The following is a 144,179-nucleotide window of genomic DNA, read 5'->3' on the forward strand; positions in this document are numbered from 1 at the left end:
GATACACTTAGGTTGATGAACCGTATTTTATCTTGTTTGGTAATCATTTAGGGACTCAATGACTTTAATTAAACAACCAAATGCAGTAGAATTGTGCTTTCAGTTAGTCATGTTAAACCAGCTGATGGGTCATGGCTCTTCTCTGAAGGGAAGCATAGTTTACACCCCAGCTGTCCTTTTTACAATATTGATTCTGATCTTTTTATTGGGAAACAGAAGGCTCAGAAAAAATAAAACAAACTTTGAACTCCCCTCTTAACTGCCTAGAAAGTATTTAGATGTATGACTAGTTGAAGAAGGAACATTCACATACAAATGTCAAGAAAATATTTATTCACCGTTCATTTGCTTTGGAATCTCCATGCAAATGGATTTTTTTTTTTCATTTTGAAGCCTGTTCCCAATGCTTTTTGTTCTTTTTCTTCAGAAAAGCATATGTCTTACCTATCCAATAATTCCTTGGGTTTCTATATTTTTCACTTCAGAATATCCATTAGTATAATACACTTTGTACATTGTCTTCTGCTATTCCATCTCTGCTAATTTGATTAACAGCTAAAATAGAGGAATTGAAAAGATGAGGGAAAAAATATCTTTGCTCCCACAGCTGGCTGTCATGATCTCTAGTTGAAGAATAAATAGGAACTTGACTAGCGTGGATCAGTTGGTTGGGCATTGTGCCACAGAGCAAAAAATGTCCCTGGTATAGTTAGAGGAGAAGGCACATGCCTATGTTGCAGGTTGGGTCCCTGTCACGGTTAACACAGGATGCAACCTGTCTGTGTTTCTCTCCCACATCAGTGTTTCTGTCCCTCACTTTTCCTATTTCTTCACTTTTCTATAATCAATCACAATCAAGCAATCAGTCAAAGTACATCAATTAAAAGAAAAAACAACCTGGTACCTTTGAGTAAAAAAGTGGGAACTTGTCAGGAAAACAGGTTTAAGAGATATCTTGCTCAAGGTAAGACAAGGATGCAGCCTGCTAAACTCGAGGTGGATAGATCTGTTTTCTGCTCTTAAATTAACATCACCAACACAGCCCCAAAACTGGTGGCAGAACTTTGTGTTGTTTGACAGCAGGAAGAGATCTGACTCTAATAACCAGTAACCTCCTAACAGAAATGATGTGAGGGAAGAAATAAGTCAGTTTTAAAGGATCATGAAAAATTTACATAATTACTGAGAAATTCTCATATTCCATGTCTTTGAAACCCCCAATCATGTTTTTCATTTTTGTCCACTGCTTTTTGCTAAGGGACCTTAAATGTAAATTACTGGGCAGTTGTCATTTTAGAGCATTAGTTGGCCATTATTTCAAAGTTCCTCTGACATACTTGCATATGTCTTTTCCTTTCACTGCAACTTGGAACCTCTTTTCATATGCGTGGCTTTTAAGGCATTAGGCAAATAGCCTCACTTGAGGGTAGACAACAGTGTGTACAGGTTTACAGGCCTGTCCCTCCATTCCGACTGGGCGGGGCACACTGCCTCAGGCCTTGCTCTGAAAACAGAGAAAAGAAAAAAGTAAATGTGACTCTTAAGGTGTGGCTTCTCAGGGAGAGGGGGGAGTGAACATAAAATCCTCTCAAGCTCCCTGAGCACCTGATATAGGCAGATCGCTTACTTTCAATCCATTCCAGCCACACACCAACCAGGTTTTTTTCCTAAGAGTAAAGGGTTTTTATCTTCCATCAACAATCAATTCTCCAATGCCATGCCCTGCAATCCATGTAGTTCTGACACTGAGTACCCAGAGTGCATGCAGACCCCACAGTTCTGTTGATGGGAGAGACCTGGTTCTTCTTGCTGATGCATGTAAAGAATTACATATCAGCAAATCTAGTGGTGTGCAATCAGTTTATTAGTGGCCTGTTCCCATGGTAGAGGGTGAAAGGCAAAGTTGCATGGCAAAGCAAGGTGAGAAAAGCAAGAGGAGCTGAGGACCAGGGTGGCAAGCCCCTGGGCAGCCTGAGGCCCTGTGGCCAGAGACCCAGGAGCACCCTGAGCTAGAGAGAGAGAGCCAGTCCTTTGTTCTCAGGACTTACATAGTTAGTAGGATAGGAGGGAAAACATTTACATATTGATTAACAGGTAAATGTGGTGCCAGCTTTCCCGAGAGAATGTGACTTTCCAAAACCCTTAGATATGTGTGGGGGTCTGTTAGCCCAAATCCTTATCTTGCTCCAGACCCCATTTGGTCTTGTTGTAAAACAAATATGTGACAGGAGGCAGTTAATTAAAATTTGGGCACTTACCAAAGTTAGTTATTGGCTCTTTCTGCAAGCATCAGGAACTCTCTGGTAAAACAGATAGTGACCTGAGGTAGGCAATTAACCAAAGTTGTTTTATGGGCTCTTTCTCTGGGCACTGGGGACCCTCTCCCACATTTAGGCCTTGGGATGAAAGCACAGTTTCAAGGCTCTCTTTCCCAGATAGTAGACATGTTACATAGAATTTCAAGGACTTTCCTTCTTTCTTGCTAACATGGTGTTCCTTGTGGTGTTGGAACACCTGGCAATATTATGAGACCCGGCTTAGGACTGCTGAGTTAGTTTGTGAGACTTGTCTCCTTTCTCCTTCCTGCCTCGGTTTACTGTTTATTGTACCAAATTGGTCAAAGGCATTTCCTGGCAACCAGGGTGCTAAATGCTGGCCAGTGACAGTACTGCAGTCTCAGAGCTCTTCCAATGCTGTCTCCTGCCTCAGTTCCAGACTCAGTAACACAAGACTGCCATTAGTGCTGATGCCAATTGCAAGTAGGGTGCCTAGGCTACTCACATTCCTGACTAATCAACTACAAATTTGGGAATTGTTATTACCTCCCTTTAGCTGTTATAAATCTCTAGAAAAACACATAGAATGCAGAAGAAGCTTTATTTGCTATTACTGGTTTATTATAAAGACATCACTTAGCATCAGCAATGTGGAAGACACACAGTGGGCTAGGTAGGCATTGGATGATAGTGATGGAGCTTCCATATGTTCCCTGGGCCCCACCCTCTGAGAAGCTCTGAAATCCTTATGTATAGAGGTGGGGTTTTTTTGGAAGTTTCTTTCTGTTGTTATGATTGATTAAATAGTTGACCATTATTAATTATTTGTAGCTCCTCTCCCTTTCAAAGATTTTGGAGAATTGGAGTATATGGATAAAAATACCTATATTAAATCTGAAATCCATTGTGGAGGTCTGTGTGGGGAACCTTATGTACACCGAGACCTAAAGTAACTACATAGAATGGTCAGAAATTAAAACTTAGTAACTGAAACTGAATCATGGCAGGTAGTCATGTTTTACTCAGGGTTATTTTATCAAAAGCATCAGTCTTTGTTTTGTCTAGCGACTTTTGCATCTTTGATAATAGAACCTTAAAATGTCAGAATGATATGGTTTTGTAGAACCCTAACTGTATCAGAGAAGAGACGAAATAAACTTTCATTTTTATTGTTATAATATGAATCAACTGCTAATTATCCTATAGTTAACAATTTAAAAAAAATCCTTATCTCTATTATTTCAATTTTCATCCAACCCAAGAAGTTTAACCTGCTTTGCCTTCTCCCAGCTCTTGAATCCAGCACCAATAAGTTTTATGCAACCTCCTTAACTTTCCCTTTGATTCTAATGGTAAACTAAAGTGCAAACTTCCGTTCTCTGGAATACTTTTTTCAGTTTGTTGAAATATTGCTTCCCATTTGAAAGTAACTGCTACATTTCCTGTACATGTTTGTACATTTGTAACTTTGACATTTCCTTGGCACAGTGTGGCAGGATTCTAGAGAAGCTCAGGCAGGACCACCTTACTAGGTACCATCAGGGGACCCCCTGGCACTCACCATCCTAATAGTGTATCAAGTGATCTTCTTAAGTTTTTCTCAGAATAATGGACCTCCCTGTTTTAAGGTAAAAGGCTAGAATTTATTTGAGCTACTGCTTTAAGTTCTCCAAGTGAACCTAAAGGTAAAGAGTTGAGAAAAACCAGGCTAACCATAAGAGTTGAAACCCTTCCCCGCTTCCACACACACAAAGGATGCCTAGATTTTAACCTTGGCTTTCCTTTGCAATTGCTCTTTGAGAGTCTGAACAAAACATTGTGCTGGACAAATTAGAGACTGGACTCATTTGGCTTTGAAGACCAAAGGCTCTTCCTCCCTCATGGTCCAATCTCAGGTATTCTTAGGTGACTAGGAATCTCTGTGCACATGTCTGAGAGAATTCCCCACAGTGTGCAGGACCTCACAGGGAATTCCAACTCAACTGGAGTGAAATAATTGACGTGTAAAAGGATGCTCACGTAAAGGTTGCTTACCTAGCACCTGGGAGGAAAACTGAGACATGTGATAGAGTTTGATGCAGCTAAGGAAGTGACAGCACCTTGGACTTCAACTCATAAGCAGCCCACTTAAAGCTACCATTCAACATCCCTAGAAATTTACTTACACTCTGCAAATATCCAAAGAAAAGTAAAATGGGTGTAAAAAATCATGACTCCAAGGCTAAAAGCTCTCAGTTCCAGATCCCAGATTACTACTTTGGCAGATAGACAATAAATAAGAAGTCTGGACTTGCAAATACTTACAGAAATGGAAAGATTTTAATATATGTGGTAACAATTTATTATGGCCAAAACAGAACTCCTTTGCCATCTCAATAATTTCTGAATGCAGCATTTAAAAAAAAAGAGAATTCCAAAATTTAACTGGGTGAACTGCAAACACATCTCTTTTGGAAATTAGAAAAATCTGGAAGCACAGATAAATCCTATCTTCAAAAAATAATAAAAAAAATTAGGGACTCTCTCTTAACTAAAAATGTCTTCTGTACCTAATAAATGCCAGCACTTCATTCCTCCTCGTTCTAAATTTCCTTCACTATATTTTTTTGCCCTTTTGAGAGATTTTATTTTTTGGTCTGGAATTGCCCTCTTTCTTCTTTTATCCTTTTTTATTTCTTCTATATCTCCTCCATTACCTTTCCCTAATAAATTTTGATCACATGAGAATAGAACTTAGATAAGAACCATGCATGAATTCTAGCAGCTTCCTTCAGAAAAAGAAAACCATTTTTAACCAGAAGAGGGAATATATATATTCTCTCTCTCTCTCTCTCTCTCTCTCTCTCTCTCTCTCTATATATATATATATATATATATATATATTCCTAAAACTAAAAGGGAATATAAAAGTTTACCTAAAATTTCAAAGATTTTCTCCAGGACACAAATGGTTTTGCAAAACAATTAAATTAACTGTTGGGATAGAAGATCATGGTTATTCTGGTCTACTCCACTGAATATACCTTCTGGTTCCTAGAAGAAAAGCAACCAATTTACCAAATCAGTTTCACTGGGAAACTCCTGTAGGGAAGCCTAGCCATTTTAATCAGTTTATAAGAAACTGAAAGAATATTTAGAAGAAGAAAAGAATACAAAAGCAAGCCTATGGTTGCTCAGAGAATTATAAGGGTGTTTCCTTTCTTCCTTACTGAAGGAAGGAAGACATCTAATCATCTAATCAACTAATGAATGTTCTAACTCACAACCTGTCTCCTTCCAACTATAAAATGAAATGAGGTAATGTAGGGTTTTACTGGTCTAGTCAGCCTCAGTTTACCTGACAGTGAGAAATTGTTTTTGAAGCAAAGGGTACCCACATAGTTTTTTTCTAGGAAGGGTAAAATATATTTGAATACTGAAACACTTGTGGAAATAATCATTATAAAGGAACTTCCACAAGAAGAAAACATATCCTGAGATGGAAAGTTTCTTGCAGGATGTTCCAATGCAACTTTGAGCCCTTTCTAGTACAGATTTTGGCAAGATCAATCAGTCAAGCTTGTTAAAATATCTATTGATAATACTTTGCCTCTGCCTAACATTAGCCATTTTACTCAAAGACCTGATGCACTAGCTTGAATTAAGCCCATTATATCAAATTACTCTAAATGGAGACATAATTTATGTCTCTTAAGAAGAGACAAATGAACAAGCTTCCTTAATTCTCCCAAGTTGTCAGTAAAGAAACCAAATAAAAAAGATGGAGATTTGTACATACTCTCAGAACTATAAACAAAATAGTGATTTCCAGATATCCAGTGATTCCAAATCCACATACCTTATCTCAGTCATTTCTATGGACTGTAAATATTTTTAGTAGTACATTTATGTAGTGCTTTATTTAGCATTTCAGTAGAATATAATGCACAGTCAATATCTCTTTGCCTTTACTTGGGAAGATTGCCAATTTACTTGAACTAAAATGCCCCAGGGATATATATATATAAAGCTCACCTATTTTCCTGCATATTAAAAGCTGATTTAAAGAATGTTACATTTCTTAAAGTTTCCACATTGATCCAATATGTGGATGGTTTACTTTTATGCTCTAGGATAGTGCTAGACTGAAAAAGAACACAATTTACCCATCAGAACAGCTAACAACAAAAGGATATCAGGTCTCAAAGGATAACCTTAAATTTTGCAAACTCAAGGAAAATAGATGGACCATCTCATATCAATAGATAGATACTATTCAATTTTGAAAGACCCAAAGGAATCTTATTTTTTTTTCTTTTAGAATAGGGGAAGAAATTTAGAGGATCCTGGGTCTCACAGGATAGTGTCACAATTGGGTTTAAATTCTTTCCAGTTTTTATATTATCTTTTAAAGTCAAATGGACATGACCTAATTCATGAAATGCCATAACCCTCCATAAAAACAAGGTGTAAAATCATTAAAGAATTACCTAAAACTCAATTTCTGATACACGATAAGTATAAAGGTTTTAGCTTTTTATACAAAATCATTTTGGAAGTTCTAACTCAAAAACATAGAGATTGTCATAGACCTATAGGTGATTGTCCTCAGCAATTAGACTCAGAAGCCAAAGAGCTCCCTCCCTGTGTGACAGTCATCTCTGCTATAGGCACACTGTGTGAACAAACAGAAAAGATAGCTATGGGCTCTCCTCTTTTTTATGTTTTCAGCCTTTTGAATGTCCACTGAATTCCCAACACACTCAACACCTCTGTAAGTTTCTGGATTTCTGCACCTATTGTTTTCAATTTGATATAACAGTCTTATCACAGCAAGTTTGCTGCCTTCTGTGCAGAATAAAGACATCCATGGCTGCATTGTGTCTACTGACCATCTCTTTGTTTCCAGGGATGGCTCACAGGAAACTCCTTGCTGATGCTGTCTTAGTGTGCTTTACATATGAATCTGTGAACAATGGACAGTAATGTTACCAAATTTGATAGGCAATAACTTCTATGATGGACACAATGAAATGTGTTTATTTTTGCATCAGTAAGAAATTTCTAATGATCAGAATTAATTATTTTAACTCAGGATTATCATGACAAAAAAACAAAAGCACTACACTTGTACTAACAGTAGCCATGACCTTGGCATAGCTCACAACACTAGAATGTTGTGGAAGCACCTGCCATCTGAACTTGCTCAGGCAAGTACATTAAATACAGCAGACAGGTTGCACAATTATTAGATGTTATACTTATATTGATATTAAAACATTTGGAAATGATCAGAACTGGAGAGCATTATGCTAAGTGAAATAAGCCAGGGGATGAGGAACAAATACCATGTGATCTCATTTTAAACTGGAACCTAATCAACAAAACAAACAAGCAAGCAAAATATAACCAGAGACAGTGAAATTTAGAACAATCTGACAGTAAGCAGAGGGGAGGTGGGAGAGGATAATGGGGGGAAGTGGGGAAGGATTTTCAGGAACAACTATAATGTATTCATTGACAAAACCAAGGTGGGAGAGATGGAAGCAAGGGAGAAAGCTGGGGATGCTTGGGGTGAGGGGGAGTGGTGGGGGGAGATGGAGACAACTGTAATTCAACAACAATAAAATATTTTAAAAACATTACTAGAGAAAAAAATTTCAAGATTTCTAAAGCCGCTACCATGAAAGCAAAAGAAATTCACTTAGCTGGTGCTGCAGCTATCTGGGCAATATTAAACAGCGTAATTATTTTGACCTGAGAATGCTTGTTACTTCTTATTTAATCAAAAAAGCCCCTCTTTTACAGTTCTAGTGGAACACTGCAGAAAAAGAAAAGCATCCTAAAAACAAAAAGGGGGGACTTTGAAGAAAAGAAGCCAAAACAGAGTCAAAATGGGAACCAATCCTATCTATAGGGAGTTAATTATTGATACTTTAACATGTATAGGAACTAACACATTGGGTTTTTAAAAACACAGTCTAATGAAGCAAAAATACTACTGGAAACCTCTCACTGTAGCTCATAAAGTCTGCAGCAATGTCCTATCTGTCCAAATATAACACTGGAAAATCATTCAACTAGGCCGATATAAATTTCTCACTTCCCCCAGACCCACTGGAAATATAACAATTGAATTTTATATGAATGCTACCATCTCAAGAATACAAATATGTGTTAGCTTTAAATTGTGTATATTTTCCAACTGGATGTAGACCAACAGCCTCAACAAGCTTAAATGATTATTAGGAGAAATTAACACCAATTGGGGAATTCTCCCTCAGTTACAGTGACTGAGGGACTCCTTTCTCCTGGCAAACAATGCAATGCATTTCTACTACATGGTCTATTTATAACATGCTCATTGTGCTCGTCATCATAATTTTCTGGATTGGTGAAACACACAAAAAGTGCAATTAAAACTGATCTAAATAAAATTTTAGAATCGTTTCACCCTTTCTAGCCAAAAGAAAAACCACCTTTTAACCTATAATTTACTCCTTTTGGTAAACACATAGTTTTTCTCCTCATTCAACAGTTACTGGTCACCCTATACATCTAAACAGAGGGATATGTAGGTCAACCTTACTAAAATGAGACGTTCTGCATTATTATCAAAACTTATCAGACAACTTATAAGGAATGATAAATTAGTGATATTCATTTCACAGGGGCACTGCCAGGAAATGATGATGACTTCAAAGACAATGACACATTTCATGTAATGGAAGAGACATCAATTAAAGACACTCGCCAACATTGTTTGAAAAAACTGTATCAGGGACCCAAAAGCCAATGTACACCTGCCCCTGTCTCTGATGCTTGCCTCCACTCATCACAATCAAACATATTGCAGGGATGAGAAGTTGCTAGTATCAGAGACAGACAGCTATCCCAAGACAATGGCAAATGCTTTATAACTACAAACTGATGTTGACCATTATAAGTTTGATGGTCTTTACCTGTCTGCTAAAATAAGTCATAATAATACTTATAGTTAGTTGTTCTTTGGGCTTTTCTCAAAGAGTGTGCATATAACACAACTGTTAACAATTTCTATGGTGTATATGATAACTTTTGTTTTACGAAAAATGCCTCTTTACAGTTTTTCTTTTGAGGCAGGAAAGTAAGAAGCTAGAAATATTCGTTTGCAAGGGAAATGGGAAAATTGAGAAAGGCCGCTGAACAAAGTGGTTGAGCAATTTATAGCTGGATACAAAAGTTTACCCAGGTGAAAAGATGCAGATTCCTTGCAATAAATGAAATATACTAGAACTTGCTTTCACAGGGGCCTTCCCTCTTCTGCCATACAGCTGCTCATGCAATTTAGACCTTCTGGCCTGGTACTGACCAAGTAGAGGAGACCACACCCTGAAAGGGCACACCTGAAAACGTTGATGAATATTATCTTGAGATCTTCCCTGAGACCTCGCTAAAATTTTCACCTTCTGAAAGCAATAAAACTTCTCAACACAAATAAAACCGTGTACACCTTGTCTTTATTTTTTAAAGATTTTATTTATTCACTTTTGTAGAGAGTGGCTGGAGATAGAATGAGAGAGGGAAAAACACTGATGTGTGAGGCAAAAGATCAATAGGTTGCCTCTTTCACACTCCCAACAGGGGACCTTGCCTGAAACCCAGGCATGTGCTCTCTCTCAGAATGGAACCAGTGACTTTTCAGTTTCTAGGCCCATGCTCCATTCACCAGGCTAATCAGCCAGTGCAGCATGCAAACTTCGTGAGGCACACCTAGTGACTTATTGTTCTTTTAGGGGAGGGTAAATTTCCTTTCTCCTCATCTGTGAGAGGTTCCCAGGACACTTGCAGTAAGGGAGCATGGCAGCAGCAGCTTGTCCCAAGCAACCCCCCTAAACCTTTCCACAAGGACCCTTTTCTGTGACTCTGCCCCTCCTAGTCTCACATGTTTCCCATAATATTTTTAGAGAATCAAAGCAGCCCCACCTAGTCTCTCTTCTGATTCTCTTTTTATTCTCAGTCCATCCTTCTGTCACCATCCCCTAAATAGCTATACCCTCAAAATCACCTGGGCTTCTTTTGTGTAATTCTTCCTGCACAAAGTCAAGAATCCATGCATTAACGGTTTGCCTTAGGTAATCCTGACCTGAGCAGGCCCCCATTCTGTCAACCTCTTGACATTTAGAAGAAATGCTATTGCAAAAGAAGGAAAAGTGATGTGAGTGTGAGAGTTTAAAAGTCAGGTGTTTATCCCTGGCTGCTGTGGCTCAGTAGACTGAGCAGAGCCAAAAAACAAAAGTTTGATTCCCAGTTAGGGCACATGCCCTGTAGGGGCATGTGAGAGTCAAGCACACATTGATGATTCCCTCCCTCTTTTTCTCTCTCACTTCCTCTCTCTAAAAACAAATTTATAAAATGATTTTTTTAAAGTAAGTAATCTGTCCTACGAAGTTGGTTATTTCTAATTGAAAGGAAAATAACTAAGATCAAAGAAATTGTTGAAGGTTACTGGAATAAAAATATTGAGAAAGGCATTTTATGAATAAATGCTAGAACCTCATTACATGAATATCCTCATACCCTAACTCAATAGAGGCTGTTCAATATATTATTCAAATGCAAGCTGAAGTGGCTATAAAATACAGTCCTCCATGCCTGCTGCTGGAGCAGAGGGAATGTACTTATGAAACTCTTACTGTCCTCATCTGTGGAAATTGTAGGTGGTAATTGTATTTCATAGCATAGTGTTCTTAGAGCTTGGTCCCCAAATGAATTGTAAGGGGACAGCCTCCTAGTGTACAACTAGCAAAAATAAGATTAATAATGAATAACTAATAATACATAGGCATAGTGAATATGATCCCATCTCATGGTCAGATGGGTAGAACTGGATTGATGTATAGTGTGCCCTCAAATTACAAGTAAATGTAATACAGGTTGCAAAATACAGGGAAATGAAGATAGCACACTTGAGATCATGAAAGCGTCTAGGTTCAAAATGATCCAGAGTGCTTGTCTAATGAAGGCCTGTGGGAGGGACTGCTCCCATTTACCCGCTTTTCTCTTCTGACAACATTCAGCCTTGACTTTCATTCAAGGTGAAGGTCTTGCTGCGTCACAGTTTGTTTATTGTTCAGCTAGACAAACGCTAAGACTTCCTAAGAATCCCTTCCCAGCACTTGAGACAATATTATTTAACAAAAAGATTGGTCACCAATGCATCTTTTACATTGATTTCTAACAAAAGAGGGTGGTGTGGACAAAATTGGGACCACATAATAAACCTGATGAGGTCAGGGGAGGCCTGTGTGGTAGGGCTTACAAAATGAGGGAACTGAAGTAACCACATAGGATGGTCTGAAATTGAATTTTAATCAAAAGTGAGAAATGGTGTGTAGTCATGTGTAGTTAAGGCCAATCTCTTTCCTAATGAAAGTCAATCTTTACCTTAAATAAGGTGTTTATTTTCTTTTTAGTTTTGTCCTTTAACATAATATACCTTTAAAATGTCAGGGTAGTTTTCCTTATTCCTGACCCTGACTGGAGAAAATACATACCCTTTCATTATTATTGTTATTGTGTTCATTCTTAACTGCTATCTTTCCCATACCAACCAACTTCAAAATCGTGTCCATTTGTTTTACTTTGCACCCAGTCTCAGACATTTCTGCACTTTGCATCCTCCAACTCCTTAACGCATAGCCCATCGATTTTGTGTAACCCCTTAGGCTCTGGCTTTCCCTGTACTGTATAAAATAAGGGGCACCACAGCCATGTTTCAGAACATTCTCTCAGTCAATTGTGGTTTTGCTTCCCATAATTATCGTCATGTTTGGCCCAAGTAGACTCATAAAAATTCCTGTCAGGTTGAAACATTTCTTACGTTGATAGCTGAAGATTCCAAGCTTCTGATCAGAACTTGGTCTTTCTGGTGACCTGCCCTCACTCTGCAACTATCCAGAGGCCTGCCAACAGTCGCATCATCACAACAAAAGACACTCTTATCACCCGTATCCCTTAGAATTCCCAAAGAGTTAGCTGCTCTTTACTAAAATCCAAGAAAGAAGACCGAACTTATTTTTGTGGTATCACATGAGAGAACTGATGCTTCTCGAGGTGGGTCACTCACCCAGAGTCACACAGCCTGCAGGTGGACTCTGTATTATCAGTGGGCATTTGTCACATAGGCTTCTCTTTTTGAGGGGGGTTTCTCCTTATATCAGAGGGATTCAAAACTTAAACACTACCTTTCCCCTACTCCTAGTGATTGAGAATCCTGATGTGAATTGAGTGCAGGTTCTGAGGTTCAATGCTTCATAATTTAGAAACTGGAAGAAAGATGGGACTATTGTTTCTACTACTGGGGTAACTGATGGGCAGGCTGTGACAGACACAGCTTTATGTGAAGAAGAACATGTCTTTTAAATTCTGAGTGTGGTTGTGGCAGTGTGACCTTGAGACCACACTTCCAGGGGTAACTCCCTAACTTCTATTTCTATAGCTATTCAGTGGTATCGTAAGTGCTGAATCTTTGTGTAAAAGACTTGTCTACACACAAGTTCATGTATGCAGGTTTACTTGTAAGAGCCCCAAACTGGGAAGAACACAAGTGTCCATGAAGGATTAATAGATAATCAATATTAATACATTTCTGGAATGAGATATAAATAGAGAATAAAAAGAGAGAACTATGTCAATATAGCCAAATTTGGCCTCACATCAAATACTTTAGGATACAAATTTTGAAAATTCCAGAAAGTGCCAATGAATTTATAATGAAAAAAAAACTGAAGAGGGTTCTGTTAACACTTAAAAAGCAGGTGGAGAGGTGAAGAAAAAGGAGATTACAAGAGGGCATGAGAATACTTTAATAGTGAGGGACATGGTCTTTATTTTCATTGTACAACTTTTCAGGTGCATGCATCTGAAAACACTTCATAAATGCACACTTTCAATATGTTAAGCTCATTATATTCAACTGTAATTCAATAACTTTACTACAGTTATATTTAGATCTATGAAAAATTGCCTAAGGTATACATTGAATACAAAGTACAAAACTTAAAAAAAAAAAAAGGAAGATACCCAACTGTAACATGACATTTTCTTTCCCGTGTTTTTACTGGTCTACAGGGGGCGACAGGATTACTCTGCAGAAGGAGCCTTTCTGGGGCACCGCCGACTTCACCTCAGCAGCACCCATAGTGCAGCAGGGGAACAACCTCAACAGCAACTCTCACTCCACAGTCTTTCTAACTCTTTACCCCTGCAATGGACGCTGTCGGCTCTTCCAACCAGCCAAGCATCACCCCTACAACATCAGTCTTCTGAGGAAGATTTTTTTAATCCCTCTGTTTTGTATGGAGTAAATGTCCACTAACTCTCCAGGTTTCTGCCCAGTGGATATTTTTCTGAGAAGTGCTCTGTGTGTTCCCCAGTCCAGCCGAGACACCATTACATTCTCTGGAGGGACCAGAAGTTTTCTTCTGAGGCCCTTCACTGGATTATAATTAAGTTCCTAGAGCCATGATTTACCTGACAGCATGTTCTGTTACAAGGAAAAGTTGATGAGCACAGGGCCTACACTTGTCCTATTCTGTTTGGAGTTTCCAGGGCCCAGCCATGACAGATGCTCCACAAACATGCATTAAATCAGTAAGGGAAACTACCCAGTGGAAACCTGTCACACTATGTGACACTTGACGTAAAATTATGTTCTTGTAGACACACAGGCACTGGTGTCAGCATGACAGGAGGATGCCACCTGCTTGGGTACATGCGAGGGTCAGGCTTTTATTTCTCATACAGTCAGGAGGACTGAAAGGAACTTCCTAACACTGAGGGGTTGGGCTACATTTTATTCCTCCAAAGTCACAGCCCTCCACAGTCCCACCTTGTGAGTTATGTCTCATCACCCCACGTCTGAGGTTTTCCTGTTCTCAAAGATACCTGAGAGGACAGAAACACTGGATCCTCAACCCCTGGAAGAGCTCCTGCCTGGGGAAGAAAGAATACACCCTGACCTTGTCGGCATCAGGGAAGACTTTCCATTCCCAAAATTCTTGGTCTGTGGGACACAGACTGCCTGTTGTCTCTGAAGACATGTCCCCACTTTATGATGTCCTGGGGAACAAGTGAAACTTTTTGTGCAGAATGGGGCGTAGGACCCAGAATCTGTGGTTGCTTCCATCTCTCAGATGCTAGGATTCTAAAAGGACCTATTCTCTCCTAATAAAATAACACACTGGGTTCTGAGTTGAGTATTCACCTGGAGATGCTCCTGCTTCACCACCCTATGAGCAGACAGGGACACAGAAATGACTTACATACTTCACCACTACTACATCACCACCAGTGCAGTGATGGTGGACACACAGGACATACTTTGGATGCACCCTCGAGGCCAGCAACTTTTTCCAAAAACCTCAGGAGGACCTTCACTAGGCCCTCCTTTTGGATACTTGAAAGCAGAGAGCACTGTATTGCTCAGCACATGCCCCTGGTGGGACAGTAATCCTCACACTGGACTCATAATATTCATGACAATGCCTACCTTTTCACTAGGCTCACCATGTACTGGGCAGAATCCCTGTGCAGCATCTGACTTTGGCTGCAGGTCTGCTTCTGTCCTCTAGGGCACAACATTGAGATCCACAGGAAATAGACACAGGAACTGGGCTTTGACTAAGATGGAGAAGTAGCCTGAGCTTCATGCCCTATTCCAAAAGGCCTTTCTCCAGTCCTCCCTTTTGACTAGTCTGTCCCACTTGCTACTACTAGAGACTGTCAGCAGAAAGTGGCCATGCAGTAACCCTGTCAAGCTCAGGGGTCACATGGCAAGCCTGACAATACTCACAAAATATTTCTGTCAGAAATTTCTCTCTTGTCAGGTTGTCACATTGCAGGCTTGTATTTTCCTTAAGAAAGGTCAGTCTTTAATGTAAGTGAGCCCTGGTCCATTTTTGTGCATCTTGGGAAGCATAAGTTGGACACATCAGAGTGATTTTGTTCTCTGGACCATTCATGTCACAGAGTCTGGGACAAGTGTGTGAGACCACAGCATCCTTTATGTTATCTGGACCCCTGCACACCTTCTCTGTGTCCTCTAAATGCTAATTATTCCCTACCGACCTATGTAAAAACTATGTATGTCTCCATTTTGCCTTTTTTTCCAATTCTGGAGATTGCTTTGCTATGTTTTATTTCACTTTCTTCTGGATTGTGTCTAAATTTATCGTCTTCTATTTTGATGACAATGTATAAAATAATCTAAAAAACTGCCTTTTTTCGAATCACTTGAGTGCTTTCTCCAAGGCATATGAGGTCAGTTTGGCACAGATAAACTCATTACATGGCTGTATAAGCTTGGACATTTTTTTACCCAGAGAGAGCCCAGAAGCACCTCCTCTCTCAGGGGTTTCTGTGCAGCTCTCTACTCCATGCCTGGCATCCTGCATGGACAAGCATGGGGAATCTGCCCAGGGATAACTCAGAGATTTTCCCAGCAGCCAGCAGCACAGGGCAGGTCTTACAAACAGACTTGGAGAGGAATGGTCCACCTGAAACTGTCTCTTGAGAACCAGGCAGCCCACAGGCACCCGAACTTACACAAAAGTCCTTTCTTCCTGGGACGCAGACAGCACATCTCCCACTTCACACCTAAAACTGCATGTCCTGCTGAGAATTCAGGTTTTGAGTTTTTTCCCTGGAAGCAAAAGCCAGACTGGTGACCACCTGAGATAGAAGAAGGGTCCCCTCTGCAATTATCACTGAGCTCGAACACTTCTCATTCCCAGAGTAATTTCTATTACTTTCATGTGGGAAAAAATAACACCAGAGAGCTTTTGAGAACATGGGGAAGACCTGGTGCCCAGCTGGGTTTCTGTATCACAAAGAAATAATCCCCTTTTTTGATGATATCTGGGGCTCTCTGTGTAGTTCTAACAGACCCAAGCTAAAGACACAGCAGATGCCAATGCTGGCATTAGTAAGTCATCCTCCCAAGACACCCATGTCCCTGTCAACCTTGCTATTGCAAGTGAGCTCCACAAATGATAATTAAGATCAACCTCCCCACAGAGCTTGTCAGGTACTGAGTCCCTGACCCACTGCATCCAGTCAGAATCTGCAGTTTAACAGGATCTGGAGACTTCCCTTGTGCACAGGCCAGCAGGAGAGGTGCTTCTACTTTCACATCAAAGGATCTCACTCTGAATGGGCATCCACATTTGCTGGACAGCTGCTTTAGCTGCATTTTTAAGGTGTCACCTGGGCATTGCAATGTTACTCTGTTTCACAGGTGATGTGGTACATAGCAGGATTGACTTCCTTCTGACAGGTTTCTGTCACTTAGCACAAGAACTACTGCTCTGAATGGAAGAGTCAAATGTAAAAGAGGCTTTGAGAGAGACTACTGGGCACCTGACATGAACCCATGGAAAAACCCTTAAACCCAGAAACCCCAGGCTTATGCTTTTCTAAATACAGCATGAGAATGGGTGTTTGTGTGTTTGTGCGTGTGTGTGCATGTGTTTGCATGTGTGCTTGTGTGGTGCTGAGAGACCTCAGGAGTCCCAAGGAACCAAATTATAGGAGGGCAGTACTGGTTAGAATTGTCAAGAGCGGCTAAAACTAGAGCAGGGAGTGGTATGGTCATGTGCATACTCCCTGCCCCCAGCTCACATGACAAGATTGGTAACTTTGCCCCAGAATAAAGCTCAGGGCTCAGTAGGACACACAGCAGATTGTACCGTTTGGGACAGCGGTTGCTGTGAGCCTCACCAAAAGTGAAGCTTCTCTCAAAACGGGCACCACAGAACAGACAACATACACCATGGGATCCCTGTCAGTCTCTACCCACAGAGGACTTGTCCACTGGAAAGGGCTCCTGCTACTTGGTGAGTAGGAGATAATTCCTTGAGGTAGATTAAGGATCTGGCCCAGAGACTGGCTGGAGTCTGCTAAAGACCCAGAGATCTGAGAAAAGAGGGAAGGCTTCTGTCTGGACCTGAGCATGAAGGACAAGGAGCAGAGTAGGATGGGTAAGGGGGCCCAGCAAGAGGAAAATCTCATAATCTGGAAGTGGTGGGAGGCAGGAAAATATGGATTGCTGTGTATTTCCTGTTATTAATCACTGAGTATTGAATATTGAAAACTGGTAGTAATAATAATAATGATTTATGTCAGGAAATATCAAAACAATTTAACCTGGGGAGCTAAACATTGTCATCACCACAAAACCCAGAAATGGGAAGGTAAACCTCAGGAGGTACAGTACTCATTCATTCATCCCCATCTATTTTCAAGCTGTTGTAGTCACTGGAGCTAGAAGATCAGACAAGCCCTGCTCTCAGAAAGTCCATGTTCTATGGAGGAGAGAGGGACAAGGGAAGGTGTAGATGTGAGGTCAGGTACCCAGAAAAGCCATGAAAAAAATGAGCAGGACAGGTCAGAAAGTGAAGGCAGAGAATCTTTAGAGAAGGTGGTCAGCAAATGTGTCTTTCAAGACTACCCCTGAGTGTTAGCATTGGTCTAAGCACAGTGATGAGGTGACCAAGACAAACACCTGGAGAATAGTATTTGAAACAGGAAACAAATAATAGCTTCAGATGTGCCGAAGTAATGGGAGCCATGCTGTCGACCTTGACCATGGGAGACACACACTCACCTGCAGACCAAGGCTGAGAGATAAAGAGACCCACTCAGGATTCAGGGTTTCATCTTTCTGTCCCAGTACATAGATATAAATATTGATCCACTTTTTTCTTATTTCCTAGTTTCACTCTTAACCTTCTGGAGCCTGCCCACCACAGCTAAAATCCGTGTTGTGTCCAGCTATCCTGCTGAAGGGCAAGATGCGCTTCTGCGTATCCGCAATAAGCCTCCTGAGGCTGTAGGCGTAGTGTGGTACAAGGGGAGAAGTGTGGACACAGATAATTTAATTGCATTTTCTATGATGACATCCGATTTACATTTAAGTGGTCCTGGAGAGAATGGAGAAGAGATGATAACTGATGATGGATCCTTGCTATTGAAAAATGTCACCACGGATGATATAGGACTGTACACTGTAGCTGTCCACCTTCCAGATTCAAAACCAGAAATAGCATCTGGGCTGCTTCACTTGTTTGGTGAGTGATTGCTCTCTGATGACTGGAGGTTGGGTGGGGTGACTCCTATTTCACACACATGACTGACAGCCCTGGACACTACTGCCATTCCCCTCTGCATTTTGTTTCAGATTCAATTTTGACATTTAATGCAGGATTCACAGAGTATAGACAAATTTCTTAAGATCTCAGTTCCTTTCCCAATGTGCAGCCCTGCAGGCATTCACTGCTGACAGATGGGTCAGTCTGAAGAGAGAAATTCAGCAGAGAGATACCATTCTCAGTTCAGCCCCCTGAGCATGTTCCTATGACTTGAACTGAGGCTGACCCTGCTATACTAGGTCACAGCATGGTCTGAGAGGCCTCCTGATACTCACACAGAGCTCAGCTCAGAAACCCCTCCCCAGAATACGGTGCCAGGTTTCTTGAAAGCAGGGACAAAAGGCAGCCTGTGCCAGTTTGGATTTGGTGTCTCGAAAGGTCTCAGTGTGTGATGGTTAATGGGCCCTTGAGTCACAAGGCTCCCGAGGCAGTGACCAGTCCTGCCTCAGGCCGAGGAATCACATTTTGGCAGAAATGGAGTTTGGTGTTACCTGAGTCTGTGTGCGGAGAGAACAGTTAGACAATGTCTGTGGATATAGCAGACTGTCCTGGGGGACTGAGGAAGCTTCAGAAGAAGGTCAGCATCTCCAGAAAGAAACTGAGGAGAAAAGATGCTCCTGGAAGGTCCTCATTCACCAGGGATCAGCCCAGACCAATAAGACATCTGGGAGTTGTTCAATAAGAAATGCTCTTTTGGAGCAGCTCTTCTGTTTCAAGATTAAGGTCACATGCTGACAATATTTTACAGTTAACATACTGATAACCCTTTTCATTGAGAACAAATTGAGGAACAGGAAGATACAGTCACTCTAGCAGACTCACACAGAATATGTGCAGCTCATTTAACTCACTCTTGGGCTGCCTGTAGCCATAGACTTAATTTCTCCACCTTGGGGAACACAGAAGAGGGTCTTTGGATTCTGAACCAAAACCACTGATTCAGAGACTTTTTTTATTATGTGCCCTCAGCTCATAGGAATACTTTTTGGTCCGTGGAGTGAAAACATGGAGGCATAGACTATTTTTACTCTAGAACCAAAGAACCTGCAGTAACAATCAGAAATCAGAATCACTGTATACATTACCCAGGCATCCCACTCAGGTGTCCCATCCATCCCTCCCTGAACTGCAGTTGACATTACTTATGTGTTTCCTTCTTTGGTTCAGTCTCTCCCACCAGACATAAATAAAAGGACTTTGTCTTCTCACTACCCACTCTACCCCTGAAACCAGCTCAGGGACTAATAAGTAAACAACAACAACCACAACAACAACAAAAACTCAGTTGCTCTTGGTGAATTTGGAAGAAATAAATAAGGGATGAATGAAATGAATGAGTGATCCAAAATCACTTCTGAGCCTGGAACCTGCATGCAGAGTCCTTTAAATTTTGGCCATGAGGGGCAGGCTTTCTGTGCCTCCAGGAACTAAGACCATCATCTCAGATCCTTTTCTTCTCTTTTTCTAGGAAAATAGTCTTTCTTGCCATTAGTTTAAGGCCCTAGGTTATTAATCATCATTTCTCGCACAGAATAATTTTAAGTTTTTCCACATTTCTATCTCATGGCCCCCTTACACAAATGTACAAGCACCACAAATTCAAGAAGTCAGTGCTCCCCATTCGCAGTAAGTCACTCTTAATTTGTAATTTTCTTAAATGTAATTTTCCATTTACACAAGTCCTCACCTGCCTCCAGGGGAGAGAGAATTTAATGGCCAAGGGAAAAGCATACGATTCTGCTGCCATTATCAGCTACTGCCTGTCTTTATATTTTTGCTAAATGACTTCTTGGACACTGTTCTAGCATTCATTGGCTCACTGGCTCATTTCACTCACACTTCCTGGGAAAAGCTGACCCACCTCATGAGCCAGAGGCCCGAGTAGTCAACCTGCTGCTTGCTTGCTTCCGGACTTTATTTGTTGTTTCATTCAAACCCCAGTCTTGAGTATGTCCTGATTTTCTGTGCAGATGCAAGGAAAGGCTTCTGGTCAACCAGGAAGTCAGGTGGTCTGGGAAATATTGTGTTAGCTCTGGGCTGTTATGTATGGCCTTTATTACATGAATACCTTTCTTCTATTCCCACAGTCAATGTCTTTTGTTAAATGCTTAATTTCTTCCCTCTAGAGATTAATGATACCATGACATGGACTCAGTTGGCAAGAAAATAAAGTCTTGTTCAGAGTGAGAAGCCTTTTACATAGAAATCCTCCAAGTGGAAGCCATGAACACTGGATCTGGCCATTCTTAATGACTAATAATTTGTTTAACAAAACCTGAATGCTTCTCTACTTGCTGTAAACTTCCCTTGGCCCCAGACATGGACAAAGGGGGTAACCTTGCCATCCCCAAAGTATATAAATGTTTTCATAAGGAGTAGGACCTGATGTTTTGCGATGTTTGTGAAAAAAGTTCTAGGACCAGAACAATAAAGCTAATGAAAGAAAAATTGTACCTGATGATGAGGTTATGAGCCATATGCACGAAGAAGGGGGTTTGTGTGCTGCTACTACTGAGATGAGTGAGGAAACAGGTATAGAATCCCCCTGAGCTTATATGGGCTCAGAGAGGAAATGCAGCTTTCACTTTACATACTGTCACCTGAACTTAGACAATTTTCTGTCTGCAAGTGTCAAGGACATACTCTGGGGACCTTTACATTGCTCACTGTGGACTGTGAGTAGCTGAGATCTCTGAGGAAGCAGCATGGCTCCATGTCTCAAGCACATTCTCAAAGATTTACATTCTCTGTTTCTTTACAGAGTATCTGAGAGTGCCCGTCATCCAAGCTAAAAGGCATAAATCTGAAGGGAATAAGTATAATATGGTCTTGACCTGCTACACAAAAGAATGCATGATCCAGTGGATGTTCAATAATAGGCCTCTGCTACCTTCAAACAGAATCACTCTGAGCTGGAATGACAGAAAACTAACCATAAAACAAGCCAGGAGGGAAGATGCTGGGGTTTACTATTGTAAAGCATTTAACACCACCACGTGGCTTGTAAGTCAGCCCTATGAACTGCATTTGTATCCCTGGCTGGCATAGCTCAGTGAACTGAGCATGGGCTGGGAACCAAAGTGTCACAGGCTCGATTCCCAGTCAAGTCACATACCTGGGTTGCTGGCCATGGCCCCCAGCAACCGCACATTGATGTTTCTCTCTCTCCCTCTTTCTCCCTCCCTTCCCTCCCTAAAAATAAATAAACAAAATCTTTGAAAAAATGCTGCTTTTGCTACATTTGTGACCCTCCTTTCTTCCTCTGTCTTACAGAACTCTAAGTTAAGTTTCTTTGCATTATTATAATATATTTGTCTGCAGGCAAATAGTTCTAAAAGATTTACATTAAGTCAATAAACACTCAAAAATGTCAGCTGTCATTGTCATTATTGTTCACTTCAGGTCACATTTCAAACCAACCCCTGCCTTGGTTTGGCCTCACTTGTATTATGTCCACAGTGTAGTTAACATTGTGTCCCTCAGAGAATCAGCAGTTGTCCTGTGATAACCAGTGAGAGCGGGTGATAAGCTCACAGAATCTGACCTCTGTCACGTCTCCATGCAAACATGAGGATGCACCTGGTCACAATTGTAGACAATGGGAATGGACAAGAGGACACCCAGGTGGGTAGCAACACTGATCTTAGTCTTTCTCTTAGTTAACTTTCAAAAGATTTCTAAAGTCTCCAGTATTGTTATTTACATGTCAATAAAACTATTGACATGTAAACTATTTGATTAGTTTAGTCCATTTCTATTCTTTCTGGTAATAAGATATAATTGGAACCTTGGTAATAAAGTGAGGACTTTAGTTCCAATGTCCTAGTTCAGACCAATGCCCATGGCATTAGAAATGAACCCATAGTTGACAAACCTAAGTATGATCTCTTGGTCTTTTGGTACCTCCTGGAGAAGAGTATGTCACTCAAAGCTAGAGGGACTGCAGGTAAAGTGCAAGGGAAAAGCTCCTTAACCTGAACCGACAAAACTCCCACCATGTGTTCTATAGGAAAAACCTTGATTGGAGCAAACCAAGTGGTGAAAGTCAGTTCCTCTGCTCTGAGGTAACGAATGATGTCAAATCACATGACTCCAGCCACATTGTAGGATCAAGTACACATTTTTTCCATCGGGATTATGTTTGAGGAGAGGGAATACTACTATAGAAAACAATGTGGTATCTGAATGGAAATCTCCAGAAGCCCAGCCTTCTGGGAGATCAGATTTTGGCTCTGTTCAGAGACTCTCGGTTATTTTTCACTTCTTTATAAATTGCAATAAGTGATAGAAATGAAAAATGGGTCTTAGCTGAGAGAGATGTAGTTGTGTTCCCCTCCATTGTGCAGAAAGCAGTTTTGTTATGAGCCAGAGACCTTCCTGTTCCTCAGAGTCACTGACCTGTACACAGATTCTTCCTGACTGCAGGCATCTGACCTCCACACTTTTAGAACATTTTCTTCAGAAATGGAATAGCAACTTTTTATTGCATGTAGGGAACCACTTCACATGGTGTGGAAATGCAGCTAGTCTTCATGTGGAAAACCAATGGAAAATGAGTGGCACACAGGACCACAGCTATGGAGAGGTTTCCCCATGGGGAATCAGGCCTACATTGTACCTTGGCCACTATGACGCTTGCTTTTGCTAAAACTCCCTCTCACCCTCACTTGAGGCAGCAAGTGCTTACTGTAACTTCCTAAAATCTGAGCTAAACCTCCCAAATATGGACTGTAACCATTTCAATCACTTTTTGCCTTGATCCATAACACTCTTCTCTTTCAAGTAATTCGCAACATTCATTCCTTTGTTATCCTCATATGGTAAAAGCCTAGAGCCAACCTGTGGGTAGTAAATGAGGATCATCCTCAATGTGATGTACCCAGAAAAGCAATAAAAGCCTGTCAAGGTGGGGGCCGGGGCCCTGGATCTCACTTAGAGAACTGTCGTGCCATCCCTTTTCTCTGCAGGATTTCTGTAGTCCATGTGAATTTGTTCATTGCAGCCACAAAACACAGGGATCCTGACAGCCAGGGTTGCATCAGCCCCTGACTTTAGATTTAACCCTCTGTGTGTCTGTGCCTCATCTCTCTGGGAGGGTTGTAGATCAACTTCTTTGAGGACCATTGAAAGCATGAGGTAAGAAGACAAACTGGGAAGATCTCATGAAATGTTTTTCTTTACACTTCTTTTTTGTAAAGCCAAATAGCAAACAGAGGAGTCTTTGATTCTTTCTCCTGTTCTTAAAATCTTCTCATCCTTCTCTTTCAAGGGTGTTGCCATCTGGTTCTCTATACTAACACGTGGTCTTTAAGAAAGTCTCTCTTGCCCCTTAAAATTTGTCTGATGCATCTTTCACTCTGACAGCATCTCCTTGTAATTACCCGACCTTTTCACCTCACTCGCAGTGCCCATCCTTATCTTATTTTCAAATCATCCCATTTGTAAACATCTGGCTATAATTTTCCAAGTAACTGTTTCCAGTTGTCTTGCCTTCCTTCTGAATTGGTGTCCACAGCCAAACATGACCTGACTGCCCAGATTTCTCTCAGGATGAGTTTGCCTTCAAGTGGCCTTTGTCTTAGAATCTGATAGAAAGGGCAGGTGTGAACCTCGGCACCTCTGCAGGGGCCTACCCATCAACAGTGTTTGCATTGCACATACATTCTCACTCACCTTTGAGGAAAATATTGCGAAGGTTTGAAAACTATTCTGTCATGTACCCCAGAAAGTCTAGCAAACATGTAGGTCCCTGTGACATCAGGCCCCACAGACCTGCACTGGGAGATTCTGTTTTGTGCCTCCTATGACCTGGAATTCAGGGCACAAATCAATGTCTTTTTCTTTGATTTCTCTGTTATGTTTGGAAAGTCCACACCTCTACCTTCAGTGTCTACAATCAGAACTTCAGCAACAAGAAATAAATCTCTTTTCTGGTCTACTTTTTAATCCTATTTGGGTCCTCTGAGGCATTGGACTTAATCCTCTGGTCACAGGTGGGTGGTGGGTAGGCAGGGTTGTGCATACTGGGTACTCAGAAAGAAATAGGATCTGCTCAGAGACTTGATGGGAAAGTGTAAAGCATAAGGCTTTGGGTATTAGGTATTGTATGGATTAAAGAGGACATAAGAAGGTGACTGAGGAGGTTTTGTTAATTAAGGAAGCTCAGCAAGGGGCTGAGGCATACATGTAAGGTGCTTACCTGAGTGATGAGGATGGGGCCACTGGAGCTGGTGCAGTAAGAGAGGGGAGCCATTCTCCCAGACTGGGATGGGTATGTGGGGAGAGACACAGGGTTGGTGGAAAGAGTAAAGTTTTGAAAGTTTGGAAGACTCACTAAGCGTTCTAAGATTAGTAGAAAAGGGAAAGTCAGATGTACTGGGCAACAAATGTAGTGAAACAGGAGACATGGAATAAGAATCAAGGAAGATATGAGATGAACTTCCTGTTGAGGACTAGGATTCTGAGTAGTGATGAAGGTGTGTAAGATTTCGGACATCATGAGTACATAAATTTTCATCAGGAAGGCAGTTGGGGTCTCTAGTAGTTATACTAGCAGAGGGGTTGCAGTGGAGCTTGGCAAAGGCAGAGAATGCAGGGCAGGCTTGAGGATGAGGACAAGATTGAAGGTCAATGGTGTCCAGTCTCTATTTCAACCCAGTGGAAACATATGGTGCAGGCTCTCAAGGTGTAGTCTGAGGGCCATCATTTCCACATGGCCTTGGAGAACTGATGACAATTAAACTCAATCCCATGACATGAGATGTGCCTCAGCTGAGTCAACAAGTTAGCCATGATTTAGGGGATTTGTATGTAAGTAGGTTGACTAGGTATCTGGGGAGAGGCAAAAATAGTGGCTGATGGTGTGTGTGGTTGGGAGGGGAAATTGAGGGCCAGAATGAACTCGGAGTGGATGTTGACTTCTTTGTTGAAAGTGACAGGGAACTTCTTGTGATTCCATGGTGAAAGCTATGTGACAGACCCCTTGATGAAGCAGTAGTTGCTTAAGGTCTGGGTCACATGCCCTTGTCTAATCCACATCTATCACTTCTGTTGGTGATGGGCTCTGCTCTTATTGCTTGATATTAACAGCCGTGCATGGAATAGGACCAAATCTGAGGAGGTCTAGCTACCTTGTCACATTACAGCCCATATTTAGACAAGCTGACTCCTGTGGGAGTTGAAAGTCAATCAGGAGCTATTGCAGTATTGCTATAGAAAGCATGGCCTTGCCCTGAAGCCTAGAATTCTGAATGTCATTCTCTTAATGGTCAAACCATGGGGTTCATAAAGCAGCTTTCATTCTTCTGACATTAACTGAATGGAGGTAGAAACACAACAATGTGTCTTTTACTCTGCAGGGTATGTCCAGCATAGCCCATAAAGTGTGGCAGATCCCTGAATGGTCACAAATGTAGGTGTAATGCTTTGCCTGAACTGCCCACCCTTGCAGCTGATCTTTTCCCTGGTGTCACTGGTATCACTAATGTCATTGTCTGAAAAGTATCAACATTGGTAGGCATCCACTTCCACCCTTCAAAGCTCAGGTGCCTACTGAGGCATTTAGAAAACTTGCCCTTTGGATCATTTCTAGCAAGAAAGCCTGTAGTTCAAAGCATTAAGGATGACACTAGTAGTAAGTGTGTATGGGTTTTGTGACTGGAGTTTGGTGTGAAATTGACTTGGAGGATGAAGTCATTCCTTTGCCCTGCTGGGGAAGTTCAGCTTCCTGGGTTCATACTCAGTGCAGTCACTAAGAGCTGCTGGTTGGTTTAATACTCTGCCTTCACCATCCTGAAAAGCTTATGGACTTTTCAACCAGGAGGACTGCAATCCCTTGACACTGACTTTTTCTAGTTTGGCTCCTAAGCATGACCTGAAGTTGGAACAGAACATTTGACCTTAGAGGGAGCTGCCATTTGAAATGTGATCACCAGAGGGCAGCACCTGCGCAAAGCAAACAGCGGGGCTATGAAGGGATGGGTGGAGTTTTGAGCTTTAGCTACACTATTTGTGTTACTACAAGTGTCTAATGAGCAGAACTATTTCACCCTCACCTCTCCAGCTCACAGTTCTTCATCTCTGATATGCTTCATTATTCACATTTAAAGAAAATTATGTTGGTGGCTCAAATGTGAATAGAATCAAACACACAGAATAAAGTTTACACTAAATATCCTTCTTTAGAAAAATACTGGAAAGACAGGAGGAGAGGTTTGGCATGTAAGTGTTCACATCTGTGTGTGTGTGTGTGTGTGTGTGTGTGTGTGTGTGTGTGTTGGTGATGGAAAGAAAAGCAGCTGAGCATCTTTCAAGAAGGAAGATCTTGTATATATAATGCATACAAGTGAAAAATTAGTGCGCACCCTCAAAGGATGTAATGTAGAGAAGACTTCAGTTCTTCCCCAGAGTGATTGATTTCTTACTGTGGGGCAGAGGTTCTCAATGTGGCCCACAGAAGACAGAGCCTCCCTGTGATCACTTTGAGCAGCACACACTGGGATACAGGGATTACTGCAGTGATGTTCAGTGTGGTCACAAACGCAAGAAAGGACATTTCACATGAGGTAGTTGGGAACTGGCTCTGTTCACAGTGTGAATACCAAACACAAAATCATTTAATTTTCCAAATTAGGTGGGAGTTAAAATCGACTGTAAGAGTTTAGGTGTTCACTCAGAAAATGTATGTCTTCTCTGGTCCTTACACACTGATTACGATTTCTTTGAATGAAGATAAAGTTCTCAGCTCTTCTGAATGATAAACGATGGGTACTGACATATTCTCCGATAGTTTTGTTTTGTTTGCTTCTTTGGTTTTGATATTAGGATCACAGAATTAAAAAAATATATAATCCTTGGTATATGAACCGGCCCATAAATGGTCTGCCTTCTTTTTGTAGAAAATTATTACTTATTTTCTCTCCAAAAATAATAAATGCTTTGTAAATAAAGATTTACCAGGAATCTATTGCTTGTGCATTTTTCTTTTCAAATCAAACACATGTAACTGCTTTTAACCTATAGTCTGCTCTAGAAATTAATTCATGAGATAAGCCAAAATAATTTCTTTTTAAAGATGCATACATAAATCAATAATGGTTTAGCCAATACAATGGCACAAGAGTGCAAAAAGCATCAATTTATAACCATTGGAATAAATTGAATGTATTCATTCATATACCTAAAACTTTTATTAATATTTAGAGAACAACTTTAAAATCTGTATTTGCCTATGGTAATAATTTTTTTAAAGAGATGGAAGAGGGGCTGAACCTTAGGTAAGTGAATGTTTGAACCATTCTTAAGAAAATTCTTCCTGGCTGGCGTAGCTCAGTGGATTGAGCGCAGACTGGGAACCAAAGTATCCCAGGTTCTATTCCCAGCCAGGGTACATTCCTGAGTTGCAGGCCATAACCCCCAGCAACCGCACATTGATGTTTCTTTCCCTCTCTCTCTCTCTCTCTCTCTCTCTCTCTCTCTCTCTCGCTCTCCCTCCCTTCTCTCCCTAAAAATAAATAAATAAAAATCTTAGAAAAAAGATTTCATTTAAAAAAAAGAAAATTCTTTTTTCCCTGGCTGGTGTGGCTCAGTGGATTGCCTGCTGGCCTGTGAACCAAAGGGTTGCCGGTTTCATTCCCAGTAAGGCACATGCCAGGTTCCCACTAGGGGGCATTCAAGAGGCAACCAATCACTCATGTGTCTCTCCTGTGTTTCTCTCTCTCCTCCTGTCTTGCTAAAATAAATAAATAAATAAAATCTTTGAAAAAGATTTCTTCTCACATTTTTCTTTTCGTTTGTTTAGAATTAGGCAGTATTGGCTGTGTTTATATCCCCGTTTTCTTTAGGATGGCCTTGACAATTGTTGATAAGGCTTTAGAAATTCTATTATGAAAGGACAATTAGTCACGCTGTGCTCATCACCCAGAGAAGGAACTGCTGACTTGAGCTTGCTCACCTCATTCACCTGGGTGCACTCCTCACATCAGAACCACTGATGTGCCCACATGATGGTGATTTCCATCTGTCTCTGGCAGTTGAGCACTTGGTCTACTAGTAAGTCAATTATTGTAACTGGCTATTTTTAAAGAGGGAAACCTACTTCTCTTTTTTGCCACATCACATCTCTCCATATATTAGCCAAATTCCCCCCACCCCCGGAAAACCCTGGCCTTGAACCACACCAGCAGAGGCAACATGCTGCAGTTCAGAGAACACACACTGTATGTTCAGACAGACGTCCTCAAATTCCATCATCGATGTTCCACTCTGTGAAATCAGACCAGCAAGAAAAGCTGCCCGATCCTTTTAAGCTAACAGGTTTTTCAGGGCTCTGTAACTGAGGGGGCCTCTGTGAAAAAGAAAACCCAGAGTGGCATTTGTTGCTAAACAGGCAATGAGCTAAGATTGCTTTTCCGAGTAGTCACTGAAACTGAAGCTTAGTTTTCTTAAACATGTTAGCATTACACTTGACATTCAATATTCTATTAGTTTTAGGTGTACAGTGTAGTGGCGAGACATTGATAAAACTAATGAACTTATCCCCCAACAAGTCTAGGCTCAAACCTGTCTAAACAAACAGTACAATATTGTTGCCTGTACCGGTGGTGCTGTGCTGTATCCCTGTGACAATTTTACCATCCAGTAGTTTCTCTTTTTAACGTCTCACCACTACTGGCATCAATATCCCTTTCCCCACTGGCTACTGCTTAGCACTCACACGCCCTGCCTGGGAGTGCAGAACACTCCGTGGTGCACCCCCAGTGAATTCAGGTGTGTCACCCACCACCCCTACATGGAACGGCTGACCCACTCCTTGATATCATTTGCTCTTCCCACCTCCCCAACCCCAAGAACCACATCCAACCCAATGCCAGGCTGTGGCTCATGCTGCTCCCATAATCAGAACTGATCTTTTCTTTGGCAGGGTTCAAAGCCTACATGTTTGCCAGGCTGAAACTCATTTTTCATATCTGGTTTACCACATGACAGGGATTCAAATGCAAATAACATTCAGTCTCTTTCCCTCAGGAAGTTAGGATCTACTTAAGAGGAACCGACACACTGTAAATAAATAACTTGGAGAACTGTGGGTTTTATGGACTCCGACTAGAACATAGCTAACTTTTGGTTTCCCCATCCCCTTCACTTGCTGGGTGTGTGGTCCTTTGTCCAATTAGCCTTCATCCAATAATAGAAGCATTAATAATAAAAATTGATAGGGCTGTTGGTAAAGCCTAAATAAGATCAAGTTTATAAGGGCTTAACACAGTGTCTGGAATACATGTAAAAAATATAAGTACTCACTTCCAGCCAAGATGGAGACATAGGTAAACATACTGTGTCTCCTCAAAAACTAAAAGAAGGTCAACAGCAATTAAAAAAAAAAAACAACTACTACTGATAGAAAATTGAACTGTATGGAAGTCTGACAACCAAGGTATTAAAGTAGAAACATTCATCCATACCTGTCGCAGGGGCAGAGTTGGACAGCAGGTTGGAGAGCAGTAGTGGCAAAATGGTGACTGGTGGACCCCGGCGGGCACAGGAGGTGGAAGTGGGAAGACCCTGGGAGGCAGCAGATTGTGGGAGGGCGTGGCACAGGAGGCAGCTGGCAGGCAGAGTGGTCCCACATTCACGCGCAGAATAACCAGGCAAAACTGGGGAGTGAGAGAGACCGCAAAACCCAGTGTCCCAGCATGAGGAAATAAAGCCTCAAAACACCTACCGAAAAACATATGGGTGTAGGGGTCCCAAGGGGAACTCCCAGCCTCACAGGAGGGTTTGTTGGAGAGACCCACAGGGACCTAGAATGTACATGAACCCACCCACAGTGGAATCAGAACTAGAAGAGCCCAATTTGCTTTGGGGAAGCAGGGAAGTGACAGAAATCCAGCAGAGAGCAGAGCAAGTGTCATTGTTTCCTCTCAGACTCCTGCCCCACAATCAGCTTCACAACCCAGCAACCGGGTTGCCTCACCCTGGGGAATACCTAAGGCTCCACCCCACACTATGTAACAGGAGTATCAAGAAAAAAAAATGGCCCAAACAGGAGAACAGATCAAAGCTCCAGAACAAATACAACTAAGCAATAAAAGGTTAACCAACCTATCACATGCACATTTCAAAAGACTGGTAAGCAGGATGTTCATGGAATTGGTTGAATTTGCTCACAAATTAGATGAAACAAAAAATGAAGGCAATGCTAAGTGAAATAAAGGACAATGTACAGGGAACCAATAGTTATGGGAAGGAAACTGGGACTCAAATCAATGGAGTGCACCAGAAGGAAGAAAGAAACATACAATCAGAAAAGAATGAAGAAATAAGAATTCCCCCCAAAAAATGAGGAGAGGCTTAGGAACCTCCAGGGCATTTTTAAACATTCCAACATCTGAATTATAGTGGTACCAGAAGGAGAAGAGGAAGAGCAACAAGTGGAAAAGTTATTTGAACAAATAATAAAGGAGAAATTCCCCATTCTGGCAAAGGAAAGAGACCTTCAGGAGGTCCAGGGAGCTCAGAGAGTCCCAAGGAAGTTGGACCCAAGAAGGAACACACCAAGGTACATAGTAATTACATTACCCAAGACGAAAGAGGAGGAGAGAATCCTAAAAGCAGCAAGAGATAAGGAGATCCTAATCTACAAAGGAGTCCCATAAGACTATGAGCTGATTTCTCAAAAGAGATCTTATAGGCAAGAAGGGGCTGGAAAGAAGTATTCCAAGCCATGGAAGGCAAGTGCCTACATTCAAGATGACTCTATCAAGCAAAGCTTTCATTTAGGATGGAAGGGCAGATACGTGCTTCTCAGATAAGGTCAGGTTAAAGGAGTTCACCATCATCAAGCCCTTATTATATGACATGTTAAGGGATTTATCTAGGAAATAGAAGATAAAAAACATGTACAGTAAAATGACAGCAAACTCACAATGACTAACAACCACACCTAAAACAAAAAGAAAAACAAACTAAGCAAACAACTAGAACAGGAACAGAACCACAGAAATGGAGGACACATGGAGTGTTGTCAACAGGGGAGTGGGAGGAGAGAGAGGGGGAAAAGGTACAGAGAATAAGTAGCATAGATGGTAGGTAGAAAATAGACGGGAGTAGGGTAACAATAGTATGGGAAATGTAGAAGCCAAGAACTTATAAGTATGACACACGGACATGAACTAAAGGTCGGGAATGTGGGTGGGAGGGGGTGTGCAGGGTGGAGAGGAGTGAAGGGGGGAAATGGAACAAGTGTAATAGCACAATCAATAAAATATATTACAAAGTATATATAGGTACTCAAAAAATGAGCATGACATGTGGAATATGAAAAAAGTTTAATTTTTTGTGTCTCAGTCATTTATTTTAAACAAGCATACCATTCACAGTTGGGTGAGGCAACACACCCACGAGTACTCAGATATCAGCTGCTCCTCATTGACAGGTTGTGGGGGAGGCCTAGTGGTTTTGCTACCTCCAGCTGACCTGCCTGAAATCAGGATTGAGAGCCAACTCCCTGCCCACCCTCATCTCTGCTCCTGTTCCCTCCCTCAGCCTGGAGACATCCTTGGTCAGTGTGGCCCACTCAAGGCTGCTGAGAAAAGGATGGTTTTGCTGGGCGGTGGCCCTGATTTCTCTCAGAGCTGAAAATGGGGATGGGGAGCAGGTCCTTATAATAGCCTTATTACATTTTTTACCTGACTTCTTATTTGAAAACCTCATAACATGAGAAAAGGAACAATAATCTCACGTTAAAATTAGTTTCATGGAATACTTTCAAAGCACAAGAACCACCTTTATGCAGAGGATCCCATGATCAGGGGAAGAGTCATCAAGTGGTGCTAATTGGAGCATATAAGCTGTGGTGGGGCTCCAAAAAATCCCTTCTACAGCTAGATTTCCATACTGAGAGTTTCGATGAACAATGTTTCATAGGCACCAGGAATCAGAAGAGGTACCGAGGATCACCCGGGAAGTGGCTTCCCACTTACTCTACTGCTTGCAGCTGCACACTTCTTGGCTGCCTGGAAGACAACAGGACATCTGGTGTCTGTGCATCTCATAGTCCCAGAACAGCCAGTCCACATCTACCACGTAGCAGGTTTTAAAGGGGCAGGCAGCATATGTCACACAGACCGTGGGATAAATCTCTGTAGAACAGTCATTTGTATCCATGGCCACTGAGGGAAGACATTTGCTCTGGCAGGAATGGGAGTAGCCAATTCTGTTGTTGGTGTCACCGTCATCACTGATGTCATCGTCTGAGAGCATCAACATTGGCAGTCACCCACTTTCACTCTTCAGAGCACCTGTGTCTTCTAAGGCATTTAGAAAACCTAACATATTCCTTCTCTATTGTGGGGAAGCCTCTGGTGTGTGCCATTAAATACAACATTAACTGCAGGTCTGTAGGTATTTTATGACTTGAGTTTCTCATGGAAGTCACATGGGAATGAATCCATGAACTTGCCCTGCTAGGGAGGACCAGCTTAATGGGCTCACAGTCTGTGCAGTCACTTAGAAGAACCTGATGTAGGTTTAATGGTTTGCTTTCACAATTCTGAAATTCTTTTGACTTTTGAACACAGAACCTTGCATATTCACTTGATAATACTTTTCCTGGTTCTGCCCCTAAGAGTGGCCCTAGGTTAAAAATAATTGCTTGATTTATTGGGACGTGCCATTTGTCATGCAACCACCAGAGGGTGGACCCAACACAAGGCAACTTGGAAGAAGTGTAAAAGCATATAGGGAATTTGGGCTTTTTCCTACTTTCTTTTTTAAAACCATTCCTTTGGTCTAATGAGCAGAAACACATTCCTCACACATGTGTTGCTCACAGAAGGGATTTCTTCATTTCTGATATACTACAGAGACTCAAATTTAAGGAACTCAGAAAGTCATTTGGTTCAAACATGAATAGCATTAAACCTGCACAATAAGATCTATACTAACTTTTGGTCTTTAGAGAAATATTGAAGAAACAAAATAGAAAGAAGTGTGTGTGTGTGGGTGTGGGTGTGGGTGTGTGCGTGCGCGCGCGCGCGTGCGCGCACACATTGATGAATGTGAAAAAAAGTCACTGAGTCTTTATCTTCTAACTAAGGGAAAACAGGAGTTAGGCAATGTGTAAAAGTGAAAAACCAGTAAGAAACCACAAAGCACCCTGGCTGGCTTAGCTCAGTGGGTTGAGCGAGGGCTGCGAAACAAAGCATCGCAGGTTCGATTCCCAGTCAGGGCACATGCCTGGCTTGCAGGCCACAGCCCCCGCAACCGCATATTGATGTTTCTCTCTCTCTCTTTCTCCCTCCCTTCACTCTCTAAAAAATAAATAAATAAAATCTTAAAAAAAATAAAACAAGAAATAGGAATGATGCTGACTGTTGATTTTGTCCTTTGCAACCTGACTGAATTTATTCCTTTTCATAGTGTTTTGTGGGTGTGGAGGAAAGAATCTCTAGTCTTTTTTACTTATGAGGTTAAGTTGTCTTTTGAAGTGATTAATTTTCTTCTTTTTCTTACAATTTGAATACCAAATACGTCAACTTCTTAACAAATTTTCCATCCAGGGATTCCAGTACTATGTTGAATAGGTTGGAAAAAAGTTACTCTCACCGTGTACTATATGTTATTAATGTTTTGTTTTTTCTCCATGGAATGTTGTGTTAACTATGGGTTTTCCTATGTGTCCTTTCCTGGCTGGAGAAGTTATCCTCTACTCCTGCTGTCTCTGTCTTTTGTTATGGCCATAAAAATATCTCCCTAGCAAGTTATCTCAGCATGTTATTCAACTTGCAGACCAGAAAGAAAGTCTTGTTCAAGCTATCAAAATATTTACAAAAAACACTTTCAAATACAATATCACATCAACGAGGTTGAGCTATCTTTATGGAATAATAAAGTATTTAACTCCAGGTAAGTGTCTTCCCACTAACTATAAAATTTCCCTGGCCCCAGAGTTGTACAGGGGATATAAGCCCACCTTCCCCAAAATACACAAATACTTATATGAGGGGTAGGACATGATTTTAAAAGGTAAAATAAGTTCTAGGATCAAGAAAGTTCATGAGAGAGGAAAATTTCACCTAATGATTAGGTTATAGGACACATGAGATGAAAACAGATTCTGTATGCTGATGGTACTGAGATGTCCATGAGAACATTTCAGGGCTCACTCGGGGGTAATCTGGGATCAGAGAAGATGTCCAGGCCTCTCTTTACACATTGTCATCTCAATAAAAGCAATCATTTAATTGCAGAGATCAGGACCATCCTTAGGTGACCTTTACCAGCTTAAATACGGACAGTGAGTGGCTGACATTTCTAAGGGTACACAGTGGCCCCAAGTCCCAAGACCACTCTCTCTCTGCCACATCCTCTGTTTCCCACAGAACTTGTGAACATGCTAACTTTCCAGTCAACACCACCAGTTACACAGCATAAGGACACTGTGGTGCTGACTGCTATATAAGTGCGACTTCCACTCAGTGGCGATACAACAGGGAGACACTGAAGCTGTTTTAAAAAATGAAGCTCTCCTGTTGCTACAGAACTTTCACCATGGACTTTGTAAGGAGAAAGGATGTGGGAATTATTACTGTGATGTCATGGAAATCATAGTTTCTTTGAAAGTGAGACCCTCAATATGGATGTAAAATATGAGTGACCCTTTTTTCCTCACCTGTTATTAAACTCTGAATAAAAATCTGTTGTATTTTTCAAGTGCATGTGCTATGAAAGTGGAAAATTGTTAGAAGACTTGCACTGAGTCACATATGATCAATAATCAAAGCTGACATTGTCATTGTGGTTGACTTAAGGTTGTATATTACACCAGATCCCACCATTGGTTGGTCTCACATGCACCATCTCCACAGTGTGGTTGACAGAGTGTCCCTCAAGTACGGGCAATTGTCATGTGGTTACCAGTGGAAGCAAGTGATAAATTTGTAAAAATTCAATTTCTGTCCTTGTTCCAGGGGTCATGTGGAGGGCACCTGGACACTGATGTGGACAACAAGAAGCTAAAAGACACCTATGTGGGTAGTAACTCTGATCTCTTTTTCTCTGTTTGACTTCCTCCCATAAATTCAAATGTCTTCTTGAGTACCATAGTTTCATGGAAGTAGTCTCATTTGCATAAGTTTAGCATAACTCTCTTTTATTAATAGAATATAATTAGAATTATCAGTAATACAAACATGGTTTTGGATCAGATGTCCTTGTTCAGACTGGTGTCCACAGAACTAGAAATAACCACAGTCTTTATGAACCTATGTTTGACCTGCAGGTTATTTTTATATTTCTTGTTGAAGAGGGAATCACCCAAATCTAGGAAGACTGTTGGTAAAGTGTGAAGGTGAAGCCTACTAACTTCAAGAGGCTGTTAAATCTCCCATCTTAGGTTTTATTTTTTAAAAGTTCATCAGAGCAAACTGTGTGGTAAATGTCAGCTTCTTTTCACTTAAGTTACTAATTGGGACAAAGTAAATGACAACAGCCATGTTGCAGGATACAGAATATCCTTATTAGTTTCAAATGATTTGTTGTCAGAAAACAATAGAAAGTGAGTGCAGAGAGTTATAAAAGCACAGCCTCCTGGGAGATGCAATCCTGGCTCAGTTCAAGGACTCTCAGCAAGTTTGCTCTTGTGCCTACATTTCCAGGAACTGACAACTCTTCTTTTTTTTTCACAATTTTTATTGTTGTTCAAGTATAATTTCTCCATTTTCCTCCTACCACTCCCCCTAACTACAGCCACTCCCACTTCCTACCCTGATCCTACCCCCCTTTGGTTTTGTCTATGTGTCCTTTATACTTGTTCCTCAAAATCTTTCCCTCTTTCTCCTCCATTATTGCAGGACCTGATGGAGATGAAAACTGGTTCTTCACTGGAAGGGATTTGGCTGTGGTTCCCTCCACTGTGAAGGAAACATTTTTGTTATGACTTACAGGCCTTAAAGTTCCCAGAGTTAGAAACCTTTAGACAGGTTCTTTCTGACTATAGGCTTCTGACATCTATTTTTCAGATAATTCCTTTAGAAATAGGATTGCAATTTGCAATTCCTGATTTTTTATCTGGTGTTATGAAACATATAGAAGTCTTTTTGAACACTTTTTGCCATCATTAAACACCAAAGAATATCTGACTCAAATACTTGGACACATTACTTTGAATTTTAAACTTTTTGGTGAACCTCTGCCCCATCTCTGAGGAAGAGTGAAAACTACCTTTGTTGGGGGCCTTTCCATACAAAAAGTAAGGACCTCTGATCAGGATTGTATTAAAAGTTTTGTTTTTCTCTTGTATAAAGTCAAATAGCAAACAAAGATGCCCATGAATCCTTCTGTTCTAAAATCTCTCCAGCCTTTCAATCAGGGATGTTGAGCTCTGTCTCATTGCCCTAATACATGGTCTTGAATATAGCTTACTTTTATTTTTAAACTTGTTTCATGCATGTTTTACTTTAACATCTGTTCCCAGTAAGTAGCTAACCATGTCATCTTACTTAAAGTGTTGATCCTTAACATATTTTAAATCTTCCAATTTTTCCTTATCTTATAACCTTTTTTTTTTTAAAAAAAAAAAAGGTTTCCATTCTCCCCCTCTCTTCTGACTTGATGTTCACAGCAGCAGATGACCTGACTTCCCAGATCCTCATGGGGCCCCAGGTTGCCACAATGCAGCCTTGCCTCACAACCCATGAAGACCTGGCAGCATGGAAGGCACAATTCCACAGCGCCCTTACCATCAACAGTGTTCTCATTCCACATACATGTTCTCTGCACCGTCAAGAAACAAGATCACAGAGATTTTAAAAGACATTCTGCTGTAAACCTCAACTACCCTACTCTAGTGAACATGCAGGTCTCTGTTATGTCAGTCCCCCACAGGCAAGTATTGCATGAACCTCTTTCAAGCCTTCTTTTACGTGTAGCTCAGGGAGAACATCACTATCCTCATTCTTTGTTTTCTTTGTTGTTTTTACAAATTCCAGATGCCAGCCCTTAAAGAGGCCGCAATGGGAATTGGGAGAGGGGAGATAAGTCTCTTTTCTGGTTCTATTTCCTTTCTTGCTCCTGGTGGCCTTTGGTATATTTGATAGATCCTTGGAGACCAGGCCAGAAGTGAATTGTGTGTAAGCAGAAGTGAAGACAGAGCAGTCATGGAGGAATGGATTCTCCTCAGAGACATATGATAAATTGTGAAACCTGGGATGTGTTAGGATTTTAGGTATTTTCACCTTACAAGGGGGCCCTAATGGTGACATACAGAGAGTTTGTTGTGTATGCTCAGAATAAAGCTTAATAATATCAGTGAGGGTCTGACCGACCTGTTGGGGGAAAGAACTGTAATTGGTGGGGTGAATTGAGGGTGCCTTTCTCTAAGACTAGAATGAGCATTAGTGTAAGACACAGAGCTGGGAGAAAGGATAGTATTTTGAAGACTCAGGTTACTTTCCTGAAATTGAGATGAGTAGGAGTGTTACAGAACAGAGGGTCCAAGGGTGATATGCTGCCACCAAAAGGACCCCCTGCTGGGCTCGATTGTCCATGGCCAATAGGAAAGACATCTCTCAATGCCAGAGATTTGTGGAAAGGAAAGAAAATGATTATTTAATGCTATACAGACTTAAAGTAGTGACCTAACATCTTCATTAAAATATCGAAGTCCTTTAGCATACCCAAAGATGCCCACAGTGCTTCCTTCTCCCCCATCCCGAATTCAGGTTACCATAACTCAGGAAAAGAAGCAAACCTCTGAGATCCAGGCTCCTGACACCATCAGCTGTGTCGCCATCCAGGCAGGATCTAATATTCATCCAAAGCTATGTAGCACCTTCTCAGGGCCTGCTGGCAAGAGTTCTTTCACCCTCCTTCCAGGCAAAGTCTCTCCTGCTTCACAGGCCACGCGGTCAAAGGGAGTACCTCAAAGCCATGTGGTCCTCTTCTACCAGAGCTGCAGGGATCTCCACTCTGGCAAACCTCATGGTTCTCTCTCCAATGGCTGCTGTGTCTGTGTTTTAATCCCCATGCCAGTCTTCTCTGTACCCCCATTTCCAACTTCTCCAACACTCAGTAACACCTGCCAGCATTCCTGTATTATTTCAAGTTCACTGGGCTGCCATCATGACTCTAGGCAGGGGTGGCCCCATGTCTTGGAGACAATCTTCTCCAAGCTCCTACACAGGTGCTGTAACTCAGGGGACCTGTCCCCTGTCACATCTTGTGGGGAGTCCCTTTCCATCCCCTAGCTCAGAGCATGGTCATGGTTATTTAACATATCTAAGTGACCAGCCATAGGCTATAGCTATGTTAAGTGACCGTGTCATGGACTAGCTGCAAAGCTGTGGCTATACAGAACAGCCCTGCATGCTCCTGCTCCATGTGTCCCTTCCCCAAACTCACACCTGTTGGCGAAGGGGGGAGGACATCTTATATGTCTTTCTCATATTTCCTAAACACCTTGAGTTCTGGACCCCGTTCCAAATCCTTTTTTGGGGCCCATCTCTTGGCTGCACCCTGTATCATACCCATATACAATATTTCTTATTGACCAAGAAAATACTGCAGTACCACAAAGTTACCATGACTGCAGAGAGCCTTATAAACTCATTGTTGTTTTAGTCACATCAGGACCTCTCTGGAAAATTCCTGCTGTAGGTAATTTAGGAACTAAATTAAGTTAAATGTAGGAGTATAACTGTGAAACACACCGACATTCAGGCTGCCCGTCACTACCAAATCCAATAAGCAATGACAGTGATTCAATCTTTATGGGCACTTTATTCAGATGGTCAGTGATCCAAGAAGACAGCAAGTTCATACCCTAACAAACCATTTTATCTTCTCTTTCCTGGCCAGATCTTTTATAAGGGGGCCGGGATGACAAACAAATTGTGGTGAGGGCTTTGAGATTCAGAAGCAACAACATTCCTATCCTGGGCAGTTAGCTGTTCCCAAGGGAAGGATGGTCATCTGTCTCTCCCTGGAACACAAAAGCCTGGATGCCTCCCACTTGTCCCCAGGGGATAATTTCCAGCCAGTGCCCCAGGAAGTCAGCTGTTTTTCCCAGGAGCCAGGATGAGCCTTATCTGTAGTTTCAGAAACAAAAGCTTTAACATATACATTACTTGCTAGACTTATGACTTTTTACCTTAAGGTAAACTATTCCAAGACTTGAGTCCCCTGTCAGGAGTATTTGAATGACATTGGAACTGAGCAGGCATCTCTCTGGGAGACTTCCAGGTCCCAATTTCTCAACAGTAGAAATGGGACTGGAGTCTTTTGGGCAGAAACAAGCTCAGTAAATGTTAATTGAAATCAGGGACATGTAAAAATACAATGAAATATATGAATAAACACTGAGAACTGATAGCAAAAACACTAATGTGAGACATGAACCAGGGTCACAGGACTCCTAGTTCTTCCTGAACAGCTGTGGGTAAGATCACATCATAGGTGTTGAGCTACTCCCCAGGAGTTAAGTTCCCCAGGAGAGGGAAGCTGTGAACACCAAAGCATGGAACATTTTTATTGGCAGATTGAAATGAGTCTTTTAAGTTTTCTGTAATAAGAAGTCAAAGGTTGATACACTTTAGATTGACAAAACAATGTTTCAGCATTTTATCTGATTTGGCAATGAGTTAGGTACTTAGTGAGTTTAATTAAATGACTAGGTGTAGTGGGATTGAGCTGTCAGTTAGACTTGTTCACCTAGCTTGAGAGCCCTGTCTCTGCTGTGAAGGGAAGCATACCTGGCACCCCAGATGTGCCTTTTAGGATGCTGATTCTGATCTTGTCACTGGGAAACAGAAGGCTCAGAGGAAATCCTTTGAACTTCCCTCTTAACTACCTAGAAAACATTCAGATGGGGGACCTGCTTAAGGAGGAACATTCACATGGAAATGCCAAGCAAGCAATTATTTACTGTTCATTTGCTATTGAATCTCTATACAAGTGAGTTTTTGGGGGGTGGGGTTTGAAGCCTCAGTTCACAAGCCTTTTGTTCTTTCTCTTCAGAATAGCATATAAGCCTTAACTACCCAATAGTTCTTTGGGTTTCTATTTTTATCACTTCAGAATATTCATTAGTATAATAGACTCTGTACATCGTCTCCTGTTAATCTATCTCTGACAATTTGATTATTAGCTTAGCTAGTAGAATTGAAAAGATGAGAACAAAAATATTTTTTGCTCCCACAACTGGCTCTCATGATCTCTAGTTGAAGAATAAATGGGAACCTGACTGGTGTGTCTCCGTTGGTTGGGCATTGTCACACAGAGCAAAAAATGTCCCTGGTTTGAGTAGAGGTCAGGGCACCCGCCTGTGTTGCAGGGTTTGGTCCCCTGTCAGGATCCACACAGGATGCAACCCCTGAATGTTTCTCTCTCACATCAGTGTTCCTGTCCCTCTCTTTCTACATCTGTTTTCTTTCTAAAGATGAATGAATGAATGAAAACTGTAAAGCAGAATAAAAGAAAAACAACCTGGCAGTTGTGAGTAAAAAAAAATGGAATCTTGTCAGGAAAGCAGGTTGCAAAAGATGTACTGACAAGGCAAGAGAAGGATGCAGCCTGCTAAACACAAGGTGGATAGATCTGTTTCCTGCTCTTAAATTAGCATCACCAACACACTCCCAAAACTGGTGGCAGAACTTTGTGATGTCTGCAAGCAGGAAGACCTTTAGACTCTAATTCCCAATAAGCCCCAAACAGAGTGATGCCAGGGGAGAAATAATACAGATTTAAAAGATAATAAAAAAGTAAAAAGGATGTGAGAAATCATGCCTCCAAAGATGAAACCTCTCAGCCCCAGTCTCCTCATTACTGTACCCTCAGATAGACAACAACTAAAAAGACTATTTGCAAGTACTTACAGAGAGTTCATTACATCTCATTAGAAGAGGTATCAATTTATGAGGGCCAAAGCAGAACTCTTTTGACAAGAAATTGATCTGAGTGTAACCAGAAGAGATACCGGCGTTTGGGCTGCCTGTCATTACCAAATCCAATAAGCAATGACAGCAATTGAATCTTTTATGGGGGCTTTATTCAGATGGCTGCCGATCCGAGAACCTGGTGGGTTCATACCCTAACAAACCATCTTGCTTTCTCTTTCCTGGCCAGTTATTTTATAAGGGGGTGGGGGAGAACAAGCAAGGTGTGGTGAGGGCTTTGAAATTCAGGGAGGATTGGGTGAGCAAAGCTGCAGCCTTCCTGTTCTAAGCAGTTAGCTATTCCCAAGGGGTGGGGTGGTCACACAAAAGGCCCGGATGCCTCCAACCTGTACCTAGGTGGTAATCTCTAGCCAGTGCCCCAGGAGGTTGGCTGCTTTTCTTAGGAATCAGGATGGTCCTCATCTGTAGTTTTGGAAACCAAAGCTTAACATACACATTACTTGCTAGACTTATAACTTTTTACCTTAAGCTAAAATTTTCCAAGTCTTGAGTCCACAATCATAAGCATGTAAAATTAATAAAAAATAAATAAAGACAACTCTAACATTTAACTGAAAAAGTGGCAACTCTATCTCTATTGGAAATTAGAAGCTTCTAGGAGGAACACAGATCAATCCTTAAAATGAATAATGAAAACCTTTAGGGACTGTCTCTGAATGAAAGAAGGCTCCAATATGCAATAAATGCCTGCACCTCATTCCTCCTCCTTCTGCAGTCCCTTCACTAAATCCTTTGCTCTCTTATGTGTTTGTTTTTGTCTGGAATTGCCCTCTTCCTTTCTTCTTTTATCCTTTTTTGTCTCCTTGATATCTCATCCACTATCCTCCCTAGTAAGCTTGAAAAAAATGAAAATGTAAATTCAGACAAAAATAATCCAGGAATTGTAGCATTATCTTGTATTGTTATCAAAAACTTGTTAATCAGCATAACAGGAATAATAAATTAGTGATATCCATTTCACAAGTTTGTGAAATGGCAACGATGATGACTTCAAGATGATGCCACATTTTGTCTGATGGAGGAGACATCAATTAAAGACACTCACCACCATTGTTGAAAAAAAACCTTAACAGGGGTGGAACATTGATGTTGAACATTCTCAGTTTGATTGTCTTTACCTGTCTGCTAATATTAGTCATAATAATAATTAGACTTGTTCTTTGGGTTTTTCTCAAACAGTGTGGATATTGCTCAACTGTTAATAATTTCTAAAGCTGTATATAATAACTCATATTATTAAAAAGCTCTTTTGTGGTTTTTCTTTTGAGGCAAGTCAGTAAGACTCTAGGAATATCCCTTGGCAAGAGAAATGGGGGTATTGAGAAATGAGTCTGGAAAAGCTGGGAGAGCATTTAGTTTACAACGAGACAAAAGTTCACCAGGGTGAAAAGCCCTGGGTACCTGGCAATGAAAAACCATGTTCTGAACCTGGGTTCCTGGGTGGCCTTTCCACCCCTGGCATTTAGCTGGTCATGCAATTTAGTGGGGACCTTCTGCCCTGGTCCTGACCCATTAGTGGGGACCGTGACCCTGAAAGAGCACACTGAAAAAGCTGATGAATATTATCTTGAGATCTTCCCTGAGACCTCGCCTAAAATTGTTTTTTGAAATCAATAAAACTCAACAAGAAAAAGAAGCCAGTGTTTCCTCTTCCTGAGGTATACCTACTGAACTCTTTGTTAATTTTTCTTTCCTATAATCTCTGAGGGATCCCCACAAGACTTCCAACCAGGGGAACAATGTGCAGTGGAAGCTCATTGCAGACAAACCCCCAAGCCTTTCCACCAGGCCCCTTTTCTGTGACTCTGCAGTAAGCTGAGAGCAGCTCCTCCTGGCCTCACCTCTTTCCCATAGCATTGTAAGGGGGCCACAGCAGCCTGCCCAGTCTCTCTTCTGCTGCTCCTTCCATTCTAGTCTCATCCATGTTTCACCGTCCCCAGCTTTCATAAACATGCCCTCAGAATCACCTGGGCTTCTTTTGTGAAATCTTCCTGCCCAAAGTCAAGAATCCATGCACTACTGGTTCCCCTTAAGCAAACCTGCCCTGGGCCATGTTGGGAATAAGGAAATTAAGAACTAAATTTCCTCTAATAGACAAGAACCACATTGTAGCTAAAAGGAAATGATAAGGGAGACACAGGGCAGTTAAGCAAACATCCTGTGTCTAGCAGACGCTCTCCCCTGGGTAGGCTAGATAAGCAGTGCTTTGTAGTTTTTAATGAGAAAATAGAAAACTAGCTAGCTAGAGCCAGGAGATTACTAGGTTAATGAACAAACAGCCTGCCTTCCTGCCTTATGCAAAAATGCTTGGTTTGAAATTCCCGCGGTCTCTGTAAGCAAATTGCTAACTGCCACGTCTGCTTCTGTATAACACTTGCTTGCCCGCCCCTATATAAGAAGCTACTTGTACGCGCTCAGGGCGGCTCTCATTTGCAGCTCCTTGTGGGCACTGTGTCGCTGGACACTTTGAGAGTTCGCCCCTGCGCAGGTTAAACTTGGCCAATAAAATAACATCTTTGAACCCCTGAAAGTCTCCAATATTGGTTCCCGCGTGTGCTGGATGCTACAGGCCAGACCCCATTTCTGGTAACATTTTGAAATTTAGAAAAATGTTTTGCAAGAAGAAGAAAAGGGATGTGTGTGTGTCTTTTAAGACAAGTAAAGAGTGGGTAGTTTGTTGCCATAAGTTGGTTATTTCTGAGTGAGAAAGAAGAAACAAACTAAGGTCAAAGAGAGTTGTAGAAGGTTATTGAAATAAAAATATTGAGAAAGGAATTTTATGAATAAATGCAAGAACCCAAAGATGTAAATGTCCTTATACCCTATCTCACAGGTGACAAACACAAGGTCTGAGGGCCCAGTCCAGCCCTCCACCTACTTTTATCTGGCCTGACACTTGTTTCTGCCAGGCAAGAGCACCAAGCTCCTTGCCCCTTGTTAAGGAGTAGTTGCAGTTATAAGGTCCTGAAATTGCATTCGGCCCTTTGAAGGCAACCATGAGGCTGATGTGGCCCCTGATGAATATGATTGGCACCCCTGCTCTAACTCAACAAGGACTACTAGCTATATTAATTAAAATGGGAGCTGAAGTGGCTACAAAACACAGCCCCCTGTAACTACCACAGACACTAGGGAAAATTTCTTATGAAACTCTTACTGTCCTCACCTGTGGAACTTTTAGATGGTAGTTGTACTTTACAACATTAGGTTCTTCAGCCTGGTCCTCAAATAAACCTTAAGGTTACAACTAGTAGCAAGTGTACAACTAGAAGAAATAAGAATAATGGTGACTAATTAATAATTAATAATACCTGGGCCATAGTAAATATGACCCTATCCCATGGTCAGATGGGTAAAACTAGATTAGGGTATAGTCTGTCCTCACACTATAAGTAAATGTTATACAAGGTGCACAATACAGAGAAATGAGACAGCACAATTTAGATCATGAAAGTTTATAGTTTAGAAATGATCTAGAGTATTTTTCTAATAAAGGCCTGTGGAACTGACTGCCTCCCATTTACCTGCTTTTCTTTTTTGAGAACATTCAGCCTTGACTCCCGTCCAAGGTGAAGGTCTTGCTGTGTCACCAATGATTTATTGTTCAACAAGACAAACACTGCCACTGAAACTTCCTAAGATTTCCTTCCTAGAACTTGAGACAGTTCCATCTACCAAAAAAAAGGTGGGTCGCCAATGCATTCTTTACACTGATTTATAACCAAATGGGTCGGTATGGACAAAAAAGGGACCACATATTAAACCTGACAAGCTCAGGGGAGGCCAGCATGGTGGGACTTAACAAACTCAGAGACATTAGGTGACCACATAGGATGGTCTGAAATTAAAACTCTTAACCCAAAGTGACTCATGGTGGGTAGTCATGTCTTAGGCTGGTATCTTTCCTGACGAAAGTCAATCATTTTACCTTAACTGAGTGTGTTATTATCTTTCTGCCTCTACCATAACATACCTTTAAAATGTCAGGTAATTTTCTTTTTCCAGACCACTCACTGCACCAGAGCAGAGACCACATACCCTCTCATCACTATTGTTATTGTGTTCATTGTTAACTTCTGACAGTTCTGTACCAACCAACCTAACAATCGAATGTGTCTGTTTTACATTTTACCCAGTCTCAGAGATTTCTGTACTTTTCTTTCTCTCACTTCCCTAATCTACTGTCAAAGGAGTTAATATAACCCCTTAAGCCTTTGCCCTTGACAGTTCTATATAAAATAAGTGGGAAAATTGCCATTCTTCAGAACATTTTCTTAATAATCCATTGAGAGTTTTCTTCCTTGCAATTATTGTCATGTTTGGCTCAAGAAGACTCCTAAAAATTCTCTTCAGGTTGAAACATTCCTTCTGTTCCTAGCTGAATATTTCAAGCTTTTGATTAGAACTTGGTCTTTCTGGTGACCTGCCCTCACTCTGCAAATATCCAGAGGCCTTCCAAGAGTTGCCTCATCACAACAGAAGGCACTCTTAGCACCCACATCACTTAGAAAATTCCAGAAGTTTTAGATGTTCTTGTCTAGAATCCAAGAAAGAAGACTGAACACATTTTGATGACATCATCTGAGGGAACTGATGCTTACTGAGGTGGGGTCACTCACCCAGAGTCACACAGCTTGCAGCTGGACTCAGACAGGCTAGGTATTGTCTGTGGGCACTTGGCATATATCTTTCATTTTTCTTAGGTTTCCTCTTATATCAGAGTGAGTGAAAAGTTAAATACTACCTTTACTCTACTCCTAGTGATTGAGTATCCAGATGTGAATTAAATGCAGTTTCTGAGGTTCACTGGTTCATAATTCAGAAGCTGGAAGGGACATGGGGCCATTATTTCTGCTGCTGTGTTGACTGATGGGTGGGCTGTGGCAGACACAGCTTTATGTGAAGAAGCAGGTGCTTCTGTCCCTCTGGGTTGGGCTATGGCCATGTGACCTCGAAATCAGACTTCAAGAGATAGCTCCCTACCTTCCAGTCCTCCAGGTATTCATGATTTTACAAGCACTGATTATTTGTGTTAAAGACTGTGCTGGACAAGTTTACTACAAGTTCCTTGCAGGTTTACTTGTAGGAAATAGGAAAAAACACAAATGTCTATAAAAACAATATTAATACATTCTTGGAATGAGGTATAACTAGGGTATTAAAAGAAAGACCTATGGCAAAATACTTGTGTTTAGTCCATAAGGCAATACAGCCTAAAATTGCGTAGTTCAGCATAAAAATTTTTGAAAATTCCAGAAAATACAAAGGAATTTATAATAAAAAAAAAGCTGATGAGATTTTCCTTTACTCTAAAAAAGTATGTTGAGAGGTGAAGATATAAAGAGACTAAAAGAGGGCATGAGGAGACATTAACAGTATGGGATGTGGTCTCTTTTTTCATTGTACACATTCTCTGGTGCGTGCATCTGGGAAAGCTTCATTAATTGTATACTTTCAATATGAAAAGCATATTATATTCAACTATATTCCAATATGTGTATATAAAATTATATATACATATATGATACATTGCCTAAACTATAAGTTGAATAGAACCTATAAAATTTAAAAAAGAAAACTAACTGTAACATGACATTTTCTTGCCAATTTTGTATTGTTCACTAGGGGGCGGCAGAATTACTCTGCAGGCTGGAGCCTTTCTAGGGCACCACTAACCCCATCTCAACAGCACCTACAACCCAGCAGGGCCCAGCCAAATCAGTATCAATCATTCTACAGTCTCCCTAACTCTCCAAGCTCCCCACAGTGGACTGTGTCTGCTACTCCATCCAGGCAATGTCAGTGCACCAAAGGCCAGTCCTCTGCAGGCAGCGTTTTTTAACAGCCTTTGTTTTTTGAGGAGAAAATGGCCAGTAACTCATCAGGTTTCAGCAAGAGGTCCTTTCTCAGAAGGATCCCTGTAATCCCCAGACCATCTGAGACTCAAGCACATGCTGTGTATGCACCCAAAGTTCTCCTTCACAGCCCTTCACTGGATTATAATTAACTCCCTAGGGCTATGATTTATCTAAGACCTGGTTGCTGTTACAAGGTAAAATCAATGAGTACAGGGCCCATGTCTTGTTCTTTTTGGCTTTCCAAGTCCAATCCAACAGCCTGGAAAATCACAGATGCTCCATAAACACTCATTAAATCAATAAGGGAAACCACACAATGGAAGCCCATTATCCTGGGTGACACTTGCAGTCCAATGATGTTTCTTATAGACACAAAGGCCCTAGTGTCAGCATGAGAGGAGGCCACCACATCCTTGGGGACATGCCAGCATCAGGCTTTCATTTCTCATACATTCAGGAAGAAGTAAAGGATCCTCCTAACAATGAGGGTTGGACTGCATTTATTCCCCCCACATTCACAGCTCTCCATATTTCCACCTTGTGAGTTATGTCTCATCACCCAGGGCCTGTGTTCTTCCTCTTCTCACAGATACCTCACCAGACAGAAAATCTAAATCCCTGAAAGAGTTATCGCCAGAGGAAGAAGGAGCACATCCTGACCTTATAGGAATCAGGGAAGATTTTTCATTCCCAGAGTCCCTGGAATAATGGGTCACCTGCATGTTGTTTCTAAAGTCATCTGTGTACTTCATGATGTCCTGGGAACAAGGGGAACATCCTGTGCAGAAGGGGACAGGAGAACCCAGAATCTGTGGTTGCTTCCAACTCAGAGGAGCTGAGCTTTCTAGGAGAACCTATCCTTCCCTAACAGAAGAACCACAGGGCCCCCATTTGAGTGTTCACCTGGAGATGCTCCAGATCCTGTGCCTTGTGAGCAGACAGAGGCACAGAAAAGACTTATGTGGCAGGCTTAAAAAGCTTCACAGGATATTCTGATCAGAAATTTCTAACTGGGCAGGTGATGGTAAGTTGTTACATCCTAGGCATATATTTTCCTTAGCAAAGCTCGGTCTTTACCTTAAGTGAGCCCTGATCTGTTTTTTATTTTGTTTTGTTTCGTTTTTGCATCTTGGATAGCATAAGTTTGACACATTAGAGTGATTTTGTGTGCTGGACCTGTCAAAGGCACAGAGTGTGGGATATGTGTATGAGACCACAGCATCCTTTATGCTGTCTGGTCCCCTGGGCACATTCTCTGTGTCCTGTAAATGCTAATTATCCTCTACCGACCAATGTAAAAAATATCTGTTTCTTCATTTTGCCTTTTATTTTCCAGTTCTAGAGATTTCTCTGCTGTTTTGTCTCATCTCCTAATGGATTTTATGCAACCTTGTTCGCCTTCTACTTTTATTATAATGTGTGAAACAGACTGCAAAACTGCCTTTCTTCACACGATTTGAGACATGCTCCCAGGCATATGAGGTCAGTTTGGCTCAGATAAACTCATTAAATTGCCTTACAGATTAGTACCTTTTTTTCCCTTAGACAGGGCCATTGAGCACCTCTTCTCTCAGGGGTTTCTATGCTGTTCTCTGCCTCATGCCTGGCATCATCCATGGGCAAGGTGAGGTGAGCACAAGAAAGCCTCCCAGGGAGAAATCAGAGGTTGTCCCAACAGCCAGGGAGCACAAGGACAGGCCCGACAAACAGTCATAGAAAGGAAAGGTCCAGCTGAAATTATCTCTTGCACATCAGGAAACCCACAGGCACCAGACCTTTCCCCATAGGGCTTTCTCCCTGGGACACATGGGACCCCTCCCACTTCACACCCCAAACTGCCAGTCCTGTTTAGACTTCTGGTTTTGAATGTTTTGTCCCTAGAAGCAAAAAACACTCTGATGACAACCTGAGATAGAGGAAGGGTATCCTCTACAATTATTACAGGGCTTTACCACTTGTAACCCTCAGGTTCATCTCTGTGACCTTCCAGCTTGGAGGAAATAAAGCCTTCTCATAGCATTTGAGAACACCAAGCAGCATGGACTCCTACCTGGTATTCTGTGTCACAAATGAAACAATCCCCATTTTTGTAAGGATACCCAGGGCTTTTTTGCAGTGCTGACATATCAAAGACCAAGACACAACAGAGGCCAATGTTAGCATGAGTGGGTCATCCTCTCAGGGATAGATGTTGCCTCATCAGCCTTGCTTTTGCAAGTGTACTCCAAAAACCAGGAAGATCAACCTCTCCTGAGAGTTTGTGAATTGCAGAGTCTGTGACCCACTGCACCTCTGCCCCATCAGAACCTGAGCTTTAAAAGGATCTGGAGGCTTCCCCTGTGCACAAGAGAGCAGGAAAGGTGGTTCTACCTTCACATCTACCTTCAGCATCATGATGTTGAAAGTTTCAAAGGTGATCCAATGCACAGCAGGAGTGATACTCTTGTGATAGGAATCTCTGAGTTAGTTCAAGAACACCTGCTCTGAAGGGAAAAGTCAAACGTGAAAGAGAAAGAGATATGGGAAAAGCCAATGTGCACCTGACAGGACGCTCTGGGGGAACCCCTGAACCAGGACACCCCAGGCCTGTGCTTTGCCAGCTCAGTATGAGAGTGGATTTTTGTGTCTGTGTGTTCATATGCAAGTGTGTGTATGTAAGTGTGCCTGTGTATATGTGTGCCTGCATGTTTGTGTGGTGTTAGGAGACCTCAGGTTTCTCAGAGAACAAGTGTAGAGGGGAGCAGAACTGGTTAGAAAGGAAAAGAGTGACAAAAATGAGGGCAAGGAGTGGGAGGGTGCTGAGCCCAGACCCTGCCCCCAGCTCACATGACAAGAATAGTAAACATGTCCCAGAATAAAGCTGAGTGCACAGGTAGGACACACAGCACATTGCACCATTGTGGACAGAGGTGCCTGTGGCCCTACAGAACCTCAGGCTTTTCTCAAAGACACAGCCACGGAGGAGGCAACAGACACCATGACATTCCTTTCAGTCTCTACCCACAGAGGACCTGTCCACTGGCAAGGGCTCCTGCTGGTTGGTAAGTAGGAGACAATCCCTTGGGGTAGACTAAGGGTCTGATACAGAGACAGGCTGGGGTCTGCAGAAGAGACCAGTGCTCTGAGAAAAGAGGAAAGGCTTCTGTTTGGACCTGATGGTGAAGGAGAAAGAAGCAGAAAAGGTTCAGAAAGGGGGCTCAGCAGGAGGAAAATCTCATACTCTGGAAGTTGTGAGAGGCAGAAAGCCCTCAGTTGCTTTTCATTTCTTGTTATACATCATGGAATTTTGAGTCATGAATACTGACAATAATAATATTGATTTATATCAGGAAACACCACAGAAAAATTTAACCATGGGTGCTAGAAATTGTTTTACCACTAACCTCAGATATGGGCAAAAACCCCAATGAGGTACAGGACCCTGAGATCACCTATTGATTCAACCCCATGTATTTTCAGTCTGTCACAGTCACTGGAGGTACAAGATCAGACAAGCTCTACCATCAGAAAGAACATGTTCCACAGAGGAGAGAGGGGCAGAGAAAGATCCAGATGTGATGTCAGGTACCCACAATTGCTGGGAAAATTCAGAGCAGGGCCAGAAAATGAAAGCAGAAAATCTTTAGAGAAAGCAGTCAGCATATTGCCTTTCAAAAAATGCTCCTGAGTGTCAGAAAGTGTCTGAAAAGAGAACAGTTGAGCAAGACAAATGTTTGGAGAAGAGCATTTAAAACAGGAAAAATAACAGCTTCAGAGGTGCTGAAACAATGGGGACCATGCTGTTGACCTTGACCATGGGAGGCACACAGATGTGTCAACCATAGATGAGAGGTGAAGAAACTTGTTCAGAATTCAGGGCCTTATCTTTCCATTCCAAGCATAGATACAGATATTGATCATTTTTTTTTCTTTTTTCCTAGTCTCACTCTTAAACTTCTGGTGCCTACCCACCACAGAACAACTGATTATTGTGTCAAAGAAAGAATGTTTCTGAAGGGGAAGATGTTCTTCTACGTATCCGCAGTGAGATTTCCAATGCTGCACACCTCAAATGGTACCAGGGGAAAGGCGTGGACGAAAATCAGATCATTGCATTTTTTACACAAAACTCAGTATACCATGTAAGAAGTCCTGCATATGGATGAGTGACCATAAGCTATGATGGGTCCTTGATGTTAATGAATGTCACCATGAATGACACAGGGATATACACTGTAGTACTGGAACATCCACCTTTAAAAAACCTAATAGGATATAGACAGCTTAATGTATACGGTGAGTGATTATTTTCTGACATCTGGGTGCTGGGTGGGGTGGCTTCTGCTTCACACACAGGACTGATAATTCTGGATCTGCCTGCATTCCCCTCTTCACTTTGTTTCAGGTTGGATTTTGGCATTTAATGCAGGACACACAGACTGTAGACAAACTTCCTAAGGTCTCATTTCCCTTTCCAACTAGCAGCCCTGCAGACAGTCACTGCACACAGAAGGATCAGTCTGATGGAAGTAACTCAGCACAGGGAGACCAGTCTTAGTTTAGTGCCCTGAGACCCTGCCTAGGAACTTGACCCTGAGAATGACCCTGCTGTACTAGGTCAGAGCATGGTCTGCGATTCTCCCTGAGATTATTACAAAACTCAGCCCAGAAACCCCTCCCAAGAACTCTGTGCCAGGGATCTTGACTCCAGGGACTGTGGTGAGCCTATGCCAGGTTGGGTTTGGTTTCCTCAGAAGGGCTGAATGTGTAACAGTTTAGTGGGTGCACAAACCCCAAGTCTCATGAGCCAGTCACCCATCAGGGCTCATGCCCAAGAGGCACATCTTGGTGGAAATGGAGTTTGGTCTATCACCTGAGTCTGTGTGTGGATGAAACAGTTAGACACTGTCCTTGGGCATAACTGACTGAGTAGGGGCTCTCAGGAAAGTTCAGAGAAATGTCAGTATCCCCAGAAAGAAACTGAGGGAAAAAAGATGCTTCTGGAAGGTCCTCACTCACCAGGAATCAGCCCAGGAGATTCTCTGCTGGAGTTGATCAGTAACAGTTGCCTCTTACTTGAGCAGCTCTTCTAACCCAAGATTTAGGTCAGTTAGTGTAAGTATTTTACAGTTAGTACACTGACAACCTGGAAGACAATATTCTTTGAGAATACACTGAGAAACAGGGAGATACTGTCACTAAAGCAGTCACACAGAACATGAGCAGCTGATCAGAGTCACTCGAGGTGTTAGCCACAGACTTAATTTCTCTGCCTCTGTGGTCATATGAGGGAATCTTTGGATTCCTAAACCAACGAATTTGTTCATATCCTTTTACCTTAGACCTACATTTTTTTTCTTTTTAAAAAATCATTTCAACAATTTTGGGTTCATTGGATTTCCTTATGAAATAAATGTAGGATGAATTTTTCTATTTCTACCAGGAAGACGTTGGGATTGTGATAGTGATTGTGTCAAATATGTGGATAGTTTGGGGACTTCCAGTAAATGAATGTGTATATTTTTCCATTGATATGTGCCTATTTTGTTTTTTTAAAAAATGGTAGTTTTCAGTGTACACATTTTCCACATTATTAATTAGGTTTATTGCTACATATTCTAGTCTTTTGGTGGTATTGTAAATGGAACTGTTCCTTAATTTCATTTTGAAATTCTTCATTGTTGTTGCAAAAACAAAGGTGATGCTAATGTTGATTTTACATCCTGCAACTTTCCCTTATCTGTTATTTTGAAGTGTATGTGTGTGTGTGTTGTGTCAGAAACTCTAGGGTTTTCTGCATGTAAGATTATGTCATATTTTCAAAAAGGATAGTTTTTATTTCATTTGTTACCAATTTATGTACAACTTATTTCATCTTCTTGCATAAATGTTGTGGTCCAGACTTCTAGTACTATGTTGAATATGTGGAAAAAAGAGCATTCTGTCTTGTTCATGATATTAGTAAAGATTTTTGAGTTTCTCCATGAAATATTGTGTTAACAGTGGGAATTTATATATGGTTTTTATTATAGTGAATAGTTTTCTTCTATCCCTATAGTCAATGCCTTTGTTAAAACCATAACCACTTGTCTCTAGAGATTAATTTTCCAAGATATTGAATCAGTAGGTCAAGAAATAAAGTGTTGCTCAGACTGACAAGTCTTTTAGATGATAATCTTCCAGGTCTACAGTCATGAAGACTGGTTTGGCCTGTCTTTACTGCCTAATAATTTATTTAACAAAAGGTAAAAGCTTTTTTACTTACTGTAAACTACCTTTGTCCCCAGAGATGGAAAAAGATGGCAAGTGTGCATTCAGCAACATACATAAAAGTTTATAAGGGAGTGGGACTTGACGTTTTGTGAAGTCAAAAAAGTTCTAGAAAAATATCAATAGAAACTCATAAGAGAAAAATTGTACCTGAAGATGAGGTTATGGGACATATGTGCTGGAAAGGGACTTTTTGTGCTACTACTACAGAGATATCTGAGGGAATAGTTAAGGTATCACCCTGAGACTTCCAGCCAAGATGGAGGTGTAGGCAGATACACTTTGCCTCCTCTCACAACCAAATGAAGGACAACAACATTTTGAAAAACAAAACATAACCAGAACTTCCAGAAAATCAAACTGTGTGAAAGTCCCAAAACCAAGGAGTTAAATAGGAAACATTCATTCAGACTGGTAGGAAGAGTGAAGATGAGCAATCAGGGTGAGTGGATACCTGGCAATGTGACTGTTTGGTCTAGGTGGAGGCTGGCAGGCTGGGGTGGGCAAGGCAGCAGCTGGCAGCCTGAGGAGGCCCACATTTATGTGGGTATTGGCACCAGAAGGGCCAAAACTGCTCATGGGTAGCAGGGGAAGTGACAAAAAGCTGGCTAAGAGCTGAGCAAGTGGCATTGTTCCCTCTCAAACCACTCCCCCATATGCAGTGCCACAATGCAGAGACTTGTCCTGCTCTGCTTTGGCAAATACCTAAGGCTCTTCCCCTTACAATGTAACAGGCATGCTGAGACTAAAAAAAAATATTGATCAAATCAAGGAACAGATCACAGCTCCAAAAATAGAATTAAGCAAGAAAGAGACACCTGACCTATGAGTTAAGAGTTCAAAACACTCATAATAATCAGGATGTTCACAGAAATAGTTGATTATGCTGACAAAATTTAGGAAAAAGGAAGGCTATGTAAAGTTAAATAAATAAAAATGTACAGGAAGCCAACTGTGAAGGGAAGGAAATAAAATATTTGGAGCAGAAGGAAGAAATAAACATTCAGCCAGAACAGAATGAGGAAATAAGAATTCAAATAAATGAAAAGAGGATTAGGAAACTCCAGAACAACTTAAACATTCCAACATTCAAATCATAGGAGTGTCAGAAGGAGAAGAGGAAGAGCACGAAATTAAAAACTTACTTAAAAATAATGAAGAACTTCCCCAAGCTGACAAAGGAAATAGACTTCTAGGAAGTCAAGGAAGCTAAAAATCCCAAATAAATTGGACCCAAGGTAGCACACACCAAGGCACATCATAATTACATTACCCAAGATTAAAGATAAGGAGAGATTCTGAAAAGCAATAAGAGAAAAGGAGACAGTTATATACAAAGGGGTTCCCATAAGACTGTCAGCTGAATTCTCAAATAAAACCTTGCAAGCAAGAAGGGGCTGGAAAGAAGTATTCAAAGTAAAGAAAGTCAAGGGCCTACATCCAAGATTAGTCTCTACAGCAAAGTTAACATTTAGAATATGAAGGAGAAAAAGTGCTTCCCAGATAAGGTCAAGTTAAAGGTGTTCATCATCACCCAGTCCTTATTATATGAAATGTTAAAGGGAGTTATTTAGGGAAAAGATGATTGAAAATATGAACAGTAAAATGACAACAAACTCACAACTAACAACTGAATCTAACAAAAAACAAGTAACCAAACAATTAGAACAGGTACAGAATTACAGAAATGGAGATTATATGGAGGGTTATCAGTGAAGTTGGAGGGAGTAGAATGGGGGAATGGTACAGGGAGTAAGAAGCATAACTGGTAGATACAAAATAGACAGGGGTATGTTAAGAAGAGTCTAAGAAATAGCCAAAGAACTTGTATGTATAACCCATGAACACAAACTAAGTGGGGGGAATGCTGGTGGGAGGAGTATACAGAGCACTAAGGAATAAAGGGGTGAAAAATGGGATGACTATAATAGCATAATCAATAAAATGATTTTTTAAAAAAAGGAATCACCCTGAGGTTATACAGGGCCAGAGGGCAGTTGCAGCTCTCTCCTTACATATAGTCACCTGAACTTAAACAATTGTTCTGCAAATGTAAGGACCATACTCTGGTGACCTTTACACAGCTCACTGGGGACTGTGAGTAGCTGAGATCTCTGAGGAAGCAGCATTGATCCATGTCTCAAGCCCACTCTGAATGTGTCACATTCTGTTTCTCCACAGAGCCTGTGAGAGCACCCATCCTCCTAGCCAGCAACACCACAGTTACAGAGAATAAGGATGCTGTGGTTATGACCTGTTACTCAAATGCAATTTCTACCCAGTGATTTTTCAATGGCATGAATCTGCAGCTCACAGAGAGAACGAAGCTGTCCAAGGACCACAGAAGCCTGACCATAGACCCAGTCAAGAGAGAAGATGCTGGGAATTACCAGTGTGAAGTCTCAAACACCGTTAGTTTTGTTGAAAGTGCACCCCTTGTGCTGACTGTGAAATCTGAGTGACCCCCTTCCCCTAATATGGTGTTAAACCCTAAATAAATTTTTGCATCATTAAATATATTTGTTCTGAGAGTAAATAACTCTTAAAAGATTTGCACTGAGTCAATATGCACTAAAAATGTGAGCTGACATTGCCATTACTGTTGATTTAAGGACACAGTTGAGACCAACATCCCTTTAGTTTGGTCACATGTGTACCGTGTCCACAGAGGAGGTAACACTGTGTCCCTCAGAGGATGAGCAGTGGTCCCGTGATAACCAATGGGATCAGGTGAAGTGCATAGAGAAACTGAGCAGTGTCTCTTCTCCATGCAAACATGTGGAGGCTCCAGGACACAGTTGCAGACAATGGGAATGGACATGAGGACACACATGTGAGTAGCAACACTGATCTTAGTCTTTCTCTTAGATGTCTTTCGAAAGATTTCTAAATTCTCTTGAGTATTCTTATTTGTATGTCAATACAATTATCTGCATGAGTTTAGCACATTTCTGTCCTTTTGGTTATTAAGATATAATTGGAAACTTTAGTAACAAAACCCAGCTTTAGCTAAAATGTCTTGTTTTACCCTGATGCCCTCAGCATTAGAAATGTCCTCACACTTGAGAGAGTTAAGTTTGATCTCTTTGGTTTTTCGGTATCTGTTGGAGAAGAGGACACCACCCAAATCTAGAGAGACTGCAGTTGAAGTGTGTGGGTGAGGCTTCCTAACCTCAAGAGGCTGTTAAAACTCTCATCTTATGTTTTATCAAAAAACACTCCTTAGAGCAAATTATGTGATGAATGTCAGTTCCTCTGCACTTAGGTAACTAATCAGGCTAAATCAGGTGACACCAGCCATGTTGTAGGATCGAGAATACAGCTCTTTCTTAGTGATTATATATGATGAAAGTAAAGATGACCGTAAAGAAAAATACAATGTCTGAGTAAATATCTGCAGAAGCATAACCTTCTGGGAGATCTCATCGTGGCTCTGTTCAGGGAGCCACAGGTATTTTGCACCTGTTTATAAATTGCAGGAACTGATGAAGATGCAAACTGAGTCTTGGCTGTAAGAGATCTCAATGTGTTTCCTTCCTCTGGGAAGAAAGCTGTTTTGTTATGACACAGGGGCCTTTAGACAGGTGCTTCTTGATTGCAAGCCTCTGACCTCCAAATTTTCAGAGAATTTTCTGCATGATATATTTGTAATTTGTTATTGAAGATCAATTTAGCCTATCTGAAATATACAGAGTGTCCTTAAAATCCTCTTGCTAGTGTATGGTTCAGAAAGTGTCTGTCACAGGGGCCTGTGCCCATCAATTAAAATGTAATTGTCATGTGCCCAGGCTCTTTGGGAGAGAAGAAGCATAACTTGGGTGAAGACCTTTGAAACCATGATGTAAAAAGACATCCTATGAAGATTTTATGAGAGGTTTTACTTTTCTGTAAAGCCAGCTACCAAGAGAGATGCCTTTATTCTTTCCCCTGTTCTAAAGTCTCCACAGCCTTCTGTCTTAGGGATGATGTGTTCCGGCTCACTACACTATTGCACGGCCTTTAATAAAGTCTTCCTTGCCACTTTAAATTTGCTTGATGCACACTTCACTCTGACGTCACCTGCTTACTGTTACTTGATCCTGTCATCTTGCTCACAGTACCCATCCTTGCCATATTTTCACATCTTCCAATTAATTTTAATCTGGCTGAAATTTCCCAAGTAAATGTATCTAGTTGTCCTGTCTACATCCTGAATTCATTTCTGCAGCAAAAGGTGACCTAGCTGCTATGATTTTTCTGGGAACAAGATTGCTTTGAAGTGGCCTTTGCCTTAGAATCAGAGAAAAAGGGCAGGTATGAAAGTCTGCACCTCTGCAGCACCCTAACCATCAACAATGTTCTCATTGTACATATATTTTTACTCATCCCCAAGGAACAAGTTTACAGAGGTTTAAAAAATCTTGTCATAGAACTCTGAAACTAGAGTAAACATGCTCGTCCCTGTCACATCTGCCCTGTGCAGGTCTACACTGGACAGCCCTCTTCGGTGCCTCTTGTGACAAGGACCTCAGGTAGAGGTCAGTGTCCTGGAAACCTGATGCACTAGGCAGGAAAAGTTATGAAACAAGAAACATGGGAGAACAATCAAGGGACAGATGAGATGAGCATCTCTTTGGGGACTAGGAGTCTGAAGGGCAATGGAGGTTTGTAAGACTGGGGACACCATGAGTACAGAGGATTCAGTGAGGGAGGAACTTGGCCTAATGGGTAGTCAGGTTAGCAAAGGGATTGGTGTTGGGCCTGGGCAAGGTATGGAATGCAGGGCAGGCTAGAAGTTGAGGACCAGATTGAAGGCCAGAGGTGTCCAGTCTCTATTCCAACCCAGTGGAAACATGTCAGCAGGGTTTCAAAGTGTGGTCTGAGGACTGCAGTTTCCTGATAGCTTTGGAGAGTTGGAATAGGTAAAACTCACCCCCATACTGTAAAGATGTGCCTCAGCTGATTCAACCATTTAGCAGTGTTTAAGGGATTTGCATGTCTGAGAGGCTGACTGGGTGCCTGGAGAGAGGCAAAAACAGTGTCTGGTGGTGTGTGTGCTTGGGAGGGGGAATTGAAGCCTGAGATGAGATTGGAGTGGCAACTTCTACTTCTTTGTTGACCAGTGACACTATACTTTCTGTCTCTGAATATAAATGCAACGATACATTTGAAGACAGAATGAAGATGGTCTTAAATTTACCATCCACCTCTCTTGGTAAGTATGGCCAATTTTCACACCCACAATCACCCCCACACACAGCTGGTTTCTTTTCAGTGACTTTGCACCTCTCAGCTGTTCTGAGAGGGTTCCTTGCACACTAACCAGAAGCTTATCCATTAGAGGAAGTAAATTATTTGAGACCTTGTTTGGTTCCTTTAAATTGTTTCTTTAAAAAAAAAGCTATTGACCTGGCTGGCATAGCTCAGTGGATTGAGCACGGGCTGTGAACCAAAGCATCACAGGTTCGATTCCCAGTCAGGGCACATGCCTGGGTTGCAGACCACAGCCCCCAGAAACCACACATTGATGTTTTTCTCTGTCTCTCTCTCTTTCTCCCTCCCTTCCCTCTCTAAAATAAATAAATAAAATCTTTAAAAAAAGCTATTGTCATAAATAACTCTCCACCAACTCCTTCTTCTGCCATAGAATGCACACTTTCATACTAGAACACTAACTCAGTTTAATGTCTTCAGAAAAAGCAAATTTTTCTAAAAAACAAATAGAGCTTCAATGACCACACAGAGCAACTGACTTGGAAAGTTCCCCAACTCCTCATCTGAGACATCTCTGTCCTCATCATTCCTGTTTTTTTTTTTTTTAAATGAATGTGTCATTTTACACCTTAGACTCTTCAACCGTCCTGAATAATTGATATTTTCAGTCCTCCAGATGCAATATTCTTGACCAGTTTTTCCACCCCAACCAACCTTGTTCCTCCTACCTTGGCCCCTGATCCACTGACAGTGATAGAAACTTTGTGCCTCCTCCTTCATCATGTGCTCTGGAGGGTCTCAGATGCCTCAAGACTGAGATCCTGAGCCTTAAAAAGCTACCTGTAAACAGAAAATGAACCCACAAGAAACATATACTTTAGAGATAGCATGCTCAGAATTTGCCCTCTTAGGGTTCCATGTTCTCAAAGTTATAGAGGTCTTAAACTCAGATTAATTGTGTTAAAGAACACATAACATTTCATTCACTATCCTGAACCAATAACCAATAGACTTTTTATACTTTACTAGTGGTATGTATATATGTATACTCATATATTTGTGTATATGTATATAAATACATATATATGTGTATTTGTATATATGTGTATACATGCATTATTGTAAAGCAGAGCTCTAGTAATAATAAACAGTAAAGTGGAAAATCTATAGCTATGGAAAAACACCCCATTCCCACCTCCCCCAAGTACCTAGAACATGAGAGAACAGGGTGTGTCCTCCGGGGTTTCCATGTAACCAACAGAAAAAAATATTAAGGTTTGGGGACCCTGGGGTTCTCTGTGTGGTGCTGACAGACCCAAGACCAAGGCACAGTAGAGGCTAAGGCCAGGGGAAGAGGCAGGTCATCCACTCAAAAGGACACATGTCTCCATCAGCCTTGTTATTGCAAGTGAGCTCCACAGGCCAGCAAGATCAGCCTTTCCTGAGAGCTTGTGCAATGCAGAGTCACCCCACACCTGCCAAGTCAGAATCTGCATTTTTAACAGGATCTGCAGACTTTCCCTGGGCACAGGAGAGCAGGAGGGCCTGTTCTCCATCCATATCACAAGATCTCATTCTGACTGGGCATCCATGTTAGCAGGGCAGCTGCTGAAGCAGCATTTCTAGGGTACACCTGTGCTTCCCAACACTCACAACATTTCACAGCCAATCTGATGCACAGCAGTGGTGAAATGTCTATGACAAGTTTTCCTGAGTTAGTCCCAGAGTGATTGTTCTGAAGGGGAAAATCAAATGTGAAAGAGAGAGACAACTGTGGGGAGGGTACTGAGCACCTGGCAGGGAGCTGTGGGGAATATCCAAAACATGGACATCCCAGGCTTGTGCTTCTCCAAAGTGTGTGTGCGTGTGTGTGTGTGTGTGTGTGTGTGTGTGTGTGTGTGTGTGTGTGTTCAGAGGCCTCAGCATTTCTCAGGAAGCCTAATATAAAAAAAACAAACAGTGAACTGGAAGGAGGAGACTGGTGTGGCAAAAATGAGGGGAAGGGGAGGGCCTGAGGCAGACACTGCTCATGGCCCAAGTGACCAAAGAAGTGATCTTGCCATAAGAGAAGGCTCAACACACAGGGAGGAGGGACAGCAGATTCTATCACTTTAGACAGAAGTGCCTGTGAGCCATACTGTACCTCAAGCTCTTCTCGTAGAGGAAGGGACAGAGCAGACTGCACACATATGGAGTCCCCCTCTATATCCCTACCCAAAGAGGACTTGTGACCTGGCAAAATATTTTGCTGTCAAGTAAGTAAGAGACAATTTCTGTTGGTAGAAGAAAGTAAGGAAGTCAAAGACTGACTGGGATCTGCTGGAAAACACAGCCCTCTGAGATGAGATAGAGGGCTTCTTTCATACCTGAGGGGAAAACACAGGGAAGCAGAATAGGATGCGGGAGAGAATAAGCAACAGGAACATCTCCTGAACTGGAAGGGTGTAGGGTCAGAAAAACGTCAAATGCTCTTCATTTCTTAAGTTATTCATCACTGAGTACTGAATTTTGAAAACGGACAATAGTAATAACAATTTATGTCAGGTGACATCAGAAGAAAAGTTAACAAGAATCACTAAATGTCACTCTTACCAACAACCACAAAAATGGGTAAACATATCACAGCAGATGGTGGTACCTGGGATCACACATTCAGTCACACACAGGTTTTGACAGACACTGGAGTACAACAAGTTCCCCCAAGACCCCGTCAACATGGAGCCCTGTCAACATGGGGAAGGGACAGGCAGAAAGATCTAGGTGTGGTGTCAGGAAACCACAAATGTCATGAAAGGAACAGAGAAGGGACAAGTCAGAAAGTAAAGACACACGGTCTTTAAAGGAGTTGGGGCATGAAGGTGTCTCTCAAATACAAAATGGAGTGTCAGCAAGGGTCTGAGGAACATAAGGGCAAGTGTCGGGCAGATACCCAGAGAAGAGAATTTGAAACACAAAAAAATAACAGGCTCATGCTGGTGAAGTCAGGGTGGCCATACTGCTGACCTTGACCTTGGGAGACATACACACACTCATACTCACACAGAGCAAGGCTGAGAGAGGAGGAGACCTGCTCAGGATCCAGGATCTCATCTCTTCGTCTCAATACAGAGATCCAAATATTAATCTATTTCTGTTTTTCCTCCTGGTCTCATGCTTAACCTTCTGGAACCAGCCCACCAGTCCTGAACTTGCTATTGTGTCAATCGTTGCTGCCAAAGAAAAGGATGTGTTTCTGTGTATCTTCAGTAAGCCTCCCAATGATGTAGGTTTTATGTGGTAGAGGGGCAGAAGGGAGAAACCCTAGTTAACGTATCACCTCTATTGCAGTAGACTTAAGAGGGTATATGTAACCAGTCCTCCATACAGTGGTTTAGAGAAAATAAATTCAGATTAATCCTTGTGGTTGCAATCATCACCTTAGAGGATAGGGGATCTTACTCCCTGATAGTCTGCCTTTGAGATAAAACAAGAGATTTGAACAGTTCCATGTGTACAGTGAGTGATTTCTCTCTGACCTCTGGGTGTCAGGTGGGGTGAACTCTACTCACACACAGGACTGACAGCCCTGGACTCTGCCTCCATCCCCCTCTGTATCACGCCCCAGGGTGGGTTTGGACATTGATTGTAAACACACACAGTGAAGACAAATTCCTAAAATCAGAGTTTCCTTTGTGAATTATACCCCTGAACATAGTCCCACAAACAGAAGAACCAATTTAATGGAACAAATCATTAGAGAGAGACCATTCTCAGTCTAGCCTTCAGAGACCCTCCCAGTGACCGTGGCTTTGAGACATAACTTGCAGGACACAAACAGGGCCTGTCCTGATGGGATCCCTGGAATCCAAATGGAATCTCAGTTGGGCAGCCTTTCTTCAGGCACCTATTGCAGCGAACCTGACTCAGGTGACCCTGTGAGCCTGTCAGGTTGGGCTGGGCTTCATGAAAAGGTCTGACTGGCAGCAATGATTTCCCAGGTTCCTGTGTCACAAAGCTTTTGAGCTGGTCCCCAGCCAGGGCTCACCCTTAGAACCACATCAAGGCAAGGGCAGAGCCGAAATTTTTACCCCTCACTGTGTGTAAAAAGCAAAGATGAGCAAGATTCCCAGGTGTTTTGTGGACTGTCCCAGAAAGTATAAGAGAGTCCACAGAAAGATCAGCATTCCCAAGGAGGAACAGAGAAGAAAAGATGCTCCTGGTGGTTCCTCCTCCAGAAAGGGTCAGCCCAGGAAGTTATCTTTTGGTGTCAATCAACCACAGGTGCCTCTTATTTGAGCAGTTCCCCTATCTCAAGAATTAGGTCAGATGCTGTGAATACTTTAAGGTTAATACCCTGACAATGTGGCAGTCAAATCTTCATTCTCCTTCACTGAGAAGAAACTGAGGCACAGGGAGATACAGTCTCTAAATTTGAGTCTTACAGGCCATCAGCAGCTGATCAGAGTCATCTGAGGTCTGTCTGCAGCGATAGCTTTATCCTCTCCTCCACCCCAGGAGACCTTTAAGGCATCTCTAGATCTTGAAACCAACCATTGGTTTTGATTCTTTTGTATGCTTCCTCAGCTCAGATGGATAGATTCTAACCTTAAAAAGTGATGAGATTTAATTAAATTTTACTCTAGAACAAAATTAGCTACATTCACAACCAGGAATGATATTGGAAATGTTCAGGCTTCCACCTCAAATAGCGCATCCACACCTTTCTGCACTACACCTGGAACCTCTTGTTTGTTTTTTTCCTGATGTGTTGCTGTCACTCCATCTGGAGTATAAAAGAAAAGAACTTTGCCTTCTCACCCCTCACTCTACACCTAAAAGCATCTCAGGGATTCCATGGTCAAACCCCAATACTGAACGGACACTTTAAGAAGTCTGTAGTTTCTAGACACAAAGCTAGACATAAACACTCATATGCTCTTGATGAATTTAGAAGAAATAAGTGGTGTATGAATGAATCAATATGTGTTCAAAATCTTTCAAAGACCAGATCCTGGATGTAGAGTCCTTGGAATTGTAATAGAACAAGAAAGGCTCCCTGTACCTCCAGGGGAAGAGCCCCATGTTTCAAATGCTTTGCTTCATTCTGGGGAAGTATTCCTCTATGCATTGGTCTTAGGCCCTAAACAGTAATAATTTTTTACATACAAAATAATTTATTTTCTTTCAAATTGCTATTTCATTACCCCCTCATATAAATGGTCCACAAAGGCCAGAATTTAGGCAACTTCCTGCTGCCCACTTGTGGTCCCACACTCTTGCATTTGTATAAGCCCTCCCTGCCCTCAGCAGAGGGGGAATAAATAAAATGACCAAGGGCAGAGCACATGGTTCTGCTGCCATAGATAGCTCCTGCCTGTTTCCCTCACTTTTCTAGCTCATTTTTAGACTCTGCTCTATTGCTCATTGGCTGACTGGTTCATATCAGTCACATTCACCTTGAATATCCTGACACATCTCTTGGCCCTGGGGCCTGAGTACTGACCTGACTACCAGCCTGCTCCTGGTCTCCACGTGTTATTCCTGCTCAAACTTGAATCTCCAGGATGTCCTGAGATATTGTACCTATAAAAACACACCTTGGTTGGACAATGGAGGTCTTTTCAGCCTGACGGAATGACCCCTTATCAACCAGGCCAGTCACCTGTTCAGTGAAGAACCAGAAGTTTGGGATGATCTCTGATTTTCAGTCCACTGTCTTTCCATGATCAAACCCCAATACTGAACTGACACCTTAAGAAGCCTGTAGTTTTTAGACACAAAGCTAGAGGACTTACAATCTCTAGCTTTCCAATCTCTATGGAATCCCCATACATTTATTATTTGATACACAGACCTGCCTTATTTCTTTAAAAACAAAAGTCGGCTGAGTGGTGCAAGTTGTAAGCTCTGCATGAAGAAACCTTTGGAGGACTCAAAGGCACCACACAGGGCAATGTTCTCTCTATTATCTTCATGTCAGAAATACCTACACCCAACATCAGAAGCAACAACTTCAATCCTGAGGTTTATTGTTTGTGTTTTCCAAATAACAGTGTTGTTGAGCATCTTTTCATGTGCTTATTGACCACTGATATATCTTCTTTGATAAAATTCATATTCAAGTGCTTTTCACTTTTCAATATGGTTTTGGTTTTGTTGTTGCTGTTGAGTTGTAGGAGAATTTTCCATATTCTGCACAAGGGAGAAAAATAGCTGAGCATTCAGTGGGGGCATTTGGAGTCTTGAGAGTAATGAGAGACTGTAAGATTGAAACACCAAGAATGCAGAAGTTGAGCTGAGGTAATTTAGAGATTTGTGTCAGGAGGAAAGTTGGAGTGAAGATTTGTCAGACTAGAAAAAAGGTTGGCATAAAGCCTATGGAAGGTAAAGAATGAAGCCAGTCTTGGAGAGGTGAAAACCAAATTGAGTGTCAGAGATGTCCTGTCTCCAGTTCCAACAGAGTAGAGATGTGTGCTGCTGGCTCCCAAAGTGTGTTCTGCAGAAACAGTTTTCACAGGGTCTGGGAGTGCTGTAAAAAGTCTTATTTAATTCTTATACCACCAGATGTGTCTCAGCTGAGTCACCAATTAGCCTTGTCTTAGGGAAATTGTGTGTGTCAGTGAGTAAAGCTGACTAGAAATTTATAGACAGGCAAGGGAGTAGCTAAAAGTGTGTGTGAGAGAGGGGGGATTGAGGTCTGAAATGAACTTGGAGTGAGCTTGGTCTTTACTTATGGATTGACTCCTCAAAGTGAACTTTCTGTGATTCCACAGGTAAGTAAGAGCCGTGTAACAAGTCACAGTGCTGGAGTAGTTGATGCCAATGATCAGGTCTTCTTGTCTTTGTCTAACCCAGGATGTAACACTCCCATCTGTGATGGATGCTGCTCTGCCCACCTGATGTTATGATGGTGGGTGTGATAGCACCCAGGTCATGATGAGTATTTCTAGCAACGTGGTCACAACACAGCCTCCCTTTTGACCTTTCATTTTCCCTGAGCCTAGAAGCCCATTCAAAATGAGGTTTCTATTTTGGTAAATGCCATGGTCTGGCTACAAACCCAAGAAATCAGCATGTAATTGTCTAAGTAGGTCTCACCAGAGGCTTCACAAATTCCTTTCTATTCTCCTGTCATTGATGAGATAAAGGTAGAAGTACATCAACTTGTTCTTTAGTCTGGAGGACATGGCCAGCTGGGCCCAGACTATTGGAGCCATAGTAGGCTCAAAGAGGTGGAAGATCCCAGAATGGTCACAGATGAGGGTGTCCCCCAGCTTATGCTTTGCTGAAATTGCTATCACTAGAGCTGATGTTATCACTGGTGTCACTGTCATCACTGATGTCATTGTTTTAGCCCTTTGACAGGAGCAGGCATTTACTTACAACCTTTGAAACTCATGAGCCTCACTAATGCATTTAGATAACTTATTTTGTTTATCTTTAGTTGTCAAGCCTCTAGTTTTTTTTGAAAATGTGCCCCTTAGGCTAGATGTGAAAAATCCCTGATCTTCCTCCTCTGTTATTAAACTCTAAATAAAAAAAATTAAAGATTTTATTTATTTTTAAAGAGGGAAGGGTGGGTGAAAGCGAGAGAGAGAGAAACATCAATGTGCGGTTGCTGGGGGTCATTGCCTGCAACCCAGGCATGTACCCTGACTGGGAATTGAACCTGCAACACTTAAGGAATTTTTTAAAGACTTGTTTTGCACATCTTTAGCAGAAAGGTCCCTAGTATTTACAATTAAGGATGACATTAATTATTGGTCTATTGACTTTTCATGATGATTTTGGGGTGGAACTGACTTGGTGGTTGAACACATCCATTTCTTTTGCTACAAATGGCCAGCTTCATGGGCTTGCAACCTGTGAAGTCACTTAGAACAGCCCTTGGTAGGTTTAATCTCTGTCTTAGCCATCATCCAATTCTTTATGGCTTTTGAATAAAGAGCCCTTCATTTGGTAAATACTTTTTCTGATTCTGCTTCTGCTTCTAGGATTGATCCTGGTTTGAAAAAAGTGATTGGATCCTATTGGGGAATGCAATTTGTAATGTGACCTTCAGAAGGTGATACCAACACCCTGTAACCTGGAGGAGCTGTAGAGGGATGTGGAGGAATTTTCTGCTTTTTTCATAACATTTTTGTCATTACAGGTGTCTAATGAGCAGAACCACCCTACCCCCACCCCTGTAGCTCACAAAAGGATGGTTCTCTGTCTCTGATGTAGTTCAGAGTTGTAAGTTTTTATAAAATCTCAGTAAGCTGGTTGAATGTGAATATCATTAAATAGACACAATAGTCTACACTAAATATTTCTCCTTAGAAAAATAGTCAACAGGGTGTGAGAATGCATGTGTGTGTGTGTGTGTGTATGTGTTGGTGATCCAAAAAAAAAGCAACTGAGTCCTCATCTCACAGGATAGAAGACCTTGAATTAGATAATGCTTAAAAGTTAAAAATAAGGGACTTCAAAGGATATTATTGAGAGATGTCTTTGGTTCCATTTGGGGAATCCTGTTTGTTTGGGGCAGACATCTTGAATGTGGCCCAGACAGGGAAGCCAGAACTTTTCTGTGATCACATTGAATAGCACAGACAGGGACACAGGGCTTATCACAGTAGAGTCTGGTGCTGTCGCAGATACGAGGAAGAACATCCAACAGGAGGGACACAGAAAATGGCTTTGCTCACACTGTGAATATCAGACCAAGAATAATAACTTCATGGTTTCAGCCACAGTGGGAGTTAAAATCTCATCAGAGTTGCAAGTGACCACACTAAAATTGTAAAATTGCCCCCTTGGGACAGTATACACTGATTAAAGTTTGTCTGAAAAAAATCAAACTTTTTGCAAATTTGTGCAAATTCCATTAGAAGGGCACTGATATTTTTCGGTGTTAGTTTTCCTCTTTTTCAAGATCAGAAGCATACAATTTAAAAATTATACTCCTCAATCTGTGGCACAGTATCCTCACCAGTTTATAAATGGTGTGCATTTTTAAAGAATAGTATTATTCATTTTACTTAACTGTTTTTTACTTATGTTTTTGGAAAGAGATTGAATTTGGAGCTTCCAGAATGGTCTTCAAAACTGGACCAGAGATTTACCTTGCAAATAAAACATGCTGCTACTTTCTGGAAATGGGCAACTGCACTGGTCTCTAGGCATAGCCCCTCTGCAGCCTCTGTAGCAGCAGTCAAGGACCCACCACCTCCATGGCCCTGAGTGCTGGGAAAGGTACAGCATATATATAAACAAACCAGTTCCATCTTCTAGAAGTGTCACATTTAAGGTTTTTTTAGAGATTTTGGAAATTGCTGTGTTCAGTGTATCAGTTGTTTTTTTTTTGTATTTTCCAAAGGGTTTATAGAAAATTAGTTAAGCCACTTTGGGGTACATATTTTAATTATTAAGAGCACCTCAAATGAAACATGTGCACAGACAAGAATTTCATCCTCCTAAATTCTCAACCTGATCCTCTCAGACTCTTTCCTCTTTGAGTCAAGGTCAACTCCATCCTTTCTACACTCAGGTATAAAATCTTGGCATTATTGGTGATGCCTCTCTTGCTCTCACAGTCATCTCTAGTCCATCAGCTCACCTGCAGTCTGTTTCCAATGTGTAGATGAAACCACAGCTTGAAGGTCCAACCCAACATTTCTTCTGCCATCAGGTAATGTAATAGTTTTCCAACTGGCCTTTCTGCCGCCTCCCTTACACAAATATCAATCACACTAGAAAAAGATCTGTAAATCTTACAGATGAATTCTTTTAAAACCTATTTCAGGTTATTTTTTGTTTGTTTGTTTGTTCCCAAAGTTCTCCTGTCCCTTGCATCTCAATCACAAAAAACTGCAATTATTTTACCACGGTCCAAAAGGCCCCACATTAGTGATGCTCAAAGTGCTCATCCACATAGAACACAAAGTTTAACAAGGAACTCAGTGCTCTGGTTCCAAAAGCCTTGCAGTAAAGATCATGTAAGCTGAGGACACTAAGTGATGTGGTTGGTATACTTTCTGTCCCAGGCTCTTTAATTTCATAAAAATCACTATTTCGTAGCACTGCCCTAGAAAATCCAGTTCCTATTTATATGTTCCCTGTCATTCTTTGTATCCCATCTATTCTGGCCACAGTGTTTTTCTGACCCTCAAGTATGGCAAGCAGCCCCCTGGTCCAACTCTACTGCAGAAGCCATTCTCTCTTCCTGAAATAAGCTTTTCCAGAAATTTCCTTGACCTACTTGTCCCTGTTCCATATCTTCCTCAAATGTCACATAGTCATGAAAACTTTTCCAGACCATCTTACATATGAGAGTACCTCCAAACCCACCCATTTTTTATCACCTCCACCCAACTTTATTATCCTATAGAGGACCTATCACCACTTTAAATGCTGCTTGTTTATTTTTTTGATTATCTTACCTCATCAATGAAATATCAGCTGCATTGGGCCAGGGACTTTCATGGTTAATGTTGTGTCACTTCATCCTCTATAATCCTATGCAGAATATAAGCTCATTATTTAAAAAGGCAATTAACTTCCCTGTTAATAATCACACATTGTAAAGTACATAAAATCTCTTCAGTTTTAGTGCATATGAAATGTGAATGGTTCCAGTACTATTAACCTGTAGGAATCATGTAAGGAAGGGTCTCCTCCCTGATATCAGTGGCAATGTAACACAAGACACCAAACTTCAAATTTTGCATGACTGGCACAGTGAATAACCTGAAAACAAATTCAATCACTCTGAGAAATTATTATTTATTTTCACAAGATACCAAAGACATAAAATACTGGCTAAAGTTCTCTTGAGAGTGGACACTGGGATGCTTCTAAAAGTCTGTCTTCCTGGGTTATTATGACTACTCAGTCTCTTGAATGGCCTTGAGGAATCTTCACTCTTCTCCCACTGTGTTTCAGAGATAAGGGGCTCACAGTGGAATTGTCCTATAAGAAGGTACAAGACCCTGCTGAGCTTGTCTATGGTCCTCTGTGCCTGCCTACCCATGCTACATGGACTAGACATATGGATCAGTGTTTCTACTTTTTAATGAATATTGAGTCTATGAGACATATCCTAGTTCGCATGTGTGGTCTTTTTCTTCTGTGACATCACTGCTAGATTTTTGAATTCCTCAAAAAGGACACATTCATTAAAGACAGGATAATTTACTGTCTATAGGAAATGATGTAGATATTTTGAAAGACCATTACAGTTTTAAGAGCATATTGATTTTTTTCAAAGGGCAAAGTATTTATACTTATTAACATGACATGGTCATTTCATACTCTCTAATAACATGCTCATTAATTGAAAAAAATGAGTATGAAAATTTTAAATAAACATGATTATCTTCTTGTTTGTAAAAAATGATATTATTTTTAAAAGGTTTTATTTACTTATTTTTAGAGAGGGAAGAGAGGGAGAGAGAGAGAAACATCAATGTGTGGTTGCTGAGGGTTATGGCCTGCAACCCAGGCATGTACCCTGGCTGGGAATTGAACCTGGGACACTTTGGTTCGCAGCCCATGCTCAGTCCACTGAGCTATGCCAGCCAGGGCTAAAAAAGATATTATTTTAATAAATGGCTTTAATAAGGGCAATTTTTCATTTATCAAATGAGTGATCATATTTTTGTAAAAATAATGTTTACATTAAAGGTAAAGCAATTATATTCAAAGCTAAAATGATTATGAAACAAAACTAAGAACATCCATTTCTAAGCTAATCTACTTATGAAAATGAAAAAGTTGATGTCGCGTACACATGAATTAACAAAAGAGAGGCAAGCTAACAACTAAGTACCAAGTCAAAAAATAGCTCATTGCCAGCATTCAGAAGCACCTGGAAATGCAGTCTTGACCACCATCTACTTCCTTAAACTTAAAGTGACAATTTCCTAAATTTATGTGTTTTTTAATTATTTATTTACTTCAGTTTTTTTTCAATTATACTACATCTAGGGATTGGAAATTAGAGTTTGTCTTCTCAAACTCCGAACAATGCACACCCCACACCAAGTGCCAACTTATCCTCAGTCTGCCACTCTCTATTAAGTTGTGTCAAGCTCATTGAAATTAGTCATTTTTATCTTTATTTCAATTTTGATAAAATACACATGAATGTAATTTGCTGTTGTCATCATTTTTACATGCACAATATTTTTTTGCAGTTAAGTACATTTATAATGTTTTGTCTCCATAAGCACTATTCATTTCCAATGTGATTTTGTCACTTAAACATTTCAGGACAATCTGGAATTTTCAGATATTTTACTCAATTTGTAATTAAACCAGAGTAATTAAGGCACAATCATTGCTGCTGGTTTGTAACACATCACCTGAAAATGATATTGTTTTTATTTTATTTGTTTACTTGTCTTGATTGTCATCTCTATTACTGATGTCTTCATTTTTCCCCTCTGGTCCCTCCTCAACACAGTGCCCACCTCTTTCCTGTGGCCGTCACTGCACTGTCATCTGGGTGTATGGTTTATGTATACATACTCCTCAGTTAATTCTATCACCTTGTTTTCTCCAGTTCTTTCTCCCTTCCCTTCTGACAGTTATCAGTCTTTTCCATGCACTTGTGCCTATGTTTCTATTTTGTTTATTAGCTTCCACAAATAAGTGAGATCATACGGTATTTGTTTTTTTCTGACTGTCTTATTTCACATGTAATAGCATGCATTCACTCTAAGAATTTTCAAACATCTATCCAAAAAATAGGTATTCTCTGAAGTGTGGACTCTGGTCAAATGACAGTTTCATTTTTATTTTTTTGAAGAAATCCCATATTGTTTCCCCCTGTGGCTACATCCATCTGCTTCCTCACACTGTGCCTTTGTTTATATGTCTGTCAGCCATCTGCATGTCCTCTTTCAAGAGGTATCTATCTATTCAGGACCGTTTACTGTTTTATAAATCCACTGTTTGTCTTCCTGGTGTTGAGGTGTATAAATTCTTTATGTAGTCTGAAAATTGATCCTTTATCCAATATGTCATTACCAAATATGTTTATCCATACAGTGGGTTTTCTTTTCATTTTGTTGATGGTTTCTTTTGCTGAGCAGAAGAATTTTCATTTGATGTAGTTTCATTTCTTTAGTTTTTCTTTATTTTTCCTTCCCCATGAGACATATCAAAGAAAGTATTGCTACAGAGATATCTGACATTTTACTGGCTATCTTTTCTTCTAGGATTTTTACAGTTTTGCAACTTTCATTGCAGTCTTTTATTCATTTTGAGTTTATTTTCTGCAGTATAAGTTGGTGACTTCTTTTCTTTTTTTTTTTTTTGCATGTACCTGTTCAGTTTTCCCAACCCCATTTTTAAAAGGACTATCTTATTTTATTGTATGGTTTTGTCTCCTTTATTAAATATTAGTTTTTCACACAGCTGTGGGTTAATTTCTGGTCTGTCTCTTCTGTTCCATTAATTTATGTCTGCTCCTATAGTGGTACATCCCTGTTGCTGTTTTAATGACCTTCTACTATAGCTTCTTTCAGATATTGCAATGTCTCCAACTTTGTTTTTTCTCAAGCTTTCTAAAGCCATTTGGGTTCTTTCATTTTTGGTTCTATATACATTTTTAGAATACAAGATCTAAAACTGTGAAAGAAGGCATTGTTATTGAAGTAAGAATTGCATTAAAGATACCCAGATTGCTCTAGGTACCCTGCACATTTACACCATCTTAATTCTCCCATTACATAAATATGGCATATACTTCTGGTTTTTGTATCTGTCTGGATGCAATGTCCCTTTCCTTCTCAATGTCCCTTAGTTTTCACAGTACAGGTCTTTACCTCCTTGGTTATATTTTTTCTAGTTACCTTAGGTAATTCCTGCCCTTGTTATTGTTGTAATAGTAAATGTAATTGTTTTTAATTTCTCTTTCTGAGAGTTTATTATTGTTCTATGAAGTTGTTACCAATTTCCAAATATTAATTTTGTATTCTGCTACTTTGTTGAGTTTATTTATTTGTTTTAGATTATTTTTTGGAGAATCTTTGAGGTTTTCTATGTATGATATCATGTAATGTGCAAATAATGAGGTCAGAGGCATCATTCAACTCTCACTTTACACTTTGTCACCTTAAACAAGGTCAACAAACTTTTCTGCAGAGGCAAAGATCATCCTCAGGTGACCATTAAAAACTTAACTGTGGACTGTAAGTGGCTGAGATGTCAGAAGTTGCATGGTGGCCCCAGGTCCCAAGCCCACTCTCTGTCACACCCTCTGTTTCTCCACAGAGCCTGTGAGAATGCCAACCTTTTAGCCAGCAAACCTGCAGTCACAGAGCATAAGGACACTGTGCTGCTGGCTGCTACACAGTTGTGAGCTCCACTCTGGGTTTTACAACAGTGAGAGCCTGTGGCTCTTTAATAGGATAACGCTGTTCTTTGACTATAGAACCTTCACATAGACCTTGTCAGGAGAAAGGATATAGAAATTATGAGTGTGATGCCTCCAACACCAGAGTTTCTTTGAAAGTGAGCCCCTCAAACTTGGTGTTAAATATAAATGATACTTCTTTCTTCACTTGTTGTTAAACTCTGAATAAATCCTTTGTACTTTTTAAAGAGATTAGTTGTGAAAGTGGAATATTTTAAGAAGACTTGCATTGAGTCAAGAAATGCTCAATAATAAAAGCTGACATTGTCATTTTTGTTGACTTAAGGTTACATTTTACAACAGATCCCACATTTGGTTGGTCTCAGATGTACCATCTTTACAGGGCAGGAGTCACTGAGTCCCTCAGAGCATGGGCAGTTGTCATGTGATGACCAGTGGGAGTATGCAATGAGCTTGCAGAAATTCAAGTTCTGTCCTCTTCCAGGGGTCTTGTAGAGGGCACCAGGGCACTGTAAGGACAACAAAAAAAAGCTAAAAGACACTTATGTGGGTAGTAACACTGATCTCTTTCTGTCTGATTTATTTCCATAAATTCTAATGTGTTCTTGAGTCTTCTTATTTACATGGCAGTAGGTTTATTTGCATAAGTTTAGCATGACTCTGTCCCTTTTATTAATAGATATAATTGGAACCATTTCTTATACTAACAAAGCTTTGGTTCAAATGTCCTAGTTCAGACTGATGCCCACAGAATTAAAAATAACCTCATTCTTTATGAGGTTAATTTTGACCTGATGTTTATATTGGTATTTCTTGGAGAACAGGGCATCACCCAAAACTAGAGTCACTGCAAGTGAGGTGTGAGGGTCAAGCTTCCTAACATCAAGAGGCTATTAAAACTCCCATGTTATGTTTTATACAGAAACCTGCACCAGAGTAGCTATGTGGTGAATGTCAGTTCCTCTTCACTTCAGTAACTGATCAGGACAATGTAGATTACAGCAGCCATTTCATAGGATATAAAATACCCTTGTTTGTTTGAGTGATGTGTGAAGAAGAAAAAACAATAAAAGGTGAGTGCAGAGATATGTAAAAGTACAGCATCCTAGGAGATGCAATCCTGGCTCTGTTCAAGGACTCTCAGCTATTTTGCCCCTGTGCCTACATTGCTAGGAACTGACACCTCTTTATAAATATCAAGAAATAATGGAGATGTAAATTGGCTCTTGGCTGAAAGAGATATAGTTAATGGTTCCCTCCACTCTGAAGAAGCCATTTGTGTTATGACCTAGAGGACTTAAAGTTCCCTCAGAGTCCAGAATCTTGACACAAGTTCTTTCTTATTATAGGCCTCTCAAATCTGTCTTTTTTTAGACCATTTCACTACAAATGTAATTGCAATTTGGTTACTGCCAATTTTTTATCTGGTCTTTTGAAACTGACCTAGGGGATTTGGGAATCTTCTTACCAGTGTTAAGAACCAAAGAATATCTGTTTCAAACACCAGGCCTATTACTGTGATTTTTAATCTTCCTGGTGTGGCAGTCTCTGAGGAAGAGCAGAAACCTACCTTAGTTCAGGAACTTTGCAGCCAAAACATAAAAAGACCTCCTGTTAAGGTTTTATGCAAAGTTTTGCTTTTCTTTGCCTAAAGTCAATTAGCAAACACACATTCCCATGATTCCTTCTTTTGTAAAACCTTCCAGACAATGTATCAGGGGTGCCTTGTTCTCTCTCACTGCCTTATTGCATTGTCTGTAATAAAGTCTTACCTTTATTTTTAAACTCATTTCATGCAAATTTCTCTTTAACATAACCTCCCTGTACTAGCTGATCATGACATCTTACTCAAAGTGTCAATCCTTAACACATTTTCAAATCTTCCAATGTTTTCCTTATCTTGTTAGTTTTTTTTTTTAAAGAAAAGGTTGGCAAGTGTGTCCCTGTCTTTTGACATGATGTTCACAGCAGGAGATGACCTAACTTCCCAGATTCTTCTAGAGACCCAGGTTGCATCAAAACAGCCTTGCCTCAGAATCTAGGAGGACTTGCCAGCATAAAAGGGCACATTTCTACAGCAACCTTAAAATCAACAGTGTTTTCATTCCACATGTCTTCAAGAAACAAGATCACAGTGATTTGAAAAGATATTCTGCCATTAACCTCAAAGACTGTAGTGAACATGCAGGTCTCTCTTACCTCAGCCACCCCACAGGCATGTACTGATTGAACCTGTCTCAGGCTCTCTTTGACATGCAGCTCAGGACAGACATCATTGTCTTCATTCTTTGTGGGCTTTTTTGTTGTTGTTCTTTTTACAAAGTTCACATGCCTGTCCTCAAATCCTGCCACCAGAGTTAGCAAATTTAAAATAAATCTCTTCTCTATTTCTATTCCTTTTCTGATCCCTGTGACCTCTGGTGTATTTGTATGAGATCCTTGGGTACCTATCCACAGGTGGATTGTGTGTGAGCAGACGTGAACACAGAGTGAAGTCATGGAAGAATAGGGTCTTCCCAGAGTCAGATGAGAAATTGTGAACCCTGAGGGGTAAGAGGGTGTTAGGCATGCTCTGATTTCCAGGGGCCCTAAAGGTGCCATGCAGAAAGGTTTATTTTGGAGGCTCAGAATGTAGCTGAATGATATGAGTAAGGGTCTGACCTACCTGTTACAGGATGGGCCACTGGAGCACCTGTGGTGAAGTGAGGATGCCATGGTAAATATAAGGGCTTCAGGAAGGCACCTGTTGGCTAGATATTCCCTGTGTCTCAATAATTCTCTGTTGCCCAGAAAAGTCCTTTGGCCTTCTAGGATCTACTCTTCTCAACTACCTGTAAAGCACTTATTGTGACTTGAGAAATAATAGAAGAATCCATTCCTCCTTTTTTCTCCTTTGTCCAAACTATTTTATAAAGCCAATGTTGCCTCACATACATTGTAATTTTTAGGTTTATGTAAATTCTCTATGACTATATATTAAAAACTGTTATTTCTGCCAATTTGTCTCTTTTATTCCGATGATTAACCAAGTAAAAAAATATGTAGAAGGTGGAAGAGACAGTACTACTATCATTTAGCTTTCACATTAGCCAGTGTTTGTGAGGCTGCTGGGTTGTAAGCAGGGAGATCAGTGTGAAGACAAGTGCATCATCCAGGAGACCAGTGAATATGGTCAGACCAGCATGGAAAATATGCCTCAGTTTCTGGACTTTTTCTGATCATCTAGAATTAAAAAATTGCCTGAAAAATTTAATGTGTGTTGTAAGAAAAAGAGAAGAGTTGTGCAAATACAAAGAAATTCAAAAAATTCTGCAGGAGCACATTGAGATAAAAAATTTGGCTGGCATTAAAAATCTTAAGGCACCCTGAAGTGCCTTTTAAATATGAGTTGTCAAGTATATACTTGGACATCAGCAATCCTGTCCAGTTTGTCTCTCATCTAGTGTCATGTCCCCAGTGCCCCAGACAGTGCTTGGTAGGTTTTCAGTATGAGTTCATCACACATTTACAGAATCTACAAATGAAAAAGGAATGAAGAATCAAAATGTCTCCTGGACACCCAGACACAACATTTCTTATTGACTAGAAAAATACAGCAATACCACAAAGTCACCATGACTGAAGAAGCCCTTATAAACCCATGTTGTTGTAGTCACATCAGGACCTCTCAGGAGCATCCCTGCTCTAAGCAATTTAGGAACTAAATTAAGTTAAATGTAGGAGTATTTGAATGATGATGAAACTAAGCAGGTGTCCCTCTGAGAGAGTTCCTGGTACCAATGTCTCAACAACTGAAATGGACTAGAGTCTTTCAGGCAGCAACACCTTCAGCAAATACTAATTAAAATTAGGGACTTTAAAAATACAACAAAATATCTGATTAAACTGTAAGTACTGATAGCATAAACATTAACCTGACACATGAGACAGGGTCACAGGGCTCCTAGATCTTTCTCAACCATCGTGGATAAGATCATAATACACGTGTTCAGTTACTTCCCAGGAATTAACTTACCCAGGAGAGGGAAGCTGTGAACACCAAAGAATGAAACATTTTTATTAGCAGACTCAAATGTATCTTCTAAATTTTCTGTAATAAGAAGTCAAAAGTTGATGTACTTAAATTGAAAAAGCAATGTCAATATTTTAACAGTTTTGGTAATAATTTATTTTTTTATCATTTTTTATTGTTTTTCAAATACAGTTGTCTCCATTTTGCCACCACCACTTTCCCCCACCCCACCAACCCCCTCCTCCCACCCTCAATCCTATCCCCTTTGGCTTTGTCCATGGGTCCTTTATACATGTTCCTTTCCCAGGACCATTTCCCTTCTTTCCACCCCCACCCCCACCCCCACTTTATCTCTCTGGACCTTCTCCTCTGGTTATTGTCAGTTTGTTCTTTACTTTAATTTCTCTGGTTATATTTTGCTTGTTTGTTTATTTTGTTGATTAGATTCCACTTATAGGTGAGATCATATGGTATTTGTCTTTCACAGGCTGCCTTATTTCACTTAGCATAATACTCTCAGGTACCATTCATACTGTTGTGAACGGTAGGAGCTCCTTCTTTCTTTCTGCTATGTAGTATTCCATTGTGTAAATATACCACAGTTTTTTTAATAAACTTATGATGGATACAAAACTTAAATACATGTGATACCATACAAATCCTAGGGGACAACAAAGGCAGAAATATCTCATATATTTCATGCAGAAATATTTCCACCAATATGTCACCTAGAGCAGGGGACATAAAGGAAAGAATAAACAAATGGGATCTCATCAAAACAAAAAGCTTCTGTATGGCTTAAAAAAATCAGCAAAATAAAAAGGGAACCAACTATATGGGAAAACATTTGTCAATTACATCTCAGACAGGGTTTTTTATTCAAAATATGCAAAGAACTAACAGGATTCCACTCTGCAAAAACAAGCAACCCAGTTAAAAAATGGGCAAAGAACCTGAACAGACACTTCTCCAAGGAGGACATACAGAGGGTCCCAGAAATATATGAAAGGGTGCTCAACATCACTAGCCATCAGAAAGATGTTTGGTACTAATTTAGGTACTCAATGACTTTAATTAATGACTACATGTACTCAAACTGAGCTTTCAGTTAAACTTGTTAAACCAGGTTGAGAGCCCTGTCTCTGTTGTGAAGGAAGGCATACTTGCCTCCCCAGATGCGCCTTTTAGGATATTGATTTTGGCCTTGTCATTGGGAAACAGAACTCTCAGGAAAAAAAAAAGTTTTGAACTTGCCTCTTAACCATCTAGGATGTATGTAGAGGGGAGACCAGCTCAAGGAGGAACATTCCCAAGGAAATGTCAAGCAAATATTTATTTGCCATTTATTTGCTATGGAATCTCCATGGAAAACGTTCTCATTCTGAAGCCTCAATCTACAATGCTTTTTGTTCTTTATCTTCAGAATTCATATAAGTCTTAACTATACAATACTTCCTTTGGTCTCCATGTTTTTCACTTCAGAATATTCATTAGTATAATAGACTTTGTAAATTGTCCTCCGTTAATCCACCTCTAATTGATTTAATCATTAGGTTAGCTAGAGGATTGAAAGGTGAGGCAAGAAAATACTCTCACATCTGGCTGCCATGATCTCTAGTTGAACTAAAGTGGAAATCTTACTGCTTAGTCTCAGTCTGTTGGGCATTGTCTCAAAGAGTAAAAAGTGTCCCTGGGTTGATTAGAGGTCAGGGTCATGGTTGTGTTGCAAATTTGGTCCCCTGTCAGAGTCCACACAAGATGCAACCCATTGATGTTTCTCTCTAACATCAGTGTTTCTCTCTCCCTTTCTCCAAGCTTTTTCTTTAAACAAACAAACATACATAGAAATTTTAAAAAAGAATAAAAGTTAAAAGAAAAACAACCTGGCAGCTGTGAGTAAAATGGCAGAATCTTCTCAGGAAAACAGGCTGCAAGAGATGTATTGACAATAAGAGAAGGATGCAGCCTTCTAAATGCAAGAGGAATAGATCTGTTTTCTGCTCTTAAATTAATTCCACCAATACAATCCCATAACTGAAATCAGAACTTTGTGTTGTCTACAAGCAGGAAGACCTCTGGACTGTAGTAACCATAACCCCAAACAGAATGGTGGTAGGGGAGAAATTACTCAGATTTCAAAGATAATAAAAATAGTAAAATGGATGTGAGAAACTAAGCCTCCACTGCTAAAGTCTCTCATCCCAAGTGTCCTCATTACTACTCTGACAGATAGACAATAAATAAAAAGTCTTTACTTGCAAGTACTTACACCAGTGTAAAGATATTAATACAATAGGTATCAACTTATGATGATCAAAGTAGAAATGTTTTTACCTCTAATTAATTTTGGCATGCAAAATATTTTTTTAAATGACAGTTATAAAATTGAACTGAAAGCTCTGGCTGGCATAGCTCAGTGGATTGAGCATGGGCTGTGAACCAAAGTGTCTCAGATTTGATTCCCAGTCAGGGTACATGTCTGGGTTGCAGGCCATGACCCCTAGCAATGGCACAATGATGTTTCTCTATCTCCTTCCCTTCCCTCTCTAAAAATAAATAAATTAAAAATAAAAAATTTTTAAAAATTGAACTGAATAAATGACAGGAATATCTTCATTGTAAGTTAGAGGCTCCTCCTTCTAAGAGGAGCATAGAAATATCTTCTTTTTACAAAGAATAATAAAATCTTCTAGGAACTGTTTCTGAACTAAAGAAGGCTCCTGTAGCTAATAAATGTGAGTATCTTATTCCTCTTCCTTCTACAGTTCCTTCACTAACTCCTTTGTTCTCTTAGGTTTTGTTATTGTCTGGAATTGCCCTCTTTCTTTCTCCTTTAACCTTTTTAATCTCCTTTATAGACCCTCCACTACCATTCCCTAATAAACTTCAAGAAAATAACAGAAATTTAGAAAAAAAATAACCCAGGAATTCTAGCAATATCTTTCTGGAAAAAAGAAAAAAAAACTATTCAAGTTTTCTGGAATATATATATATATATATATATATATTCCTAAAACTGAAAAAGAATATAAAAATTTACCTAAAATTTTCAAAGATTTTCTTCAGGACTCTGATAGGTTTGCAAAAAATTCTTGCTTAACTATTGGGACACAAGATCACGGCTATTCTGACCTCCTCCAATGACTGCACCTATGGGTTCCTGGGAGTGAAGCCACAAACTTACCAAATAAGGTTCACTGGGAAACCCCTGTAGAGAAGTCTGTTCACCTTATAAAGGAATATGGAAGCCCTGGCTGGAATAGCTCAGTAGATTGTGTGCCAGACTACAAACAACAGGGTCACCTGTTTGAATCCCAGTCAGGGAACAAGTATGAGTTTCAGGCCATGTCCCCAGTAGGGGATGCATGAGAGGCCACATATAAATGTTTCTCTCCCTGTATTTCTCCTTTCTTTCCCCTCTCACTAAAAATAAGTAAATAAATTCTTTTAAAAATTATAAATCAACTTTATATTGACTGATACATTAGTGATATCCATCTCATAAGTGCATTCCTAGGTATTGATGAGGATTTTAAAGACCATGACTTTATTTGTCTAATGAAAGAGACATGAAGTAAAGACACTCACCACCATTGTAGGAAAAAACCTTAACAGGAGCCCAAAAACCAAAGCACACCTGCCCCCCTCTCTGATGCTTGCCTCTACTGTTTACAATGAAACATATTTTGAGGATGAGAAGTTGTTGATATCAGAGATAAACAGCTATCCAAGACATCAAAAAAATTTATATCTACAAATTGATGTTGAGCATTATACATTTGTTTGTCTTTGCATGTCAATACTAGTCATAGTGATTACTATAGTTGTTCTTTGGGCTTTTCTAAGCATATAACACAACCAGTAATTATTTTTAAAGGTGTATATGATAACTTTAATATTATAAAATACTCTCTTATGATTTTCTTTTGAGCCAAGTTAGTGAGAATCTGGGAATATCCCTTTGACAATGAAATGGGGAGATTGAGAAAGATGGATTAACCAACTGGGAGAGCAATTTAAAGCCAGATACCAAGTCTACTGGGGTGAAAACACCTGGATGTCTGGCAATGAACAAAACACATGCTGGGCCTTGCTTTGAGGGTGGTCTTTCTGGCCTTGGCATATACCTGATCATGGCATATAGTTGGCCCAGTACTAACCAATTAGTGGAGACCACAACCCTGAAAGGCCACATCTGAAAAAGCTGATGAATATTATCTTGAGATCATCCCTGAGACCTCACCTGAAATTTTTGCCTTTTGAAACCAATTAAACTCATCAGGACAAAGAAACCAGTGTGCACTCCTCTTGAGGCAAACCTACTGAATTCTTTTATTTTTATTTTTATTGTTGTTCAAGTACAGTTGTCTCCATTTTCCTGCCACCACTTTCCTCCTTCCCACCCACTCCCACATCCCACCCTCAATCCTAACCTTTCTTGTCCTTCATCCATGGATCCTTTCTATATGTTCCTTGGGAGATAAATTATCTTTCTTCCAATCTCTAAGGGTTCTCCATGTGACTTGCAAGCAGGAGACAAATGAGCAGCAGCAGCTCATCCCAGACAAACACCCTAGATCTTTCCACAAGTCTTCATCTATGTGATTCTGCAATAAGCTGACAGCAGCTGCTCCTACTCTCACATCCTTCCCATAGTGTTGCAAGAGAGCCACAGCAGCCCCACCCAGTCTCCCTTCTACTTCTCCTTTTACTCTGGCCCATCCGTGTCTTTGGTATCCCCAGGATTAATGAACATAGCTTTAAACTTATCTGGGCTTGTTTCATGAAGTTCTTCCTGTACAAAGCCAGGAATCTTTGCACTACTGGCTATGCTTAGGTAAACCCACCCTGGTGGGTCAGGCCCCCCTTCTGGTAACATTTTGAAATTTAGAAGTAAGGCTATTGCAAAAAGAAGTAAAGAGATATGTGTTAACAGGCATAAAAATTAAGTGCTTTGTCTTAAGATGGTCATGTTGGAGTGAGTAAAAAAGACAAAATAAGATTGAGAAAGGTTGTAGAAGGTACTGGAATACAAAAATTGAGAAAGGAATTTTATGAATAAATACTAGACCCTAATGATGTGAATGTCCTTACACCCAAACTGAACAAAGACTACCAAATATATTAATTCAAATGGAAGCCGATGTAACTACAAAACATGGCCCTCCATACCTGCTGCTGAAGCACAGGAAATTTACTTAATGAAACTCTTACTGTCCTCTTTCTAATGGGGTGAAGCTGGGCCCCACCAAAGAGGGGTTTGTAAAGGAGTACAGAACTCAGGGTGTCCAAAAATATAGGGTTGGGGGCTCCCTTTACCATGTGGCTTAGGAAGCAGGAGAGACAATGAAGGACTAGGGACAGGGATAATGCGAGACTTTGCAGGGAAGGAAAGGGGTGAAAGGACTCTTGCTGGTGGGTCACCAGAAGGTGTCACGTGTTTTTGGATTAAGAACCGGAGATCCCGGCAGTGACACCGCTCATGGTGCTGCCAAACAGGGGTGGCCTGCCAGCCGAGACCAGATTACTGAGAGGAACTGGGAGAAGTGAGCTGCAGACTTATGGGGGGTTTTTTTGTTTTTTTGTTTTTTGTTTTTCTTGTAGAGGATGGATACTCCTGCTTATCAGATTCTGACAGTGGCCTACCAGGGAGAGGGAAGGACTGTGTGTGTTTGTTGGAGTTTTAAGGAACTTTGGGACTTTAACACAGACATTAACCCATTACTGTAAGTCTGTATAACTTTGGAATAAATAGTTCCTTTCTTTTCCACCAAACTTTGACATTGAGTCATAATTCCAATTGGTGGTGGTGAGCAAAGAATCCACAGTGACAGAGGAACTCTGTAACCTCTGGGTCCATTCTGTAATATCCTCACCTGTGGAACTTTTGGAAGGTAATGATACTTGACAGCATTCTGTGCTTAAAGCCTGTCCACAAATAAACCTTATGGTTATAACTTCCAAGTATACAACTAGCAGAAATCAGATTAAAAATTAAAAATTAATAATTAATAATAGATTGATCTTAGTAAATAAGAACCCATCATATGGTCAGATGATTAAAACTGAGTTGCTGTATAGTGTGTTCTCAAACTACAATTAAAAGTAATATGAGATGCAAAACACAGAGAAATAAGACAGCACAACTTAGATCATGAAAGCTTATAGGTTAGAAATGATCCAGAGTGTGTTTCTAATAAGACCTGTGGGACTTGACTGCCTCCCATTTACCTGCTTTTCCTTTGGAGTTTATTCAGCTTTGACTTCCATCCAAGGTTGAGGTCTGCTGCATCACCAATGGTTTATTGTTCAGCAAGACAAACACTGCCACTAAGACTTCCTAGGAGTCCCTTCCTAGAACTTGAGACAATATTATCTAACCAAAAAATTGGTCACCAGTTCATTCTTTAGGTTGATTTATAACCAAAAGAGTCAGTGTGGACAAAAAAAGGACTACATATTAAACCTGACAAGCTCAGGGGAGGCCTACAAGGTGGGACTTACAAACTCAGAGACCTGAGGTGACCACATAGGATGGTATGAAATTAAAATGTTTAACCCAAAGTGACTCATGGTGGGTAGTCATGTCCTAGGCTGGTATCTTTCCTGACAAAGTTCCATCTTTACCTTAACTGAATTTGTTATTCTCTTTTTGCCTTCAACATAACATACCTTTAAAATGTCAGAATAATTCTCATTCCTGACTCCCAGTGAACCATAGCAGAGACCACATAACTTCACATCACTATTGTTATTGTGTTCATTGTTAATCACTAGTGATTCTGTACCAACCAACCTAACAATTGTATTTGTGTATTTGTTTAACTTTTTACCCAGTGTCAGAGATTTGAGCACTTTGCCTTTTCCCACCTCCCTAATCTTTTGCCAGTGGATTTAATATAATCATGTAGGCCTCTGGCTTTCACTGTACTGTATAAAATAAGGCACAAAATTGCCATTTTACAGAACATTTTCTCAATCCATTGTGATTTTGCTTCCTGCAATAATACTATTTGGCCCATGTAAGCTCATAAAAATTCTCCTCAGCTTGAAGTGTTTCTTACATTGACAGCTAAAAATCCCAATCTTCTGTTCAGAACTTGGTCTTTCTGGTGACCAGCCCTCACTCTGCAAATATCCAGAGCCCTGCCAAGACTTGCTTCATTACAACAAAAGACATTCTTATCACCCTCATTCCTTAGAAAATTTTGGAAGTTTTAGATGTTCTTTTCTGAAATCCAAGAAAGAAGTCCAAACATATTTTTATGACATCACAGGAGGAAACTGATGCTTACTGAGGTGGGGTCACTAACCGAGAGTCACATAGCCTGCAGCTGGACTCAGACATGTCATGTGTGGTCTGTGGGTACCTGGCATAAATCCTTCCTTTTTCTTAGGTTTCCTCTTATTTCAAAGGGATGGAAAAGTTAAATACTACCTTTCCCCTATTCCTAGTGATTGAGAACCCAGATGTGAATTAAATGCAGTTTCTGAGGTGCACTGGTTCATAATTTACAAGCTGGAATTGAGATGGGGCCGTTATTTCTGCTACTGAGTTGACTGATTGGTGGGCTGTGGCAGGCACATCTTCATGTGAAGAAGTAGGAGATTCTGTCCCTCTGGGTGGGGCTGTGGCCGTGTTTCTTTAAATCCAGACTTTCGGGGTAAACTCTCCACCTCCCTTCCTCTACCAATTCATTGGTTTTGTAATTACTAACTATATGCATTATAGTGTTTTCTGCACACATCTTCATGACTAGTTTACTTGTTATAGCCACAAAGTGGAAACAAAACAAATATCTATAAAATGGTGAATCATCAAACAATATTAATGCAACCCTGGGATGAATATAACTAGAGAATAAAAAGAATGAACTATGTCAAAATAATTATATTCAGCGAAGAAGCCAATCTCAGCTGAAAACTATATACTTTATGATAAAAACTGTGAAAATTCCAGAAAATGCAAAAGAATTTATAGTGAAAAAAAGCCACTGACACATCCCTTAACACTAAAAAGGAAGTGCAGAGGTGAAGAAATAAGAGATTACAACAGGGCATGAGAAGACTTTAATAGTATGGTACATGTTCTTTATTTTCTTGGTACAACTTTTCTGGTGCATTGGTCTGAGAAAACTTCATAAATTATATACTTTCAATATGTTAATATGATTATATTCAACTATAATCCAATAAATAATATAAAATTATATACAAAATGTTACCTAAAGTATAAGTTGAATAAAAAGTACTACATTAAAAGAAAAAATAATTATAACATGACATTTTCTTGTTCAATTTTCTGCTTGTCCATCAGGGTGTGGCAGAATTACCCTGCAAGCTAGAGTCTTTCTTGGACACTGCTGACCTCATTCAGCACAACCCTGAGCCCAGCAAGGCCCAGCCTCACCAGCATCAATCATTACACAGTCTTTCTAGCTCTCCACACTCCCCACAGTGGGCTGCATCTGCTCCTCCTTTCAACCAACCATCAGCCCACTGCAGGCCAGTTCTTTGTACTCAAGTTTCTTTTTTCTTAATACCCTCTATTCATCAAGGGGAAAATGGCCACTAACTCTCCAGGTTACAGCCAAGAAATCAGTTTCTCAGAAGTGCTCTCTGTGACCTCCAGACCAGCTGAGACTCAAGTACATGCTGTGTAAGCACTCAAAGTTCTCCTTCACAGCCCTTCTCTGGATTATAAGTAACTCTCTAGAGCCATGAGTTATCTGAGACTCTGTCTCTGTTACAACAAACACAATAAGCACAGGGCCCACATATGTCGTATTCTCTTTGGAACTTCCAGGGCCCAGGCAAGAGCCCTACATGTCACAGATGCTCCGTAAACACGCATTAAATCAATACAGTAAATCACATGACTGGAAACTGTCACCCTGGCTGACACCTGCCATCAAATGATGTTTCTTATAGACATAAAGGCATTGGTGTCAGCGTGAGAGGAGGCTTCCTCATGCTTGGGCACATCATGGACTCAGGTTTGTCTCATACAGTCATGAGGAAGGAAAGGAATCTCCTAACACTAAGGAGTTTGACTGCTCTTTATTTCCCCCAAATTCACATTCCTACATAGTCCCACCTTGTGAGTTATGTCTCATTACCCCAGGCCTATATTTTTTATGTTCTCACAGATCCCTGACTGGACAAAAACTCTGGATCCTCAACCTCTGGAAGAGTTACTTTCATGGGGGGAGAGAGCGCACCCTGACCTAATAACAATAAAGACTGACTTTTCATTCACAGAGTTCATGGTATGTGGGGCACCTGCCTGTTGTTTCTGAAGTCATCTGTCTAGGTCATGATGTCCTAGTGATCAAGGGAAACTTTCTGTGATGAAAGGAACAGGAGAACCCAGAATGTGCGGTTGCTCCCTTCTCAGAAGGGCTAAGATTTCTATAAGAAACTGTCTTCCCCTAACAGAACACACAGGGCACCTGGTTGAGTTTTCATTCACCTGGAGATGCTCCTGCTTGTCGGCCCTGTGGACAGACAGGGACACAGTTTTGACTTACATGCAACATCCCAATGTAGTGATGATGGACACACAGGGCATTTGGGGGATCAGCCTTCCAGGCCAACACCCTCCTACAAAAGCCTCTGAAGAATCTTCACCTGCCCCTTCCTTTGAACACGTGAAAGCAGAGAGCTCTGTCTGAAACTGTATATCTCCCTGGAGGGACAGTTCCCCTCACACTGGACTCATAATATTCAGGACAATGCCTGCCTTTTCACAGGGCTCACCCTACACTAGTCAACAACCTGTGTATCACCTGACATTGGCTATAAGTCAACCTCTGTCTTATAGGGAGAAACATTGAAACACACATGAAATAGACACAGGATCCTGGATTTGGCTAAGATGGAGGAGGCTGATTTTCATTACCTGCTTTAACAGGCTTTTCTTGGTCCCTCCCTCCTGCCTTCTCTGTCCCACCTACTACTTCTAGAGACTGTTCACAAAAAGGGGCTTTGCAGCAACCCTGACAAGTGCAGGGGGCTGCATGGCTGGCCTGACAAGCCTCACAAGATATTCTCAGTAGAAATTTCTAGCTGGGCATGTGATGGCAGGTTGTGACATCCCAAGCCTTCATTTTCCTTAGCAAAGGTCAGTCTTTACCTTCAGTGAGCCCTCAAGGCTTTTTTTTTTCTTTTCCTCTTGTATAGCATAACTTTAACACATCACAGGGATTTTCTTTGCTAGACCATTCAAAAGCACAGAGTCTGGGACAAGTATATGATATCACAGACTCTTTATATTATCTGACCCCCTGCGCACCTTCTCTGTGTTCTGTAAATGTGAAATAGCTTGTACCCAGCACCATAAAAATATATATTTCTCCATTTTGCCTTTTACATAATTCTAGAGATTTCCCTGCTGTGTTTTCTCTCACCTAGTAGGTTTTATGCAACCTTGTTCATCTTCTACTTTGACTATAATGTATAAAATAAACTACAAAACTGCCTTCACAGGATTTGAAACCTCACTCTAGATATACTATGTCAGTTTGGGACAGATAAACTCATTAAATTGATCTATAAGTTTGGACTTTTCTTTACTTTGACAGGGCCATGGAGCATGTCCTCCCTCATGGGGTTCTGTACTGCTCTGTATCTCATGAATGGCATCATCCATGGTAAGACGAGGTGACCACAAGAAAGCCACCCAAGTCCAAATCAGAGGTTCTCCCAGCAGCCAGACAGCACAAGGACAGGTTCAACAAACAGACATGGAAAGTGGCGGTCTCCATGAACCTGTTCCCTGAAAAACAGAAAGCCTGTAGGTACCTAACTTTCCCCACACTCCTTTCTGCCTGAGACATGCAGGGCACATCCCACTTCACACCACAAAACTGCAAATCCTACTGAGACTTCGGTTTTGTGTGTTTGTCCCAGGAAGCAAAAGCCAGTCTGGTGACAACTTGAGATAAAAGAAGGGTTTCCTCTACAATTATCACCAAGCTTGACACCTGCTCACACCCAGAGTCATCTCTGTGACTTTCATTCTGGGAGGAAAAAAATCCTCAAGGCATTGAGAACATGGAGAGGACCAGGTGCCCAGCTGGATTTCTGTGTCACAAACTGAAATAATCAAGGTTTTTAGGACACTTGTGGCTCTCTGAGTGGTGCTGACAGTCCCAAGACCAAGTCTCAGCAGTGGCCAATGTTGGCCTTAGTGTGTCATGTTCTCAAAGACAAATGTGCCTCCATTAGTCTTGCTATTGCAAGTATAACCTACAGGTCAGTTGGATAAACCTCTCCTGACAGTTTGTCAGATGCAGTGTTTCTCACCTACTGCACCTCAGAATCTGTAGAATAAGAGGATCTGGAGATTTCCCCTGTGCACAGGAGAGCAGAAGAAGTGGTTCTACCTTCATATCAAGCCATCACAATTTGAATGGGCACCCACATTACCTGGACAGCTGCTGAAGATGCATTTTTAAGATTTCACCTGGAAAGAGAGATGTTGAAAAAGTTTAATTGGGGATCTGATGCAAAGGAGAGGTGACATCATTTTGACAGCTTTTTCAGAGTCAGCTCTAGAACTCCTGCTCTGAAGGAAAAAGTCAAATGTGAAAGTGAGAGGGCTGGGTGGGGGGCTACAGTACACCTCACAGGGAGCTGTGGGGAATATCTGAAAACCAGACAACCCAGGCCTGGGCTTTTCATAACACAAAAAGGGAGTGTGTATTTGTGCATGTGTGGTATTGAGAGGCCTTAGAAGTTCTCAGGGAACCAAAGTATAAGGGAGCAGTACTGATTACAAGGTACAAGGGTGGCAAAATGAGGGCTGGGAGAGGGAGGGAAATCTGAACAGACCGCGCCCACAGCCCACATGACAAGAATACTGAACATGCCCCAGAATAAAGCTCAGCACACAGGTAGGATACACAGCAGATTGAGAAATTCAGGACAGAGGTGCCTATGAGCCTTATAAAAACGCATGCTTCTCTCAAAAAGGCAGCCACAGAAGAGACAACGTACACCATGGGGTCCTCTTCAGTGTCAACCCACACAGGACTTGTCCACTGGCTAGGGCTCCTGCTGGTTGGTAAGTAGGAGACAATTCCTTGGGGTAGACCAAGGATCTGACACAGAGACTGGCTGGGATCTCCTGAAGAGGCCAGTGCTCTGAGAAAAGAGGAAAGGCTTCCATTTGGACCTCAGGATGAAGGACAAAGGAGCAGGGTAGGACAAGGAAGGGGGCTCAGCTAGAGGAAAATCTCATAGTCTGGAAGTAGTGAGAGGCAGAAAACTCTCATTTGCTGTGTATTTACTGTTATTTGTGATACTGATATACTTATTTATCAGTAAGCATCAGAAAAATTTAACAAGAAGTGTAACACATGGTCTTTATCACCAACCTTTGAAATGGACAAATAGATCACAGGATGTACAGGACACTGGGATCATACATTCACTCAACTCATTGTATTTCCAGGCTCTTTCAGTCACTGGAGGTACAAGGTAGACAAGCCCTATTGTCATTGAGCCTATCTTCTATGGAGGAGAAAGGAACAAGGAAGGATCTAGACGTCATGTCAGGTACCCACAATAGCCATGAAAAAAGAGAGTAGGGGCAGGTCAGAAAGTGAAGACACAGAATCTTTAGATAAGGTGGTCAGCAAAGGTGTCTTTCAAAAGTGCCTCTGAGTATCAGGTGGCATCTGAGCACAGTGAAGGGGTGAGCAAGACAAACAGCTGAAGAAGAGTATTTGAAAGCAAAAAAAACATGAAAGCTTGAGAAGTGCTGAAGTAAAAGGGGCCATGTCTCTGACCTTGACCTGAGAGAAACAAACTCACCTGCACACCAAGGCTGAGACAGAGACCTGATCAGGTTTCAGGGCCTCATCTTTCCAACCCAAAATCTACATACCAATAATCATGCATTTTTTTCTTATTTCCTAGTCTCACTCTTGAACATCTGGATCCAGCCCACCACATCCCAAGTTACAGTTTATTCAAAGACTGCTCTTGAAGGGACAAATGTGCTTCTATATATCCGCCATACGGCTACCAATGTAGCAGGCTTCCTGTGGTATAAAGGAGAAGACACTGACAGCAATAATAATATTGCATATCTTTTAATAAACACAGGAATTCATATAAGAGGTCCTCCAGGTGGACCAGCCAGAGTAGAGGATGATGGATCCTTGTTGTTAAAGAATGTCACCAGGAAAGACTCAGGAATCTACACTGTACTGGTCCAACTACAAGGCTGCCAAAAATTGATAGCATGTGGAAGGCTAAATGTATACCGTAAGTGATTGCTCTCTGACCTCTGGGTATCAGTTGGGGTGAATTCTATTTCAAACACAGGACTGATATACCCTGGACACTACCTCCATTCCCCTTGGAATTTTGGTTCAGGGTGGATTTTAGCACTTAATGCAGGGTAAACAGAGAATGTAGACATAATTACTAAGACCTCAGTTCCCTTCTCCAGTTTCAGCCTTGCAGACAGTCAATGAAGACAGAAGCATCATTTTGTTGGGAGTAAATCAGCAGAGGGAGACCAGACTAATTTTAGCCTCCTGAGCACCTGCCTATTCACTTGATCTTGAGAATGAATATACTGTACTGAGAGCACAGTCTGAGAGGTCCCCTAAAATTCTTACACAGCTCATCTCAGAAACCCCTCCCAAGAACCCTGTCCCAGGGATCTTTAGTCCAAGGACCCCAGTGAGCCTATGCTAGGTGGGGTTTGGCATCCTCAGAAGGACTGAGTGTTTAACAGTTTAATGGGTGCCCAAGTCACAAAACTCCTGAGGCAGTCACTAGTCAGGGCTCATGACCAAGACCCACATAGAGCCATAAATGGAATTTGGTCTATCACCTGAGTTTTGTGTGAAGAACTGAATTAGACAATGTCATTGTGGGTAGCTAGCTATTTTGGGGGTCTCAGGAAAGTTCAGAGAAAAGGCAGCATCCCCAGAAAGAAACTGAGAAATAAAGGTGCTCCTAGAAGCTCCTCATTCACAAGGAATCAGCCAGGGCTTCTCCCTGAGAGTTGATAAATAACAGATGCCTCTTTTAAGCAGATTTTCTATTTCAAGATTTAGGTCAGATCCTCTAAATATTTTACAGTCATTATACTGACACCCTGGCAGCCACATATTCATTGAGAAGAAACTGAGAAACAGGGAGATACTGTCACTAAAGGAGAGTCACACAGACCCTGAGCAGGTCAGGGTCATTAGAGTTCTGTATGTAGCCACAGACTTAATTTCTCTGCCTCTGGGACCTTATGGGGAAGTCTTCAGATTCCTAAACCATCAAAATGGTTCAGATCTATTTCTCGTAGGTGTCTTCACTCACAGGAATACATTTTGGTCTGTGAAGGAAATAAAATGGAGTCAATCTATTTTTACTCTAGAAAAACAGTATCTTCAGTAACAATCAGAGTCACTGCATAGATTACCCAGGCATCCCCCTAAGGTGGCCCATCCATACCTCCCTGCACTGGACCTGATGTCACTTATTTGTTTCCTGTTCTGGTGCAGTCTCTTCCAGCAGATGTAAGGGAAAGGACTTTTCTTTCTTATTCTCCACTCTACCCCTGAAACCAGCTCAGGATGAATGTTTGACAAGCACTCAGTTGATTCTGATGAATTAGAAGGAAATAAACTGTGATTGATTGATTGATTGATTGATTGATTGAATGATGCAAAATCTCTTCGAGTATTGAAGCTGGATTCAGATTCCTTGGAATCTTCACCATAGGGAACAGTCTTTCCTGGTCCCAGGAACTAAGACCATCATCTCAGATCCTTTTCTTTTCTCTAATAAAATAGGACTTGCTATAGATCATCGGCCCTGGGGTATTAATAATAATTTTCACATAGAGAAGAATTTTAAGATTTTTCCAATTTCTGTCTCATAGCCACTGAATGCAAATTTCTCACAAGTGCCAGAATTCCGGCAAGTCCACACTCCCTACTTGCTCTAAGACACTGGTTTTGCATTTGCACAAGTCCTCACCTGCTCTCAGGAGAGAGAGAATGGCTTTTATGTTCAAGGGCACAGCATATGATTCTGCTGCCATTATCAGCTTCTGTCTGCCTTTTTTCCTCTTTGCTAAATCATTTCTTGGACCCTGCTCTATCCTTCATTGTCTCATTGGGTCATTTCACATTCACCTGGAAAGACCCGAACTACCTCTCAGCTCAGGGCCTGAGTAGTCAGTCAGCTTGTCACTGGCTTGCTTCTGTTCTCTATATGTTATTTCTATTCAAACCCCACCCAGTCTCTAGGATGTTCTGGGAAATAGTGCCTCATAGAAACACACCCCAGCTGGGCAACAGATGTCTGTGCATCTGGAAGGAATGGTTTCTGATCAGGTAGACAGGCAGGTAGTCAGTGAAGAACCAGAAGAATTACAGTGGTCTCTCAGAATCCCTGTCTTATGTCTTTCCTTAACCAACACTGATACTGAACTAACACTTGAGAGTTTCCCCCAGAAATATAGCTGAAAAGTCTGCAGTTTCCCGCATACATACAGCTGGAGGACATGCATCCTCTGAGTGCTCTGATTCCCAAACAGGTTCTTGTGACATGCTGACCTGCCTTGTCAGTTCTAAGACTCAAGTTGACTAAGAGGTGAGAGGTACCAACTGTGCCTGAAGAAACTTTTAGAGATATCAAAGGTACCCCACAGGGCATTTTTTTTCTCTTTCCTGCAGAGCAGACTTAACCACAGCCAACATCACAAACAACAAATTCAACCTTGAGAGTTGTGATTTTCAGTTTTGTACATAAGAGTGGTGTTGACCTTCTTCTTCTGTAACTTTTTGTGTATATTCTCTGGAGAAATGTTTATTAAAATGTTTTGTTCCATTTCTAAATAAGATTATTTGGTTTTGTGGTTGTTGTTGAGTGTAGATGTTTTTTGTATAGTCTAGATATTAGCTTTTTATTTTTCATAGGGTTTGCAAAATATTTTCTCACATTTCATGGTTTACCTTTCAAAGTTTTATGTCTTTTTTGATGAGGAGACATTTTCATCATTTTGAACATATGCAAATTATCTGTTTGTTTGCCTGTCTTCTTAGTGTCATATTCATAAAACCATTGACAAATTCAATGTCATAATGCTTTTCTCAATACTTTTTATAAGCATTTTAAAGAGTTAGGTCTAACATTTAGAATTTGATATAATTTGAATTAATTTTTATTAGTATTGATATTAATATGAAATTAATTTTGAAATAATTTTTACTTAATTGTGTGTAGTATCAGACATGGATCCACATCATTAATTCCCATGTGGATATTGCTGTTCAACACCATTCATCAAAAAGACTGTATTTTCTACTTTGAAATCCTTGCCTCTTCTCTTTTTAAAATTAAATAATTATTATTTTATTTTTGTTCAGTATGTCTGTCTCTATTTACCTGCCACTACATCCCCTCACCCCAACCATCCCCACCTCCAACTCACAATCCTTCCCCCCTTTGGCTTTGTCCATGGGTCCTTTATACATGTTCCTTAATGACCCTTTCCCCCTTCTTTTCTGTGTTATTCCCTTCTTCCCTCCCTTTAAATACCATCACTTTGTTCTTTATTTCAGTGTCTCTGGCTATATTTTGCCTGAGGTTATATGAGGACAGAGCAGAGTTGCAGCTCTTTCCTTATTATTGTCACCTGAACTTAGACAACTGTCCTTCAAATGTCTGGACCACCCTCTGGTAACTTTTACTAAAGTCACTGTGGGCTGTGAGTGGCTGAGGTATCTTAGGAAGCTATGTGGCTGAATGTCTTAAGCCCATTCTCAATGAGTCACTTTCTCTGTTTTTCCACAGCCATTATGAGAGTGCCCACCCTCCTAGCCAGCAACACCAAAGTCACAGAGAATAAGGATGCTGTGGTCATGACCTGCAACACAAACCAGAATGCCATCGAGTGGTTTTTCAAAGGCAAAAGTCTGACTCTTACGGAGAGAATGAAGCTGTCATGTGACCACAGAAACCTCACCATATACCCTGTCCTGAGGGAGGATGCTGGTGATTACCAGTGTAAAGGCTTCAACCCCATGAGTTCTGCTAAAAGTGCACCCCTTGTTGTGGATGTGAAATTTGAGTGATTCACCTTTCCTCCTCTATGTTGTGAAACTTTAAATAAAGTAGTTTTTTGCAATATAGTTGACTCATGCTGAGGGTGAATACTTCTTAAAGATTTGCATTGTGTCAATAAACACTAGAACAATGTAAACCAACACTGTCATTATTTTTGACTTAAGATCACATTCCAGACCAACCATGACCTTGCTTTGGTTTCATGTGTACCATGTCCACAGTGGAGGGGTCATTGAGATACTGTGTCCCTCAGAGGATGAGCAGTAGTCCTGTGATAACAAATGAGAGGAGATAAAGAGCTTAGAGAATCTGAGCTTTGTGTCTTGTCCCTGAACACATGTGGAGGGCACCTGTTGTAGATAATGGGAATGGACAAGAGGACAGCAATGTGAGTAGCAACACTGATTTTTGATGCCTTTCAAAAGATTTCTAAAGTCTCCTGAGTATTCTTCCTTCTATGCCAATAAAATTATTTGCATGAGTTTAGTACATTTCTGTTCTTTTTGTTAATGAGGTATAATTGGAAACTTTGGTAATAAAACCAAGGCTTTATTTCAGTTTTTCTAGTTCAAACTAATGTGCATGGAATTTGAAATGACCTCATACTATATAGAGCTAAACTTGACATCTTTAGATTTTTGGTACTCTTGCAGAAAAGACATTATCCAAAGCCAGTGAAACTGGAGGAGAAGCATTTGGGTAAAACTTCCTAACTTCAAGAGGTTGTTAAAACTCCCATCATATTTTTCATGTAAAACCCGTATCAGAGCAAACTATGTGGTGAATGTCAGTTCCTCTGCACTTAGGTAACTAACCAATCAGGCTGAATCAGGTGACACCAGCCATGTTGTAGGGTCAAGAACACACCTCTCTTAGTGATTAATTTTGATGAATGGGAAAGTGACTGTAGAGATACACATAATGTCTGAATGGAAATCTCCAGAAGCACAGCCTTCTGGGAGATCAGGTTCTGGCTCTGTTCAGGGAGTCTCAGTTATTTTGCACGTCTTTATAAATTGCAGGAACTGATGCAGATGCAAATTATGTCTAGGCTGCAAGAGATGTAGCTGTGTTTCCCTCCACTGTGCAGAAAGCAGTTTGGTTATGACCCAGAAGCCTTCATGTTCCTTCAGAGTCCTAACCTTCAGACAGGTTCTTCCTGATTGCAGGCCTCTGACTCCATATTTTAGAGAATTCTCTTTAGAAATGTAATTGCAATTTGTAGTTACAGATTTTTTGCCACTTGGAATACACACAAGTCTCCTTAAAATTATCTTGCTAGTGTTATGGTTCAGACAGTCTCTATCAAAATGTCCTATGCCCCTCTCTTAAAATTTCATCATCCCGGTGTCCCTGTGTCTCAATTTCTGTGGGACATACAAGTGTAACTTGGGTGAGGACCTATATAGCCATGATGTAAGAAGACCTTCTGTGAAGATTTTAAGAAAAGTTTTGTTTTTATATATTTCTTTTAATTGGAGGCTCAGTTTGTTTAAAATTATTTTAATTACTGACATGTTTGTGTTTAAACATTATCTTTCATCTTATTTTTATTATTGTTCAAGTACACTTGTTTCCATTTTCCTGCCACCACTCCACCCAGCCCACACATATCTCCTCTTCCACCCTCAATCCTATACCTATTTGTCTTTGTCCATGAGTCCTTCATACGTGTTCCTTGATAATCCTTCCTATTTCCCCCCCATTATCCTGCTCACCCCTGTCCTCTGGTTACTGTCAGTTTCCTCTTTATTTCAGTGTTCTGGTTATATTTTGCTCACTTATTTGATTCATTGATTAGCTTCCACTTACAGGTGACATCATATGGTATTTGCCTTTTACAGCCCAGCTTATTTTACACAGCATAATGATCTCCAGTTCCATCCATTCTATCCAGAAGGGTAGGGGCTCCTTCTTTCTACTACATAGTACTCCATTCTTTTAGAAATCTTTAGTAGTTTCCAGTGTATACATCTCCCACCTCCTTGGTTAAGCTTATTCCAAAGTATTCTAGTCTTTCTAATGGTATTGTAAATGGAACTGTTTTCTTAATTGAATTTCAAGATATTTATTGTTGATGCAAAGAAAGGAAATTAGGTGTTTTTCTCCTGCAACTGCACTGAATTTATTAGTTTTAACACTTTTTTTTGGGGGGGGATGAAATCTTTAGTGTTTTCTACATGTAACTTTATGTTGTCTATTAAAATAGATCATTTTCTTTTTGCTTTCCCATTTTGATACCTTTATTTATTCTTTCTGGATAATTGTTTCAGCCAAACTTCCAGTACAATGTTGAATAAGGGGGGAGATAAACATTTCTTATACGGTTCATAGTCTTAGTAACATTTTTGGTGTTTCTCCTGACAGTATTGTGCTTGCTGTAGGCTTTCAAGCATGACATTTAATGCATAGAGTGGTTTCCTTCCATGTCTATAGTCCTATGATTTTTGTCAAAACCATAACCACTTCTCTCTACAGATTTTACTTGATGGTGACATTCACTTCCTAGGTGAAGAAAGTAAATTCTCATCAAATTGAGAAGTTGTTTTAGGTGATACTTTTCAAACTCCAAGATTATGAATATTGGGTTGGTTCATCTTTCTTTCCTCATAAATTATTTAATGAGAGGTAAATGTGTTTTCAATTACAGTGGAGTTTCATTGGACCCAGACACACAGAAGTGGCAAGTCTGCTTTCTTTTACATCTAAGGAAGTTTACATGAGAAGTGGGACCTGAATGTTTTTGAAGTCTAAGAAACTTCTAGGAAAGAATCAATAAAAGCTTATGAGAAATATAATTTCATGGAGGATATGGGTAGAGGATGACACACAGGGGAGTAGTGGTTTCCTTTGCTGGTACTACAGAGATGTTCACAGAACAAGTCAGGGGTCACTCTGGAGTAATCTGGCATCAGAGAGAAGGTGCCATCCACTTTTTACACATTGTCATCTCAATGATGTCAACGATCATTCTGCATTCTTCAAAGATCAGGACCATGCGCTGATGAACTTTACAGACCCTACTATATACTATGAGTGGCTGAGATCTCTGAGGAAGGAACACGGCCCCAGGTCCCAAGTCCACTCTTAAAACGTCACATCATATGTTTCTCTATAAAGCCCATGAAAATGAATATCCTCCTAGGCAGCAACACTATAGTCACAGAATAAAAGAATGCCAAGGTCAACACCTATGACACAAAAGTGATCTCCACACAGTGACTATTCTGTGGCATGAGTCTGTCACTCAGGGAGAGAATTAGTCTGTTGTGGTGTTACAGACTAATTGTCTGTTACAACCACCACAGGGTCTTTTGTTACTCTAGGTTCTTCCCACTACTGTGGTTCTCAATGCTGAAGTATGGTAAAAAGGAAAAGTATTATTTAATTAAAAGACATACAGGTTTAGAATAATGGAAGAATTATGCTATTAAATCTCACTCCCTTCAGAAAACAAAAATAGACCCACAAACACACCATTGGGCCCTCTTCCCTTTCTCCAATCAGTCCAGTCTCAGAGCATGCCAGTCACAAGGACTGCCTTCCAAAAGAAAAACAAGCAAACAAAAAACCTGAAGTCCAGCTTGTCCTGGTTTCTCCCCATAATTCATGTTTGGCTGGTCAGGTTGCCCATAGTTTCCATCACCATCAGCTATGTCTCTGATTTCTCCAGTTCATAATCCAAAAGCATGTAGGACCTCCTCATGGACAGTTGTCGAGAGTCTTTTTCACCCCCTTTTTCCCCACATGATCCTGTCAGCTCCCTCATTATCCCCATCATACTTGCTGGCCTGCCTTTTTGTTTATATCCTATCCTGGATCCTCCTTCATAACTCCAATTCTGACTCCTCCCACAATTGGGTACACCTGCTAGCACTTCCATAGTTTCTGCATTTCTCAGCTGCCATTGTCAGTCTAGGCAGACCTGGCCCCATGATGCACAAGCTGCCTCTAAGCTGCTCTCATGGGCTCAGAATGTTCCTCTGGCTATATCACATCATGGCTGAGAGTCATGCCCATCTCTCTGGCTCTGCCAAGGCAAAAATTTTAATATTACTGCAACACTGACCAAGTTACCCTGTTACACTGGCACAACAGAATCTTCATCATACACCCTGTCAAATAAATAATTCTGAGAATTACCAGTGTGAAGTTTCCACACATCAGTTCCTTCAAATTTGATGTAATATATGACTGACATTCCTCCTTCCTCTGTGTTTTTAAACTCAGAATTCTTTTTGTAATTTTAATATATTTTTGTTGATGTGGAAAGTCCTTAGAAGACTTTCACTGAGTCAATAAATACCCCAAAATATGAGCTGACATTGTCATTATTGTTGTCCTAAAGTCACATTGCACACCAGATTACAACTCTGGTTCATCGGAGATGATCTTCACCACGAATGTGAAACAGTGTTTCTCCAAGGATGAGTAGTTGTTTGAGATGAGTGGTAGGAGCACCTGATAAGCTCACAGGAATCTGAGCTCAGGCCCTCCTACTTGTGGATGTGTGGAGGGAAGCTGGACACCATTTTGAACAATGGAAATAGACTAAAGGACACCCATGTGAGTAGCAACACTGATCTTTGTTTCTATATTTGATTCCCCTCCAGATTCTCTAGTCTGTTTGAGTATTTCTGTTTTCATAGCAACAGAATTATTTGCATGAGTTCACTATGACTCTGTCTGCTTTGTTAATAGGATGTAATTGCAAACTTTCTTAATACAACCAAGGTTTTGGCTCCAATGCCTTAGTTAAGAACAATGGACACATAATTGGAAATGACCTCACTCTCTAAAAAGCTAAAATTGACCAGATTGGTATTTTGGTATCTCTTAGGAGAAGAGAGAATTCCCCAAATCTAGGGAGACTGCAGGTGAAGTGTGAGGTACCTCTTCCTACCCTCAACAGGCTCTTAAAACTCCCATCTAAGATTTCATAAAAATAAGTTTTGTCAGAGTACACTATAGGATGAATGTCAGTTCCTGTGTAGTTAAGTACCAAATCAGGGAAAATCCAGTGTCCCCCAGCCATGTTGTAGGATCAAAAATACTCTTCTTTCTTGGAGATGACATTTGAGCAAAGGGAAAATCACTACAGAAAAGATTTTACTGTTTCTATGAAAAACTTCAGAAACACAGCTTTCTGGAAGATCAGAATTTGCATCTCACATATTTTTGAACCTGTTTATTAAAGGCTGTGAATCTGCAACTCTTCAAACATTGCAGGAATTGATGGCAATGCAAACTGGGTCTTGGATGAAAGAGATTTGGTTGTGTTCTTCTACACTGTATGAAAAGCTGTTCTGTTAGGACCTAGAGGGCTGAATATTCTCTCAGATTCACTAATCATTTGACAGGTTCTTTCTGACTACAGGCCTCTGACTTCCTTCTTTAGAGCATTTTCTTTGGAAATGTGCATGCAATTTGTAATTGCATATTTTTGCTCTGACCTTCTGAAATACACACAGATATCCTCCAAAGCTTGTTGCCATTCTATCTGTCTAGAAGGTTTAGTTAGGTTCATTCTTCTGAAATGAATTCTGCTGGTACCCCTTTGTCCTAGTCTCTGAAAAATGATAGAAGCCTAACTTGTTTCAGAAACTTTACAAGCTAGGTGGAAAATGACCTTGTGTCAGGGCTTCTCAAGAAATTTTAATTTTCTTTTGTGTAGAGTCAGATAAGAAACATGGATGCCCATGGTTCTTGCTTCTTAATTTCTTTCCAGGCTTCTGTTTGAGCAATTTTGAGTTCATTCTCACTGCCATATTGAATGGGCTTGAATAATAGTTTTCTTCCATTTTTAAATTAGTTTTACTCCTGTTTAACTTGGGCAATGCATACCTGCAATTAGCTAATTCTGTCATTTTGCTTACTGTGTCAATCCTTCCCATATTTTTCAACCTTCCAATTATTTTTGTTATCTGGCTACAATCTTTCAAATAAATGATTTCCATTTTCTTCCTTCATCTTTGACTTGGCATCCACATCTGGAGATATCCTGACAGCCCACATTCTTCTGGGGCCTAAGGTTTCCTCAAAGAAGCCTTGGTGCCAGAATCTGAGAAGAGGCAGAGGCTGTAAAAGGTGCACCTCCACAGTGGAATAACCATCAAGAGTGTTCTCATTCGACATCCATGTTCACTGCTTCTTCAAGGAGAAGGATTACAGGGATTTTAAACAGTATTCTCTCACGAAACTCAACAAATCTAGTAAACATGCATGTCCCTGTCTTGTCAGCTGCACACATGCCCAAAGTCTGTGACCCTGTTTTGATGGCTCTTTTTCACTTGGAGTTTAGGCCAGTCATCAGTGTCCTCACTCTGTTGTTGTTGTTGCTGTTGTTGTTGTTGTTAGTTTCACAAACCACATGTATGTCCTTATATAGTTCACAACCAGAACCTTGGAAATGGGAAGTAAATCTCTCCCTGTTTTTCTGGGTTCTTTCCTGCTTTTCTTTGTCTATGGGGCATTTGGTTGAAATCCTTGGAGGTGCAGCCAGAAGTGGATTGTGGGTAAACAGAGGTGGGTAAAAATAGGGACCATAGGTGGATGGGGTCTTCAGAGTCAGAATTAGAAACTGTAAAGCCTGAAGGGTTTGTGAGTTTTAGGTTCTGCATAGGATCAATGGGATGAAAGGATTCTCCACAGAAGAGCTGTTCTGGGGGGTCAATTTGTGGTTGAAAAATATGAATGAGGAGCTGAGTAATTGTTGATGGAGGAGGAATGGGAGCTGGTACAGGAAACTGGAGGTGCCAGTCTTGCAGAATTGAATGGTGTGAGAAGTGAGACAATTTTTAATTGCTCAGGTAAGTTCCCTCACAATGGGACAAGGGGAAACACTGAGTGTACAGGGTAGCAGGAGTCATGGGACAGAGGACTTAGGATAAAGGAGAGGGAGAAAAATAGATGAGAATCCAGTGGGGGTGGAGTAGTAGTCTTGAAAGGATGAAAGGTTTTGAGATGGAAAATACCATGAATGCAATAGGTGAGCTGAGGTAGTGTAAATACTTGTATCAGGAAGGACTTTTGAATGAAGATGAGTCAGACTACAAAAGTGGCTGAGGTGAGGTCTGTGTAAGGCAAGAAGAAAGACTAATCTTGGAGGTAAAAAACCAGATGCGTAGTCAGAGATGTCCAGTCTCCTGTCCGACACAATAGAGATGTGTGAAGCTGGCTCTCAAAGTGTGGTCTGGAGAAACAGGTTTCACAGGGCCTGCGCATGCTGTAAAAAGTCAAATTTAATTTCTGTACCACAAGATGGGAGTTCGCTGAACCAACAAGTTACCCAGGTCTTAGGGAATTTGTCTGCCAGTGAGTAAAGCTGACTAGAAATCTGGGGGCAGGCAAGGGAGTGGCTAAAAGAGTGTGTATAAGAGGGGAGATTGAGGGCTGTGATGAATTTGGAGTCAGTAGAGTCTTATTCCTTTGTTGACTAGTCAAAGTGAGCTTTCTCTGATTCCACAGGTAAGGACTATGTAACAGGGCACAGTGCTACAGTAGTTGATGACAATGATCTGGCCTTCCTGTCCTTGTCCAATCCAGGATATATTATTTTTATCTGTGATGTGTGCTGCTCTGCCCACCTGATGTTCTGTTAGTGAATGTGATAGGACCCAGGTCATGATGAATTCTAGCTACCTGGTAATGTTACCTCCCCCATTCAGACTCTCCATCTTTCCTGAGGCTTAGAAACCAGTCTGAAAAGAAGTTTTATTTTTTGTAAAAGGCACATCCTTGCTACAGATCCTAGAAATCTGTATGTAATGTCTAACTAGGTCTCACCAGTGGCTGCATAAATTACTTTTTATCCTCCTATCATTGATGAAATAAAAGTACAAGGACAGCAATTTGTTGTTCAGTCTGGAGTATATTTCTGGCATGACCCAGAATATTGGAGCCATAGTAGGCTCTTAGAGGTGGCAGATCCCTGAATGGCCACAGATGTGGATGTCACCATAGTTTATGCTTTGCTGAAATTGCTACCAGTAGAGCTGACTTTATCCCTGGGGTCACTGTCATCACTGATATCACTATCTTAGATAACTGACATGAGGAGGCATCTACTTTCCCCTTTTGGAGCACATGTATCCTACTAAGGCATTTAGAAACCTTCATATTGTGTTTATCTTTAGTGGTCAAGCCTCTAGATTGTTTTTTCAAAGTGTGCCCCTCAGGCTGGATGGGAAGTATGACTGACCTCCCTTCTCAATGTTAATAAACTCTGAATAAAAAGTCTGAACTTCTAAAATAAACTTGTTGATAAGTTAGACAATTTTTAGAAGAATTGCATTTAATCAACAAATGCTCAGAAATGTGAGATATTCAGTCATGGAACTAAACAACTCTTGTAAATAAACCAATCCCTGCCACAGCAGCCATGGGAAGGTCTGCAATTAAAAGACCCTATTTTGGACCCTCCATAATGGGAAGCTGAGGCCAGAGATCAGTGTTTTGATTCTTTGTTGCTTTCACACACTCCACATGCCTGTCCTTAGAGTGTCCCAATGAGAACCTGGTAATAGGGAGTAAATTTCTTCTCTGGCTCTGTTTTTTTCCTGCTTCTTTTGGCATCTGGGTTACTTGGTTGAAATCATTGAATATCCAACCAAAGTGGATACTTGGTTAGCAGACATTTCATAGAGCAGGATTGTTTGAGGATGGGTTCCGCATATAGTCATGATGAGAATTGCAAACCCTGACATGTTGAGGTTCTGAAGCAATGTAAGTTCAAGACAACTTCAGGGTGCCACAAAGAAGGGCTTCAGGGAACCTTAGGATGAGGCTAAAAAATGAGTGAGTAGCTGACATATGGAGATGGTGTGTTGAAGTAAGGGTGCTATTTTCCCAAGTTTGGATGGGCATTAAGGTTGAGACACAATGTTGGGAGAAAGGGGAATGTCTTGGAGACTCACATTAGTTCGCTTACAATGAGACAAAATGAACCATCAATGTACAGGTTGGTAGGAGACATGGGGCAAGTGGGAAATGAAAATGAGCATTCCGTGGAGTGCTAGGAGTGTGGAGGACAATAAAATGTTGTAGGAGGGGACACCTTGTATATGTGCAAAGGGAGTTTGGGGATTTGGTTCTGGAAAGTGGTTGGAGTGCGGGGTAGTCAGACTAAAAAAGGGGTGGGAAAGTCAACTAAATAATGTGGGGACCACAAGGCAGCCTTTGGAGCACAAACCAAATTGGAGGGCAGAAGTGTTCAATTTCTTCTTCTGGCTCATTAGAGATGTGTGAAGGTGACCTTCACAGCAAGCTCTGAGGACTGCAGTTATTACAGTGCCTTGGAGGGTGTGAAAAAGATGAATTTCACCCTTGAACCTCAAGACATCACTGAGCTGAGTCAACAAGCTATCCATATTCCATGAAGTGTGTGTGTGTCACGGACAAATTCTGACTAGGAGCCTGGGGACAACCAAGAATGTATCTGATGGAGTGTAAACATGAGGGGTGGGATTGTGGACCAGGATAAACTTAAAGTGAATACATCCTTTCTCCTCCAGTCACAGTAGACTGCCTGTGATTCTACACAGAAGAGCTATGTGACAGGTCACAGTGCTGGAGTGGTCAAGCACAGCCACTTGTTGGTTACTCTGGAGGGTAAGTGCAGCATGTCCCAGACTACTGGAGCAATGAAAGTCTCATAAATGTAGCATATCCCTGAATGGTAACAGATATGAATATCTCTACAGCTCAAGCTTTGCTTAAACTTTTAATCACTAGAGCTGCTCCTGTCACTGGTGTCACTGTCATCGCTGATGCCATTGTCTCTACAGCATCAAAATTAGCAAGAATACATCTTTATCTTTGAGAGAATATATCTAAGGAATTTATGAAACTGGTTTTGGACATCTTTAGTCCAAAACATCTAGATTTCACCATTAAGGATGACAGTAATTGTAGGTGTGTAGGTTTTTTGTGACAGTTTTGGGATAGAATTGACTTGGTGGTTGAACACATCCATTTCTAGTACTGCAAAAGTCCAGCTGCATGGTCTTGCAGTCAGTGAAGTCACTTAGAACAGCTTGTAGCAGGTTTACTCTTCATCATTATAGCATTCTTAAAGCTATTCAACAAAAAGCCCTGCATTTTCATTTGGTACTTCCTTTTCCTGGTTCTGCTTCAAGGGGTGATCCTGGTTTGAAAAAAGGCGGTTTGATCCCATAGGATGCAAACCATCATATGCAATTTGCAATGTGACCTTCAGAGGGTGATATCAACACAAGGAAACCTGGAGGGACAGTGAACGGATGTGCAGGAGGTTTTTGCTTTTACACTCTATTTTTGTCATTACAGGTATCTCATTATCTGGGCCACACTTTTCTCACATCTGTATGTCACAGAAGGATGGTTCTCCATCACTGATATACTGCAGAGACTGAAATTTTTAAAAAATCACTTCTTGGCTGAAATATGAATATCATTAAACAGACACAAAACTGCAATAAATATTTGTCTTTAGAAAAATATTAGTGACACAGAGTGGGAAGAATGTGTGTGTGATATGCAAGTGTATGTGTCTTGCCATAAAAATAAAAAGCAGCTGAGTCCTCATCTTCCAGGAGAGAAGACCTTGAATTACATAATGCCTAAATGTTGAAAAAAAATATTAAGGAACCTCAAATAATATTATTGAGAGTTGAGTATGGTTTATCTGGGGGAGCTATTTTTGTCTGGGACAACATCTTTAGTCTTGCCCACCAGGGAAGCCACAAACTTCTTGTGATCACAATGAACAGCATAGACTTATCATATAGTGTTTATCAAGGTAAAATCTAGTGTTGTCACAAATATAAGAAAGAACACCCAACAGGATGGGGCTTGGAACTGGCTTTGCTCACAGAGTGGATATCCAATAGAATAATAATTTCATGTCCCAGTCACTATGGGAGTCAAAATCTCATGGGTGTTTCAAGTGATCACGTTAAAAATGCCTCCCTATGGGTATAACACTGTGATTAATATTCATCTGAAAAACCACACATTTTGACCTTTTTGTTAAATGACATTATGAAGTGACCTTCTGGGTCTCTTTTTATGGCCCTTTTTTGAAGTCTATTTTGTCTGATATGAGTATTGCTACCCTGGCTTTTTTTTCCTGTCCATTTGCTTGGAAAATTTGTTTCTAGCCCTTCACTTTTAGTCTATGTAGATCTTTTGTCCTGAGGTGGGTCTCTTGTAGGCAACATATGTGTGGGTCATGCTTTCTTATCCATTCAGCTATTCTATGTCTTTTGATTGGAGCATTTAATTCCTTTACATTTAAGGTTATTACTGATAGGTACTTATCCATTGCCATTTTCATACCTGTGTTCCTTTCTCTCTCTCTCTCTCTCTCTCTCTCTCTTCTCTCTTTCGTCTCTTCCTTAAAGCAGGCCCTTTAGCATCTCTTGCAGAGCTGCTTTGGTGGAGGTGTATTCTTTTAGATTTCTTTTGTCTGGGAAGCTTCTTATTTGGCCTTCTATCTTCATTGAGAGCCTTGCTGGGTAAAGAAGCCTTGGTTGCAGACATCTGGTTCTCATTACTTGGAATATTTCGTGCCATTCTCTTCTGGCTTAGAGCGTTTCCACTGAGAAGTCAGCTGTTAGCCTTATCAGGGCTCCCTTGTATGTTACTTCCTGTTTCTCCCTTACTGCTTTTAATATTCTCTCTTTGTCTTGAAATTTTGCCATTTTAATTATGTTGTGCCTGGAGGTGGGATTCTTTGGGTTCCTCTTGATTGGGACTCTCTGTGTTTTCTGGTTTTGTTTGACCTTTTCTCTCATCAAATTAGGAAAGTTTTCCATCATTGCTTTTTCAAATAGGTTTTCTATCCCTTGCTCTTCTTCTCCTTCTGGTATCCCTATTATATGGATATTATTATGTTTTATATTGTCTTGCATTTCTCTTAATCCCTCTTCATTCTTTCTGAACCTCTTTTCCTTTTCTTGCTCTTTCTTGGTGTTTTCTTCTACTTTGTCCTCTAGCTCACTGATCCGATATGATCTCACCTTTAACAGGAACCTAAACAACAAAAGAAAGAAACAAGCAAAATATAACCAAAGACACTGAAATAAAGAACAGACTGACAGAGTTCAGAGGGAAGAGGAGGTGGATTTCAGGGGAATTTCAGGGGAAAAGAGGAAGGGTTTATGGGAACAAGTATAAAGGACACATGGAAAAACTAGAGGTGGGTGGAAATTGGAGGGAGGAGGGGAGGACTGGGTGCATGGGTTAGAATGGGAGTAAAAGATAGAAAATTGTACTGCAATAACAATTAAAATACAATTGAGAAAAATGAAAAAATGACATTAGAAAGACACTGGTGTGTGTGTGTGTGTGTGTGTGTGTGTATGTGTTGGTTAATATCAGAATAGAATTTAAAAATTATAACCCTCAGTTTATGACCCAGTATCATCACCAGTTTATAAATAGTCTGCTTTTTTTAGAATAGTATTACTTATTTACACAATGGAATACTACCCAGCTGAAAGAAACACTGAACTCCTACCCTTCACAAAAGCATGGATGGCACTGGTGAACATTATGCTTAGTGAAATAAATCAGGTAGTGAAAGACAAATACCATATGATTTCACCTATAAGTGGAACCTAATCAAGAAAACATATAAGCGAGCAAAGTAGAACCAGAGACACAGAAATAAAGAACAAACTGTGAGTAAAAAGAATGGAGTGGGGAAGAGGGTGATATGTGAGAGAAGAGGAAGGGTCCTCAATGAACAGGCAGAAAAGGACCCAAGGACAAAGACAATTGTGGGGGAGACTGAAAGTGGGTGGTCAGGACCATCTGGCAAGGGGAGGGTAATGGGGAAAAATGGGACAACTGTAATTCAACAACAAGAAAAAAAGAACAGTAGTATTTATTTAACTTGATGTTTTACTTATATATTTGGAGGCAGTTTGAAATTGGAGCTTCCAGAACAATCTTCAAAACAGGGCCAAATATGTACATCACTGAGAATACCTGTGGACACGGACAAATACTGTATAATGTTAATGTATGTAGAATCTAAAAAGCTATGCAAATGAACAAAACAAAATAAAAACAGACTTATAGATACAAAAAATTGTTATATTCCAGAAATGTGTAAATGAACAGATGGTAAAAATAGGTGAAAGGTAGCAGACTTCCATTTATAAAATAAATGCGTCTGTTGAATATACTAAACAGCATAGAGAATTTGGTCAACAATATTGTGATCACTTCTAGAGTGACAGAGGCTAACTAGACCTGTCAAGGTGAATATCTTGCAATTTATATAAATATGAGTCACTATGTTCTCCACCTGGAAATAATAGAATATTGTAAGCCGATTATGCTTCAAGTAGAAAAAATTTAAAAATACAAGATTCCATCTCATACTCACTAAAATAGCCATTAGCAAGACCCATAATATAACAAGTGTGGGTGATACTGTGGGCAGATCAGTATGCCTATGCACTGATGATGGGAATGGCAAAATGATGAAGTATAATGATGGGTACACAGTAATGTGAATGTATTTAATACTATTCAATTGTGCCTTAAAATGGTTAAAATAGTACTTTATGTGTATTTTACCATCATGAAATATTTTTTGAAAATTATTCCTTCAGCTTTTGTTTTATGTAAATAAAAATATTTATTAACAGAGGCAATTATAGACCACAAGATAGGGTTTTCAAAACACAGCTCTGCACCAACTAAACACTATCTGTTGAGAACCCTTATAACCATGGAGAGACAGAAGAAATGACTTCAGAACACAGTAACTGGCAGGGAGTGCACAGGAGATGCAAGAGGGCTATCTGGGCTCCCAGGGGTGGCAATGAAGTTCTGGGGTGATATTTCAGTGGCCAGGGGGTTCCGCCTGAGAAGTGTGGAGCCTAACCCCAAGCTTGGATCCCAGCCTAAAGCACAAGTGGTAGACAGAAACCTAGACCACTTTCAGCTGTGAAAAACAGCAGAGTTTCTGTCTATCAGGGATAGATGCCTGGCGATGCAGGGAGCTTCTTAAAGGGCCAAAAAACACAAGTTAAGTTCCCTCCACTTGACCTGGGCTCTGGCAGAGTGGACTAGCATCCCATGAGGAGAGTCTGGGACTGGTGCCTCTTGGGAGAACTGAAAGAATGGCTACCAGAATCCCTATGTTGGGTCATTCTCCATATAGCAGAAGCCATCTTTCTCAGGCAAAGCAGTTTTGTCCATGTGACATCGGCCAGAGATGAAGCAGTAGCCCTACCCACAGGAATTACTCTGCCCCACCCTTTGTTGCTTAAACCTGACTGCAATTACAGCTTGAATGGATTAACAAGCCAATCCCTTTATGGACTGACTAGTTCAAAATCTAAGGCAGAAAACATGTAGAAGCAGCCAAAATGGGAAGACAAAGAAACAGAGCCCAAATGAAAGAACAAGAAAATTCTCAAGAAGAATTGCATCAAATGTGGTCAAGGAGTTTATCAAAGACAGACTTTAGAATAATGATTATATGGATACTCATCAGCATGAAAACAAGACATAGATATGATAAAAGAAAAGGGTCAGGAATAAAGAATGCAGCCCTGGCTGGTACAGCTCAGTGGATTGAGTGGAGGCCTGCCAACCAAATGGTTGCTGGTTTGCAACCATTCCCTGTCAGGTCACATGCCTGGGTCCCCAGTAGGGGATGTGTAAGAGGCAACTAAATATTGATGTTTCTCTCCCTCTCTTCCCCTCTCTCTAAAAACAAATAAATAAACCCTTTAAAAAAAGAAGATATAAAGAATGCAGTGTTTGAGACAAATAATAAACTGGAAGGAATAAAGAGTAGGTTACATGAAGCAGAGAATACAATCAGTGTTTTGCAAGACAAGATAGAAAAAGCACACATGCAGGTCATCAAAAAAAGAATTTTTAGAGATGAGGAGAGCTTAAGAAATATTTTGAACAACACATAACATCACATCAACCTCATGGGAATACTAGAAGGAGAAAAGAGTGAGCAAGATACCAAGAACTATTTGAACTAATAACGACTGAAAACTTAACATAGTGAAAGAAAAATTCACACAAGTCAAGGAAGCTCAGAGAGTCCCAAAGAAGTTGGACCCAAAGAGGCCTACACCAAGACACATCGTAATTAAAATGACAAGCCTTAAAGACAAGGAGGGAACCCCAAAAGCCAATAGAGAAAACCTACAAAGCAGTACCAATTACAGTGACATCAGGTTACTCAGCAAAAACATTTCAGGCCCAAAGTAATGACATGAAATATTCAAGGTGATAAAAAGCAAGGACCTGCCACCAAAGATACTTTACCCAGTGAGGTCATCATTTAAAATTGAAGGAGAAATAAACAGCTTTCTGGACAAGAAAAACTAGAGGACTTTATTAACAACAAACCAGTACTACAACAAACATTAAAGGGCTTGCTTTAAGAGTGAGAAAAAAAAGAGAGAGAAAATAAAACCAGAGGAAAACAGTTTAACAATGAAATAACACTACACATGTATATATCAATAATCTTAAAAGTAAATGGCTTAAATGCTCCAACCAAAAGAGGTCAGGTGACTGAATGGATCAGAACACAAGACCCATATATTTGCTGAGTCCAAAATACCCATCTCAGATGGAAAGATACACACTAATTAAAAATAAAGGATTGGATAAATACATTTAATGGAAATGGAAAAGAGAAAAAGGATGGCATAGCGGTATGTACAACCAACACAACAGCCTTTAAATCCAAGGTTATAGTAAGAGACAAAGAAAGACACTACATAATGATAAAGGGAACAATGAAACAAGAAGATGCAATCCTAGTAAACTTTCATGCACCCAACATAGGAGCACCTAAATATGTAAAGCAAATCTTGGTGGACATAAAAGGAGATTTCAACAGAAGTACCTTCATACTTGGGGATTTTGACACCCCACTGACCTCAATGAATAGATCTCCCAGGCAGAAATTCAAGGATGCATTGGCTTTAAATGACACAGTAGGTCAGATGGATTTAATTGACATCTTCAGAGCATTTCACTCCAAAGCAGCACAGTATACATACTTTTCAAGTGCATGTGGAACATTTTCTAGATAGACCACATGTTAGGATACAAAAGAAGGTTCAATTAATTTAAGATAACTTAAATCATATCAAGCATGTTCTATGACCAAAATGCTATGAAACTAGAAATTGATCTCAAGAAAACTGAAAAACATCCAAAGACATGGAAACCAAATAACATGTTAGTAAACAATGAAAGGGTCAACAATGAAATCAAGGAAGAAATCAAAAGATACCTTGAAACAAATTTAAATGGGAACAAAAAGCCCCAAATCAGTGGGACACTGGGAAAACAATCCTAAGAGGGACATTCATAACATTACAGGGCTATTGCCAAAAAAAAAAGGAAGAAAAAGGAAAAAAAAAAAGAAGCTTACAAAAACAATCTAATTTCGCACTTAAAGCTACTTGAGAAAGAAAAACAAACAAAGGCCAAAGTGAGTAGAAGGAAGGAAGTAATAAAGACAGAGCAGAAATAACTGTAACAGAGAATAAAACATTGATACAAAAGAACAATGAATGCAAGAGCTGGTTCTTGGAAAAGATAAACATGACTGACAAGGCTTGAACTAGACTACTCAAGATAAAAAGAGAAAAGTCCCAAATAAAATCAGAAGTGAAAGAGTGGAAATGCCAAGTCACACCTAAGAAATAAAAAGGATTGTAAGAAAATATTATGAACAATCATATTCAAGCAAACTGGACAATGTGGACAAAATGGAAAAATTCCTGGAGGCATAAAATGCTCCACAAATAAATAGGGAAGAATCACAGAATCTGCATAGACACTTTACACCTAAGGAAATTGGAGCAGTAATAAAAAAAAAAAAAACCTCCCAAGAAACAGAAGCCCTAGACCAGATGGCTTCACAGGCAAGTTTTACCAAACATTCTTAGAAGAACTAACACCTCTCCTTTTCAAACTACTTCACAAAATTCTAAAGGACGGGAGGATACCAAACTCATTTTATGAGGCCAGGATTATCACAATTCCAAAACCAGATAATGACACTACAAGGAAAGGAAATTTTAGGCCAATATATCTGATAAACATAGATGATAAATCCTCAACAAAATATTAGCAAACCAAATATAGTAATGCATGAAAAAGATCATATACCACGATCACATTAGATTTATTCCAGGAATGCTGGGGTGGTACAACATATGAAAATCAAAGAATAAAATTCTCCATGTAAACAAAATGAAGGAAAAAAGCCACATGATCATATAACTAGAAGCAGAAAAAGCTTTTGATAAAATTAGCATGGATGTATGATCAAAACTCTCAGCAAGGTCAGAATAGAGGGAACATACCCCAACATAATAAAGGCCATTTATGACAGACCCACTGTCAGCATCATGTTCAATGAGCCAAAATTACAAGTGTTCCCCTTAAGATTAGGAATAAGGCAGGGATGTCTGCTTTCACCTCTTTTTCAACATAGTACTGGAAGTCTTAGCCAGTCAGACAAGAAGGAGAAATAAACAGTGTCCACATTGGAAAGGAAGAGGTAAGACTGTCTCTATTTGCAGATGGCATGATACAGTACACTGAGAACACCCAAGATTCCACCAAGAAACTAGTAGAGCTGATAAATGAATTCAGCATATTAGTAAGATACAAAATTAATATCCAAAAATCAGTTGCATTTTTATATGACAATAACAAACTAATGGAAATGAAAATTAAGAAAACAATTCCATTCATAATTATTTCAAAAAGAAAAAAATATACCTAGGAATAAACCAACCAAGAATGTAAAAGACATGCATGGAAAATTATGAGACACTGTGTCCTTTAAGTTTGTTCCCATGGGAGGGAAGTGGGGAGGGGTGGGAGGGGGGTCTGGAATGGGAGTAAAAAGGAGAAAACTGTATTTGAACAATGATTAAAATAAAATTAAAAAAAGAAAATTATAAAACACTGAAAAAATAAAGAAGAAAGAAATTAGTGGAAACACATATCATGTTAATGGATAGGAAGACTTCACATCACTGAAATGGGGAAACTGGAGACAACTATGCTTGAATAGCAATAAAAAATACACATATACAGGAAAACAACTTTTAATTACAACGAGGAGTCAAGGCTAACTTTGTTGGTATGGAAGGATGTTTCATGGCCAGTTTCATGCCAAGCTGCTGAAACTGGCCATTCAATTCATAAATGCAGAAAGCCTCCAAAGTGTACAGCTAGTGTGTTATTCAGTATTGTTTTTTTTTTTAAATCTGGCAAAGTACATATTAAGAAGAAAGGAATGTTTCAATGTTATTTTTAGTATATTCTTAGCAGACAAATTGATGCATGTGCTTGAATTTACAAAGTCACTGTACACTTTGCTCCTATAAAAATACGAATTCTTATTTCCTATGGAATACTCTAGGTCATTAAGTACATTATGATCTATAATAAAACTCAGTTTTAAAGTTTAAAAAATGTCTGTACTACTCAAAGCAATCTATAGATTCAATGCTCTTCCTATGAGGATACCAATGGCATTTTTCAAATGACTAGAATTAATATTTTAAACATTTATTTGGAACCACAAAAGGCCCCACATGGCAACAGCAATCCTGAGAAAGTGGAACAAAGTTGGAGGAATCACACTACCTAATATCACACTATACTACACACACACTATACTACACTGTATCACACACTACCTAATATCACACTATACAATGTCATAGTACTCAAAACAGCCTGGTAGAGGCATAAAAACAGACACAGAAACAAATGGAACAGAGTAGAGAGACCAGAAATAAAGCCACACCATTTTAGTCAATTAATATTCAGCAGAGGAAGCAAACAAATACAATAGGCTAAAGATAGTTTATTCAATAAATGTGTTGGGAAATTGGCAGATTCATGAAGAAAAATGCAACTAGACCACCTTCTTACACAACACACAAGAATGAATTCAAGATGGATCAAGGATTAAACATAAGAGAAGCAAACATAAAAATCCTAGAAGAAAACATAGGGAGCTAAATCTTGGATCTGGCTTGTAGAAATATGTTTTTGGATATCCCTCCCTAGGCTAGGGAAACAAAAGAAAAAAGTAAACAAATTTGATAGGACTACATCAAACTAAACCATTTTTGCACAGCAACAGAAATTGGCAAAATAAAAAGACTGGCCACAAATCGGAGAACACATTTGCCAATACATGTGATAAGGGGTTAATATTGAAAATTTATACAGTACATACAGTACTCAACACCAAGAATGAAATAAACAACCCAATTAAAAAATGGGTAAAGGACCTGAATAGATCCTTGTCCAAAGAGAAACATACAGATGGCCAATAGACATATGAAAAGATGCTCAACATCACTAATCATCAGAGAAATGTACATTAAAACCACAATGACACACAATCCCACACCTGGGAGAATGGCTATCATCAATAAATCAACAAGTGTTGCAGGCAAAGGGGAACTCTTCTGCATTGTTGCTGGGAATGCAGGCTAGTGCAGCCACAATGCAAAGCATTGTAAATATACCACAAAAATTAAATATGGATCTCCCTTTTGGCCCACTATCCCACATTTGGGAATATATCTGAAGGAACCCAAAACACTAATTCAAAAGAACATAAACATCTCTATGTTTATTGCAAGGTATTTACTATTACCAAGATAAGGAAGCATCCCAAGTCTCCATCAATAGGTGAATGGATAAAGCAACTATGGTATATTTGCATAATGGAATGATACTTGGCCATGAAAGAGAAAAGAATTACCTTTTTTGGCCAAGAGTGAGGCATAGGTAAATACACTTTGCTTCCTTGCACAATCAAAAGAAAAACAAAAACAAATTAAAAAAAATAAAACAACCAGAACTGCCATAAAATGGAACTGTGTGGAAGTCTGACAACCTAGGAGTTAAAGAACAAACATTCATCCAGACTGCACCACAACACCTCGACATGGGTTCCCCAACCCTGGCAAATACCAAAAGCTCTGCCCCTTACAACATAACACGTACACCAAAACAAAGAAATGTGGCCTAAATTAAAGAATAAATTGAAGCTCCAAAAAAAGAACTAAGCAATGAAGTGATCTCCAACTGATCCAGATGCAGAGTTCAAAACACTGGTAATCAGGATGCTCACCAAAATGGTTGAGTATGGTCACAAAGTAGAGGAAATATTGAAATCTATAAAAAGTGAAATACAGACAAATATACAGGGAATCAACTATGAAGGAAAGGAAACCAGGACTTTAACCAGTGATTTGGAGCAGAAGGAAGAAATGAACATTCAATCAGAACAGAATGAAACAAGGATTCAACAAAAAATGAGGAGAGGCTTAGGGACCTAGGGGACAACTTGAAAAGTTCCAACATCCCAATCATAGGGGTTCAAGAAAAAGAAGAGGAAAAGCAAGAAATTGAAAGCTTGTTTAAAACACAATGAAGGAGAATTTCCCCAATCTGGCAAAGGAAATAGACTTGTAGGAAGTCCAGGAAGCTCAGAGAATCCCAAAGAAGGTGGATCCAAGGAAGCACACACCAAGGGACATCATAATCACATTACCCAAGATTTAAGATATATAAGGAGAGAATCTTAAAAGCAGCAAGAGAAAAGGAGACAGTTACCTACAAAGGTGTTCCCATAAGACTATCAACTTATTTCTCAAAAGAAACCTTGCAGGCAAGAAGGGGCTACAAAGAAGTGTTCATACTCATGAAAGGCAAGGACCTACATCCACGATTACTCTATGCAGAAAAGCTACCATTTAGAATGAAGGGGCAGGTAAAGTGCTACCCAGATAATGCGAAGTTCAAGGAGCTCCTCTTCACCAAGCCCTGGCTATATCAGAAGTTAAATAGGCTTATCTAAGAAGATGAAGAAGATCAAACCTATGAACCTTAAAATGTCAACAAGCTCACAAGTATCAACAACTGAACCTATAAAACAGAAAAGAAAACTAAGCAAACATCTAAGAGAGGTACGGAATCACAGAAATGGAGATTACATGGAAGGTTATCATCAGGTAAGGTGAGGGGGGAGAATGGGGTAAAGGTCCAGGGACTAAGAAGCATAAATGGTGGGTAAAAAATAAACAGGGGGAGGTTAAGATAGTACAGGGAATGGAGAAGCCAAAGAATTTAATGTATGACCTATGGACATGAAGTAAGGTGGGGGTGGTGGGGTGGTGGGGAATGCTGGTGGGAAGGGGGTGCAGAGTGGAGGGCAACAAAGGAGAGAAAAAATAGGACAACTGTAATAGCATAATCAATAAATTGTACTTTCAAGAAAGGTTGTTTTGGCTCCACAGTGTCTCTTGAAATATCATGTCAATTAAGAGCAATATTTTGTATTACTTTAGAAATAGCATTAGGATTACAATGTGTTATACTGAATCTGTAGTTTTGTACAGTATGGACAGTTTAACAATACTAATCTTGAAAACTATGATTTTTGTTGCTAAAGACTATGGATTTTGGAAGAAGCAGTGGCTGTGTTTTGCTTTTTTCTTTGATATATTCATGCTCATTACTCTAGGGGGTTGATACTACTTTCACACCTCACTTAAAACTCCCTGAGGTAAGGACAGGGCAGGGTTTTTGAGATAGTAGATTCAGGAACTCTGAAAGGAGATTAAGAAAGCTAGACAGCTTGAGTGAAGTGGGAAAATTTCTAGAACAATATAATCTTCCAAAATCAAATCAAAAGGAGCAGAAAGCCTTAACAGACTGATAAGAGCTGGTGAAATTGAAGCAGTAATCAAAAAACTCCCAGCACACAAAATCCCTGGAGTGGACGTTTTCACAGGAGAATTGACAAAACATTAAAAAAGAGGTACCCCTCTCCTTCTCCAACTATTCCAAAATATTCAAGAAGAGGGAAGACTCCCAAACTCTTATATTTAAACCAACAACCAAATTAACCAAGTTAATTGGAAATTATGATTAGAAATCTTATAATAACAATTATGACTTATGTTTTGTGGTATTAATTTACCCTTTATAGAAACTAATAAATCTAGTAATATAATGGCAAAACTGTGATAAAATGTTAAATAGCCATTAAAATAATGTTTTTGAGGAATATTTACTTTCTTTTTTTAAGACTTTATTTATTTATTTTTAGAGAGGGAAGGGAGGGAGATAGAGAGAGAAACATCAATGTGTGGTTACTGGGGGTCATGGCCTGCAACCCAGGCATGTACCCTGACTGGGAATCAAACCTGTGATACTTTGGTTCGCAGCCCACACTTAATCCACTGAGCTACGCCAGCCAGGGATTCTTCTTTTTACTGTTCTTTTTTTTATTGTTGTTCAAGTACCAGTACCTCATTCCTGAAATGCCAGCAACCTATTCCTCCTCCTTCTACAGTTCCTTCACAATTTACTGTGCTCTCTCAGGATTTTCTTTTCTTTTCTGTTTTTTTTTTAAGTTTTTGTTTGTAATTGTCCTCTTTCTTCCTTTTTTTTCTTTTTCATCTCCTTTATATTTCCTCCACTATAATTCCCTAATAAAAGTCAAGAAAATGAAAATAAAAATTGAGACAAAAATGATCCAGAATTCTACCAGCTTTTTTCAGAAATAAACAAGCCAGTTTTACACAGAGGAGAACCAGGATTATATACATATACCTAAAACTAAAAAGAATACAAAAATCTACCTAAAAATGTCAAAGATTTTCTCCAGGACCCTCTTGGGATTGCAGAAAAATTTAGTTTAATGGTCAAAATTTAAGATCACAGTCATTCTGACCTATTCCAATTAATAACTAGTGGTTCCTGGAAGTAAAGGAACAGAATTACCAAATAAGGTTAAAATTATAGAAAACAGAAATAAGATTTAGAAAAATAAAAATACAAAAGCAAGCATATTATTGCTTAGTGGACTATGAGGGGGTTTCCCTTTCTCTTTACTAATCAATAGATAGAAATTAAAATTACTATAATAGGGGAAATTACTAAGGCCCTAGTAGGCACTCGGACTACTTAATTTGTTCTTAACAATACACAATTAGGAGTAAGGCTTTGGTACAAATGGTAGGGATATCGTCCCAACTAATAACAGTTCTTACATCAAAATGTCTCCCCTTCCAACTATAAAATGTTATGAGCCAACATATTTTTGTTCTGGTCTAATCAACCTCAGTATACCTGACAGGTAAATATTTTTTTTTAAAATCTGGTACCCACATATTTTTTCCTGGAAGTGTGAAATGTACTTGAATACTGAAATAATTGGGAAAATAATAACTATAAAGGAATTTTCACAAGAAAAATTAAAAATCTTGACACTCAGTGTTTCTTGCAGGATGTGTGAATACAACTTTGAGCCCCTTCCAGTACAGATATTGTCGAGATCAATCAGCCACTCCCCTTAAGATGACTGCCAACAATATTTTGCCTCTCCCTAATATTTGCCATTTTACACTAAGACCTGATGCACTAGCTGGAATTAAGGCCATTATACAAAATTATTTTAAAGGGAGACATAATTTATATAGAAGCTTCTGTAATTCTTCTCTTGCCAGTAAAGAAACCTAGTAAAAATCAAGACTTTTACATACTCACAGAGCTATAAATAGAACAGTTATTTCTAGATATTCTATGATTGCAAATCCACACCCCTTATTATCAGCCATTTCTGTGGACTGTAAACACTTTTCAGTAATAAATTTATGTAGTGCCTTGATTAGCATTTCAATAAAAAATGATGCAAAGTCATTATCTCTTTGCCTTCACTTGGGAAGATTGCTAATTTACTTATACTAAAATGACCCAGGGATATACAGAGAGCCTCACCTATTTCTCTCAGATATTGAAAACTGATTTAAATAATGTTAAATTTCTTAAAGTTTCCACTTTAATCCAATATGTAGATGATATACTTTTATGCTCTAGGACATTACTAGACTTACAAAAGTACACAATTTACTAGTTACAGCACCTAGCAACAAAGAGTCATCAGGTCTCAAAGAATAAGTTTCAGTTATGGGTACCTCAAGTAAAATAGATTGGCCATCTTATGTCTAAAGATGGATACTAATTAATCTTGAAAGACTCAGAAAGATCTTATTTTTTTCCTGTTTTAAAATATGGAAAGAAACTTAGAGGATGCCGGGTTTCAGTGGATATTGTCACAATTGGATTTAGAATCTTTCTAATTTTTATTTTTTCTAATATAGCCAAATTGACCTGATCTAATTCATGGAACTACCCCATTTGCATCCCCCCAAAAGTAGTAAGATGTAAAATCTCTAAAGAATTATACATTTAAGAATTAACTTTCTAACTTTTTATATCAAAACATTTTGGAAGTTCTAACTCAAAACATAGAGTTTATCATAGACTTATATGACATTATCATCAGCAATTAGACTCAGAAGCCAAAGAGCTCCCTCCACGCATGACAGCCCTCTCTGCTTTAGACATATTATGCAAACAAACAGAAAAGAGACTGATGGGCTATTTTTTATTTTCAGTATTTTGAATCTCCATTGAATTCCCATCACCCTCAACACTTCTGTAAGTTTCTCACATTCTGCATCAATTATTTTAGACTTGATGTAACAGTCTCATCACAGCAAGTTTGCTACCTCCTTTGCAGAATAAAAACATCCATGGCCGCATTTTGCCCACTGACCATCTCTTTGTTTCCAGGGATGGTTCACAGGAAAATCCTTGCTGATGCTGACTTAATGTGGTTTAATATGAATCTGTGAACAATGAACAGTAATATTACCAAATTGGATAGGCAATAATTAGTATGATGGACACGACTAGAGGTTTTATTTACCCAAGTAAGATACTCCCAACAATCTGAATTAATTGTTCTAACTCCAGCTTGTCAATTTTCAAAAAATGATATTCCACATGTTTGCACTAATAATAGCTATGCCCTTGGTGCAGCTCACAACTATAGATGTTGTAAAAACAGCAATCCTTCTGAACTTTTTCAGAGAAGTGCATTGAAGACAGAATATAGATTGCAGAATTATTAGATGTTATACAGATATTGAAACAATTGGCAACTATGAGAATTTGAAGGCCTCTGAAGCTGCTACCATGAAAGCAAAAAGAATTCATTCAGCAGGTGTTGCAGCTATGTGGGCAGTATTTAACAGGCAAATTATTTTGGTCAGAGAGTGCTTGTTGCTTCCTATTAAATCAATTACAGGCTCTCTTTTATAGCTCTAGTGGCCACTGCACAAAAGGAAAAGGGGGTCTGGAAACGAAAGAATGGGAGGAAATTTGAACCAGAGAAATATGTATGATGTCAAACAGAGACCAATGTTTCTTGTATGGTGAACTCAATTATTGATATTTTAACATGCACATGAACTAACACATTTGGTGTTTAAAAATGTGATTTTGTCCCTGGCTGGTGTGGCTCAGTGGCCTGAGCTCCAGCCTGTGAACCGAAAGGTCAATGGTTTGATTTGCTAGTCAGGGCACATTCCTGGGTTGCAGGCCAGGTCCACAGTAGGGGGTGCACGAGAGGCAACCACACACTGATGTTTTTCTTCCTCTCTTTCTCCCTCCCTTTCCCTCTGTCTAAAAATAAAATGAATAAAATATTTAAAAAATATGATTCATGCAGTAAATAATAGTACTGAAAACCTCTTACTATGGCTCATAAAGTGTCTGGCAGATGTTCTATTTGTCCAAATATTACACAGATCCCAAAAACATTCCCCACTTTCTTCAGGTATACCACTTGACATATAGGTGGCCCTTCCTCTGCCATGTAGTTTGTCATGTAATTTAAATATTCTGGCCTGATACTGACCAATTAGGGGAGACCGCAACCCTAAAATGGCACACCTGAAGATGCTGATGAATATTTTTTGAGATTTTGCCAGACCAAACATAAAACTTTTACCTTTTGAAAACAATAAATGTCCCTAAGACAAAGAAATTTATATGCATCCTTCTTCAGTACACTTACTGAAAACTTTTTTGTTTAGTTAAATTTCTTTCTCCTACTGTCTGACGTGAACCCATGAGACTTGCAAACAGGGGAGCAACGGGCAATGGTAGCTTGTTACAGGAACCCCTTAAATTTTACTCAGAGCTCCTTTTGTGTGATTCTGCAATGTGCACACAGCACCCATCCAACTATCATATCTTTCCCTTAAAGTTGTAAGAGAACCACAGCAGCCCCACCTACTCTCTCTTCTGTTACCCTTTTTATTGTAGGCCCACCCTTGGTTCACTCTCCCCAGCTTTAATACATGTATGCTCAGAATCACCTGGGCTTACTTTGGGGAACTCTTCCCACACAGAGTCAAGAATCCATGCACTACTGGCTGCCCTTTGGCAATCCTGCCCTGAGCCAGGTCCCCTTTCTGGAAACATTTTGAGATTTAGAAGAAATGCAGCTGCAAAAGGAAGAAGAGGGATGTGTGTTTTAAGAGAGGTAAAAAAGTGTAGTTTATCCTTATAAGTTGGTGATTTTTGAATGAGTAAAAAGAGACAAACTAAGATCAAGGGAAGTTGTAGAAGGTTAGTGGGAAAAATACTGAGAAATTTTTATGAATAAACACTAGAATATAATTATTTGAATGACCTTATACAATAACAAGGATTCTTAACTATATTAATTTAAAGGGAAGCTGAAGTGTGTTGAAAACAGGACCCTCTATACCTGCTGCTGAAGCAGAGGAAAGGTACTTATGAAACTCTTAATTTCCTCCTCACCTGTGGAACTTTCAGACAGCAATTGTACTTTACAACATTGTGTTCTTACAGCTCAGTCCCCAAATAAATCTTAAGGTTACATCTTCCAAGTGTACAACTTGCAGAAGTCTGATTAATAATTAATAACACTTGGGCTGTAGTGAATAAGAACCCATCTCACAGACAGATGATTAAAAGTGGATTGGTGTATAGTGTGCCCTCAAACTATCAGTAAATGTAATACAAGATGCAAAACATGGAGACATGAGACAGGAAACCTTAGATCATAATAGCTTATAGGTTAGAAATGGTCCAGAGTGTTTTTCAAATAAAGGGTTGTGGGACCAACTGCCTCCAATTTACCTGCTTTTAACTTTTAAGAACATTTGGCTTTGACTTCCATCCACGGTTAAGTTCTTTCTGCATCACCAATGGTTTATGGTTCAGCAAGACAAACACTGACACTTAGACTTCCTTAATGTCCCTTCCTAGCACTGTGAGACAATATTATCTAATTATAAGATGGCTCACCAATGCATCCTTTAGGTTGATTTATTATAGAAAGGGGTAATGTGTACACAAAAGTGTCCACATACTAAAACTGATGAGCTCAGGAGAGGTTTGAAAGGTGGCATGTCCACCTCAGAAACCGAAAATAACCAAATAGGAGGGTTTGAAATTAAAACTTTTTACCAAAAGCAAGTCGTGATGGACAGTCATGTCCTAGGTTAGTGTCTATCTTGACAAAGGTCAAACTTTACCTTAACTGAGGGTTTCTTCTTGCCTCTACCTTAACACATCTTAAAATGTCAGGGTGGATACAACATACTTTCTCATGACTATGGTAATTGTGTTTGCTGTAAGCTGCTAACTTTCCTGTACCAACCAACCTACTATTTGTATGAGTCTATTCGTTTTAATTTTCACACAGTCTCAAAGCTTTCTTTTCCCCACATCCCTAATGTATTGCCAATGAATTTCATGTAACCTCTCAAACCTCTGGCCCTGAGGATTCTGTACAAAATGAGATTAAAAATTGTCATTCTTCAGAACATTTTCTCAATTCATTGAGATTTTTTTCTTGACAATTATCATCATTTCTGCCTCAAATGCACTCATAAAAATTCTCTTTAGTTTGAAGCATTTCTTATCTTGACAGCTGAAGATTCCAAGCTTCTGATCAGAACATGGTCTTTCTGGTGACCTGCCCTCACTCTGCAACTATCCAGAGGCCTGCCAAGAATTGCCTTATCACAACAAAAGGCACTCCTATCACTCATATCCCTTAGAAAATTTCAAACATTTTAGTTGCTCTTTTCTAAAATCCAAGAAAGAAAACCAAACATATTTTTATGACATCACAGGAGAGAATTGATGCTTAATGAGGCAGAGTCAGTCACCCAGAGTCACACCACCTGCATGTGGGCTCAGACATGCTAGGTACTGTCTTTGGCACCTGGCAATCTATTCTTCCTTTTTTTGTATCAGAGGAACTGAATGTTAAAAGGCTATCTTTCCCCAAATCCTAGTGATTGAGAATCCAGATGTGAATTAAATGCAGTTTCTGAGGTTCACTGGTTCATCATTGAGGAGGCAGAGGGAGATGGGGCCATCAGCTTCATGTGAAGAAGCAGGTGTTTCTGTCCCTCTGGGTGGGGCTGTGGCCATGCAGTTTTGAGACCAGACTTCCAGGGGTAACTCCCTAACTACTTTTTCTATAGCTACTAAGTGGTTTTACAAGCACTGGTTCTTTGAATTAAAGACTTTTCTGCACACAAGTTCATGGCAAGTTTACTTGTAAAAGCCCAAAATTGGAAACAACACAAATGTCCATAAAGGAGTGAACAGATAAACATTGGGGTCAGCATGAGAGGAGGCCACCACCTGCTTGGGGACATCCTAGGGTAAGTTTTTACTTCTCATCCAGTCAGGAGAAAGGAAAAGAACCTCTTGATAGGGAGGGTTTGGGCCCCACTTTATATGCCCCAGAATCACAGCCATCCAAAGGCCCAGCTTGAGAGATATGTCTCATCATCACAGACCTGTGTTCTTCCTGTTCTCACAGATATCTGACTTCACAGAATCTATGAATTCACATCCCCTGGTAGAGTTGCTACAAGGTGAGGAAAGACCTTATAAGAATCAGGGATGACTTTTCATTCCCAGAGATCCTGGTTTATGGGATACCTGCCTGCTTTTCTGAAGTCATCTGTCTTTCATGATGTCCTGGGAAATAAGGGACATGTCCTGTGAAGAATGGGACAGGAGAAACCATAATCTATGGTTGCTTCCATGTCAAAGTGGCTGAGGATTCTAAAAAGAACTATCTTCCCCTAAAAAAAGAACTGGCAGGGCCCCTATTTGAGTATTCACATGGAGATGCTCCAGATTCTAGGCCACTGGGCAGTGTGTCAGTTGACAGCACAAAAGAGAAGAGAGCCCTTCTCATCCACATAGTCATCTCTGAGGATTCCTGCTGGGAGAAAATAAAACCTTCTCAGAGCCTTTGAGAACATGAAGCAGCCTGGATTCCCAGATGGTTTCTTTGAAATAAACAGAAACGATCACCATTTTATCAGGACAACTAGGGCTCTCTGTGGTGAGGACCTATCCAAGACCAAGTCACTACAGAGTGCAATGCCAGCATGAGTGGGTCATCCTGTCATGGACACATGTGCCCCCATCAGCCTTGCTATTGTAAGTGTACCCTACAGGCCAGTAGAATCAACCTCTCCTGAGAGCTTGTCAGGTGCAGAGACTCTGACCCACTGCACCCAGTAAGAATTGGCAGTTCAAGAGGACGTGGAGAATTTCCCTGTGCACAGGAGTACAGGAGAAGTGGTTCTACTTTTATATGAAGGGATGTTGCTCTGAAAAGGCACCCACATTACCAAGACAGCTGCTAAAGCTGCATTTTTAGGTGTCACCTGGGAGTTGCAATGTTTACAAAATTTCACAATCATGTCCTTGTGGCAGGTTTTTGGGTTTAGCTCAAGATCACCTGACTTTAGCTCAAGTCAATTGTGAAAGAGAGAGGGATGAGGCAAAGACTACTGCACACCTGGCAGGGAGGTGTGGAGAATGCCTGAAACCTGAACAACCCAGGCTTGTGCTTTCCCAAATAGCACATGGGAAAGGGTGTTTGTGTATTTATTTGCATGTGTGCATGTGTGTGTGGTTCCTCAGTTCTTAAGGAACCAAAATATACAGGAGCAGTAGTAGTAAGAAGGGACAAGGGTGGAACAAAGGAGGGAAAATACTGGGATAGTCTTATGCACATACTTTGCTCCCAGCTCTCATGACAAAAATGGTAACCTTTCCCCAGAATAAAGCTCAGCACACAGGTAGGACACACAGCAGATTGCACCATTTTGGACAGATGTGCCTTGAGCCTTATAGAACCTCCAGCTTCTCTCAAAGAGGTAGCCACAGAAGACAAAACATACACTATATGGTCTCTTTCCATCTCTAGCCACAGAGGATTTGTCCATTGGTAAGGGCTCCTGCTGGTTGGTAAGTAGGAGACAATTCCTTGGGTAGACTAAGGATCTGACACAGAGACTGGCCTGGATCTGCTGAAGACACCAGTGCTCTGAGAAAAGAGGGAAGGCTTCTGTTTGGACCTGAGGGTGAAGGAAGAAGGAGCAGAGTACAATGGCAAAGGCAACCCAGAAAGAGTAAAATCTCATAACCTGGAAGTGGTGACAGGCAAGAAAACCTGAATTGCTGCTCCCTTCCTCTTACTGATTACTGAATATTAAATTATGAAAACTGAAAATAATAATAATGATTTATGGCAGGAAACACAGGAACAAAATTTAACTGGGGTGCTAGAGATTGCCTTTACTACAAACCTCATAAATTAGTTAATAAACCTTTGGAGTCATTCATTCAAACCCATGTATTTCCAGGCTGTTGCAGTCACTGGAGGTACAAGATAAGACAAGCCCTGCTCTCATCGAGCCCATGTTCTATGGAGGAGAGAGGGAGAAGGAAAGATGTAGGTGTGATGTCAGGTACCCAAAAGTGCCATGAAAACAAACAAACAAACAAACAAACAAACAGAGCAGAGTCAAGTCAGAAAGCCAAAACATAATCTTTATAGAAGGTGGTTAACAAAGGAATCTTTTGAAGACACTCCTGAGTGTGGGAAGGATTCTGAGCACACAGTGAGGAGGTAAGTGAGACAGACACCTGCAGAAGAGTATTTGAAACTGAAAAAATAACAGTTTCAGAGGTGCTGAAGTAATGGGGACCTTGCTGTTGACCTTGACTATGGGAGACACACACTCACATGTAGACTAAGGTTGAGAGATGATGAGACCTGCTCAGGATTCAGAGCCTCATCTTTGCATACAAAAACATAGATATAAATATTGATTTTTTTTTCTTATTTCCTGGTCTCAGTCTTAAACTTCTGGGGTGTGCCCACCATAGCCCAACTCCCCATTGTGTTGACCACTGCTGCCAAAGGGAAAGATGTTCTTCTATGTATACACAATAAGACTCCTGATGCTGTAGGCATCTTGTGGTACAAGGGATGGCTTACACTGAAATCATGTAATTGGAATTATTGACTTAAGATCAAGGCAACATAGAATAGGGCCTACATAAAGTGAATGCGAGATCATAAACAATGATGTGCTCTCACTGATAGAGAAGGTCATCATGAATGGTGTAGGAATGTACACCTTGGAGGAGCCTTCCTTCAAGAATAAATTTAAAAAATGAAGAAAAAGAAATAGGATTCAGACAGCTTAATATATACAGTGAGTGATTCTTCTCTGACTTCTGGGTGTGGGGTGGGTGATTTCTACTTCACACACAGGAAAGATAATCCTTAAATCTACCACATGTCATTTTGTTTCTTGTTCAATTTTGACATTTAATGCAAGATTCACAGAGTCCACACAAACTTCTTAAGATCTCACTTTCCTTCTCAACTTGCACCCTGCAGACAGTCACTGCTCACAGAAGGATCAGTCTGATAGAAATAACTCAGCACAGTGAAACCAGTCTCAGTTCAGTACCCTGAGCACTTTGAATGAAACATGTGCACAACCAAGAATTTCATCCTCTCAAAATCTCAACCTGATCCTCTCAAACTTTTTCCTCTTTCAGTCAAGGTCAACTTCATTCTTTCTATGCTCAGGTATAAAATCTTCGCATTATTGATGATACCTCTCTGGCTCTCACAGTCATCTCTAATCCATCAGCACACTGGCAGTCTTTGTCCAATGTGTAGATAAAACCACAACAGTAACGTCCAAGCCAACATTGCTTCTACATAAGGTAAAGTAATGGTCTTCTAACTGACATTTCTGATACCCACTTCATAAAAATAACATCAATCACACTGGAAAAAAAGGCCTGTAAGCCTTTAGAGATGAATTCTTTTAAAACCCTAGTCAGGTAATTTTTGTGTCTCTGTTCCCAAAGTCCTCCTGTCACTTGCACCTCAATCACAAAAAATTCCAAAATTTTTACCACCTTCCCAAAGGTCCCACATTAGTGTTTCTCAAACTGCCCATCTACACAGAACACAAAGTTTTTACCAGACTATCAGGAACCCAGTGCTTTGGTTCAGAAAGCCTTGCAGTGAAGATCATGTAAGCTGAAATAAACAGGACACTAAGTAATGTGGTTGGTCTACTTTCTGTCCCAGGCTCTTTAATTTCATAAAAATCACTATTTCATAGCACTATCCTTGAAAATCTGGTTCCTGATTATATGTTTCCTGTCATTCTTTGTATCCCATCAATTCTGGCCACAGAGGCTTTCTGACCTTCAAGTATGGCAAGCAACTCCCTGGTCCAGCTCTACTGCAGAAGCCATTCTCTCTTCCTGAAATAAGCTTTTCCAGAAATCTCCTTGACCCACTTGTCCCTGTTCCATATCTTCCTCCAATGTCACATAGTCATGAAAAATTTTCCAGACCATCTTACAAATGAAAGTAACCCCCAACTCCACCCATTTTCTATCAACTCCATCCAACTTTATTATCTTATAGAGGACCTATCATGATCTTAAAGGCTGCTTGTTTGTTTTTTTATTATCTACCACATCTCTGAAATATCTGAAGCATTGGGCTGGGAACTGTCAGGTTAAATTTCTGTCCCTACATCCTCTATAATCCTGGGTACATTGTGAGCTCATTGTTTAAAAAGACATTTAACTAACCTGTTAATAACTGCACATTGTAAAGTGAGTAAAATCTCTTCAGTTTTAGTGCATATAAAATGTGAATTATTCCAGCACTGTTATCCTGTAGGAATCATGTAAGGAAGGGCCTCCTTCCTGATATCAATGGCAATGTAACACAAGACACCAAACTTCAAATTTTGCATGACTGACACAGTGAATAACCTGAAAACAAATTCAATCACACTGAGAAATTATCTTATTTATTTTCCCAAGGTACTAAAGACACAAAATACTGGGTGAAGTTCTCTAGAGAGGGGACACTGGGATGCTTTTAAGAGTCTGTCCTCCTTGGTTATTATGACTCTACTCAGTCTCTGGGATGGCCTTGAGGAATCTGCACTCTTCTCCCTCTGTGTTTCACAGATAAAGGGCTCACAGTGGAATTGTCCTATAACAAGGCACAAGACCCTGCTGAACTCCTCTGTTGTCCTCTGTACCTGTCTATACATGCTACATGGACTAGACACATGGATCCATGTTTCTACATTTACTGAATATTGAGTCGCTGACACACATCCTAGTTGGCATGTGTGGTCTTTTTCCTCCCTGAAAATACTACCAGATTTTCAAATTCCTCAAACAGGGCACATTTATTAAAGATAGGATCATTGACTGTTTCTGGGAAATAATTTAGATATTTTGAAAGGCTGTTAAAGTTTTAAAAGATATTACATTTTTCAAAAGGCAATGTCTTTACAAATAATAAGATGACATGGTCATTTTATGCTCTTTAAGCATAAGCTCATTAGTGTGGAAAAAATGAGTATGGAAATTTTAAACAAACATTATTATTTTCTTGTTTGAAAAGAACATGGTTTATTTTAATAAATGGCTTCATTAAGGGCCACTTTTCATTTATTAAAAATGTGTCATTTGGCCCTGGCTGGCGTAGCTCAGTAGATTGAGTGCGGGCTGGGAACCAAAGTGTCCCAGGTTCGATTCCCAGCCAGGGTACATTCCTGGGTTGAAGGCCATAACCCCCAGCAACCGCACATTGATCTCCCTCTCTTTCTCTCTCTCTCTCTCTCCCTCCCTCCCTCCCTCCCTCCCTTCCCTCTCTAAAAAAATAAATAAATAAAATCTAAAAAAAAATGTGTCATTATATTTTTCTAAAAATAATGTTTACATTAAAGATAAAGCTATTATATTCAAAGCTAAAATGATTATGAAACAAAACTAAGAACACCCATTTCTAAGCTCATTTACTTATAAAGAAAGAAAAAGCTGATGTTGCATATGCATGAATTAACAAAACAGAGTGAAGCTAACAACTCAGCACCAAGTCAAAAAACAGCTCATTGCCAGCATTCAGAAGCCCCTCTGTGTGCCATCTTGGCTACAATCTATCTTCTTAAACTTAAAGTGATAATTTCCTGAATTTATTGTTTTTTTAAAAATTTTTATTTACTTCAGTTTTTTTCAATTACACTAAACCTAGAGATCTAAAATTAGAGTTTGTCTTCTCAAACTTCCAATAATGCATATCGCAGACCAAGTGCCAACTTATCCTGAATCTGTCACTCTCTATTAAGTTGTGACAAGCTTGTTAAAATTAGAGTCATTTTTATCTCCATTTTTATTGGAATAAAATACACATGAATGCAATTTGCCCTTGTGATCATTTTTATGTGCACAATATTTTGGCAGTTAAGTACATTTATAATGTTGTGTATCCATAAGCACTATTTATTTCCAATGAGATTTTGTCACTTAAATATTTCAGGGCAATCTGGGATTTTCATATATTTTACTCAATTTTTAATTAAACCAGAGTAATTAAGGCACAATCATTGCTGCTGGTTTGCAACACATCACCTGAGAATAATATTGTTTTTATTTTATTTGTTTATATGTTTTGATTGTCATCTCTATTACTGATGCCTTCATTTCTCCTTTCTGGTTCCACCTCTACACAGTGCACACCTGTTTCCTGTGGCCATCACTGCACTGTCGTTTGGGTCTATGGGATATTTATACATATTCTTCCGTTAATTCTATTACCTTTTCTCCAGTTCCACACTTTCCTTCTGACAGCTGTCAGTCTTTCCCATGTACTTGTGCCTTTGTTTCTATTTTGTTTATTTGCTTCCATAAATAAGTGAGATCATACGGTATTTGTTTTTTCTGACTGTCTTATTTCACATGAAATAACATGAGTTTTCTCTAAGATTTTTCAAACATCTATTCAAAAAATATGTATTCTCGGAAGTGTGGTCTCTGGTCAAAAGACAGTTTCATGTTTATTTTTTTTGAAGAAATCCTGAATTGTTTCCCACAGTGGCTACATCCACCTGGATACTCACACTGAGCCTTTGTTTATATGCCTATCAGCCACCTGCATGTCCTCTTTAGAGAAGTATCTATTCAGGATCTTTGCTTATTTTATAAATTTATTGTTTGTCCCCCTGGTGTTGAGGGGTATAAGTTCCTTATGTAGTTTGAAAATTGATCCATTATCCAATATATCACTACCAAATGTGTTTATCCATACAGTGGGTTTTCTTTTCATTTTTCTGATGGTTTCTTTTGCTGAGCAGAAAGGTTTTCATTTGATCATTTGATGTACTTTTTTTTTTTTAATCATTGTTCAAGTACAGTTTTCTCCCTTTTACTCCCAATCCAGCCCACCCACCCAAACTTCCCCACTTCTCTCCCATTACCACCCTCCTCCTAGTTTTTGTCCATGTGTCCTTTAAATTTGTTCCTGTAAACCCTTCCCATTCTCCCCTGAAATTCCCTCTTCTCTCCCCTCTGGTCACCATCAGCCTGTCCTCTATTTCAGTGTCTTTGGTTATATTTTGCTTGTTTCTTTGTTTTGTTGTTTAGGTTCCTGTTAAAGGTCAGATCATATGGTATTTGTCTTTCACTGCCTGGCTTGTTTCGCTTAGCATAATGCTTTACAGCTCCATCCATGCTGTTGCAAAGAGCAGCAGCTCCTTCTTTCTTTCTGCTGCATAGAATTCCATTGTGTAAATGTACTATAGTTTTTTGATCCATTCATTTACTTATGGGCACCTACGTTGCTTCCAACACTTGGCTATTGTAAATTGTGCTGCTATGAACATTGGGGTGAATAGGTTCTTTTGGATTGGTGTTTTAGTGTTCTTAGGATAGAGTCCCAGCAGTGAAATTGCTTGGTCAAAAGGCAGATCCATTTTTAGTTTTCTGAGGAAGTTCCATACTGCTTTCCATACTGGTTGTACCAGTCTGTAGTCCCACCAACAGTGCACTAGGGAACCCTTTTCTCAACAGTCTCTCCAACACTTGTTGTTTGTTGCTTTGTTTATGATGGCCATTCTGAGTGATGTGAAGTGTTATCTCATGGTGGTTTTAATTTGCATCTCTCTGATAGCTAGCAATATTGAGCATCTTTCATGTGTCTCAGGATCCTCTGTTTATCCTCCTTGGAGAAGTGTCTGTGCAACTCCTTTGCCCATTTTTTAATTGGATTCCTTGTCTTCTTAGAATGCAGTCATGTAAGTTCTTTGTATATTTTGGAGATTTAAGACACCATTGTCTGAGGTGTCATTGGCAAATATGTTTTCCCATAGAGTTGGTTCTCTTTTAATTTTGATACTGTTTTCTTTAGCTGTGCAGAAGCTTTTAATTTTGATGAGGTCCCATTTGTTTATTCTTTCCTTTATGTCCCTTGCTCTAGGGGACATGTCAGTAAAAATGTTTCTGCATGAAATATCTGAGATTTTCCTACCTACATTCTCCTCTAGGACTTTAATGGTGTCACACTTTATATTTAAGTCTTTTATCCATCTTGAATTTATTTTTGTATAAGGTGTAAGTTGGTGCTCCAGTTTCATTTTTTTTTCACGTAGCTGTCCAGTTCTCCCAACACCATTTGTTGAAGAAACTATTTTTACTCGATTTTATGTTGATGCCTTCTTTGTCAAATACTAATTGACCATAGTGACTTGAGTTTGTTTCTGAGCTCTCTGTTCTGTTCCGTTGGCTCATGTGCCTGTTTTTATGCCAGTACCAGGCTGTTTTGATTACAGTGGCTTTGTAGTATAGTTTTGTATCAGGTATTGTGATCTCTCCTACTTTACTCTTCTTTCTCAAAATTGCAGCAGCTATTCTGGGTGGTTTATGATTCCATATAAATATATGAAGTGTTTGTTCTATGTCTGTGAAATAAGCCATTAGTACTTTAATAAGAATTGCATTGCATGCGTAAATTGCTTTGGGTAGTATGGACATTTTGATGATATTAATTCTTCCAATCCATGAACACGGTATATGTTTCCATTTGTTTGTGTCTTTCTTGATTTCTTTCCTCAGTGTTATGTAGTTTTCTAAATACAGATCTTTTACTTCTTTGGTTAGGTTTACTCCTAGATATATTATTTTTCTTTTTGCTATTTCAAATGGGATTTTTTCCTTGATTTCTGCTTCTGCTGTTTCATTGTTGGTGTACAGAAATGCCTTTGATTTCTGGATATTGATTCAGTATCCCTCTGTTTTGCCAAATTCATTTATTAGGTCAAGTAGTTTTTTGGCGGAGCCTATAGGATTTTCTATGTACACTATCATGTCATCTGCAAACAGTGACAGTTTTGTTTCCTCCTTTCCCATTTGGATGCCTTTTATTTCTTTTTCTTGTCTGATGGCGGTGGGTAAAACTTCCAATACTATATTGAATAAAAGTGGTGAAAGTGGACAGCCTTGTCTTGTTCCTGATCTTAGTGGAAAAGATTTTAATTTTTGCCCATTGAATATAATGTTGGCTGTAGGCCTCTCATATATGGCCTTTATTATGTTGAGGAAGTCTCCCTCTATTCCCACTTTGCTGAGTGTTTTTATCATAAATGGGTGCTGTACCTTATCAAATGCTTTTTCTGCATCTATTGAAATGATCATGTGTTTTTTTCTTTGCTTTGGTTTATTTGATGTATTACATGTACTGATTTGCGAATATTGTACCATCCTTGCATCCCTGAAATGAATCCCACTTGGTCATGGTGTATGATCCTTTTAATGTATTGTTGGATGCCGTTTGCCAGTGTTTTGTTGAGGATTTTAGCATTAATGTTCATCCGTGATATTGGCCTGAAGTTTCTTTCTTTGTTGTGTCTTTTTCTGGTTTTGGGATTAGAATGGTTCTGGCTTCATAAAAAGACTTTGGGAGTCTGGCTTCATAAAAAGACTTCCATCTTCTTGGGTTTTTTGAAACTGTGAAGGACAGGGGTTAGCTCTTCCTTAAATGCTTTCTAGAATCTTCCTGTGAAATCATCCAGACCTGGCCTTTTGTGTGTTGGGAATTTTTTGATTACCACTTCAATTTCATCTGCTGTTATTGGTCTGTTCAGGCTTTCTGCTTCCTCTTTTATTGAGCTTTGGATGATTATATTTTTCTAGAAATACGTCATTTCACCTAGGTTTTCAAATTTCTTGGCATACAGTTCTTCAGAGTAAATTCTTACAGTCCTTTGTATTTCTGTGCTGTCAGTTGTAATCTCTCCTCTTTCATTACTGATTGTGTTTATTTGGATCTTCTCTCTTTTTTTCTTGATGAGCCTGCTTAAAGGATTGTCAATTTTGTTTATCTTTTCAAAGAACCAATTCCTGGATTCATTGATCCTTAGAATTGTGCTTTTCATCTCTATGTCATTTAATTCTGCTCTGATCTTGGTTATTTCCTTCCTTCTGCTTGCTCTGGGCTGTCTTTGTTGTTGTCCCTCGTGTTCTTGTAGACGTAGGGTTAGGTTGTTTGTTCTAACTTTTTAGGTGGGCCTGTATCGCTATGAATTTCCCTCTCAGGACTGCCTTGGCTGTGTCTCATAAGTTTGGGTTGTTGTAAGTTCATTTTCATTCGTTTCCAGAAATCTTTTGATTTCTTTCCTAATATCATTCTTTACTCATTCATTATTTAATAGCATTCTATTTAATCTCCATGATTTTGAGTGTTTGGGGTTTTTGTTTTCCTTGGGGTGGTTTCCTGTTTCAGTCCCATGTGATCCAAGAAAATGCTTGGTATGATTTCAATTTTCTTGAAATTCTTGAGGCTTGTTTTGTGTCCTATCATGTAGTCAATCTTTGAAAATGTTCCATGTATATTTGAAAAGAGTGTGTATTTAGCTTCTTTGGTATGGAGGGCTCTGTATATATCAGTAAAGTCCATTTCATCTAGGGTATTGTTCAATGTCACAATACCTTTGTTGATATTTTGTTTGGAAGATCTGTACATTTTTGATAATGGGGTGTTAAAATCCCCTACTACAATTGTGTTGCTGTCCATTTCTTTCTTGAAGTCCTCTTAGATTTCCTTCATGTATTTGGGTGCTCCTATGTTCGGTGCATATATATTTTTACAATGTTTAACTCTTCTTGGTGGATTCTTCCCTTGAGTATTATGAAGTGACCTTCTGGGTCTCTCTTTATGGACCTTTTTTGGAAGTCTATTTTGTCTGATATGAGTATTGCTACCCCGGCTTTTTTTTTCCTGTCCATTTGCTTGGAAGATTTGTTTCCAGTCCTTCACTTTCAGTCTATGCAGGTATTTTATCCTGAGGTGGGTCTCTTGTAGGCAGCATGTGTGTGGGTCATTTTTCTTATCCATTCAGCTATTCTGTCTTTTGATTGGAGCATTTAATTCCTTTACATTTGAGGTTATTATTGATAGGTACTTATTCATTGTCTTTTATGTAAGTGTGTTCCTCTCTCTCTCTCTTTTCCTTCCTTTCCTTAAAGCAGTTCCTTTAGCTTCTCTTGCAGAGCTGGTTTGGTGGAGGTGTATTCTTTTAGACTTCTTTTGTCTGGGAAGCTTCTTATTTGGCCTTGTATCTTGATTGAGAGCCTTGCTGGGTGAAGTAGCCTTGGTTGCAGACCTCTGCCTCTCATTACTTGGAATATTTCTTGCCATTCTCTTCTGGCTTGGAGTGTTTCCATTGAGAAGTCAGCTGTTAGCTTTATTGGGGCTCCCTTGTATGTTACTTCCTGTTTTTCCCTTGCTGCCTTTAATATTCTCTCTTTGTCTTGAAACTTTTCCATTTTAATTATGTTGTGCCTGGAGGTGGGCCTCTTTGGGTTCCTCTTGATTGGGACTCTCTGTGTTTCCTGGATTTGTGTGACTTTTTCTCTCATGAAATTAGGGAAGTTTTCCATCATTACTTTTTCAAATAGGTTTTCTATCAGTTGCTCTTCTTCTCCTTCTGGTATCCCTATTATACGGATATTATTACATTTCATATTGTCTTGCATTTCTCTTAACCCCTCTTCATTCTTTCTGAGCCCCTTTTCCTTTTCTTGGTCTTTCTGGGTGTTGTTTTCTACTTTGTCCTCTAGCTCGCTAATCCGATCTTCTGCTTCATCACTCCTGCCTTTCATTGCTTCTACTGTGTTCCTCAGTTCAGAAATGGCATTCTTCATTTTCTCTTGGCCCTTCTTGAGAGGTTTTGTTTCCTTTTTCATGTTTATATAGTTTGCAGTGAGATCATTGTAGCTTCCCTCTAGTTTCTGGTAGCTCAGTGTGAGTTCATTGAGCTTCCTGATAATCATTGTTTTGAACTCAATACCTGATAGTTGAGTTGCCTCTATTTCATTTAGCATTTTTTCCTGAGGCTTCCTTCTTTCCCTTCCTTTGGGGATTGTTTCTTTGTTTTCTCATTGTTCATTGGTTTCTTCTTGTTAGCCTCTGTTTCTTAATTGATCTGTTCTGGTTCCCTGTGATTATCGTGTGAACTTCTGTGGTAGAATACCTGTGAGATTCAGTGGTGCAGTCTCCTTCATGTATCCTGGTGTTCACAACCTCCCCCTACTCTTTTTTGTGATCAGTTGGAGGAGTAAAGCAAAATGGTTTAAGACAGAAAGACAGTATACTATGATATTTACATTAGCAGCCAGTAGAGAAGAGATGGGATATCCTTTGGCTACTTATAGTGTTAACTGTGATCCTCCACCCCACTATCCACATTTAGAAAGGATGGAAAGAAGGTAAGACTCTTATTGGGGATGAAAGTATTGTTAGTTGGATCTAGAAAGCTGTGAGGCTGTGGAAGGTCAGGTTTTGAGGTAGGGTTGGAATAAAGATTAGTAAATAGAGACAACCTACACAATAATATAGTTCAGGAAATTGTGAAGTGAGCTGAGATCAGGTAGGGGTGTTGAGTAGTATTTACAATTGTATGAACTAGGTCTTATTTACAGTAATATTAAAGCAACAATCTTGTGAAAGAATCTATGTGATCTAGATAACAAGAATAAGGAGTATAGAACCTTGAGAGGTGTACTAATGGAACACAAATGAAGGATAGTAAATTATCAACACACTGTGACTGAGATAACAGGGGGAAACATATCAAATGACAGTATAACCAGCTAAGGAAAGGAGATTATACAGAAAGAAAAAGAATACCAAAACACTATTAGAATAAAAAATGTCGGAAAAGTGAGAAAAAGATAATACAAATTTGCAGTAACTTGAAAGCTCAAAAAAGAAGGGAAAAAAAGCAGAAGATGGTGTTCAGGAGAGATAAATTTGGAGTGGAAGAAATAATACTAGGTTGAATGGAAGAGAAACATAAGGGATTGAGAGATATAAAAATAAGAAATATTGAAAAATAAAGTGACTTAAAACACAAGATAAAATCAATCAACCAACAACAGCCAAAAAAACAAACCAAAACAAAACAAAAAAACCTCTTGTTGGTTTCTAACTGGCCAGACCAGTTTTTCTGGTCTTGCTGGCTTCAGCAGGCTGAGGGGCATTTGAAATGCTTATCACTCTTCCCAGTCAAATCTCAGTAAGTCTCTCAGGTACTATCCCCAGGTCCAGCAGGGTGCTCTCCCCAAAGCCAGTCTGACTTTCCCCTACAAGACCCTGGGCGCTCCACAGCACACTCTGTGGAGCTCACTGCTGCAGTGCTCTGGGGCCCTGCAGGGCTCCTGCGTCTTTTCGGTTTCATGATGCAAGCTCCGGGGATTGCAAGGAGACGTCCCCTTCCCCCAAATTTAACCTTGGCGGGCACTATGTTCTTAGGAAGCACCTGCAACTTTTTTGGATTCACGGTGCAATCTCTGGGGATCGTAAAGGGGTGTGCCCATCCACCAAATTTTTCAGTTTCAGGCTCTAGGAATGCTCTAAGTGCTGCATCACTTCCAGGTTCACAGCGTGAGAGTCAGGATTCCCAAGGGGGCCTACACTTCCACAGTTCAGCACCACAGGCTCCAGAAACCTGAGAATGCCCATGCACTTTCCTTGATCAGGGCTGTGAGATATGGGTTTTCCACCAATCCACACTCCCACTGGACTGGGGGTGTGGGCGCACTTCCAGGCTGCCCCTGGTCATGCTGGCTGGAGGCACTCACTTCTCCCAGTGCTATGGGTGGGTGCTCCCAGCCTCTGCACGATTTTCTCCCAGTCCAACTCCCCTCTCTGTGCCTTCAAGCCACAAGGTCTCCCCTGGTGTTGTTCAACCCCAGTAGTCCAGGGAGGGAGCAGCGACTCCACTCTCCCAGGTGCCCTGAGACAGACCCAGGCACACCAGGCCAAGGGACTGCAAACCCCCTGGTCCCGGAGCTGATCCCTGGGTCCCTGTTGTCCTAAAGCAGTCTCCTTCCATCTGGTTTTTCAATGTCCGCTATAATTTTTGATGTCCTGTTTTCAAAAATGTTTCGGTAACCTAGGCCACTTGCTCTGTTCCTCCACTGATCCGCGAGTTTCCCTCCCCTGCACAGAAGCTAGGAAGCACGCTCCCTGGAGCAAAGCTGCCATCTTAAAAGTCCCCTGATGCCCTTTCATTTGTTGATTTTTTTCTTTCTTTTCCTTGACCTGTGAGATATATCAGAGAAAGCATTGCTATGGAGATATCTGACATTTTACTGCCTGTGTTTTTTCTAGGCTTTTTATGGTTTTGCAACTTTCATTAAAGTCTTTTTTCCATTTTGAGTTTATTTTCTGGGATCTAAGTTGGTAGCTTATTTTCTTTTTTTTGCATGTACCAGTTCAGTTTTCCAAACCCCATTTTGAAAAGGACTATCTTTACTACACTGTATGCTTTTGTCTCCTTATTAAATATTAGTTTTCCACACAGGTGTGGGTTAATTTCCTGGCTTCCTCTTCTGTTCCATTAATTTGTCAGTCTGCTCCTGACAGTGCATTCCTGTTTCAATTAAAATGGCCTTCTACTATAGTTTCATTTCAGCTATTGTAATCTCTCCAACTTGGTTCTTTTTTCCCCTCAAGCTTTCTAAAGCCATTCGAGTTATTTCACTTTTGGTTCTATATACACCTTTAGAATATATGATCTAGAAGTTTGAAAGATGCCATTGTTGTTGTAATAAGAATTGCACTATATCTATAGATTGCTCTGAGTGTCCTGGACATTTACATCATGTTATTTCTCCCATTACATGAACATGGTATACGCTTCCTGTTATTTGCATATCTTTCTGGATGCAATGTTCCTTTCTTGCTCAATGTCCCTTAGTTTTCACAATACAGGTCTTTACTTCCTTATATTTTTTCTAGTTATCTTAGATTCTTCCTGTTGTTGTTTCTGTTGTTGCAATAGTGAATGGGGTTGTTTTTTAGTTTCTCTCTCTGACAGTTTATTATTGTTCTATAGAGTCGTTACCAATTTCACAATGTTAATTTTGTATTCTGCTACTTTGCTGAGTTCATTTATTTCCTCTAGAATTTTTTGGAGGAGCTTTAAAGCTTTCTATGTACAATCTCATGTAATTTACAAATAATGAGTTCAGAAGCAAGTTCCAGGCCTCTCTTTACATGATATCACCTCAATAAAGGCAATCACTTTTCTGCAGAGGCAAGGATCATCCTCAGGTGACCTTTACAGACTTATCTGTAGGCTATGAGTAGCTGAGATGTCAGGAGTTGAATGGTGGCCCCAGGTCCCAAGACCACCGCCTATCCCTCACACCTTCTATTTCTCCACAAAGCCTGTGAGAGTGCCAATGTTCTAGCCAGCAACCCTATAGTCACAAAGCATAAAGACACTGTGCTACTGGCTGCTAGACAGTTGTGAGCTCCACTCAGGATTTTATAATAGTGACAGCCTGCAGCTCTTTAACAGGATGGAGCTGTCCTGTGTCTATAGAACCTTCACATTCACCTTTTCAGGGGAAAGGATGTGGGAATTATGAGTGTGATGCCACCAAACCCAGAGTTTCTTTGAAAGTAAGCCCCTCAAACCCAGTGTAAAATATAAATGGTACTTCTTTCCTCACTTGTTATTAAACTCTGAATAAATCTTTTGCATTTTATAAATAGATTAGTTGTGAAAGTGGAAAATGGTTAGAAGACTTGCATTGAGTCAAGAATAGATCAATGATAAAAGCTGACATAGCCATTTTTGTTAACTAAAGGTTAATTTTACAGAAGATTTCACCTTTGGTTGGTCTCAGATGCACCATCTTTACAGTACAGGATTCATTGAGTCCCTCAGAACATGGGCAGTTGTCATGTGATGATCAGTATGAGCATTTGATGAGCTTGCAGAAATTCAAGTTCTATCCTTTTCCAGGGGTCATGAGGAGGGCCCCTGGACACTGTGTGGACAAAAAGAAGAAGCTAAAAGACACCTATGAGGGTAGTAACACTGTTCTCTTTCTCTCTGTTTGACTTATTTCTCTAAATTCTAACATCTTGTTGAATATTGTTATTTTCATGGCAGAAGGTTTATTTGCGTAAGTTTAGCATGACCTTGTCCCTTTTATTAATAGAATATAATTGGAACCATTTGTAATTCTAATGAAGCTTTGGTTCAAATGTCCTAGTTCAGAGTGATGCCCACAGAATTAAAATTAACCTCACTCTTTATGAAGCTAGTTTTGACCTGATGTTTATATTGGTATTTCTTGGAGAACAGGGCATCACCCAAAACTAGGGTTACTGCAGGTGAGGTGTGAGGGTAAAGCTTTCTATCATCAAGAGGTTGTCAAAACTTCCATGTTATGTTTTATAGAAAAACCTGCATCAGAGAAAACTGTGTGGTGAATGTCAGTTCTTCTTCACTTCAGTAACTGGTCAGGACAATGCAAATTACATCAGCCATGTTGTAGGATATAGAATACAGTTGTTTGTGTGAATAATGAGTGAATGAAAAACAAGCAATAAAAGGTAATAATAATTAATTAATTAAAGGTGAATGCAGAAATATGTAAAAGTACAACATCCTGGGAGATGCAATCCTGGCTCTGTTCAAGGACCCTCAGCTATTTTGCCCCTGTGCCTATATTGCTAGGAACTGGCACCTCTTTAGAAATATCTGGCAATGATGGAGTTGCAAACTGGCCCTTGGCTGAAAGATATTTAGCCACTGGTCCCTCCACCATCAAGAAGGCATTTGTTATGACTTAGAGTCCCTAATGTTCCCTCAGAGTCTCAAATCTTAACACAGGTACTTTCTGACTGTAGGCCTCTGAAATCTGTCTTTTTTAGACCATTTCACTACAAATTGGTTATTTCTGATTTTTATCTGTTTTTTTGTAACATACCTAAGTGGTTTTAAAAGCTTCTTTCCAGAGTTAAGAACCAAAGAATACCTATCTCTACACCAGGCCCATTACTTTGATTTTTAATCTTCCTGGTGCCGTAGTCTCTGAGGAAGAGCAAAAACCTACCTTAGTTGAGGAACTTTGCAGCCAAAACACAAAAGGACCTCCTGTTAAGGTTTTATGCAAAGTTTCACTTTTCTTTGTCTAAAGTCAATTAGCAAACATGAATTCCCATGATTTCTTCTCTTCTAAAACCTTCCAGACTTTGTATCGGGATGTTGAGTTGTCTCTCACTGCCTTATTGCATTGTCTTTAATAAAGTCTTACTTTTATTTTTAACTGGCTTCATGCAAGTTTCTCTTTAACCTAACCTACCTATACTAGCTGATCATGACATTTTATTTAAAGTGTCAACTCTTAACATATTTTGAAATCTTCCAATGTTTTCCTTATCTTGTTATTTTAAAAATAAGTTTGCAATTGTCTCCCTCTCTTCTGACCTAATGTTCACAGCAGGAGATGAACTGACTTCCCAGATTCTTCTGGAAAGTCAGAAGACTTCTGCAACCCAGATTGCATCAAAAGAGCCTTGTCTCAGAATCCATGAGGACTTACCAGCACAAGAGGCACATTTTCACAGTGCCCTAACCATAATCTGTGTACTCATACCACATATGTCTTCAAGAAACAAGATCACAGAGATTTGAAAAGATATTCTTCCATTAACCTCAACTACTCTAGTGAACATGCAGGTCTCTGTTACATCAGCCACCCACAGGCATGTACTGATTGAACCTGTCTCAAGCTCTCTTTGACATGCAGCTCAGGGCAGACATCATTGTCTTCATTCTTTGTGGGCTTTTTTTTATTCCTTTTACAAAGTTCACATGCTTGTCCTCAAATCCTGCCACCAGAGTTAGCAAATTGAAAATAAATGTCTTCTTTATTTCTATTCCTTTTCTTATCCCTATGTCCTTTGGTGTATTTGTATGAGATCCTTGGGGACCTGTCAACAGTGAGACTGTGTGTGAGCAGAGGTGAACACAGAGTGAAAACATGAAGGAATGGGGTGTGCTCAGAGTCAGATGAAAAATTGTGAAGCTGGGTGATGAGAGATTGTTAAGCATTCTATGGTTTTCAGGAACCTTAAAGGTGCCATGCAGGAGAGTTTAGTTTGGAGGCTCAGAAAGAAGCTGAAAAATATGAATGAGGGTCTTTCCTACCTGTTGTAGGAGGGGCCACTGGAACACCTGTGGTGAAGTGAGGATGCCATGGTAAATACAAGGGCTTTAGGAAGGCACCTGCTGGCTAGACACCCCCTGTGTCTCACTAATTCTTTGCTGCCCAGAAAATTCCACTTGTCTTGTAGGGTCTACTGTTCTCAACTACTTCCAAAGCACTCACTGTGACTTGTGAAATAATAGAAGACTCCATTTCTCCTTTTTTCTCCTTTGTTCAAAATGTTTTATATACCCTATTTTGCCTTGCATACATTGGAATTTTTAGGTTTATGTAAATTCTCTATAACCATATATTAAAAAGTTATTTTTTCTGTCAATCTGTCTCTTTTATTTTGATGATTACCAAAGTCAAAAAATATTTAGAAGGTGGAAAGCTTAGTACTACTATCATTTAGCTTTCACATTAGCCAGGATTTGTGAGGCTGCTGGGTTACAAGCAGGGAGTTCAGTGCAAAGACAAGTGCATCATCCAGGTGACCAGTGAGTATGGTTGGACCAGCATGGAAAAAGTGTGAGTTTCTGGCTTTGTTCCGATCATCTAAACTTAAAGAATTGCCTGAAGAATTTAATGTGTGTTGTAAGAAAAAGAGAAGAGTTGTGCAAATACAAAGAAATTCAAAAAATTTCTGCAAGAGCACACTGAGATAAAAAAAAAATTGGCTAGGATTAAAAATCTTAAGGCACCCTGAAGTGCCTTTTAAATTTTTTTTTTCAATTATACACTTGGACATCAGCAATCATGTCCAGTTTGTCTCTCATCTAGTGCCATATCTCCAGTGCCCCAGACAGTGCTTGGTAGGTTTCCAGTATGAGTTCATCACACATTTACAGAATCTACAAATGAACAAGGAATGAAGAATCAAAATGTCCCCTGGACACCCATACACAATATTTCTTATTGACTAGGAAAATACAGCAATACCACAAAGTCACCATGGCTGCAGAGGCCCTTATCAACCCATTGTTGTTGTAGTCACATCAGGACCTCTCTGGAGCATCCCTGCTCTAGGCAATTTAGGAACTAAATTAAGTTAAATGTAGGAGTATTTGAATGATACTGAAACTAAGCATGTGCCCCTCTATGAGACTTCCTTGGCCCAATGACTCAACAACTGAAATGGTACTAGAGTCTTTCAGGCAGCAACAATCTCAGCAAGTACTAATTAAAATTAGGGACATGTAAAAATACAATAAAATATCTGATTAAACTGTAAGTACTGATAGCATAAACACTAATCTGACCCATGAGTTAAGGTCACAGGACTCCTAGATCTTCCTCAACCATCATTGATAAGATCATAACACACATGTTCAGTTACTCCCAGAAATTAAGTTCCCCAAGAGAGAGAAGCTGTGAACACCATAGAATGGAACATTTTTATTAGCAGATTCAAATATATCTTCTAAGTTTTCTGTAATAAGAAGTCAAAAGTTGATACGCTTAGATTGACAAAGCAATACCAATATTTTAACTGGTTTGGTAATAATTTATTTTTTTATCATTTTTTATTGTTTTTCAAATACAGTTGTCCCCATTTTACCACCACCACTATCCCCCTCCCCACAAACCCCCTTCTCCCATCCTCAATTCTATCTCCTTTGGCTTTTTTCCATGGGTCCTTTATACATGTTCCTTTCCCAGGATCATTCCCCTTCTTTCCACCCCCACCCCCACCTTATTTCTCTAGACCCCCACCTCAGGTTACTGTCAGTTTGTTCTTTATTTCAATTTCTCTGGTTATATTTTGCTTGCTTGTTTGTTTTGTTGATTAGGCTCCACTTATAGGTAAGATCATATGGTATTTGTGTTTCACAGGCTCTCCAGTACCATCCATGCTGTTGTGAATGGTAGGAGCTCCTTCTTTCTTTCTGCTATGTAGTATTCCATTGTGTAAATGTACCACAGTTGTTGTTTTTTTTTATTAAACTGATGATGGATACAAGACTTAAATATATGTGATACCATACAAATCCTAGGGGACAACAAAGGCAGGAAAATTTCATATATTCCACCCAGCAATATTTCCACCAATATGTCCCCTAGAGCAAGGGGCATAAGGAAAGAATAAACAAATGAGATCTCATCAAAATAAAAAGCTTCCGCACAACTAAAATAAAAACAGTATTAAAATAAAAAGAGAACCAACTGTATGGGAAAACATATTTGCCAATGATACCTCAGACAAGAGTTTAATCTCCAAAATATATAAGGAACTTACACATCTCCACTCTAAGAAGACAAACAACCAAATTAAAAAATGGGCAAAGGAGTTGCACAGACACTTCTCCAAGGAGGATAAACAGAGGATCCTGAGACACATGAAAAGATGCTCAATATTGCTAGCTATCAGGGAGATGCAAATTAAAACCACCATGAGATAACACTTCACATCACTCAGAATGGCCGTCATAAACAAAGCAACAAACAACAAGTGTTGGAGAGACTGTTGAGAAAAGGGTTCCCTAGTGCACTGTTGGTGGGACTACAGACTGGTACAACCAGTATGGAAAGCAGTATGGAACTTCCTCAGAAAACTAAAAATGGATCTGCCTTTTGACCAAGCAATTTCACTGCTGGGACTCTATCCTAAGAACACTAAAACACCAATCCAAAAGAACCTATTCACCCCAATGTTCATAGCAGCACAATTTACAATAGCCAAGTGTTGGAAGCAACCTAGGTGCCCATAAGTAAATGAATGGATCAAAAAACTATAGTACATTTACACAATGGAATTCTATGCAGCAGAAAGAAAGAAGGAGCTGCTGCTCTTTGCAACAGCATGGATGGAGCTGTAAAGCATTATGCTAAGCGAAACAAGCCAGGCAGTGAAAGACAAATACCATATGATCTGACCTTTAACAGGAGCCTAAACAACAAAACAAAGAAACAAGCAAAATATAACCAAAGACACTGAAATAGAGAACAAGCTGACAGTGACCAGAAAGGAGAGGGGAGGGAATTTCAGGGGAGAATGGGAAGGGTTTACAGGAACAAATATAAAGGACACATGGACAAAAACTACATGGGGGTGAAAATGGTAGGGAGATGGGGAGCAGGGGGTGGGTGAGCTGGGATGGGAGTAAAGGACAGAAAACTGTACTTGAACAATGATTAAAATAAAATTAGAAAAAAGAAAAGAAAAAATATTAAATATTAAAAAAAGACACCTGCCACCATTGTAGGAAAAAACCTTAACAGGGGCCCAACAGTCAAAGCACACCTACTCGCCTCTCTGATGCTTGCCTCTACTGTTTGCCATCAAACATATTTTGAGGATAAGAAGTTGTTGATATCAGAGATAGACAGCTATTCCAAGCCACCAAAAAATTGTATGTACAAATTGATATTGAGCATTATACATTCTTTATCTTTATCTGTCAATATTAGTCATAATAATTACTAAAGTTGCTCTTTGGGCTTTTCTCAAACA

The 144,179-nt window shown here is 40.0% G+C and overlaps 1 protein-coding gene and 1 pseudogene across 1 annotated transcript; both read left to right on the forward strand.

The window, feature by feature from the left end:
- The first annotated feature begins 17,042 nt into the window (after positions 1–17,042).
- LOC114511422 lies at positions 17,043–56,019 on the forward strand (annotated as a pseudogene).
- A 33,037-nt stretch (positions 56,020–89,056) lies between these two features.
- On the forward strand, positions 89,057–94,174 carry LOC118497658 (carcinoembryonic antigen-related cell adhesion molecule 1-like). Its single transcript, XM_036012785.1, has 3 exons — positions 89,057–89,120; positions 89,978–90,328; positions 93,872–94,174. The coding sequence occupies exons 1-3, from the start codon at positions 89,057–89,059 to the stop codon at positions 94,150–94,152; spliced, it is 696 nt and encodes a 231-aa protein (XP_035868678.1). The 3' UTR covers positions 94,153–94,174.
- The last annotated feature ends 50,005 nt before the right edge of the window (positions 94,175–144,179 follow it).

Source organism: Phyllostomus discolor, chromosome 12 (assembly GCF_004126475.2).
Source record: "Phyllostomus discolor isolate MPI-MPIP mPhyDis1 chromosome 12, mPhyDis1.pri.v3, whole genome shotgun sequence".
In the NCBI taxonomy this organism is placed as follows: Eukaryota; Metazoa; Chordata; class Mammalia; order Chiroptera; family Phyllostomidae; genus Phyllostomus; species Phyllostomus discolor.

Coding starts and splice junctions, on each gene's coding strand:
- LOC118497658 (XM_036012785.1), top strand. CDS start 89,057: ATGGGGTCCTCTTCAGTGTCAACCCACACAGGACTTGTCCACTGGCTA. Junction 89,121..89,977: donor GCTAGGGCTCCTGCTGGTTG/GTAAGTAGGAGA, acceptor CTTATTTCCTAG/TCTCACTCTTGAACATCTGG. Junction 90,329..93,871: donor TGGAAGGCTAAATGTATACC/GTAAGTGATTGC, acceptor GTTTTTCCACAG/CCATTATGAGAGTGCCCACC.